The sequence below is a fragment of the Eubalaena glacialis genome, chromosome 1 (assembly GCF_028564815.1).
Source record: "Eubalaena glacialis isolate mEubGla1 chromosome 1, mEubGla1.1.hap2.+ XY, whole genome shotgun sequence".
Classification (NCBI taxonomy): domain Eukaryota; kingdom Metazoa; phylum Chordata; class Mammalia; order Artiodactyla; family Balaenidae; genus Eubalaena; species Eubalaena glacialis.
Genome location: NC_083716.1, coordinates 13,424,939 through 13,568,739, shown reverse-complemented (window position 1 = coordinate 13,568,739; position 143,801 = coordinate 13,424,939). Strand labels below are relative to the sequence as shown.

General features: G+C 47.0%; 1 protein-coding gene and 1 long non-coding RNA gene across 4 annotated transcripts; both read left to right on the top strand.

Annotated features, from left to right (window-relative positions):
- The first annotated feature begins 28,111 nt into the window (after nucleotides 1-28,111).
- Nucleotides 28,112-34,395, top strand: EMX2 (empty spiracles homeobox 2). 2 transcript variants are annotated; one of them, XM_061190914.1, is made up of 3 exons: nucleotides 28,112-29,175; nucleotides 31,014-31,198; nucleotides 33,421-34,395. In XM_061190914.1, the coding sequence occupies exons 1-3, from the start codon at nucleotides 28,767-28,769 to the stop codon at nucleotides 33,586-33,588; spliced, it is 762 nt and encodes a 253-aa protein (XP_061046897.1). In that variant the 5' UTR covers nucleotides 28,112-28,766; the 3' UTR covers nucleotides 33,589-34,395. The 2 variants fall into 2 exon arrangements, with proteins under 2 accessions (XP_061046897.1, XP_061046961.1); XM_061190978.1 differs by lacking the exon at nucleotides 31,014-31,198 and having other exon boundaries at nucleotides 33,421-33,524.
- A 3,253-nt stretch (nucleotides 34,396-37,648) lies between these two features.
- LOC133093150 (uncharacterized) lies at nucleotides 37,649-106,004 on the top strand. 2 transcript variants are annotated; one of them, XR_009701242.1, is made up of 5 exons: nucleotides 87,595-87,677; nucleotides 88,056-88,185; nucleotides 91,401-91,549; nucleotides 104,068-104,410; nucleotides 105,336-106,004. It is a non-coding gene; the product is annotated as an uncharacterized LOC133093150 (long non-coding RNA). The 2 variants fall into 2 exon arrangements; XR_009701243.1 differs by lacking the exons at nucleotides 87,595-87,677; nucleotides 88,056-88,185 and adding an exon at nucleotides 37,649-37,725.
- Nucleotides 106,005-143,801: the final 37,797 nt, after the last annotated feature.

The window sequence follows — 143,801 nt, the reverse complement described above, 5'->3', positions numbered from 1 at the left end:
TAATATATTTTAATATACCCACACTTTAGACTATTTTGTAGCCATTATAAACGTGGTTTTTGAATATCTTACGACACAGAAAAGTGCTCACAGTTCATTCATTCATTCAACAAACATTAGCCGAGCACCTACTCCATGCCAGGCTCTATCCTGAGCTCTGGAGACGGAGCAGGGAGCAGCAGAGGTAAACTCAGACAGGTTCTCTGCTGTTCTGGAGCTTATAGCCTATTCAGGCGGACAGTTAATAAGCAAGTGGAAAAATGCCCAAACAGGAAAAGGTCAGATGGAGACAACAGACAAAGTGACATGGTAGAGGCTGCATGGAGGAGGGAAGGAGGTTGCTGCAGCCTGAGTGGTCAGAGAGGGCCTCTTGGAGGAGGTGACCCAGAACTAAGAACGACCAAGAGGTGGCCAATAGGAGAAGATAGGGAAGCTTTATGGAAACTTTAGGACAGCTAGCCTTTCTTTAGTGCCACAGATGGGGAAACTGAGGTGACATGGCTTGCTTTGAACGTCAGTGGCAAAGCCAGGATAGGACCCTGGGTCTGGGTTCCCTGGACAGTGCTGTGTGCCACTTTGGCTCTCAGTAAGTGTTCCTCTCCAGTGCCTTTACAGACCTAGGGCCACACAAAGGATATATGTCTCCATCAGGCAGGTCTCAAGGATTTCTGGAAATCCTACAGTGTGCGTGGTGCTAAGCCCGGAGCCACAAAGAGTGTAATAGACCAAAGCAGGAGGGATCCACATCCATTTGCCATGTAGGAAAGTGAAAGCAGCTATGCCAGAGAGCATGGATGTGAGCACAGCATCCCGAGGTGCTGCCAGCCAGCAGTGAATTGAAGGAGGAGAGGTCACCAAGGCCGGGCTGGGAGATTGAACTCTCATTTATCCACAGACAACTTTCTCAGCCCCCATTTTATCGACCTCTCAGCCCCTGGAAGGAAACCAGCGGGGGGAGGTCTTCTGCCTTGAACCCAGGGTCCCAGACCTTGAAAGGAGCCCCAGCTGGGGCTGGGGCTGGGATGCAGCCACGGGAATGATATGGGACTAGCCTCACCCCTGCTCACTTCTGTTCCTCGGTGCTCTGCCACCCCCCGCTGGTTTTGATCTCAGCCCCACTGCGCTTGGCCAGGCTTTGAGGTCTCCTGCTGTGACGCCTCAGGCTGGGACTCCAGCTCACAGGGACTCTTTCCCTCTCTCTCTGTATCACAGCCTGGATCTGGCCTCCTGCCTGCTGGGCTGTGGCAGCAGGATCCCTCAGGACCCAGGGGCAGGTAACAAAGGACAAAGGTAACTTTGGGCCAGATTGGGGAGAGGTTTGCCGGCCAAGGGCAGCTAGGCAGACGCATTTTGGTGGGCAATGGGAGCCGCCCCGTCCCTGGCCAGCTGAGTCGTATGTGAGACCTAAGAGGGGTGGTTGGAGGTAGCAGTCAGGAGTTCAGGCTCCAGGTGGGAAGACCTGTTCACATTTCCAGTCTAAGCCAGGTAATACCTGGGTAACCTTGGCCAAGTTCCTCAATCACTGTGGGCCTCAGTTTGCTCATCTGTAAAATGGAGGTAATAAGATTAGTTACCTCATAGGGTTGTTATGAGAATTAAACGAGGACGTATATGTGAAAGTGCCTGGCTCACTGTAATCACTCTAAACCATAGCTGTCACGGATGCTGAAGTCTCAGCTGACTTTGGGAGGAATCAGAGCCAACTCTTTGGAAGCCCAGCTACAGTAGTTCTTGGAGCCTCTTTCCTGCCTTCGGCATGATTGGAGTCTAATTCCCTCTCTTGCGCCCGTGTTCTCTTTTCTCCTCTGGCTTGTGGCCCAGGTTGGATGTAACTGCCTCTGAGGGACTGCCATGTGTTCCTCCTTCATCCACCTGCACCCAGCCTCTTTCTGTTCTGGCTTCTTCTGCTCTCAGCTGCCCAATGGGTCTTCCAGCCCTGCTCAAAGTTCTCGATGACTCCCCGAGACTACTGAGGAAATAGTAACTTCCTGGGCTTTTAATTTAAGACCCTTGGCAATCTGACCTCACCTTAACTTTTCAGCCTTAGGTGGATCTAAGAAGTTTAAGCCTGAATCTGAATCTAGGCTTTGCTGCATCTGAGCTGTGAAACCCTGGGAAATGTATATAACCTCTGTGCACTTTGGTTTTCTTATCTGTAAAATGGAAATAATCATCCCTGCCTTATCAACGTCACAAGGATGTTTGAGGATCAGATGAGTGGGGATGGGTATGCTGTTTCTATCTGGAAAGCGACTCCCAGGTTTTGGACCACAGTGGTTTCCTTTGTTCTTGCTGTTCCCTCCACCTGGAGTGCCTCGTCACCCTCAGTTACCATTGTCCAGATGGGCGCATCACTCAGAGCCCAGGGCAAATGCCATGTCCTCAGTGAAGCTGCCCTCATCACCCTGCCCGAAATGATCTCTTCCTCTCATGTTTCTTATATCATGTTGCTTACTTGCTCTCAAACACCCGTGATGGCCTTACAATATTTGTCTTCCCGTATCTGCCTCATCTTAGACGGTGAGCCCCTGGAGGGCAGGACTATACTTCAAATCAGCTCTGGTTTTCCCATAGCACTTCGTATCCCCACGCAATCGGTGCCTGGGGAGTACTTGTTAAAAGGATAGGTGACTGGACGGATGAATGAATGAATTTGGGTAGAGTGAGGGGCGCTGAAGCCGAAAAGATGAGTCCGAACCCCTCCTGTTTTATGGCCCAAATTTTCACAAACAGAATGGACCCAGTGTGCCCATACAGGAATGGATTAGGGGCAGAAATCCGGTTGGAGATTGGGGAGGGGCAGCTGTGTTCTGCAGACGTGAGTTAGGGGCGGGGCTCCGCACACAACTAGACTCAGGAGTGCGGTTGAGTCAATGCAATACCTTGCTCCTGCTGGGGGCGGCTCTACAAGTGCCTTCCTGGCCGGGGCTGGGGAAGAGTGGGGCGGCCAGGGAGCTGGGGAAGTGACTCCTGGCTACCTGAATTATGTCCGCAACACAGGAGCACCTGATTTATTATCGAGGGCTGAAACACACAAAAGAACAAAGGGCCCTGGGGACATTTGTGACTCAGCTGCGGTGACTCTCTGTATGGAGGCATTGCAGTTCTCAGAGCCACCCTCTCTGTCTTTGTATGAGCTCCTCCTCAGCTACCCCTGACCCCAAATGTTATATTCTGGGGCCACACATTCCTCAGGCAATGTTGAATCCTAAGTATTTTAATGCCTGATATCTATCTCCGTGTGGATTTTTGTTTTATCATGGGACCACTGGGAAGTTTTTTGATATCTCTTTGAAACAGATGTCAGCAAAAGCTTCCAGCACAGATGAAGGGCAGGTTAAGGCCTTTGAGATGGGTTTGAATGTCCCTATAACATCGTTCAATCTAATACCCAAATATACCTCGAGTCATTACCCTGTTTTTATAAGAAGCTCTGAACCATATGTTCGGGAACTAATTAAGCATACACATCAAACCCTGGGATCAGGTGGGGCTCTGTTTAAATATCTTAACCTTTTATGATTATCTTAATTTAGAGAAAATTCAAAACACATTCAGAAGTCTTAGAAAATGAACTGAATAGGAATTTACTGGCCGGTTTCTTTTCTTGATGTTGGGATCATTTCTTTACAAGCTCAGCCTGGATTCCTGGGGAAATCCTCTGTGCTTACAACTTCCCGAGAAATGTAGACATTTGCCAGCCTGGGAAGCTCAGAAGGGGTCACACCTGACTTCATTACCTTCCACCAGCAGCTTCTCCCAGCCTGAGACCCCGCCATTCCCCACCTTCCAGCCCAGATGTGTCCTGTTTGCCAGAGGAAGGGGGAGAAAAAAGCGGACTCTGAACGTGGAAGTTTTATCTTCTTTATTAATAAAATACATGGAGTATGAAATGAGTTGGCATGAAATATTTTTGTAACCCATGTTGTTTTGGGGGGCCATTGAGGGGAGTTCAGGACAGGGGCTGTGGTGTAAACTGCACAGATCTGGCTCCACATTGGCTGCAGGTGGCTGAGAGGCAGTGAGGGCATGATGGTCGAGCTCCATTTCGATTCCAGGTTGATTCTGGGGGTGGGAAGTGAGGGCTGGGGTGGTCAGCGGGTCTCTGTCTTCATATCGACCTCAGGTAAAGGAGATGCATGACTTATAAGGCATGTTTAAAATATATATACCTCCCAATCTGATTGACTTATAACGAGGTCTTAGCTGCTCATTCAATACATTTTTACTGAGCACCTACTATATGCAAGGTTCTGTTCTAGGCACTGGGGATTCAGTGAGCTAGAAAGGCACAGTCTTTACAAGGATATCAAACCACCTCTGGCACAGGTGCCCAGGTGGACTACCAGGACCCAGCTGGGTCTCAAAACCCCTCTTTCTTAGGATCATTAAACCTTTAGAATAGGGTTTCCAGATAAAATGCAGGATGCCTTGTTTAAGTATGTCCCAAATATTGCATGGGACATATCTATACTAAGTAATTATTTGTTGTTTTTCTGAAATTCAAATTTAACTGGGTATGCTGTATTTTTGTTTGATAAATCTTGCAAGCCTGCTTTAGAGAAAGGATGAGGGGTAGTATCTCAATCTTGGATGTTAAATACTAATTTTGGAGGAAGACAAGCAGAAATCAACCTCGTGCCAAGTCTCTTTACCTATGTTATTTCATTTAGATCTCACCACAACTCCATGAAGTAGTTTCTATTATCATCCTCATTTGGCCTATGAGTAGACGGAAGCTCAGAGAGGTTAAGTGACGCGCTCAAGGTCACCCAGCTGAACTTCTGGGCCAGCTCTGCTGAACTTCGAAAATTGGGCTTTTTTCATGGCACCCCAATGCCAAGCTGCTGGTTATCTTTACAGAGTTCTTATTTTCCTAGCTTGCCCTGGCTTCTCTCAACTTCTTCCCCTTTTATCCACAAGTGTTCAAGAAGAGATTCACTCTCTTCAGATCAATGTCACTGCCATAATGAAAACCACCACCCAAGCCCATGAAGGATGAGATCTGTCGAACCCTAATGAGAATGGTTCCGATTATGCAAAAAGCAGCCTCATGGTTATTCTAATGTTACAAGTAAATATAAAACATTTAGAAATACTTGGCTTGGCCTGTTTTTTCAAGTACAGATGTCTGATTCCCTGCCAGTTTGTTATTAAAAATGCTATGGTGGTTTGGGTACAAAGATTGCTGTAAAAATAAAAGCTGATGTACTCCCAGCACTCGTTTTGACTTTGTGGGGAAAGTCGGCAAGGGTGACGCCGGAGAAGATGGTGCCTAATGGTGGCTCTAAAGTGGACCCCAATGTTCATAGCTCAGTCGTTCCTCCCTTAAAACCCTGCAGGAGCTTCCCATTGTACCTCAAATCCCCAATGGGCTCCTGCCTTGCTCCAGCCCCATCTGCTCCCTCTCCGTCTCACTTACTAGCGTCTTCCAACTCACCACGCAATTGTACTTGCTGTGTCCTCCGCTTGCCATGTTTCTCTCCTGGCCGCCGTTCATCTAGCTGGCTCCTTCTCAGCCCCCATCCTTCAGGTCGCCTCTGACCATCTTCTCTGACGTGGTTGTCCTTCTCTTGCTTCCGTCACTCTTTATCACGTAACTTGTTTATTTCCCTTGTTTCCCTTCTTAACTTCCCTTCTGAAATGATCTTGATAACTTTTTGTCTGTCCCACCAAAAAGTAAATCCCATGAAGACAGGGACCCTGTCAGTCTTGTTTACACACTTTGTCCCCAGCACATAGAGCAATGTTAAGGCACATAGCAGCTGCTCAATAAATGTTTGTTGAACAAACGGATGAATTTCCCAAAGCACCTCAATTCTTGCATTGCACAGTCCCCCCTGGGTCCATGGACCAGAAGGAACGGGGCAGCTTCTACACATGTTCATCAGCTCATAAAAAACACTGAAACTTGGGAGAATCCTGAACCTCTGTGAGCAATGGTTTTGAGGCCAACAGGAATTTCCAGGATGGTGCTCCAAACCTCAGCAATGGGAAACACTTTAATTTGCCATAGCATTTACCTAGAAGGAGAAGTGTGAAAAAGATAGAAGATGGAGGGGGTTCAAGTGCACCCATGTAAATATGGCCACCCTAATAATCTTCCTATTCCAGGCAAATGTGGTGATGTGACCAGAACAATTTTGGGGACATGGGAGGGGGAGCATTCCCTGGAGACTTTGCTCCTTACGTTGGCACTCAAGGCTCCTCACACACTTGCATCAATTTCCCTTCCCGGATTTCTTCTCATTCTTCTCTTTATGCAGCCTGTGTTCAATGGGTCCTGAATTGTTTGTCATGGCCCCTCTCCCTACATGCTTTCCCACGCCTGCCCCTTGACTCTCTCTGTGCCTTCGACCTAGAATGCCCTTCCCCCATCTGTGTAGGTCCAAAGACTACTCACCATCAGGGCCTGATTCAAAGATCATCTTCTTCTCAATCTTTTATGACATCCACCCTTACCTGGCAGTGACCTCTCCCTCCTCTGAACTCCCTGGATGTTTTTTTCTTTTCCTTATCATGTTCTACTTGATATCAAGCCCAACTTCAATCTCCTTAAGGGCAGGAGCTATGTCTCGTTTTTGTGTCCTTCACTGCCCCTAGCACAGTCATTTTTGCAATGAGTTAATCATGTTTCCTGGACATACACACCCTCAAGTCATTAGCTCTGGGCAAGAATGGGGCAGTGTCAGGAAGCTATGGTTAATCAGGGTCCATAAAGCTACCTTCCTCTTTCCCAAGACTTGAGGAAGAAGTGGTGTGACTTACGGAACGGGCAATCAAGACCAGTGTCTGCAGGACACCACGTGTCCCAACGAAAGGTCCAGAACACAAACTGAACTCTCCCTTTTCCCTTCAGATGTTTTCCTGTTGGGTGGCCAAAAGCCCAAAACGGCCGAATTCCTGGGTGCTCTACAGACCGCTCCCCTTCCCAACTTTCACAAATGTTTTATTCCAAAACTCTGTCCAAATAAAAAATCTCCAAAGAAAGTCAAGTGCTAACACTGAACACGTGAGTCTGAGAACTAGAGATACAGGTGGAAACAAAGACTGTTTTTGCCAGGTAAATGTTGTCAAATATAGAACATGCAAATAAATATATCTCAAGTGGGTTGTAAACAGAGGGTGCATCTAACATGGGGTCCAAGTTCACTTGCAAGAAGATGGTAACTGGTTTTGGAGAATCTCACACACATTAAGCCAAGGATCCTCCCTTTCTGCATGATTCAGGAGATTTGGAAATGTTCTGCGAGCAATGTGGTTTTAAAATGAAGCCCAGTACAAGCTTTTGATCTATATGGGATAGAATGTGTGCATGTGCAATTCTACTGAGTCAATGGGCTAAATTTAAACACTCCTCACATACAGAATCTGGATTTATTATTTTGCTTTGGGACACACACATCTTTTGAGTCTTCTACATCTATGACACATGGAGAGGTGAGGTAGGGGGCCCATGATCTTTCTAAGGCCAACACCCAAGTGTGGCCTTGGCAGTTTTGAGGCCATTGTCATATTTTCAATAAGCGATTGCTGTTAGAGGGTGAATCAGTAAAAATCTTTCCCTGAACTCATCATGGATTGAACAGGAGGAAACACTCCATCACTGAAAAGTGACACTAATGTATTCTATTAGATTTGCTTATCATGTTAAAGAGCATATTAAAAGGAAATGTTTGGAAAAGGGATGCCATAACATGGTATGATGGATTGAGAATTCCTAATTTGGAAAAAATGTGCTAAGACAACATGATTGATGTGAGTGACCTACTTTGTTTTATAAGAAAGTATGAGTTGCCTCAGGCTCATTGGTACACATATATGGAAAAAGTTGGTTTTTTTTTCCACATTAAGTTTTTATTAACATTTTCAAAAGAGCAGAAACACCATAGAAGGATATAAGTTGTGACTTGTCAATGCACATGTGTTTGTAGTCATTTGCTGCTTAGAAAAACATTATCCCCTTGCTGGAACTGTTTCTGAATTAGGGGTTTCTTGCCAAGTGAACACCTGATTGGGAGAAACATGACACCTTTTTTTACTGATAAAAAATGACAGGGAAGGGGCGTTTTTATTTAAAGCACAAATGGATCTTCTGCTCCTTGTAGGTAGCAAACCCTTAGAATGATTAACATTTCATGGAGCCTCCTGGCCACCTTCCTGCTGCACAGAGCAAACAAGATTGAAGCTGAGTTAATCATTTTATTTCTACTTTAGAAGCTGGAACCCCAAGCTGAGGCACGCAGTCATCAAACGAAGCTGCTTGGTCTGGAAGTCAGGAACTTCTGGATTATCTCAGGAAACGGAAGGAACTGAGATCCAAGGAGGGCTGGTGGCTGACAGAACACTCTATTAAAATAATGTTGCCAGTGAGTTTCAGTACTCAAGAAATGCCTATGGTATAATGTTCATTGAAGAAATGGAGATATGATGAAGAAATATGTATTAAAAAGTGGAGGTAGGAGAATAAGCTTTCTGAAGGGCAATTTGTCCAGCTTATCACAAAAGCCTTAGATTTCTGCCTTTGGATACAGAAAGTTCACTCCTAGAAATTTCTTCTAAAGGAATAATCACGACTATTCACAAAGATTGAGGTAATAAGATGTTCACTATCGATTTATAATATTAAAAAATGGACTCAACCTAACTGTCCAAAGTTAGAGGATTGCTTAAATAAATTCATATATTTAATACAGCCATTAAAATGATAATGTAGAATAGTAACATGGAAAAAAGGTTTATAATATTTTATTAAGTAGGAAAAGTGATTTAGAAAACAAATTATGATGCTATTCGTAAAATTAGATATGCATATGTCTACTTAATTCTTAGACATATACGTCTGTCTACTTCAGTAGATATATGTATAATGTTATATATTATGATACTATTTTTAAATATATATGTGTATATATATATATATAACATATATTTTTTTGAAGGACATTCATCAAAATCTTAAAAATGACTACTTCTGAAGAATAGATTTTACAGGTACTGTTGGTTTCTTTCCTTTTATGTTTTCATTTTCTACAATAGACATGCTTTATTTTGGTAATAAGGAAAACAGTTATTAAATGGGAAATCCAAGAGACTCAGCTGAGTATAGAAACAATAACCAGTTTTCTCATATAATAGTAATAAGTTAAAAATATAAAATGAAAATTATTCCATTCACCACAGCAAAAACAAAACAAAGCATAAATCACCCACAAAACTGAAAATACAATGACTTATTCATGCAAGAAATCTCTGTCACCTGTGTAGAAGCAAATACTGAAGTACATCAAAGAAAATCTAAATGGAGTAAATTACTGTATTTCTGCTTGCGATGGCTAAATATTGTGAAGGTTTCAATTCTCCCCCAAATTAGTTTATAATTTTTATGCAATTTCAGTAAAATTTCTGATTAAAAGACATGGAAAATTGATTCTAAATTTTCCCTAGGAGATTAGATACATGAAAATTTTTGTAAAAGAGGAAAATGAGAGGAGGCTTGCTCTACTGGATTTTAAAAAGTATTACAGAGTCAGAGCAATTAAGCAGTATGATAATGTTGTAGGAATATTAAATAGATAAATGAATAAAATAGTATGTAGAATAGAATAAAATAGGTTAATGAAATAAAATGTATATATGGGAACCTGGTATATGACAAAGATTGTATTTCTTGTTAGTGGAGAAGGACTAGATTTTTCCATAAACGATGCTGGAATAGTTATCCACTTACAGTCACAGAAAAAAATCCAAATGTATTAAAGATGTATACATTTAAAAATTATTAAAGTTTGAAAAGAAACTTAAAAATAGGAACTCTTATAATCTTGAGAATGAGAAAGGCCTTTCTTGAAAAGAGATATACCTCAGAATCCAGAAAGGAAAAAACTAACAATTTTACCTGCATAAATATTTAAATCTTTGGTGTGGGAAACACACACTATAAACAGATGACAAACTAGGGGAAACTGTAATGTATGACAAGCAATAGATTAAGGACTTTACTATACAAAGTGCTGTTTTAAGGTAAGAAAAAGACCATCATTCCAATAGAAAAACTTGGGAGGACACACAAGCAAGCTTTTTACAGAAGAAGAAACACAAGTAGCCACTTAACATGCAAAAAATAAAAAAGATGCTCAGCCTCATGAATAATCAAACAACTTAAAATTAGAACAAAATTTTATTTTCACTCATCGCTACCAAAATTTTAAAAAGGAATGATAATATTCAACATATTGAGGACATAGAGAAATATTTTTGATCCTGTAATTTCACTTCAGGGTTTACCCTGTGGAAATAGTCACAAAATTGTCCAATACTGGAATACTCTGCAGTTGGTTGAAGGAAGGGGTAGACCAAGAGAACATTGACATTGACAGAGGGCAAGTCCAAGAGAACAGTGTATCTGTGTGATCCCAAATTCTGTTGAAGAAGTGAACATAGCTATTTGTATATTGAGAAGAATTTTTTATAGCGGACTGTCCATGGTCGTAGGATGGGGGAGGCACCGTCACTGACTTTGTCCTCTTCTTTCACATTTACGTGTTTTCTGAGCACGCGTCACTTTTAAAATAAAAAGCAATGCGCCTCTAACAGCTGCGCCCAGAGAAAGGAGGTGACCTGCCCAAGGTTGACAGCACATGAGGACCAGAGGTACTGTGCCCCAAGAGTCCCTTCTTCCTGCACAGGAGCCCGCGGACCCAGGCAGAGTCTCTCCCCTAGAGGAGCCTGTAAGCGCCCTGAAAACGTCTCTTGACCCCAGCTGTCAGGCATACAAGGCATTAGTTTAATGGGTTTCAGGGTGCGGTCTGAACCCCCAGTAGTGATGGGGCCTCCCCAGATCCGTCTCCAGGGGCTGCTCGGCCAGGGCCAGTGCCAGCTTGCCCACTTGCCTTGTGAGGGAATCTTCGGGCTCAGGAACGACCCTCCAGCCCACAAGCGGTGAGCGGGCCAAGAATTCCTTCCTCCTCCCCTACGACAGCTCCCGCACTCGCTACACCGGGAAACCTCACACAGCTGCGTGGCAAAGGGTTCTTCCCGGTGGGGTGGGGGACGTAAAGGGGAGACAGCAGGAAGACTCACCGCTTCAAAGTGTACAACACCATCAATGTGTAGCTTAAAGTGCTTGATAATTTATTTTCCACCCGTTACCTCATTTGATCTCCATCTTCATCTCCTGAAGGAAGAAGAATCAGCGGGATTGTTATTATTCCCATTTTACAGAAGAAACAACTGAGGCTCAGGAGGTTGAGCTGTTGGCCTGTCACACAGCTAGGAGGTGTGGAAAGGGAATGAGAGATTGGGTCAGCTTGGTGCTGATGCTCTGCTCTGGCCACGCTGCTTCTGCTCTTCTGGGAAAACACCCACCCACCCTTGGCCCATGGAAGCAAGTTACCTTTGCTCAAGATTGGCTGGGACCCAGGGCACAGTCTAGGATGACTTTTGATCCCTATCCCCTGACTCAGTGTCTAGTGTGCCTGGGCCTCCGCCAGCAGCTTTCTGCTCCTTGGTCGTTAAGACCGTATGTGCCGATTCTCTGGGGGGCCCTGGAGAAGGGCACAGATCTGAGGGTTTCTAACCGAGGGTATTGTCCTGCCCAGGAGAAGCCTCTAACCACTGAAGCCCTGCTCTGTAAGCCCTAGGTTTGATCGATTCACACCTGTGCTCCCACAATCTAGCAAAGTGCCTGGCAAACAGTAGATGCTCACTAAGAGTTTGCTGAATCAGAGGATTGGCTGTAAGGACCTGGGTCCCATCTCCAGTCCTCCTAGAGATCACCCTGACCTCAGGCTATCCCTGTCCCCACCAAGACTCTTTTTTCCCCATGTAACATGGATGTGGTTAGTCTCTAGGACCTGAAGCTACCCAGCATGGCTAGGGGCCCTACTGCCAGCTTAATTTCTGAATGAAGGGGCTGGAAGAACAGAGGCCAGCTTTATCCCAGAGATTTAGAGCCAGAGACTGCAGAGAAGTGGAGGAGGATCTCCATGCTTCTGTTCTGAGTCCACCTTCCTGGCAGTTTCATCAGCTTCAACATCCCCAAGAATCTGACTCCAACATGCTCCTTAAGGCCAAGGGCTTTGCTTGCCTTTTCTGTCTCAGCACATGGCAGGTGCATGTGAACAAATGCGGTCTCCTCTTGTAACAACTTGCCACAATAGAAATCAGAAGTTTAGGAGTGGAAATGGGGTTATAGGATATACAGTTCAGCTCTCGCCATTGAACCCAGAAGAAGCAAAAGACCTGCCTAAAGTCACAGAGAGAGAGAGACAATGGAACAGATGCAGCCGGAATGCATGAGCTGATTTTCAGAGATCAGATGAAGCTAGGGCTAGCTCACTTGGCTTGGTTTGGGAACCAGGGGACCCTGTTGGGATCCACCCATCATATACCAGAACCCCGGCATTGGCTCCAGCTGAAGCTCAATTGCTGCTGGGAGATGCATGGTGCTCTCATAACGAAATCATACCTTTTGCAAAGATCCTTGAGGCTACTTAACTGTGAAATAATTATTACATGTGCCTCAGAACTGGGAGATCAAGGGTTTCTACCCAACATCCCATGATGCTCTTAAAAAAGGTTTCACTATAAACTGCAGGTGGGGTGGGGAGAGGCAAGATTTCTGAGCCAGGACACCATGTCTTAATTCCACCTTTTATGTTTTGGCATCATCTCATCTATATGTGTATATGTCTCTATAGACATATTAAAACAACATTATAGGAGATTAAAAGAGTAACAATTGTCATCCATAATTATATTGCTATAACTCAATTGTACCCACATGTGTGTGTCTCCTTGTTTAATTACATAAGCAATAGGTGAATGCACTCTCATTGTCAGAAATTACCATCGTAAGTTGTAAAAGTCCCCGGTCCACACCATGCTCCATCAGGTCACCTCTCCTCCCCTGAAATAACACAATTGTCAGCTGTGTATCTTTCCAGAACTTTTCTCTGAGATTACACCTAAGTATTCACATGTAACTATATATTAGAATGTGAGTAAAACACAAATAGGTAGTGTTTATGTGAAACATTAATAGGATCATATTATGTATTATTCTGGAACTTGCTTTCCCCCCCTTTAATGGGCCTTGAAACTCTTTCTATAATACTATATACAGATAGCTACTTCCATCTTTTTAAACAGCTATGCAGTTTTCAGCAGTATGGAAGCATCATAATTTTTTAAAACCTGTCCCACATTAAGGGATACTTAGATTGTTTCCAATTTTCAATTTTCCAAGCCTTAAGCTTTATGCCTCTCTCACATGACTGATGAGTCTTATTCATGTCAGCAGAATACCCTGTTGGGGAATGTCAGCTCCAAGAGGGCAGAGATTTTATCTGTTTTCTTCACTGCTATGTTCCCAGTGCCCAGAACAGTGCCTGCTCGGCATAAGTGCACAATAAACATTTGTTGAATGAATGATTGACCGCAAGGGGAGGACACAGCTGAAAACCATTTTCATGATTAATACCTAACACCTGCACTTTACAAAGACATTTTTACTCCCTAATCGTATTCTAGTCTCAGAACAATTGTGTGAGGTCAGTAGATCCTGCGTTGTTATTACCCCCAACTTACTGATGGGTGAAAAAACATTTCATGTTTGGGCACATTAAATAATAGTTCTCTAGTTCCCCAACTAGCCCTTGAAGGCAAGGGCCATAATTCACTAAATTTCTTAACCCTGTTAATTGCAAGTCAATTGCAAATTTCCTTATAAATGGTAAATGCACAATACTGGTTGAATGAATAAATGATCCCCAAATACTATAAATTTTGAGTGATCCCATACTTGTGAGGACACAGGGCCTCCTGGCCCACTCTGCTTTCAAGATGGCAACCAAGCTGCCCTGAGCCAACTTCACCATCTGGTAGCTGGTGTGGGCAATGGCCTTTTCTTTCTTCCCCAGTGTTGGGGGTTATGCTTTTTCCTCCATCACTACCGGGTCATATCTACCTCTGACAATCCTCCAAGTTTTACATACCTTCTAAATCTTCTTTACTTTTCTCTTTGGAATTGTAAGTCTTACCCTTCTCTACTCCCTCCAAATAATTTGAAAGTCAGGGACAACCAACCAACCCCAATCATGACTGAGAAGTCAAACTATAATGCTCTGATAGCAGTGAAAAGGGAAAACATGTTTTGAAGTAGAATCAGATTTAGGGCCATTGACCTTCAAAGTGCCCCATGACCCCTTAGAATCTCTCTATAGGTCTTCATCTAATTCTTTATCCCATCAACTCTGCCTGCTTCAAAATGTGTTTTCCCTTGCCAGCTAGCATTCACTTCTATTTTTCTGTTTTTTTAAAATTATGACAACCTCTATCAAAACGCATATAAGATTTTATTGCACTTATTTATTTACAAGGTAGTCTTTCTCCACTAGACAATGAGCTGCTTGAGGGAAGACATCATGAGATTTAAAAATTTTTGAATCCCAAATGTCAACATAGTGCCTGGCAGATAGCATGTATGTTTTTGGAAAAAGAAAAGAATTTTGCTTTCTTCCCATTTTTTACATGGCACACAACCACTATAATTCACTGTACTTATGTTCCTGCCAAGCCTAAAATTCTATATCTTATGAGTAGGCATTTAATAGATATTTAGGGAGGAGAAACTTGGAACTTGGACCATCATTTATAACACTGTTTCTATGAGACACAAACATTCTGAGTCCTAGATAGTGATTAAGAAAGAAACTTTTGGAATATAATCTATTTGAAAGTTAAGACCTTCAACCTTCCTTCCTGAGTCAAGCGCAGATTCTTGTTAGGCTCCAAGGGACCCATCCCCTCCCCTGCCCCATCAGGAAATACAGTGCCTCACTACAAACATGGAAGTAATAGCATCAAAGAAGAGAGAGTTTGGCAGATGGTGGGCCCTAGCAGGATCTTAAGATTGTATTACCTTTTTAAAGATCCAGCCCTCTTGGATTTAACTGCAGCCCTGAAAAGGGGAGCAGTGCTGAGAGAGGCTGGTGTACTGGGGGCCAAGCCTGGTATCTTCCTCTGTAAAGTTCCAGGTATTGTGTGTGGCTTGTCTTAGCTCAGCATCTCAGGCTTTTTTTTTTTCCTCCTCCTTCCCCACCTCCCCATTTTGGTCTTTTGCTACAGTATTGGGTTGGCCAAAAAGTTCATTTGGTTAGTGAATACATTGTTCAATAAAATTCTTGGTGAAAATGAAAAATGTGTCTTTTTACCTAAAACCGAACGAACTTTTTGGCCAACCCGATATTTGTCCAGGATTCTTTCCTTTCTTTCTTCTTCTTTATTGAGGTATAAAATTTTACAGTAAAATACACAGGTCTTAAGTTCGATGAGTTTTGGCAGTTGTATGTATCGGTGTTACCATGGCCCAAATCAAGATATAGAACATTTCTAGGACCCCAGGAAGTTCCCTTGTGCTCCTTTCCAGTGAACCCTCTCCCAGAGGGTTCTGAATTCTAGATCCAGTTGTGAACTTCATGTAAACAGAATCATATAGCGTATTTCTTTCCTTTCCTTTATTTACTAGAACGCCAATAACGAAAAGGTGTAAACATAAACTTCCTTTGTGTCAAAAGTTAACATCCCAAATGTTTGACAGTGGTGACCTCTGGCCAGGGGGAATTTAAATGATTGTTACTATCTTCTTTATACATTCTAGTCTACTAGTCTGGCATACAGATATACATATAATTTTATGATAATGAGAACAAATAAAGTTTTTTCATGGGATGTGTGGCCATGGCTCTTGTGGAGAGTGAACAAGTGAGGTTCCGAACGAGTGTGGGGATGGAGCCCTGGCCATCTGAAGGCTGAGAACACCCTGGCCTAGCAAGGTTCTTGCTGGTGGCAGGGGACTTGGTACATCATCTCAAGGTCAGAGACACCTTGAGCCATTTCCTATCTGGAGTCTCAGTTATCCCTTTGGATATGGAATTATTTGATCAAAGGATTCCTCCGACCACAAACTCTTTCCCTTAAATCTTAGCAAAGGAAAGCATTGTCCAAGCAAGGGTTAAAAATACTATTAAAGTCATGAAAAGATACACACATATACAATTTTAAACTCTTGATCACACATTTGAGTGATGCATGTAAGGCAAATGATAATAGAGCAAAATATACAAATAATAATAGAGCAAAAATTGTAGATAAAATCTATACACTGTGGTCTCCGAGTAACATTTGAACTCAGATAAGGGGCAACTCCTTGTTCTGTTTCCTTGATGGTTCTGCAATACAGATTGTTGCATACATGGAGAAAGAATGAGTATAAGAGAGGCATAAATGAAGAGAAAGTTTTGAATCGCGAAATAACATTGGCAGAAACATTTAAAACAGAGAGAAAATAACCTAGCAATTTCACAACAGAATGCAAGGCCTAACTCCGTTGGTTAAATGGTCCCATATGTGGTATCTGCAGAGCTGGGAGGCTTGGAATGGGCCGGCCCAGGCCAGTGCCAGGGCTCTGCGAGAACTGACTGGGCAGTGATCAAGTAGTTCAACCTCACCGAGCCTGTTTCTGCCTCTCTAAACTGGAGTGATAATGGCCGTATCCTTCTGACGGGGTTGGTGAGAGAGGTGATTGAAGTGAGGTGTGTGAACAAGCTCTCTGTAAACCGTATATGCTATCCATGTGCCAACTGCTTATTCTCTCTTCCCGACCTGGAATAAATGCTCTGGAGACAGAATGGCTCTGTATCCTCTGGTCATTGATTTTTGGGAGGACTCGGGAGCAAAGTGTTATCTTTTTTCTTACCCTGTGGGACTCCCTCACTGGGAAAAAAGGGGCATTTTGATATGAAATAAGAGTTGGTAGGGGGAGGAAATGTTGGAATCAGATAGATCTGCATTGGAATCCAGGCCCCTTCATTTACTAGCTGTGTGTGTGACCTTGGGTGAACCCCTTAACATTTCCGAGCCACAGTTTTCTCATCCGAAAAGTGAGAAGAGATATTTTGATAGATGGCTCGGAGGACTGGGTGAGATAGATTGTGATAAGTGCTTAGCACAGTATCCGAGGCAGGTGCCATGGGTGATAGAAATGGACTGTCTCTCATGTAAGATGCTCTGGTGGAAAATGAACAATGAAAAAGACCCTCTCTTGTTCCCAGCACACCTGAGCAGCTGACCCTTTAACCAGGATCATGGGGGCTCCGAGCAAGGGACAGAAATATGGAACTCTGATGCTTACACAATTAGAATGAAGTTTTCTACCACACTGGGCAGGGGCAAGATGGATCACCTGGATGGAGGAACTACTACAGATGGGCCAGGTGTGCAGAAGTCCATCTGGGGGAGATCCATACCCACATGGTTGGCACTGTGATCCACCCTTCATCTGGAAGCCTTGGCATCCTGTGGGTGTTCAGATGCCTCCCTAGGCAGCCAGGCTCGGAGACTGCAGCCACGGGGAGGGAGAGGGTCAGTTGTTTTATTTTTAGCAACAGGAGCCGGTTTCCCACTTCCTGGTCCCCAGCTCATCTTAGCATATACCCCAGAGCCCAGCCAGGGACAGAGCAGCGTGGGCATAGCCTGCACTCTTCCACATCTGCAAAAACCTCTTCTCAAGGCTGGGGACTGGACCAGATCAGAGCGGGGCTCTGGGTCTCACTGAACTTGGGGTTTTGCCTGAAGTGGGACCCCATCTCTTGGTCAGATTCTAGCCAAGTTTCATTGCTTTGTTCTACAAGGTGTTCACCAAGTAGCCATTTGGGGGGTTTGCTTTCAAGAAATAAACAGCCCACCGCCCGCTGCATCCTGGTGGTCTCTGACCCCTCTTGCCCTTTCTCTAAGTCTTCCTCGCACACCCCATTTCCCCCTCCCCCTCCTCCCCATCCACCCCTCCCCTCTCCCCTCCCCTCCCCTCCCCCTCCCCTCCAATTTCTCTTCCTGACTCCCAGGCCTCAGAAGTAGACTCCTCCTGTTCATCAGGCTGTAAAGTTTGGGCGTTTCTCATTTCTGATGCTTTAGTCGGCCGTACCTGACTTCTGTTATCTTTTTTCCCCCTCCATAAACTGGATATCCGGCGCGGGGGGCGATAACCCGCGGACTTCTGAAATCCCGATTTTGTTCCACCTGGCCCCTGCCCTCCTGCGGGAGCTCCTAAATGCCTGCTTTCTTCGGCTCTTAATCGGTGTTAGAAGCAGGCTGTAGTTGGGACCACCTGATATGCAAGCGGTCCAAGCCTAGGACAGCTTTTCCTGACGCGGGGTTGGAGGGCGAGCGCAGGCTGGAGCCGGGACCCGCGTGAGCCGGAGCGCTGTGCCGGAGCCGTACTGGCGTCTGGAGCCCAGAACCCGGGGTGAAAGGCCCTCGCTGCTCTCCCAGACGCCTCGGCTGAGCACATGCTGCACTCCCCAAATTCATTTTTAATTCATGACGTCAGTGTAGGGACCATCGGAGCCTCTAAACAGCCTCTCTCAAAACCAAAACCACCACCACAATGCGAGCGGGGAGAGGAGGCGGCCGCCAGGTCCAGAACGTTGTCTCCTCTGTCCCCAGAGAATGGGCATTTGGAAAACCACTTTCCAGAGCGGACCTGCTGTCCCTTATGGCCGAGTTCCCCCTGCCCCGCCTGTCCCTGGAGCTGAAATTGGACCTCGGGGTATTTGTTATAAAGACATAGCTGGTGTCAAAGTGGTTTCGATTAGGATTTTTTTCTAAAACGTTGCATGAAAACGATCAAATATGTACTTGCAGGGAGATTAAAGGCTCCCTCAAATACTTTTACACATATATATTAAATAAATATATTTATACGTACATATATATTCAGAACTATCTACACATACAGTATAATATATAACGTATAAAAATATGTTAAGTAACTAATGTAATCGTGTAATATTAGAATTAGAGGTTAAATCTATACTAAACAGTGCACAATATGATGAAACCATATAATACAGATTCTATTTTAAATAATATATAAAACACACGGGCCATATATAAAATATATTATAGACCACATATATTAACCAGAATGTCCTCCTCTGAAATATCCAAGGTGCTGGAGCTCGGTCGGTATCGCTGATCCTCAGCTCAGCACAGGGCACCTGAGAGTAAGGAGGGAGGCACACAACGGTCCCCCGGATGCTGGTGCCGCCACCCCGGCCCGTGCCGCATCCCAGCTCCCCACACAACTCCCCCAAGTGAGTTGGGGTAGATGTAAAGATTCCAAACGACCTGCTCCTTATTGGAGTAACGGAGTTAACAGACCATCTCCTACGGAGGTCAGACTCCAATGAGGGGGAGACAAAAATTTCCTAAAGGAGACCCGAAGGCATCCATTCCCACGATCACTGCAAGCCCTCAGCGTTTGGTGTTTGGTCCCGCGAGCGTAAACCTGAGTGTTCTTTCTCAGACACCTAAGACAACTTAAAGTGCCATTTTCCAACGTAGGCAATTTGGAAATTGAAACGGATCTTTATAAGCAAGACTTGAACGTTCCGGAGGCCCTTTAAAGTTGCGGTTAGAAAGGCAATTAAGAAACCCGAGGATGGGCTGCAGGGAAACGATTCAAAGCAAAGCAAAATGCAGTTAGAAATTTGATATTAACCGCGCACTCGCAAGTAATGCCGCCTAACGATCATCGAACATCGCTCCGCGCGTTTACTCTTCTGGTGCTGGGGAAGTAGAAGAAACTGACAGCGAAGTTACCCTAAAGAAATCACATCGTTTAAGTGGGGAAAATATCTCAGGTGGCATACTGGCAAACTAAAACAATGTGCACGGGAATTTGTTTTCTCCAGAGTTACCCAGGAGCGGAACCTCAAAATCAATTGTCTGGAAGATGGGGTTGTGTGGTAAATGAGGGCGGTTTTCGATGGGAACGCGCGGTGCCCCTCCTCAGAACGGCCTCCGGACCCCAAGACCCTCTCCCGACCCCCAGTTCCCGGGTCGGAGGCCCCGGCGCACGCCGTGGGGAGCGCCTGGCTGCCGCGCCGTGCGCAGCCCCGGGGCGCGCCGCCGCCGCGCCAGAGCTTTTATTTGCAGTCTCTTTTAACTTTTCATTTCTGGTTCTCTTCCCTTCGAGCGCCCGGCCGCGGAGTGTTAGACAAGCCCTGTCGTCTGTGGGCTCTCACCTCAGAGTCAATATTATCTCAGATGGGCACAATAGACTGGAATGAAAAGCTAATATTGAACCAATGAGGTCCCTGCCCGCGCCGCCGCGATGCCACCCTTTGTTGCGCAGCCCCCGGCGAGCCGCCGGCGGCCGGGCTAAGCGGAGGGAGGCTGCGGCCGGGCCTCTCCGGGACCCCGCCGGGGGTGTGGCGGGGTGGGGGACACGCGGGACTCAGCCGGGCTTCGGACGCCTGCAGGCCCCTGGAGGGACCCTCTCTCGGCCTCGCCTCCAGCCGCCAGGGGCTTCGCGGGGTCTTGGCGGAAGCGGGGGCGCACCTTAGGTCCCTACGCCCAGGCACGGAAGGGACGCAAATAGGGGAGCGGAGTGTGTCCAACCTCCGAGCGCTAGGGTCCCCTGAATGTGATTGTGGCGAGGGGCCATGCAGCTTCGGGGCCCTAACCAGAAGGTTCCTTCCCGATTGTCCCGGGGGTGGGGTGGGGGGAGGAGGGCCTGGCCGCCGCTGCGGCCGCCTGTACGTAAGGATCGCCAGGGCAGAGGCTGCGGGAGGCGGTCTCTCAGAAGGGGGGAGGTCAGACCCTCTCTGTGTGCCTCTTCGGAAGCTCCCAGCCCCTGGCCACTCTTCTGTCCCCTGGCCAGCTCCTCGCAGGCTGGGCAGAGCTAGGGAGGCAGAGATCGCTGGGCCAGGGACTTTCGGGGCGCCTTGCTGGCTGCGAGGGGGGCTCAGGCCGCGCTCCAGGATCCCTGACGCCGGCGCAGGGCCGCTCTGTTGGCATCCCCGGAGGTCTCAGGGCCGCTTTGAAGAGCAACGGGAGGGTGCGGAGCGCACGGAGTCCCGGCCAAGACCTCCGAGTACTGCCCTGTCAGCTCCTCGGTTCCTGGCCGCAGTGAGGCCGTCGACCCTCTGGTCCTAAGCCCGGGGCTTGGGTCCGCAGGAGGCTACCCGGGAAGAAGTAAAAGGGCATGGGGCGAGGCCTAAGGTGGAAACAGTGGCCTGGAGGACAATGGTGGCCAAGTGGGTTCGAGGCAAGTGATGGAGTTACAGGGTATGGGGCGCCTGGACGAGCCTCGCTGCGTGCGGTGGTTTGGACCCCGTCAGCCAGCAGCGTCTCCGCCACCGTTTCTCACTGGCTTGAATGCAGGGGTCTGGCGATGTTGGACCGGGGGGAGCTGGGGGTGGGGGCGGGGCTGTCACAAGGCTCCTCGCAGAGTGACCTCTCTGAGCCTCGATTTTCTCATCTGGAAAATGGGTATCATGACTCCTTCCACACCAGATTATGAGGTTCACTGAGAACTGGGTGTGAGTAAACATGCCTTTAAAAGCGAAAATTCGTTACAGGGAGAGGAATTGTTCTCAGTCTTCCTGACATCCTCCCCAAGTTTCTTGGAGAGCTGCATCGTCCAAGAGAAAAAGCCTCCAGTTTCTTTCCTCAAATGACCACGATCTTCTTTCTAAGCCCTAGTCCAGCCTCCAGAGTCCAGAAAATGGGGAAGTACAAAAATAAAAGACAATTAAGCTCCTGAGAGAGGGACTGGTGAGATGCCAGGGTTTCAGAAACTGCCCCTAGGTTCAAAGGTGGCTTGCCGCTGACAACCCCAAGGAGCTCCTTAAAGGACTGGACCCCCAGTTACAAGGCCCGCGACCGTTGGCAAGAGCAGAGTCTGAAACGAAAAGATGCCGGAGAAGGCGGTAGAAAAGCTGGCAGATGCGTCCCCGCCACCTCCCATGCTAGTACCTGTGGCCCGCTGCAGGTCATCTTATGCGGCGGCAGGGAGCTCCGGGCAACAGTCGGTGACCTTGTGGCCCAATGAAGCCAAAGCTTTCGGGACTGTTGGAGGGGAGAGCGATAACGCCACCCACCCACCAGTGGGAAGGGTGCAGGGGAGACCGAGCTGTCTCCACCCCTGCCCGGGGAAGTCACCTGAGCAAGAGCGTCCTTCTTCCCTAATTCCTGCGCCCCTGTGTCAGTCAGTCTGCCCCACGCCTGTCCTTGCTTGGCTTTAGACTTTCATTTGAAGGCAGCCGAGGGAGAAAGAAACCGGGACTTCCTTTTATCTGTTTTCTTGCTTTCATTAGTGAATCAGGACAGCCTGTGTGTTGAGAGATTGACCAGTTTCAACGTGGTGAAGGAAGTAAATTCGATTGTCAAGCCCTGCGTGGCTTTACGCCTCAGCGCGGAGTTCCCGGCTCTGAAACGTCGGCTCTCAAAACGGTTGGATCTCGGAGACCCGCACGCTGGCAGCCTCCTGATAACATCCGGAGAAGGACAGCACCTGGTTCCTGCAGTCGTCTGGGGCAGCTGAGGCCTGGACCAGGGTCCAACCCTCCCGAGAGGGCTCAGTCCCCCCAGTGGACGCTTGAACAGTTATGCACGGGTTTCCAACGAACCCCGCTCGGATTCCACGGGCCTCACCTCACCGGAGGAACCAACTTGCGCCGGGACAGATAAGGGTCCGCGCGCTCCAGGAGGAAGGGGCCGGTCACCCTGACCAGGTCGTGGCCCCTCAATCCGGCTGATCATTAATCGCTATCTCAGCAATAACCACCAGGGAGTCTTCGGCCGGCCACGAGGGGGCATGAAGTTAAGAGAGCTGCACCCCGAGACCCCAGCTCTTCGGACTCTACCCAAGCTGGAGGCAGCGCAGGCCAGAATGGGCCCGTAGTCAGGCCGCGGGATCTAGGACCTGACGCATGATGTTGTGGCCTCATTTCCGCGGTATCCCCCTGGCACAGGTGATCACGGCCTCATCGTCCTTTTTAGAACGGAACCCGTCCCCCCTTCCTTGCACCCTTCCGAAGGAAGCCCGACTCGGGGTGGAGCTGGAATTCTAGCGTGGGTGGTGAACTCTGAAGCGGAGAGCTGCTGGAGGGAGGAGGGACGCATTTCCAAGTCGTCCTCTCTTCCTCTGTGGTCAGTGAGCCTACTTTGACTTCCTCTCCCGGCTCAGACTGCGGTCGCGGGAAGGTCTTGGCAGTGGGGCGCAACCCCGGCACTCCCGCGCGCACCGGGCTCAGCCGTTCGCGGGGATGCGGCCAGCGCCCGGCCCCCGCCACTAGGCGCCGCTGCGCGCACGCGGATACACGTCCCGGGTCGCCGCGCCTGCCAGCGGCCTCCAGGGAGGACACCAGAAAGGGATTTGCCGTCATGACGATTAAAAAAAAAAAAAAAAAAATGTTTTTAGGACATTAATTTTTCTCTTAGTTTTACCGCCGCCCTACGCATTCGGAGAGGCCGGGTGACTGGGAATCACCGTGGGTTGGAGGAATTCTTAACCGGGTCCCGAGGATCTCCCCATCCCGGGACACCTTTCGCATGCCTTGGGCCCGGGGAGAGGGCTTACCCTCCACGGACGTCCGCGCTGCTCGCGTTGCCTGGCTGGCGCACAGTGCAGCCTCACGGCACCGGCTCACCAGGAGGGTCCTATCCGCCGCGACCTAGATTTAGCAGAGTGCAGCGGGTATGCTGGACGTACAAAGCCATGGCCTGCCATTACTATTTGATGAACGAACGGTAACTGTGCCAAGCATTAGCTCACTTACTCCCCTCAAACAGCTGTTAAGATATTGGTATTTCCTTTTCACCGAGGAGAAAACCGAGGCTCAAGAAGGTAAAGGTCACACAGGTAGTGACCCAGGCAGCACCTGGGCATCTCTCCTGGGTTGCATGAAGGTATGCATCCACCCCCGTTATCAAACAGGCCTAGCTCGAGCTGGGGGAGGGAGAAGCATTGCTGTTTGCTCCTGCAAAGGTAGAGGGCCTGGTGGGAAACTCAGAGCAGATGGTATGGGTGATGACCAGAAAGCTCTGCCCTTTGATGTCTCCCGCTAGCCAGGAATCCAAGCCTCTCTCACCCCCAGGGTCCCCCTAGAGAAGTCCCTGGCCTTTGGAGGAGCATGGAGGGGAGCGTGGCAGGAGTGTGAGAGGAACAGCAGCTTATATTTGTACAACTTTATTGTTCAGTCTTGAAGCCCAGCAAGAAGCCCTGGAGGTGGGTAGGTAATAATAGTAACAGCAATATCAAGGACAGGAACTTACTTTTATGATAGCTCATTCATTATATGCTGGACACTAAGCATGTTGCTTGGCTTATCTCGTTGAACAACCTCAAGGGCCAAGATATTATTATTTATCTCGAGTTCACAGAAGAGATAACAGGCTTAGAGAGGTTAGGTAACTTGCCTAAGGTCATCCAGGCCTGACTTTGGGGGCGGGGGTCGGGTTTACTAAGGTATAACTTACATACAGTAAAACTCACCCTTTGTTGTGTACAACTCTATGAGTTTTTAAAACACAGATGTGTAACTGCCGCCACAATCAGGAAGTAGAAGGGTTCTATCCCTCCCTAAAACAGGCCGGCCTCCTGCCCTCCACGGCCTCGCAGGCAGCATTGGCCGTGATCTTACAGATGACAAAATGGAGGTTGGGAGAGGTTGCGGTGTTGCCCAAGATCGCTCAGTCAGTAAGTGACAGATCCGAGACTCGAACCGTCATCATGTGTCTGCTAGTTCAGCTGCCTGCAGAGTGTAGATTCCGAAATCTACAGAGCACAACCCTCGTCGGGTGCGGGTGTGGAGGTCGGGAGCCCGTTGCTCTAAGATGGGGCCTCAGAAATCCCCCCACTTCCCAGTGCTCACACCGCTACTTAACCCAACACCCACCCTTCCAGAGCAGCTAGGGAACAAAGAGGGGCCGCATTCTGAAAGGCTAAAGAAGCCACAAGTAAAGAGAATGGCAGCCGCTGGGTCCAAGGAGCAGAGTCTAGAGGCAGCTCAGGGTCCGAGTCCAGACTAGGTTGCCCAGCGCCTTGGTGCGCCTCTGCCCGCCAGCCTGGTTAATGAGTTACTCTCCTAGTTAATTCCCCTGCACGTCGGGGCCTGGCAGAGCGAACCTTTCCAAGCTCCTCGGTCCCGGCGCATGAATTAGCATAGATTACTCCGCTTCCAGGGCTTCCGAGTGCGGCCCCTGACTCGCTAGAAACCCGCTTCTTCCTCGTGGGGGCCCGGGAGAGGCTTGGGGCCAGCGGCGAACAGGCGTGTCCTACTGCCGCCAAGAAGGCAGCCACCAGACTCTCTCAGCCTCGCCCACCTGCCAATAACTAGAGCCCTTTGGGGGTAAATCTGGCCCCCTTATGGCAGTTTGCAAGAGGCGGGTGGCCTGCTTCTTGTACACTGGGAGCAGCCTGGGCCCTCTGCCCCGGCCGACTGTCCCTGCCTCGGGAGGGAGGCTGAGGGTCTGGGCTCCAGACTGCTCACTTCATTAGGACACTCTCCGGACACATCTTGGCCAAAACAGGAGAAAGAGTTTAAGGTGGTACCAATAACACTTTAGTGCTCAGCCTGAGAGTTTAGAAGAGGGGAAACTATCACACACCATGGCGGGCCTCATCCCACCTCCCAGACACTGAATGGAGCCCCTTTGCCTTCGAAGTCGTCTACTCTCATACCCCCCAGCCAAGATCACTAATACTGACTGTGCAATAAATGGCCATTCCCTGCCCTGCAGCCAGGGTGGGGCTTTTAGTGCCCTCAGTTTCTCACTTGTAGTCTAAGGCCCAGTTTGGAAGGCGTGGCCTGCGGGCGAGCCTGAACCTCCAGCCCTCCTGGAGATCCTTCCATGGAGAAAGGGGTCCTCCTCCACCAGCTCCAGGATCGGGGATCTACAACCCACCTAAACTGGGTATTTCTTTCCGGGAACCAAGGGCTGACCTCTACCTCCACCCCAGACTGGCTGGCTAGCACAGCCCAAAGACTTCCACTTTTCCTGGTGGCTTCTGGCTCCCTGTTGGCCTGGGCACAGTGGGGCTTGTGTCCCTACAGCCTAACTGAGGGAAGGATTTCTGAATCGGGGACAATATTTTTGGAGGTCTATGGTTCAGGACCCAGGGAGATACTATTCAAAATGCAACCCACCCCAAGAGGCTGGATCGAACACCCTGTACCCTTGGGCCTGGGGAAAAGGATGGGGGGATGCCAAAAAGCAAGGTCGAGAGAATCCGCTAAGGGTGAAAACCCAGCCAAGACCCCTGCCCAGAGCTGGCGTCAGAGAGCAGAAGCCTGAGGTAGGGGCAGGCTTCTTGGGGCGTGAGTACAGAGCTGAGGCCCATGCCTGTCTCGTGTGTGGAAGTGTGTATGTGTGTGTGCCCTGGGAAGCTTGGGGGAGGCAGCACGCATGATCTCTGCTGGGTCCTCACTAAGATCAGGTGCCCAGACAACGCCAGAAAACACACTCCTAACTCCTCTCTTGTTTTCCTCTCTTGTTTTGGATCCTCCTGCCATCCAGCCTCCCCCCCCCACCCACCCCCCACACCCCCAACACAGACTATGCCTGGAATAAAGAAGAAATTGACACAAACATAAACACACAGCAGATGAAACCACAGAGGATGGGGGAGATCCTAGGGCAGGGAGAGGGTAGCTGGGAAAGCAGGGGAACATGTCCCCAGACCTGGGGACCTTTGACTGATGAATCTGGTGGCACTGAAGCTTGACTTACAGGACGTCCCTCTTCTCCCCCTCCCAATCGACATTTTTTTGGGTCTCACGGCAACCTCATCACCAAACACAGGCATTTCTTCACCCTTAAGCGAAGTGACATGGGCCTCCAAGTAAGAGATTTAAAGGATGCCAGATTTTTTAAAAAAATCATTAATTGTAAACGTGCAAAATACCTGCTGGTACTTCACTTTAGAAGAATGTAATTGGCAAAAAGAAAAAATAAAAGAGGAAAAAAGAGGCGGCTGATGAATAGATAATAGATCTTTAACCACCAATAAACAGAGAGCAGCGCCAGCAGCCTGGGGGATGTGATCATAATTATGCCGCAGCGTGAGCCAATGGGGACGAGGGAACTCGGCCCTAAAATCATCCTAAAACCGAAGGCAAGCTCGAAAATGCGGACACGGCCTGGGACTGGAGAAGCGATCCTCACTCCCTAATTGCAAGCCCTGGGTTTGCACAGCAACCCGCCCCTAGGACGACAGATGGCAGAATAATAATAGAAATAGTGATGATGATGATGATGATAATAATAATAATAGCAATAATAACAATGATAACAACACTAACAAAAATAATAACGACAACGTAACGGTAATAGTAGTATCACATCAGCCTCTCCCTTGACCTTGGACCCCCATTCCCAGATATTGGGACCCCCGGTTCCCAAAAGAACTGTCTGGGGGAAGGAGATGAGCACCCTCCCAGAGAGGAAAATTGAGAGCCTGTGGGCAAGTTGGAAGCCCACCGCCAGGGCAGGGTCGTCCACTCCGGTCTCAGCTTGGAAACGAACGGGCCGAGTCAAGGATCGTGAACTCAGGGACCCTGGGACCTCGAGGCTACGCGTGGTCGGAGGACCCCCCACCCCCGGCCAGGCTCCCTCCTCACCTGGGAAACCTCCAGGAGTTTCGCTGGGGGTGGGAATTCGTCTGACCCAACGGCTCCGTTAGCCCTCGCCGGGAACCAACCCCTGCTCGCTTACCCTCGAGTGCTCCCGGGGCGATTCCAGCTCCCCTGACCCGCGCCCGCGGGGGGCAGCAGCGGCACAGCGCTAGGCGCGAGGAATCTGTGCGTCAGTGTGTCCGTCTGTCCCCCCAGCTCGGGCTCAGCAGGCTCGGGATCCAGGGGGCCGCAGCGAAGGCGGCGCCGCTCGGGGACTCTGCAGGGACCGGGGTGCCCCGGAGGGAATGGTGGTGGTGGAGAAGTAGGCGGTGGCTGAGGGGGAGGAGGTGGGGAAAGAGGAGGAGGAAGAAGAGGAGGAGGAGAAGGAGGAAGAGGAGGAGGAGGAGGAGGAGAAGGAGAAAGAGGAGGAGGAGGAGAAGCCAAAGGAAGAGGAGGAGGCGAAAGAGGAGAAGCCGCAGCGGGCGCCGCGGGAGCGAGTGAGCTAGGAGCGCGGGGCGACGGCGCCGAAAGGCCGGGCGGCCTGGCGGGCGCAGGAGGCACGGCCGAGGCAGCAGCGCCGACTCCGTTCCACTCTCGGCCCGGATCCAGGCCTCCGGGTTCCCAGGCGCTCGCCTCCTTCTGACGCACTTTAAAGAGTCTCCCCCCTTCCACCTCAGGGCGAGTAATAGCGACCAATCATCAAGCCATTTACCAGGCTTCGGAGGAAGCTGTTTATGTGATCCCCGCACTAATTAGGCTCATGAACTAACAAATCGTTTGCACAACTTGTGAAGAAGCGAACACTTCCATGGATTGTCCTTGGACTTAGGGCGCCCTGCCCGCCTTTTGCAGAGGAGAGAAAACTTTTTTTTTTTTTGCCTCCCCCGAGAAACTTCCCCCCCTCCCGCCTCTAACTTCGATCCCCCCACGCCATCGGGCAAAAAAAAAAAAAAAAAAAAAAGAGAAAAAAGAAAAAAAATTATCCCAATCCACGCCTGCAAATTCTTCTGGAAGGATTTTTCCCCCTCTCTCCAGGTTGGGCGCGTTTGGTGCAAGATTCTCGGGATCCTCGGCGTTGCCTCTCCCTCCCCCTCCCCCCTTCTTTCCTTCTTCCTTTCCTTTCCTTTCCTTTCTTTCTCCCTTTCCTCCCCCACCCCCACCCCCACCCCCACCCCCACCCCCAACAAACAAGTCCCCAATTCTCGTCCGTTCTCGCCGCGGGCAGCGGGCAGCGGGCAGCGGAGGCAGCGCGCCGCGGTCGCCGGGAGCTGGGAGCCCCGGGCGCCCGCTCCTCGGCGCAGCATGTTCCAGCCGGCGCCCAAGCGCTGCTTCACCATCGAGTCGCTGGTGGCCAAGGACAGTCCCCTGCCCGCCTCGCGCTCTGAGGACCCCATCCGTCCCGCGGCGCTCAGCTACGCCAACTCCAGCCCCATAAACCCGTTCCTCAACGGCTTCCACTCGGCCGCCGCCGCCGCCGCCGCCGGCCGGGGCGTCTACTCCAACCCGGACTTGGTGTTCGCCGAGGCGGTCTCGCACCCGCCCAACCCGGCCGTGCCCGTGCACCCGGTGCCGCCGCCGCACGCCCTGGCCGCCCACCCCCTGCCCTCCTCGCACTCGCCACACCCCCTCTTCGCCTCGCAGCAGCGGGACCCGTCCACCTTCTACCCCTGGCTCATCCATCGCTACCGATATCTGGGCCACCGCTTCCAAGGTACGTGCCACGTCGCGGGGCTGCAGCGCTCTGCAGCCCGCATTGCCCTCGGCCTGCTCTGGGTGGGCGCCCGGCAAGGCCTGGATGGAGGTTCCTCCGGTTCGCCCGCCCGCGCGCCGCGTTTGGGGGCTGGCCGGCGGCCGCTTGGCCCTTTAGAGAAGGGCGCAGACAGAGGAGTTGTCCCCGAATGCTCTCGGGTCGAGGCAGGCTTTTCTAGCCTGCTACGAGTGCCGGCCGCCAAGGAATCCGTGGCCCGCGGGGTCCCCGGGTTCTCTGTCTTCCCGGCGATGCCGCCCTGGCTCCGAGGGGCGCGGACAGGGCCCGGCCACCAGGTTCGCCTTCGACTGCGTTCAACCCAGTTTGCCATCCACTCCGCGCCCCTGCATCCTAGACCTGCAGCTTCTCGGTCTCTGACCCTCTTCCGGCGGCGAAGAGATCCTTGCGTCCCCAGAGCAGAGTCTGGGAGTTTGTTTTATCCTGCTTATTTTGGAGTCTCAGGCGGGGCGGGAACCCGCGCGGGTAGGAATCTCTGAGGCTCAGCACTCTCGCCGTGAGCGTGCTCAATTCGGGCGCCGAGCGGCCACGGCGAAGGCAGGTTCGGCCTGGTTTTTGTTTTTGTTTTTCTTTTAAAAGAAATGAACCGGCTCGGAAGACGGGCTGGAGGAGATCTGTTTGGGTGTTTTCCTTTCTTGCTATTTTTTGGATTTTTTTTTGTGTGTGTGTGTGTGGGGGGGTGGAAGGAGAGTTAAAACTCCAGAAAAAGGGGCAAGTAATTAGTTTAGCGATCCGAGCGGGGAAAAGACCTACCTCCCGAGGCCCCTGATCAATACCCAGCGGCTTGCCCATTCATTAACCCTTGGCGTTCCTGCCAGAGCCTAGAATGGGGTAGATTCCACTCCTCCATAATTTAAAAAACCAAACCAAACAAAAACAACGTTTTACTCTTATTCCCAGACCGGATTTGCCTCCATCCCCGCCTGGACTGTCGGTTTGTCTTTCTTTGGGTTTTGGTGAATCGATTTCGCACCCTAATGAGTGAATCCGAAACTCTCTGGCTTTGCTCGAAAAGTTTAGGGTTCCCTTTCCTCATTCTCTGGCAGCCACGCTCTTGGTCCCCACGCCAGGCCCGGAGTAGCTAGGATCTTTTGGGGCCGCGGACAGTCCCATCGGGTGACCGCAGCTCTGTACTCCCCGGGTTTCGATGCCTTCGCTCGTGTCTCCTAGTTCTCTGGAGCAGGGCAGCGGGAGAACGGGGCCTCGGGAGGCAGCGGCAGCAGAAACCCTGCGCACCGGCCGGCGAGATTTCGGTCTAGGCCGGGCTGCAACGACACGCCCGGCCTCTGCACTTTTCCGGAGGAGAAAGACTTAAGTACTTTAAAAATAAGTCCCCGAGAAAACTCTAGGATAGCGGTTCGTCGCCTCTTCGCCCCTCACCCCCGGGGCAAAGTTCTCCCAGAGTTTAGAAAGAAGAGACAGCCGTCTCTCTGGGTCCAGGGCGCCAATCCCTGGGCCCTGCCTTGCCGCCCCTTCCTCTGTTCCGGGCGCCGGTTGCGGAGGTGGCGAGGCTCGTGGGGCCCGGGCGGCTGCAAAGCCCGCAGAGGTCAGGAGCCTTGGGACTCGACCCGCCGGGACAGCTGCTGCTGGGTGCTGCACAGGTACGGTCCCGGCGGAGCGGGCCAGGCAGCTGGAGCGGTGTTCCCTTCGCGCGTGTGAAGGGCCGCACGGGCTACGTACGCGGAGGCCCTGAGCACTGTGCCGGGTCAGCCCGGCTCGGGAGAAGCGCGCGGACCTGGCCAGGACGGCCCCTTTTAACGGGACTTCTGTTGTGTCCGCCTCAGGGAACGACACAAGTCCGGAGAGCTTCCTTTTGCACAACGCGCTGGCCCGAAAGCCGAAGCGGATCCGAACCGCCTTTTCCCCGTCCCAGCTTCTGAGGCTGGAACACGCCTTCGAGAAGAACCACTACGTGGTGGGCGCAGAGAGGAAACAGCTGGCGCACAGCCTCAGCCTCACGGAAACTCAGGTGAGCGGGCCCAGGCGCGGCAACCGCATCCCAAATCACTGGGCACACGCAGCCCGCAAAGTGCGGAGGGCTTTCGGCAAACAGGCCGGGAGCTGGTTCCACGCCCGGGCTCAGGATGTGTAAGTTTTGAGGTGCTCTTGGCTTCCTTGGGCTCCAGCACGGGACTGTAGGCGATGACCCGCCCGAGGCTCTGGGGTGGGTGGGGGGGGGAACGGGCTGAGTTGCTCCTTCTGTGCGGCTGGGCTGGACTTGCAGCTCCTGGCTAAGATACCTCTGCACTTTTGGTGAGACTTTCGGTGAGAGTCTGGGGTACACGGCTGGGATCCAGGAAGGAGAGTGCCGCGGGGTTTTGGGGTGTTTGGGGCTCTAGGCTGGAGAGAGAGCTGAGAGTGGGTTAGGGCGAGCTCTGTGCACCGTGGGCTCAAGGCTCACACCGACGGCTCCAGTTACTCCCCTTGAGGGGATCCGGAGAGTCAGACCGCCGAGCCGGGCATCCTGGGTGCGTCCCTAAATCCGAGAAACAGAGCTAGAAGGCTGCGGGAGAGGGGCTGTCTCAGGGGGCAGACCCTTCCTGCGCAACAGGGTCCCGAGGCGGCCAGGTTCTGGCCTGCCCCGGGGCGGGGAGGGGGTTTAGGGCTACAGTAGGCGCTACTGTACGCGGAGCCTCAGGGCGGGGTCAAAGTTCCCGGCAAACAGTAACATTTTCGGGCAGATTAAGTTGTAACACTTTTCCTGGGAGACGCAAAGAGGTCGAGGCTTTTGTTTTAAAACGTCCCCCCGGACAAAACCGAGGAGGGCCTCGCGGGTTGGTGCGGGGCCCGGCACAAGGCGCGGCCCGGCTGATTTCTGCTGGATAGCCGAGTCGGCGGTGGTCTTTGTCCGCCTCGCTGCCCACGCTGCCTGGAGTCTTTGTGTGCGTGTCAAGCCCCGAGCGCACCGACGCGCGCCTTGGGCGAGCGCCGGGGAGAAATGAACCGTCCTCCCCCTCAATTAGCAAACTCAAAGCAAATTAAACTCAGCCGTGTTCCAGCTCGGCTTTTTCATGGGGGCACTTTGGGGGATTGGGGGCATTCGGGGAGAGCAAGCCGGGACCTGGGCCTGCCGACTCAAAGGAGAAAGCGGAGCGGACTTCAGGGGCCTGGGGTGCTGCTAGCAGAATGGGACAGCCCTGGTGGCATGGGAGGTGCAGTCATCACCATTTTCCTCACCTGTACCTCACTGCTGAGAAGCTTGGGCAGTGTTACTGTCTGATCTGGTCATTGTATGGGGACCCATCACCAGCTTCCCCAGGGACTGGTCAGGATAGCATCTGAGCCCCACCTCACTGCTCCCCAGACTTCTAGCAGCACTCCGAGGAGGCCAGGCTGCCAGCCCCGCCCTGGTGGGAAGTGATGTGATGGGGTGAGAGCTTGGCCCTGGACTGTCCTGGGGCTGGTCAAGAGGAGGACTGAGGGGCTCTTCCCTTCTCTTTCTCAGTTTTTCTTTTACTTCCCCTTTATCTCACGGTCTTTCAGAAGCTTTCACTTTTGAGCCTCTTTTCCTAGCTGAAAAGATACAGCTGCGTTGCTCCGCAGGGCTCTGCACCCCATCATCCCCCCGGTTTCCCCCAGCACCCCCCCCCCACACACACAACTGCTCCTGCGCACCTGCAAGAGTACTGGGCAGAGAGGGGGAAGCTCAGGCAAATCTTGACTGCCTACCCAGGGCCCAGGCCTTGCAGAGGAGGTGCTATATTTAGGCAGCGGCTGCGGGAAACTGGCAGAAAATAGAAAGCACATTCGGCCCTGCGGGAGCTGCAGCAGTGGGAATGAGATCTTCCCTGCACTAGTTAGGTAGAGGGAGTCAGGGATGTGTCTCTTTTAATTTTCCCTTACTTATAATTTTATAGGGGTTTCCCAATGTTTGCCAGGCTTTTGCACTTAGTGGGATGTGGGTGTCCCGAGCAGGACAAAGTGAGAAGGGGGCACTCTGCACTCTGGGCCACGGGGCCAGGGGAAATGTGCCCCAGGAGGGCCCAGAAGGGGAGGGAGCCAGCCTTCTCACCGGCCTCGAGATAGGAGCTCTGTTCGCGGAGGGGAGGCCGTGGGGAGGTCAGCTAATAGGACACGCAGCCGGGGTACTGGACTTCCGTAGTCTCGGTCCCAGGTCTGGGCCAGGCAAAAGATGAAGAGGTAGGAGGGCGCTGTGCAGGAACTAACGCGCCCCATCTGCCTCTCCTGCAGGTAAAAGTATGGTTTCAGAACCGAAGGACGAAGTTCAAAAGGCAGAAGCTGGAGGAAGAAGGCTCAGATTCTCAACAAAAGAAAAAAGGGACGCACCATATTAACCGGTGGAGAATCGCCACAAAGCAGGCGAGTCCCGAGGAAATAGATGTGACCTCAGACGATTAAAAACACAAACAGAACCCCACAGAAACGGACAACACGGAGCAAAACAGAGACAGGGAGAGGAGGGGAAGAAGAAAAAACCCTACAAAACAAAAACAAACCACACACACATTCACGGAGAAGGGGAGAGGGAGTCAGAGAGAGGAGCGGCGCGACGCAGACGCTGGGCCGCAAGAGCGCAGGGCCCTGATCCGAGGCCGCGCCGAGATGGCAGAGGACGGAGGCTCCTTGATGAACACGCAACCCTTGTCTAAAGAGGCAGCTTGAGAGAGACAGACAGAGACAGACAGAGAGAGAGAGAGATCCAAAGGTGGCAAAGCCGAAGGCGCTCTGACAAGGGGAGCTGTCAGTCAAACGCCAAACCAGCGAGACAAGATGATTGGCAGGTATTCCGGTTATCTCGCAGTCCGATTTTTAAAAAAATGATGATGATAATGATAAAAGAAAAAACCCAACCAGGCACAGGACTTTCTATTTTGCACTTCGAAGTGTTTTTTTCCCCAATCTTTAAAAATAATCAGTGATAATAGCAGTCGGGATTCCACATCCAGCCCCATCCCACACCTGTTCAAAAACTTGAATTGCATGTAGCAGTTGTTGGGCGAATGGTGTCTTAAGACAGAAAGTGAATTGTAATTTTCTTTTCCTTTTAAAGACAGGTTCTGCGTGCTTTTTATTTTGATTTTTTTGCAAGAAATGTGCAGTCTGTAAACACTTTTTGATACCTTCTGACGTCAAAGTGGTTGTGAAAGCTAAATGAAGTAGGCTCAGCGATAGTGGTCCTCTTTCAGAGAAACGGGGAGCAGGATGGGGGGCTGGGGGTGGAGGGGGAGGGTGCCCACGAGAGGAGTCAGGACTTGTACTGGGAAAAAAACCCCTAAATTAATTATATTTCTTGGACATTCCCTTTCCTAACATCCCAAGGCTTAAAACCACGAACTAAAACTCCTTTTAGTGGTTGAAGGTATTGGCCGAGTTCAACCATTTGCCGTAAATAAAGGCCATTCCAAACTTTCAATCTGTCTATTGCAAAAACTGAAGGACTGTAGTTAGCGGGGATGATAAGTGTGGCCAAGGACACGGCAGCAAGTTTTCAAGCACTGAGTTTCTATTCCAAGATCATAGACTTATTAAAGAGAGTGACAAATGCTTCCTTAATGTCTTCTATACCAGAATGTAAATATTTTTGTGTTCTGTGTTAATTTGTTAGAATTCTAACACACTATATACTTCCAAGAAGTATGTCAATGTCAATATTTTGTCAATAAAGATTTATCAATATGCCCTCAGAGTAGTTGTCTTGGGAAATTGAAGTGAATTCTTGAAAAAAGTATCTCTTTGAGTGTGGTCCTTCCCCAACTAGGCTCAAGAAGCCCAGGTTCCCCACCCACAAAAGGGCCAGACTGATGGATTCTTGGGCATGTTAAAGAGAGAAGAGGGTGGAAAAGGGAGAGGATTAGGAAAACTTAAGTCCTTCAGAAAAGGGATGGGAAAAAAGTTTTCCATCCAGACCTCTGCCCACTGCACGGCCTAAAGAGGGAGTTTAATTTGAATTTCAGGTTAAAAATGCTTACTACTCTTAACCTCTAGTTATTAAAAAAACTGGACATATAGTTATGCGTTGAAGAGTATTCCCCCAGGATCGGGGAAAACACTTAGAATCAGAATCCTGGGACTTTTTAAACTGTGTTTCTGACTTCAAACCCCACAGCACAATTCTCCTTCTCCCTCTCTCTATCCTTCTCTCTCTCTTTTCCTCCCTTCCTCCCTTCCTCCCTTCCTTCCTTCCTTCCTTCCTCCCTCCCTCCCTCCCTCCCTCCCTCCCTCCCTCCCTTCCTTCCTTCCTTCCTCTCTCTGGCCCCAATCTGCCAAAGGTGAGGGGATGAGCCCAAGGGCCTCAGCAGCCTTATAAGGCAAGCGTTTTGAGAAACCTTCAACTCTCAATTTTAACATTAAAGAAAAAGTTGTACCCAGTCTTGGAGGAAACTTAGCTTTTCTCCCCCCCCTCCTTCCCCCTTCTGGGGGTACGAGGTTGTTTTTGCATGCTTCATTTGCTTCTTATCCTGATAGGCTGCATTAATCAGTTTTATTTCCATTGATAGAGAAACCTCGTCTGTTCTGTTCGAGCTACAAAGCGTCCTGCGAGCTTTTGTGAAAGTGCAAATCAGTTTAAGCAATTATCATACCAGGAATATGAAGGGGAAAGAGGAGGCCTTGCCCAGTGGTCTCCTTTAATCTCTTAATCCACGGATCCAGGGGGGCTGCCTGGACATAATTTAGGACAATCTCCCCACCCTTTACACTGTGATAAGGCCAAGTTACAATGCAGGGCAAAAATACAAGCTTTGTTAACATCCTGCCTTGAAAAGTTAAGATTAGACATTCCATGCACGTGTGGGGACTATAGGGCACTATGGAAATTTTTCTTTCTTTTTTTCCCCTCCCCTCCTCTCTTCGAAAGTAGAATTCATTCTTGATCTCTCTCCCTCTTTTTCCCCTTTATTTCTGCCTTTCTCTCCTTTTTTCTCCCTCTCTGTTTCTCTGGAGAACCCTGGCTGTTTATGGTGCATTTCCACGCAGACTCCTTGGGAAGGTGTGGGTGTAGTCGGGGAGAGTCCACTACCCGAGGATGCTGGGGCCAGAGGGGGCCACCTCAGGAGACACAGGCTTGCCTCTCGAAGGGACAGGTGCTGTCCTGTGTATCCTGGAAACTCAAGTGGGGCTTCCAGTCACTTGGACAGCGGGACCTCTGTGACCAATAGCTGTCCCGAGTGCTTTGCAGTCCCTGCTACAGCATTGCTGCACCTCTTTCTTTTAAGCAAGTTACCTTTTCCTTCTACCCACTTCCCCAAACCCAGAATGCCTCAAACACAGAGCACAGACCTGTTAAAATTCAGACTAGCCTTTCCTGAAGAAAATTTCCCATCTTGATAAAAGGCTTATTTCTGCAAGAACCATATACTTTTTGTTTTTTTTAAGTACAAGAAAAGGGAGAGGGTGATGGGTTTTTTTTTTTTTTTTTTGGTAAATGTCCTATGTAGTGTAACACCAATAAAATCATCAGAGAATACTATTAGCTTTGGAAAAAAAAAAAACTAAAAGCTTTATTACAAACCAAGCTTTGAAAATAGGGGGGATTAGGCGGCTGAAAGGGTCCCACAATGGTAAGAAGAAAAGGTTTCATGCTAATGAGGTTAATGCCCTTTGTATCTCGGGCCTCCACATCTTCATTACGCGCTATCTCTGGCTGCACGGAGCGGCTCAGAGAGCCGCAATCCACTCCAACGCCCCCCTTCCCGGCCCAAAGAAGGATTTGATAGCAGCTCTGTTCAAACTAGATAATTATATCTTTTCAAGTCGGAATTAAGATAAAGAAAGTGAAGCAGAGGCGGCTCGCCTTGATCCACTGCAAACAAATTTGGCGCACTTTCGAGTCCTTCCCCCGCCTCAAAAAGGCTGGACAGTCAGCTTATTAGCCGCTCGTTTGCTTTATTAATTCATCTATTTAAAGTGGCAGGATTAGAGCGTCTAATGTGGACGCGGGCTGCCGTGGCGCTGAGGAATATAAATATTTGCGAGATGCCATCCCACGATGACTATCTGGGCGCGGGGCGCGGGGCGCGGGGCGCGGGGCAGGGTGCGGGGCGCGTGTGCCTTGCGTCTGCGTCGCGGTCACAGTGCGCGCGTGCTGGGCTGGAGCCCCTTGGGCAGGGAAGCGTGGGAGCTGTGTGCTGCAGGTCTGTGTCCTCCCTCGTGGTACATGGGTGCCAGGCCTAGATGACCCTGGCAGGGTTCAATGGGCATCGAGGGTCAGGTTCTGCGTTCCTCCCTACACATGGAACTGCACGCATGTTGCCTTGTGTCCTGCCTGTTACCCCGAATGGGGATGTAGGTTACACGTTTGATCCATGACCTGCTCCCTTCTTGATTACTTGTGGGCCTTCCCTGTGCGTTCGCCTGAGCCAAGTGAGTTTGGGGAGCCCAGAGGCTTGGGTTCTCAGTTTGCATTTCCCTGAGAGAGTCAAACGGAATGTATAATGCAAGTGTGCCCGGGCTACATTCTCCTTCCTGAGAGGTACACGTGGGTTCCGCGTGCGTGTCTCATTTGGGATCCAGTTCCTCAGCGCAGCAAAGGGCCAGGTAGGCGTGGGCGGAGGTGGGGGGGGGCGGCTCTGTTGAAGGCACCAGGAACTCCTGAGGTGGGAAAAGCTTCGGACCTCCGGGCAGTTACTTCTTTCTGCCTCTTGTCTGAGTGTCCGGTGCCCCCAGCTCGCTCCAACTCTGTTCCTGGCAGCCTAAAGCAGCCCGAGCGGGAGCTTTGGCGGCGGCCCGGAACCTGCCGGGCCACTTTTGTGCTAGGGGCGGATTGTGGCGGGCAGAGAGCCGCACCAAGCGGGCCCGGCAGAAAGGGGGCTCCGGCCTGCGCGCGGCCTTGGAAACCTCGGCTCCTCCCCGTCCCCGCCTCGAGTCGCAGGGAACAAAGTCTCGGACGCGCAGGCCGATTGAGGAGGGACTCCGGCGGGTCGGAGGCCTCGTCCCGGGCCCCGCGCCGCGGCTGGGGGGATCTGGGCTAGGCTCCCCGCATGTGGGCAATTGCAAGTCGGACTAAGGGTGTGGATGTGAGTTAGGGCGAGAGGCTGTGCTTGTGGGTTTGTAGAGGTTGAGTGTACCAGTGAGGTCTGTGAAACAGTTGTTTGTGTGTCTGAGCCAGGATTTAAGTCAGGATGTGTAGGTGCTAACTGTGCTAACTGCGTGAGTTAGAGGCTGGAGAGGCCAGTGCTACTTGTGTAGATTGTGAGTGTGTCAAGGTGTCCAGCTTTCCTTGTGCATCTAGATCGTATTGAGTTAGGGCAAGAACGTGCAGCTGCGCGGCTGTAATTAGAGTGCTTATAAAGGTGTAGAAATGCAATTGGGTAAAGAATTTGTGTGCCAGCGTCTGGTCGCTGTGAGCCGGCTGCAGTTGTGGATCTCAGAGGATGGGAATGGCCTCAGAGTGTGTGACTCGCGGGAACATTTCTCCGTGTTTGGGTGGGGGTCCCCTGTGATGGCGTCCATGCCGGCACCAGGGCAGCATATGTGTGTGTGTCTCGGGATCTAGACGTGTGTGTCTAGTGAGAAGGCTCGGGTTCGGTTATTGTTTCGCAGCGCACCACTCGCTCCGGAGTCTGGCAAACAGCAGCCGTTTTTGGTTTTTTTTGGTAACCGCATTTTCCCAGGCCGGCCCTTCTTATTCCAGCAATCAGCGTTTGGTTTACTTGGGTGCCGCCTCAGAGCAGCGGCAGGCCGGGCGGGAGAGGAAGCGGGCCTGCAGCGTTCGGCCGCGGTGCCTCGAGGCCGAGTTGCGGGGCCGCGGGCGCGCCTAGCCCGCGGCTCCGCTCCTGCGCCCGCCGCTCGGCCGCCGCATTTACTTCCCCCTACCAGCCCCTCAGCGAGGGGGAAGTGGGAGTTTTGAGAACTCGCTGACCCCAGCCGTGACCCCGCTCGGGCAGGTGGCTTCTCCCGGCGCGACCCAGTACTCCGGGAAACCCGAGGCGGTGCCACGCTTGAAAGCGAAAGGTCCATTCATCAGCCGCGCCCCAGCGTCTAATTGGCCTTTTGTTCGTCAGTGCCTGTTGCCGGGCGAGGGGGTTGGGGGAACATGGGAGGGCCCCGGGGCTGTAAGTAGGGGCGCCCGGCGCTCCTGGCTGGGGTCCGGGTAGGGCAAAGGAGCGTCGCACTCCTCCGAGGGGGCGCCAGAGCGCGCCAAAGATCACGCCCACGTGCGAGGATGCTCGGCTGGCGGCTGGTCTCCGGGCGCCCCGGCCGGATCCTCCGAGCTGCTGGAGCCCCACGGCCTCGTCCCTGCCCTCACCTCCCCTTGCAGGCCGAATCCACGTCTTTCCTCCGCGCCTCGGGGATTTCAGACCTGCCTTCTTGCCTCTCCCAAATTCCCAGCTCAGGCTCTGGCTTTGGGGCTGGTTTGGGCTCACGCCCTGCCTTTCTTCGTGCTTCTTTCGCCCTGCTCTACCCGCCTACCATAGAGAGACTCTGGGTCCCCCTCCCTAGGCACCAACCTGGTACTCTCGTCCGGCCTGCACCCTGCTTTGCTGGGCGAAGGAAATGAGAGAATTTTTTGGCCCGCCAAGGAGATGGGAGTTGACCAACTGTTAGGCGATCAGATCCGGGAGGAAGACCGGGTCTCCACCACTCCAAATTCCATCTGGCTCTCCAAATCAAGCCTCACCTTCCCTCTCCCTGTCTCCCACCCAGTGTACAAATCAAGCCTCGCCGGTCCCCCTCTCTACCCCACACCTACTGCACACCGCCAGAGAGTCCTAGAGAAAGCGCAGGGGCAAGGTCTCCTCTCCCAGCATAAGCGCAGAGGCCGAGACGCACCTGATGCGCCAGGGAGGTGCCTGGAATGGGGATGGGGTCGCGTTTGGAAAATGGTCCAGGGCCCTCAGCCCCACGCCTCTCCTCTCTTTCTCCGGGAGGACCGGCTTTGCCTGGCAGTGGTCTGGCTGCCCGGCTCACCGCCTCAGCCCGGCCCCAGGCCGCACCTGCCCCCAGCCGGCTCCAGGTCCTATATATAGCGCGGGTCTCCACAGCCCTCTGCTGGACCCTGACGTCAGAAAGAACTTGATCTTGCCTGCTTCGCTCCTGCTTCTGAAACTGATCCTTGAAATGAGAGAACAGACTCTACACAATTCCCATGGCCTTGACATAAGGTACAGCGATAAATATACACCACTAATGAGCAATTACCATATAATCACCTTCCAATTAGCTCGCATAATGATGAATTAAACATTCTAGCAGGCGGGATTAGGTTTCTTACTTTGTATATTATTTACGAAGGCTATAGCTTCTGCAAAGAACCAAATATCAAATTAGATGGGGAATTTTCACTTGGGGGTAATTATGCATTCAGGCCAGCGGCTGTATTCTGGTCACTTGTCAAATGAGGCCTCCTGCAAGGTACTGACCAGTTCGTTTGGGCGTTTATTTCCTCCTTTTCCTCTTTTCTTTTTAGGCGGCAATTGCCTTTCCTTTTCCTTTTACCGCCCTGGCCCTCGGGAGGGAGGCTGGGTGGGAGGCTGGGGGCTTGGGGCGGGTAGGCGGGGTTTGGGGAGGGACGTCTGTCTTGCGCTGAGGATACGGCTCAGGCATCCAGGCCCTCGCAGCGCCTGTCTCCTGGGCCCTGCCCGCTCTGGCCCCAGGTCCGTTCCTCTCCGGCCGGCCGGGCAGGACGACCCGGGCGCGCCCCAGGAGCCACCCGAGCGTTCGGAGGGCAAACACGCGGGCTGGGCACTACGGCGGGCTCTGGGCCAGGGCGGCCGCCCTCCCACCCGCCCCGCCTGCGTTCTGCGGCATCTTTAGCCCCCCAGGGGCCTCAGTGCGCTCTATTCTGACTTTTACCCCCATCCCCACCCCAGTGACAGGGAGAGAAAGAGGGTGCCTGGGGAGGAATACTGAAACAAACAACAAACCTCCACCTGCCCGCAGACACCCCTCTTGTTCGGAAATGAATTTTGGCAAGAGATTAACTCCTAATCTGATCTAACGCTGCTGACATTTGGGGAGAAGATGAAAATGGCAGCTCAATTTCATTCAGAGAAGGGGTCACTTCGCGGGGCTTCGCTCTGCTCTCCAGAGAACGTGGACGCCCCTCCTCCCTCTCCCCGAAACCAGAGGAGCGGGCCTGGAGCTGGGTGGGGGCCGGGAGGCGCCCGGGACTGCTCACCTCCGCCCCGCGTCAGCGGGCCCCTTGGGCTGGACCCTGCCCTGTCGGGTTGAAAGGTGAGAATGGAAGGAGGCTGTAGGCTGGGGCATCGTCCTCTGGGCAGAGGTGGGCGCTCCTGGGCCCCCATCCAGGACTCTTCAGGCTGGAGAGCCTGTTCCTTGCAGGGAGGCCAGCGGGAGATAACAACGTTTCAGGCCTCATCAGAGCTGAGGTCGTTAAAGCCAGATGTCCCAAGGCCTGCCTGGCATCCTTTTCCTTGTGCTTCCTGGGCAGGTAAAAGTGCACCTAAGAGATAGAAGGTTGGACCCTGCAGTCTTGTCAAAGGGTCTGGCTTATTTGGAAATCATGGATCTGACTTGCCCTCTCCCCATTTAGCTCCAGGAGGCTGCAAGTTCCTGGGAGGTGGGAGCTAGGGCTTCCTGGAGACCGAGCTCCACCCCTGCCCCCATACACCTACTGCTGACGCTAGAGGTGGGCCATGTTCTTGGCCACCCAGAGGGCTCCATAGTGCCTGGCCTCTCTCCTCAGCTGCGACTGTGTGACCAATGGCCTCATCCTGGTGCCAGGCAAGGGAGACAGGTGGAGTCACTTTTGGGGCACCTGCCTGATCCCTGGACCTTGAGGCAGGATTCCTGCCCCACCCCCGCTTCTGAGGCCCTGTCTATGGGGAGCAGGACCCGGGATTGGGCTTGAGGGCATCATCATCAGCTCAGACCAAGGACAAGGAGAAGGATCTGTGCCTGGGCCCCTGGGAGCGAGCCTGAGGATGGCCATGCACCTTGCATGCTGGCGGCTGCAGATGCGTGAGAGGCTGTATGTGAACGTGGCTTGCACAGCGCGTAACCTGAGCACGTGGACACACACACAGATACGTAAGCGTGCGCGTGGCCTTGGGGGTGAAGGGACTGCTGGAAGCCATGCTGTGTGTGCAAAACTTAGGAAAAGGCATTCCTTCTTCTGGGTGGATGGGAGCCCTGCAGCTTGAAGAGTGAAAAGCGAGCTGGATTTCAGCGACTGCCTCCCCGCCCTGCCACTGCCCCCTCACCTCTTAGGCAATGCACAGTCTCTGTTCCAAACGCTTGGGCTCCGGAGGGGATTCTGTGTTGGGTGTGATATTATTGAAGGTGCCTTTAGGGTTGAGAGTCAGCTTTGTGCTGAGCAGTCTCTCCTTCACTGGCTGGGGACTGCCCCCTGCCCCCTTCCCAGTGTGGAGGTTTTGGGTACAGCAGCCAGAAACACAGTTCCTAAGTGTCGTGCAAAAGGCTGGTAACCACAGGTGCCTTTGCTCTTGTCAGTGAGGCTGAGGAGCAGAGTGCACATGTGTGGATGAATGAGTGGGCGCGAATGTTTGTGAACATTTGTTTGTGTTTGTGGGAGAAAGCTGCAAGTGTGTGTGTGTGTGTATGGGTGAGCATAAGTGTGACCGTGGCAGGCGGGCATGGCTGAGCATGTTGGTGGGAGCCATGTAAGGGGTTGTGGGTGCAGCTGGCTTCCCTGCCCTGGCTCCCCCAGCCTTGCAGGGCCCTCTTTCGGCTGCCTCGTGAAGGGCTCATCCTGCCCCTCCCTCCCTGCTTTCCTGTCCCACACTCTAAATGACTGCAATTATGTCTTCCATGAAAAACAGAAGTGGTGTCTGATACCGCAGATGACTTCAAGTGGAAGGCTACTGCTTCGTTAAGTAAACGATGCCGTGTTGATTCCGATGTCGCTTTCCCTTTTAGTCATCTACAGTCAGCAAGGGGACTTAATCAGCTCTAGGGACCCTGGTGGGAGGAAGAGGGTCAGCGCTGAAGTTTATGGAAAGTCTGAGCATTTTTATGGCCCCTCTTCTCTGCTCACACTCCCTGCTCCCCCCACCCCGGAAATCTTGAGTTTTCGCAGGTGAAAGGAGATGTTATTTAGAATGTGCTACAGGCCAGACCCTCCTATCAGCTTCAGGAGGGCCGAGGAAGAGCGGTGGTTTGAGCAGTGTGCACACATGTAATGTGCGTGTGTGGACCAATGACCCAAGGTCCCAGTTGCTCATCACCCATCAGCTGTCGGAGGAGGTTTTGTCTGAGCATGTGGCGGCTCCCTTCCAGACGTAAGCCTGTAGTTCTGCAATGCTTCCTGTCCCTTTTGTGATGGGGTTCCAGACTGGAGTACCAGCATCCAGGTGGTCCCTTCAGTTCTAAGTAGAACAGGACTCTCCCAGCCCTGTTCTAGCCACTGTGCTTCTGTTAATGCAGCCCAAGACAGCCTTGGCTTTTTTGGAAACCAAGAGTTGGGCAAAGTCATAGATGTTGGCCAAGCCAGCTTCCCTTGGAGAAGGAATCCTACAGAAGGCTTCACTGGTGGTCATACAGCCCGGGCTTGGATGTTTTCAGAGCTGGGTTGCTCACTATGTCCTAAAGTTGCCTTGTCTCCTTTGAAACAGCTCTGAGTTTTAGGATTTTCTTTGAGCACTGGAGAATGTCTTATCTCCTTGGAGTTTACCTGGTGACATGACAATTGTTTGAAGCATTGCCTCCCTGCATGCCCCTTCCCTCCAATTATTATGAAAAAATACAAACTTATACAATAGTAGAGTGAATAGTTTAATGTATACATCCCCCATCTTCCACAACAATTATGTGATGAGTTGAATTGTGTCCCCCAAATTCATATGTTGAAGTCCTAAGCCCTAGTACCTCAGAATGTGACCTTATTTGGAGACAGGGTCTTTATAGAGGCAATCAAGTTAAAATGAGGTCATTAAGGTGGGTCCTAATCCATTATGACTGGTGTTCTTATAAAAAGAGGAAATTTGGACACTGACGCACAGAGAGAAGATGATGTGCCTTCAGAGAGCGTAGGCAGCCATCTCCAAGCCAAGGCGAGAGCCTGGAACAGATCCTTCCTTCAAACCCTTGGAAGGAACCATCCCTGCAGACACCTTGATCTTGGACTTCCAGCCTCCAGAACTGTGAGAAAATAAATTTTTGTTGTTTAAACCACCCAGGGTGTGATACAGCCTAGAAAACACATACAAATGATGAAATCAAGGTCACTCTGGCTCCATCTGTCTTTCCCAGGCACTCTCCTCCCATGGCTATTTGGAAGCAAATTCCAGACATGGTGTCTTTCACTAGTAACAATTTTAGGATGTATCTCAAACAGGATTTTTTTCCCCCACTATAATTGGTTTTATTTATTTATTTACTTTACCATTTTGACCATTTAATCAATTAATTTATTTTTATTTATTTTTTTATTGGAGTATAGTTGCTTCACAATGTTGTGTTAGTTTCTGCTGTACAATGAACAGGATTCTTTTAGAAGTTTAATCACAATACCATGACTCCTTAATCATTCTCCTCTCCATGAGGTGATGGGCTGGTTTGTGGGTAGACAGGGGCCTGAATGTACCCCCTGGCCTGGGAGTGTGAACTGCCTGAGGGTACAGTGAGAAACAGCCTATTTGGGACACAGGGCAGGCCCATCTGTAAATGCTGGTGCCCTCCTCCTATTTGGAGGATTTCCCTTCCAAGAAAGTCTGTGTGTGTGTGTGTGTTTTGGGGGGTGATGTAAGTGCCTCCCCTTTCCTTTGTGGGGACCTTGATGTTGCCTGTCTGACCAGACTGCAGACCTTAGCAGGACTTGAGGAAGTATCAAGAGTGGGGCTTTGCTTCCTTACCTGGGGCATAGGTGCCTGCGGTCATGCACCTGTCCCCCTTGGGTGCCAGCCCTTTTGGCCACTACTTCCCCTGCCATGCCCTTGCATGGAGTACTCATGGGAACCAGGCTGCAGCAGGGGTTCCCAGGATTAAGGGGCAGGACCAGAGCTACTGTCACTCTCTAGAGTCACCTCCTCAGCTGGGGAGGGACCCCCCCGAGGAGGGGCAGCCCAGGAGGGTCCTCCTCATTGCTCTCTGAACACCTCCAGACGGACCTTTCTGAGCTTCCTGACACCCAGGTTGCTTCTAGGGAGCAGCTGGGCCGGGGCTGCCTTCGTCCAGCCTGCTGGGGTCCGGGGCCCTGGAAGCCACAGCCGTGGGACCACAGCCTCTGGTCTTTGAAGGGAGAGTCCAGAGCGGAGCTGAGTGTGGCTCCCCATGTGTCCTGGCTGCGGCTGCGTTGCTAAGTTGTGTCCCTGGCAAGTAATTACACCCACGCCAGCTCAGTTGCACCCTAAGCAAATTAGGTGCTGATCTGAAGATGTAATTAAGCAATGGTGAGTGCAGTTTAGCAATTGCAAGTGCCTTTCCTCTCTGGGGCAGCAATCACAGGCTGAAAAGCCTGTTCCAAGTCCTGTTGGAGGCCCATTTCGTTCCATGACCCTCCTTGTTCTGAGTCTAGGTAAAGAAGTACCTTGCAGCCAACTTCTGTTTGATTTCTAAATATTGGGGGAGAACCTTTGGATGTGTCAGGGTGCTAAACATAATTAGCGTTCTTTAGGAACAAAATACACAACAAACCTGCTACTGTTTTCTTAATTATGTGTCTTCTGATATAAAACAATTCCTTGGTGTTGGTGATGTGTAGATTAATTATCCCAAACAATTTCTTTTGAAAGTTGGGAAATGTGTCTCTTGACCTCCTTCTCCACTTCAAGGGAGCCAACCTCTCGAGTTTCCTCCAGAGCCTCGTCACTACCTGTGCTGAAGAGGTGGAGGGAGAAATGGACACCTCTGGGCTGTGGCGGGGTCCGGCTTGCCTGTGGGCTTTCGGGGCCTTGGAGGCCTTGGGGCAAGCAGGGCCAGATAACCTTCCAGGCTGGCGCATCAGAGACAGACCCACAGCTCCAGACAGGGGCCCAGTCGGGGGAGGGACGCATGCAGGTTGACGACGGAGCAGTTGTGATGTTTGTCTGGAGTCTCTGGAGCCCCCAGTCAGGAGTTCCTGTGACCCTTCCAGAAGAGGAAAAACAGCCTTGTCTTGGGGCACACCTGGCTGCCCCACTGGGCCGGGCATTGGGTTTCAGGAACACTCGATAACATGCCTGGGGCAGTCCCCTGGGGAGGGGTCTGTGTACCCCTCTCTGCCCATATCCAGTCCCCTTTACTGGCTGCTCACCAAAAAACTACTTACTTTCCTGAAAGCAAGTGAGTACACAGTACACCTGTGTGAGGTCGGGGGCGCTGGGACAAACGGCTGCTGAATTAAGTGGCTGGACTGAGCTGAGGATGCAGGGAAAACAGAGTTTGGGGGGCACGGGGGGTACATAGGGAAGGGGAAAGTTCCAGCGCAGGGCTTAGGGCTTTGCTGGGTGAGGGGGCCTGGCTGCACTGCCTCCTGAGAGCTGATCCCCCCTCCTCCCTTACTGACCAGCACCCTGCTCACCTTTCCATCAGCCAGTTGTTTTGGGGGTGGCTGCCGGGATGCTGCTATTCCAGGGTGAAACTGACTTAGGGAAACACTACCTTGGTGGGAAGAAGGGAGAGTCGGAAGGACCCAGCTCAGACCCTAACGCGCCCCCAACAGGTGCCTAAGCTAAGAACAGCCCCCTTTCTAATTCTTTGTTCATCAGCCTGCTGAGTGGGCAGGGACTCTCCCCACTTTGCAGATGAGCAGATTGAGGCCCAGGGAGATTCTGCCTGGACCTCTAGGATGTTTGCTGTAGAACTAGTAAGAGGCCACTAGCCCCCAGCTGACCCTGAGCTCGACGGGGCTCTCCTGGCTTGTGGGCTTCCACCTGCCCAGGATGGGTGCAAGCTGCAGTTAGTGGGCACCACTGTGTGCAGGGGACCAACCAAGCTGGGCGGCAAAGCTGAGGCTTGGGGAGGGAGCATTGGTCAGCCCACCTCTTTACTCTCCATTTCACCCGCCTGGATCAGAACAGAGAGAAGCAGTCCTCACGGCAGGCATCTCAGGGATATGACCTGCCTCCTGTCTCAACACAGGGAGTGGAGAAGGACATGGCTTCGGGGCCTGCGGACTTCAGTGCAAATTCCTTGAGTAAGTCATAGCTCTCTGCTCCTCACCTGTAAAGTGAGAACAGCAGCACCTGATAGCGTTGTGTGGGATTGAGTTAATGCAGGTAAAATACTTTACCCAGTGCATGGCATGCAGTAGGGGGTCAGGAGATGACTGTTATTGATTTATTAATACTTATCAAAGTGATGCTGTATCTACATTCTTTCCACGAACATTTATAGAGCAGCTTCGGTGAACCAGGTACTGTGCTAGGGACCAAGGAGGTCCTCAGGGCAAGTATTGAGGGCTTCTTGTCCCCTAGGGGCTGCTGACAGTCTAGAGGAGGATTTTAGCAAGACACGCGACACATTTAGTGAGCAAGGCAAGTTGATGGTAGGTAGAAGTCATGTGACTTGATCTTAAAGTGTAGGATGACTTTGAAGAAGGTTGTGGTGGTCAGGGAAGGCTTCCTGGAGGAGGTGAGGTTCAGGCTCTGGTCCTAGTCTCCTCCTGGTTCAGTACATTCTGTTTAGCTCCCTGTGCTTGCTTGCAGCCCTCATAAGAATGTGCTTTTGATGAGTGGCCCTGACTACGTATCCAGGGCTGGACCAAGCCACCCAGGAGGAAGAAAAGGGGAGTAAGGGTCCATGGCCAGGCTAGAGTTTGGAAGGGCTGGGGAAACCTCAGCTCTTCACCTGCTCCATGACCTGTTTTATGACCTCAGGTCCAGAGCGGAAGAGACAGGTAAGACCCAGCAGAGCAGGGGGTCTTACCCTGCTCTGCTGTCTTGTGGCCCTGGCTGGGAGGCTGCTCTGCTGAGAAGCTGGTAGCCAGGGACCCTAAGTGCCCACTGTGGGCTTTGTCCTACTGCACAGGGATGGGGAAGACCCTCTCCTCATCTTGGGGATTCCATCTGGTTTTTATTTTCATGTGTAGCAGTGACGAATGTTACTACAGAAACAGAAAAAGGCAAGAGAACTATACCTCCTCCTGGAATGGGACGTTTCATCGCTTCGTGTCTGTGCTGCCAGACTGATGGAATTTGACATTCCGAGCTCATTAGCGTGGGAGCCCCTTACAGCGAGCAGCTTGCTGCGGGGAGGTCACAGAGGGCCTTTCACTTTGGCGTCGGTGAGAAATTTGGCTTTCAGGGAGAAGCTGTCCGGTAGGGCTGAACCCTGTGCCGAGGCGTCCCCTTCCGCTGAGCCGAGGCCCAGCCGGGCTCCATGTCCGCTTCTCCAGGGAGGAGGCCTTTCGTGGGTCCTGGAGGCCAGCCATGGGCCACCCTTCCCCCTCCATCTCCCAGGTCAAGACCCTTGATTGTTGAGGTGGGAAGAGATCTCGGCAAGTCCTACCTGACCATTTGCACGTGGGGAAACTGAGGCCCAGGGAGTGGAGGGATTTTGCTCAAAGTCACCGAGGGTGTCAGGGGAAGAGCGGCTGCAGAGATGGGCCTGGGCTCGGGAGGCGGAAGGATAAGGCTTGAACCTTGCGCTGCCCCTCACCGGCTGTGTGACCTTGGACAGCACATGCCCTCATCCTACAGGACCGAGGAGACTGAGGGAACACAGGTAAAGTAACCATTGCTGAGCCTGGCGCAGATGGCGGGCTCCACTCCTGCTGGTCATTGCTCTTCTTGTGACTGTCATTAAGCCCAGACCTCCTGACTTGCAGTGTGGCCCGTCAGTTCATGGAGAGGCCTTTTCTCTGCCTTGTGAGCTGCCCAGCACAAGTCACGCGGCGGCCCTGCTCCAGCTTTGTCCTGTGGCCGGGAGCTAAATGGTAGAGGCCTGCAGAGACCAGGCCACCGGGAGGCGGGGCTTCAACAGGAGGGAATATGCTCCCTGTGGGCAGCAGCACCGTCATTGTCATTATTGTGCTTAGCTGGGCTCCAGGAAACCCCAACTGAATGAATGAATGATGGAACATTTGCCTGTTGATTTCTCGGGACCTGGGCCCCCTCCGGAGCTCATGTCTAAAGCCGAAAGAGCATGAGTTTTGGAGCCCGCTGGCCTGTTTCTTCATCTCCAAAAGGGGTACTATTTATCCTGCAGACTCGATGGGAAGATGCATGCGGTGCATCTGGTGCCCGGCAGGCGATTCTCAAATGGAAGCTATGCTGAGCCCACCCCACCTCCATCTGCACAGACACGCAACTCCTCCCATTGTGTCCCTCACAAGCCTTTGGACAGGCAGGAGATGCACTCTCATTGGGCAGGTGAGGAAACTGAGCCCCCCCCCCCCAGAGGGGAAGTGACTGGTCTAAGTCATCATCAGCAAAGCCAGGGCCTCAGGCCAAACCTCTGGGCTCCCAGGCCAGTCATCGTGCTGCTATGGTGCTTCTGGATGAAATTAAACCAGTCAGCAGTTTCTCAGCCCTTCTCTTCACCTGCCCAGGGGGATCAGTTGCATTTTCCTCTTCCAAGGTGTAAGCAGCCCTTTGGGTTGAGAGCGCATTGGGTTTCCACCCCAGGGATCTGGGTCAGGCTTTAAGTAGGGCTTCAGGAAAAAGGGAAGGGGTCCCTAACCACAGGATGGGCTATGTGGGCAGTGGGCTGCGACCCCAGGCCGCGGGTCCTGTTTAGGCTGGCTTCCAGGTAAGATGTTCGTAGTTTCCTCCTGGGCCTCTCACACAGCCCAGCTGGACAAACAGCGCTCACCACCTGGCTCAGTGTCCTGGTGATGAGGATTTAATGAGCTGGCTGTGGAGAGCTCAGCCGGCTGGGGCCATTCTCCCAGGCCTGGGAGAAGCACCTCTGCCCTGGTTGGGCCTCTGAGTTTTGTGTTTTGGGCCAACCTGCTCCTTGTATATCTATCTGGAACCAGCAAGCCCCCCAGAGCATTTTTTTGGGTTATTTTGAATTAAGAGTTTTAACAGCCTGCAGTGCAAACATAGATGCCTTCAAGGAGAGAGAGTAAATGAAGTCAGCAATGGGGAGAAAGGAGGAAATCCCAGCTGAGTTTTGGCACAGGGCTTGATTGTGTCGGTGACAGGAGGCTGCATCTTTCAGGACAGGAATCCCCCCGTGGCTTACAAAACACTCTGCCCCACATAATTCTATTTAAACCACACAATCACCCTGTAGAGGTAGCGATTGTTTTTTCCTCTTATTATCTTGATTTTACAGACGGTAAAACTGAAGATCAGAGAAGTGCTGAGACTGGCTCACACAGCAAAGAACAGGCAGAGCTGGGATTCTGGCCCAAGCCTGGTGTTCTCTTCCTGACACCACAGTATTCCCCCCCTCCGAGTCTTTGTTTTCCATTCTGCAGTTAAATATCAGTGGTGGAGCTGCAGTGGATGCTGACTAGGCTCCGCCCAGATCCAGGGTCCCCTTCCTACGACCACCCTCCAGCTTCTGTGTGCTTTGCTTTCGATGGCTTTCGCTTGCAGCCTTCTTCAGGAGGCTGCCTTTGAGCTATTGGAGTCGTTTGCTCAGGCAAAGGGCTGAAAGTGCCTGAGAGCTAACTGGGGTGGTTCATAGCCCATGATTGACTGGAACCAGCTTCCTCGCCTGCAGGCAGGTGTAATTTGCCCTGTAGAGCTCCCTGTGGGATCAGGCTGGTGCTGGGATCCCCTGGGATGACATCCTTGCTTCCTTCCTCTCTCTTCCCTGTTCTCCTTCACCCACTCCCTCTCTCCAGTCTCTCCCGGGAGCGCATCCAAATCACTTGTAAATAAATTGTCATCTCAAGATCTGCTTCTGAACCCAACCTAAGACAGGTGCTGAACAAGGGCCTGGGGATCAAGACTGTGAAGGGAGATGGGATCAGGGAGGGAGGGGAAGGTCCTTTGCTAAAATCTGACCTTGGAGGGGAGCCCTTAGTGAAGCTGTGGCCGGCACAGAGGTGGGGAAGAGGTTGTCTGAGAATGTGCTGGAATCTATTTGACACTGAACCATGATCTTAGAAGGCTGAGATCTCACCCACTCTTCTGAATGACAGAGGTGGGAGGTTGGGGAGTGGACCCTGGCTATGAGAGGGACACAAACACGCTGGGTACTGCCTTGGGTCTGAGGCAGAGATTAGCCAGCAGGATTCTAACATTAGGGAGTGCTTTTAGGAACAAAAGCTGCACAAAAGTTAGGGAGGCAGGATTGGGCAGCGGGAGATCGGGCTGCAAGGCAATTTTAAAAGAGCCCCCAGCTGATCCCATGGGGACCTCTGGAATGGACTGGTCCTTCAGAGATGTCCTGAATCAAGGCTGGGTGTGGGGTCTTTGTACTCCCCCATGGACCAGTCACCGGACTCTGGCTGCCCCGGGGAGAGGTATAACCTTGGACTAGGCAGCTTCCTCCAGAGGAGGGCAAGGTCTGGAGAAGGACTCAGTTGTGAAGGATCCAGGCTGCGCAGCATAGCAGACACCTGTTGACTGACGGCGACCTGTTCTCACCTGGCATTTTCTTGTCACTGGTTCATCCAATCTTTGAGTAGAGAAGTTGTAGAAGGGAAACCTGCCTGCTTGCAATTCCATTTATGTCGACATGGACTTCCTGAGGGCTTTGTATGAGTTGGGCTTTTAGAGACCCGGTGAGGATGAGAGATGAATAAGGCAAGGTCCCTATTCTTGCAAAACTTCAATTCCGACAGAGAGACACAGCCTTTGCCTGTGCAAACTGAAATGATAGTTCAGAAGAACTGGTTTTTTAATGACTAGTGTTTACTAAGCACTTACTATGTGCCAGGCACCATGCTGAGTACTTTATAAGCATTAGCTCAGGCATCCTCTCAACAATTCTTTTTTTTTAAATTTAATTTAATTTAATTAATTTATTTATTTATCTTTGGCTGTGTTGGGTCTTCGTTTCTGTGTGAGGGCTTTCTCTAGTTGCGGCAAGCGGGGGCCACTCTTCATCGCGGTGCGCAGGCCTCTCACTATCGCGGCCTCTCTTGTTGCGGAGCACAGGCTCCAGATGCGCAGGCTCAGTAGTTGTGGCTCACGGGCACAGCCGCTCCGCAGCGTGTGGGATCCTCCCAGACCAGGGCTCGAACCCGTGTCCCCTGCATCGGCAGGCAGACTCCCAACCACTGCGCCACCAGGGAAGCCCGCTCTCAACGATTCTTGATGCCTAGAGAGTTTCTTAGCCTCATTTCACAGATGGATTCACTGACTTATCCTTGTTGCTGGTAAGTGGTCAAACTGGGGTTTTTAACTCAAACATTCTGACTCCAAAGCCTGAGCCTGAAGAACCACCCTAACTGTCTTTGTAGGAACTGAGAGGATGCTGGGGTTCCCTATAGTCTGGTGAGGAGTATCAGGGAGGACTGCCTGGAGGTGGTGGCACAGGGTCTGATATTGGAGCATGTGTATTAGGGGAGTGGGGTTTGCCCCAATGTCACAGAGAGAGAAGTCAATCTCTCATTGTGTAAGTGGTTTATGAAATGCTTTTTCCTCTGAGAAGTCTCCCTATATTCATCAGTAGAAGTTTAATGGTTTAATGGTACCCCCACTCCTGAGTGGAGGAGGAACTTTCTGGTACAGTCTCTTCAACTTTTGCAGATGCCTCCAGATTCCAACAGCTACATCCTGTCTCTGCTGTCACTCAGTGATGTACTGGTAAGTGTTTAACAACTGCTCTCTGAGAAACAAAAACAAAAAGCAAACGAAAACCACTCTGACTTGTAGTGTTTGCCAATTCTGTGGCGTACATACTTCCACCTTGGCCAATTCATGCTACTAACGTGATGTGGCTGAAGGCAGAGTTGGGGAGCGATGCACTGTCGGCTCTCAGTGTGAGCTGGCTCCAGTGGACCACTGCCAGTCCCCCTCGGGGCTCGAACATCTCTATTGCCAGAGCTGGATCCTAAGGGTCCAACTTCTGCAGTGTCTGGGAAGAGAAATGATTCCCTGGGTCCATTTGGCTGTGGCTCAATGGGTGTCATACTGACAAGCTGAAGACATGGATTTCGTTGTGAAAAGTCAGCTGTTGCCATGGAGTGGACATCTCCCAACCCCACCCTGGGACACTGCTCTGCCCACTCACCTTCCTCTGTGTCTGATGCTTCCAGGTCTGGATCTGCACAGGGCCCTCTCTGATGCCACGATAACCCCTCACACCTAGAGAACCTGTTACAGTTTGCAAAGCACTTTTCACAGCCATCAGCTCATATAACCCTCCCAACAACACCACGAGTGGGTGTGATTACCATCAATGGACAGATAAGTCACCTAAGGGTAGACTTGCTCAAGGCCACACCGACTAGTAACTGGTGGCAGAGCAGGACCTAAACTCCATGGTCCGTACTGCCCAGTCTAGTACATTTTCATCTGTTTTGGGCAGATTGAGCATCACGAATATTTCAGAGTGCATCATAAATTGAAAGCTGGATTAAAAACCATGTGCCTGGATTTAACCTTTTAATTTAGAAATATTAATCTTAAAATATACCCAATTTTTTCCATCATCGCCCATTTGGTTGTCAGTAGTAGGCACAGAGATTTGGGAGAAGCAGGGGAAATGACACTGTTCTTAGGTGATTCCATCCCTCCCTGGCTGGTTCTTTCTCTCCCCAGCCTCTCCCAAGCCCCAACACTGCAAAGCTCAGGTGACTATGGAGAGGTAGGCAGAGGTAACATTTCAGCCCAAGGTGTTTCAGGTCAACAGCTTCTGTAGTCAAGATGACAAAGGTATTTATTACAGGAAATCCCTGGCAAGGATGACCTATGCTTCTCAAAGAGACGGCAATAAAGGCACTTTTGCCCGGAGCATGGGACTTCTGAGGCTGATCTGCAAGTATCCCAGCGAGGCAGCATTAACATTCCTGCAGGAGGTGGAATCGCTCCTCTGGTTAGGAAGTCATGAACAGCACACACTGGATCAGGCCAGGGAGATTTATACCCGTGACCTGGCTTGCAATCTGCTGTCCTCTTAACTCCAGGATGGGACAGCTGCAGTGCTTGACTAGGCGTCCAGGAAAGATAAACCTGCCCTCTGCCGGACACACCCTCTGTGTGAAGTCTCATCTTTTTTCTTCCAGTGCAGTGTTAAATCTTGGATGAATGTTTCTAAAACTTGACCGATGGGGGGGGAATTTGTTAAAAATACAGATTCCCAGGTTCCCCCACCATCTGATTTAGTAGGCTGGGGGAGTGGGGTAAAGAAGCTATAGTTTTAACAAGATCACTCATAATTCTTATGATCGGATACATGTGATCGGATTTATTCAGATACATTCCATATATTCTGTAGGTGTGGCCCAGTGCTTCTCAAATGACAGCAGGGTCTGAATCAGCCCAAACAGTGCTAACCTTCTCATCTGGGCTGAAAATTTGCATCTCCAACACGCCCCCGGGTGATGGGAATGCTGCTTGTGTGGGGACAACACTCTGAGAGCCACTGGTGTAGACAGACCTTGGAGCCAGACTTAACTTGCGTAGGCCTCCATTTCAGCATCTGTAATATGGGGTTGGTCATAATATTTACCTCTGAAGGGTTATGATGAGGATTAGCTGAGTTAATGTTTGTAAAGCACTTACGGCAGTGGCTGGTGCATGGTAAATTAGTATTATGTAGAAGTTTGTTAAATAGATAAAATAAAATCCAGCTTAGGTTATAGGTGCCTATTCATTCATGCATTCAATGACTACTTAATGACCCTTACCCTGTGCTGGAACCAGGATAAGTATGGGACAAGGTAGTGGTGTGGGAGGTAAGGAGCGCTGGATTTCCTGCTTAGGGCTGATTCATTCTTCTAGCACGCCATCTCTCTGCCCAGACCTTAAATACAATGCAATGATCAACATCAGGACCAGTCCTACTGTCCTAGCATCCTGGACTTTGTCTTCACAGCACCCATCCTGATCCTTAACCACACATCCTTTTGTGCGATGGTTTAGTAGCTACACCCTCATGGTTGGTAAGGACAACCTCTGTCTCTGTGGCTCGTCCCTGCTGAGTCCCCAGCACATGGTGCAGTGCTTGGCACATTGTAGCTGCTCAATAAATTTGTCGAATGGATGGATGGTGCACAAGGATCAGCCTGGGTCACTCACCAGTCTTTCCTGACAGGCTTTCCCGCTGCCGTTCTTCGCCCCTTCAGTCCATTTTCCCTCTGAACCTGTGGAGAGCATTCTACAACCCAGGTTTGCTATGTTCGCTCCCCTGCTTGAAACCTCCCCTGGGGTACTCTCTTTAAATAATTTCTTCTGTGGGCATATGGAGTCCAAACTTCATGACTTATGAATTAATTCGTGTCTCCATTTGCAAATAATCAAAGCCACAAGGCTGCCAATCAGAACTGTTGATTAGCCAGAGATAAGAAGTGCTAATAAAATTTCAGCTCAAAGCAAAGAAACTTGATGTGTTATTGACCTTTGCAGATTTACCTTGGGAAGCAGGGTATGGTTCCTGCTAAGCTTCTTGAAATCCTAAAAATAGCTCAGAGATACCCTTTCCCCATAACTGCCTACTCAGACTCTCAGGGGTCAGGGATGCCTGATGGGGAAACCACGTGATTAGGGGGAAAGGGCAAAGTCTTAACCAGGAGTCGAGGCTCACATACTGGCTTGATCCTCCCTTTTGAGTTTTGTGTCTTGCTCCTTCCCGTTGGCTGTCTGTTCATGGGTGTCTCCCTGACCAGGTGGGAGGGACTTGAGGGCTGAAGTCTAGCTCAGTACAGCACGTGCTCAAAAACTATGGAATAAATGAATGGCACTGCATAATGTACAACAGATTTACTTTTAAATTATTTTCTCAGATTCTTTTCCTCATAATTCGAGTTTTTCAAATTTTAATACACAGGTGACCTTTATGAAGACTCGACATATAGGTTCTAGATCTTGACGTTTATCTACATGTAATAGGATGCTAAAATGTTACTCACTGGCAATTATAAAAGGATTGAAATAAAGAGGCCAGGGCAGAGGATTTTCTTGAAAGGAGTAGTTGGTTGGAATGTGGTACATTTTCCCTTTTCACAACCTTTTTTCTGCTTCCCCCATCACTTGCCAGCTGCCGCTGCCCGGTGGCTGCCCTGGAGGTGGTATTTGCTCCTTACTTCAAGCCAAAGGAGACAGGCTCGAGGAGGACCACTCAGAAAGCTTGCCATATGTCCCCTAGAACTGGGGGCCTGGGTGCATGAGCATTCCCATGAGTCGTCCCATGAGGCAAAGGGACCTGCTGTTGGCTGGTGGAGCAATGTGACCCCCAACTTCGAACATCGGAATAGGGGGACCTTTGAAAGGCATGCCAGTGGATGGGATGCCTTAAGTAGTGGGAGAAGGAGAAGCTCCCAGCAGGCAAGTCTCCTACAAACCCAGAAAAAGCATCCTCTCTTTCAAGAGAAAGAGTGAGCTTTGAGCACCCACAGCAGCCAGCAGCATGTGATTACATCTGAAAGAGGCAATCCCCTTCTTCCTCCTCCCCTCCAAACCTGTGTGCTCGCGGGCGGTTGGGGAACATGCGGAGGAGAAACGTAAGGCCACCCTGTCATCATGGTCCACGGCAGCCTCCCTGGCTAAAGTGAGGGTGGGGGGCTGAGGAATTGTAACCCTGGGCTTGACATTTTAATCACTGAAATTAGACTGTGCTTGGGACTAAAAGTGACAGCAAGACTGTTTGTTATTGAAGAGTGACCAGAAAAGGGATGGGAGTTGACTGAGATTTTATCCCAGGGCAAGGAAAGAACACCCCATGAAGCTGGTTTGAAGGGACAGTTGGGCTTGGTGAGGGGAGGTTGGAGAAAGTTGTTCAATACAATGGCTCCACTACCACATTTACAGAGATATATGAAAACATATTTACATACATATACATACATAACACAGATTTATATCTGTACATGTGCATACAGATATAGCCATATGTATAAGACACGTATCCATATATACAAACTACCATTTTTGAGAATCCATTACTGCACATGCTCTAAGCCAGGCATTTTTACAGACATTAGCTTTAAATTTCAAATAGGATAGGTATTATCCTATTTTACAGATGATAAAACTGAGGATCAAGGGCATGAAATCTTTTCTTTTATTATTGAAGTATAGTTGATTTACAATGTTGTGCCAGTCTCTGCTGTACAACAAAGTGACTCAGTTATACACACATATACATTTTTTTAATATACTTTTCCATTATGGTTTATCACAGGATATTGAATATAGTTCCCTGTGCTATACAGTAGGACCTTATTGTTTAGCCATTCTAAATGTAATAGTTTGCATCTACCAACCCCAAACTCCCAGTCCATCCCCCCCCTCCCCCCATCCCTCTTGGCAACCACAAGTCTGTTCTCTATGTCTATGAGTCTGTTTCTGTTTTGTAGATAGGTTCACTTGTGCCATATTTTAGATTCCACATATAAGTGATATCATATGGTATTTCTCTTTCTCTTTCTGACTTACTTCACTTAGTATGATGATCTCTAGTTGCATCCATATTGCTGCAAATGGCATTATTTCATTCTTTTTTATGGCTGAGCAGTATTCCATTATACATACGTACCACATCTTCTTTATCCATTCATCTGTCGATAGACATTTAGGTTGTTTCTACGTTTTGGCTATGAAGGGTATGAAATCTTTTATCCCAAGATCACATAGCAGATGGCAGAGCTATAATTCAAATCCAGGTCCCCTTCCTTATCCAGACTATATCTTTGGCTCCCCTACTACATGTGTGAGCTGGGTCTGTCCCAAGGTCCAGGTTTTTCCCATGACCTTATGTGGCCTGTAGATTTGGCAATTCCTGTGTCTCTTTGTGGAGCTCTCTCTCTATGCATAGATAGGTTGTGATTACTTAAGCTATTGGCTCGCACTTACGGATTCCCCCTCCCTCTTAGCTCGCTCAGGTCTTGGGTGGCTTCTTCTGAACAACATAAGGTCACATGTCTAAGGCACATGAAGAAGGTGACTGGGCTGTGGAAACCTGGGGGACTGAAGTAGCGCTGAGGGGTGGGCATAGGGACTGAGCTCACAGCTTGATTATTCAGTAAAATAGGTTCACTTGTCCTGGTTGAATTTCAGGGTAAGCACATCTCCCTCCTTTCTCCCTCTGGTCCTCTCTGCACGCTGCCCATGTGGTCAAGAGATGTCCTTTTTCTCTGGAACAGTCACCTTCTGGGACCTTGCACAGCCCACAGAAGGCCATTTATCCCATCTCATTGGGCACCATTTTTGGTACCCACATGTGGTCTCCCTGAAGCAGGCTGTAACCCCATGGGGCTGCGCTGGGGGAAGTGGGGGAGAGCTTGTACACCGACATTTCCCACTCTGCTGTTGTTTTCTTGACATTCTTTGAATAAGGTGCCCTGCATTTTCATTTTGTACTGGGCCCAGCAAATTATGTGGCCGATTCTGGAGGGGGGCACCTTGGTCTGACGAACCTCTGGGTCCTCCGTAGTGCCCAGCACCATGCAAATTCAGCCCAAACCATGTTGTGTGTGAAATTGTTAAACAGCAATAGGCCTGAGCTGCTTTGCGTGGTCTGTGTGGGTGTGGCCTGGGCAGGGTGATGCACCTATGTGTTACGTAGGAAGGGACCTCGTTTCCTGGGTTCCACCCGATGCAAGGAAAAAAAAATCCACTATAAATTGAGATCTCAATCAGGAAGTTACTCTTCTCAATGAAAGGAAAGAGATGAATTATTCCATCCATTCCTACACCAGAGCTGAACCCCAGAAACAAATACACAGAGCCAGGCATCTGGCCATAAAACCTTGAAAACAGAGAGAAGCCATCCCCTTGGGTAATAAGTAATTAGCAGCAGGTATTTTACTAAAAGGATCAGAAGGATGCCAAGCTTCCCTGGCAAAGCGACTGCTGGAGACCTGGCACGCACGGTGGCAAGGACAAGCACAAGAACAAGCACATAGGCAATGGCAATTAATGTTCTGCAAATCCCAAGAGCCCTACATACCAGGTGACCACTGATATGTAGGATCAGGGGCTGATCAGGAAAACAGAAACCATGTCAGGTATTTATAACAGAGGGAGTGTAATACAGGGAATCTGCTACACAGGTGATATGCGTGAGCCTAGATGGCAAACAGGGTTCTATGAAGTACTTGAAGATGAGTCAGGGGAGGAAGCCATGCCCACCTGAAGCTGGAGAAACAAAGGGAAGAGATGGCGCTCCTGGATCCCAGTGTGATCTGGAATCAGGCAGGACTGTTCAGTGAAACCTGGAGCTGCTGTCAGAGAAGACGCCCCAGGCAGAGACGTAGGAGGAGAAACACCTGCCTTCTTCCCTTCCCCCACCCTCCACTCTCTTGCCAGTGCCTCCCACTGGCTGACACAGGAGTCTGGGAAATGCAGCCTGCTGGGTCATCCTGCTGTGATACAGAGCAGGGGAAGGATGTAGAATGGACCTGAGAGCAAAAAGGCCCAGGGCTGGCATAGCATCCTAGCACAGAATGGGAGGGTAAAAGACTACGAGAAGATCTCAAGGCTATGAGAAAGTCAGATAGATTTAGCAATAATAGTAACGCCAGCCATATATTGATAACACCATGTGCCAAGTGATACTTGATTTCACGGAAACTTTTATGACAACCCTGTGAAGTAGGTGGGGTCTGAGCCCCATTTTATGGATGAGGAAACTGAGGCTCAGACATTAAACAACTTGCCCTAGGTCTCAGCCACTCAGTGGTGGAGTTGGAGCTGGAGGTCAGGTCTGTATCACTCATAACTTTGCCTCTAACCACCACAATGTGCCCCTTGCTTAGCTATTCCTGGGCAGAGTGAGAGGGGAGATTGGTGATATCAGAATCCCCGGCAAATCATTCATAGTTTGTGGATACAGTTGTATTCAAGGGAACTGAGCCACAAAATGTCTAGAATTGTCACTTTGTGGACTAGTTCAGCAAATTCTTCTCCTTCTCAACAAATTCTTTTATTGGTATCATGAAGTGTCAAGTTAGTGGCACCTCCAGGTAGGATTTTGGCCAAATAGCTAATCTGGTCAGATCCCTCTCCTGACAGTCTGGTCCCCAAAGTGGGAACTTCTAGTGAGCAAAACACCTTGAACAAATCTTATTCTGCATTGTCTTTTTTTTTTTTTTGGTAGCAATTCCAGTGGTTGTGTAGTGGAATCTCATTATACTTTTAATTTGCATTTCCCTGATGATTAAAGATGTTGAGCATCTTCTCATGTGCTTATTGCCCATATGTACATCTTCTTCTGTGAGCTCTCTGTTCAGAACTTTTTTTTTTTTTAATTTTATTTATTTATTTTTGGCTGCGTTGGGTCTTCTTTGCTGTGCGCGAGCTTTCTCTAGTTGCAGCGAGTGGGGGCTACTCTTTGTTGCAGTGCGCAGGCTTCTCATTGCGGTGGCTTCTCTTGTTGTGGAGCACGGGCTCTAGGCACGCGGGCTTCAGTAGTTGTGGTGCGCAGGCTCAGTAGTTGTGGCTCACGGACTCTAGAGCGCAGACTCAGTAGTTGTGGCGCATGGGCTTAGTTGCTCTCCGGACTAGGGCTCGAACCCGTGCCCCCTGCATTGGCAGGCAGATTCTTAACCATTGTACCACCAGGGAAGCCCTGTTCAGAACTTTTGCCTGTGGTTTTTTCACTGGGTTGTCTTCTTATTGAGTTGTAAAAGTTCTTTATATATTCTGGATGTATATTATTTGCAAGATATCTATCTATATATATCTATATATCTATCAAGTGATCTATCGCTCATCTATCTATCTATCTATCTATCTGGTGAATCTTTTCTTATATCTGTTGCTTGCTTATTTTTTTTTTTCTTAATAGTGTCTTTTGAAGAGCAGAAGTGTTAATTTTGATGAAATCACTTTATCTTTTCTTTTTATGATTAGTGTTCTTTTTTTGGGACCCATCTAAGAAATCTTAGCCTACCTCAAGGACACAAAAGTTTTTCTCCTATCTTTTCTTCTAGAAATTTTATAACTTTAGCTTTTATCCAAGCCCATGACCTATTTAAAGCTAATTTTTTAATTTTTTTTCTTTTTGGATATCCACTTATTCTTCTGGTGCAGTCTCTGGCACTTAGCAGGTGTACCCTAAAAATCTTGTTTTCTAATCTCCCCTTGACTTTAATTCCTAGGACCTGGAGAAGCTCCATGAGCAAATGAATGGGATCTCCCTTTACATGTGTTAGGAGAAGGTAATAAATCAACTAAGGTGTTCAGCAAGATAAAAAGAAGATCAGGGCATCTGCTCCGTCCAGGTGGTTGAAATCAGCACGTTTCCTGAGGAAGTTTTGCCCAGTCTCCTCAAAAGTGTTCTGCTGTTTTAACTGCTAGAAGAGTTTAATGATAAAAATATGTCCTGGACACGCATTTCTGTCAGATATGGAGCCCAGCCAATAGCCCTATTTTCAGACCTGACTGTAAGATGCTGGTGACTATGGATACCAGAAATGATGAGAAGTGTCACGATAGGCAAAATCAGACAACTCTGCTCTGACAAAGGTAGCTCCATGGCCTCAGGGCTTTCTCCTCTGTGGGAAGATGGAACCTTATCCCCCTGTCATCTTTCTAGCCATGTCAACCTTATTCACATGTCATTTACTGTAGACTTGGGCACAGAGAAGCTTCAGGGAAGGTGTGGATCACCTGGCAGGACAAGGCTGACCCACTTCTTACCTGCAGCTCTGAAATGACTGAGCTGGGGTGGGGGAAGGGGAAAGATAAGGAGGGATGAGGTTAGGGAAAAGTGAGGAGGGTGTGATTGATTGAAAAATTGACAAGAATTCTTCACTTCTATCTAGGAGTATTCTACATCCACACCCTTGTCAGAGCTTCATGGTGGATGGGGGGACCTCCCTGCCCTTTGACTTTGGGCTCAGTCATGGGACTTGCTTTGGCCAATGGGATATTCACAGATGTAATGTGAGGGAGGATTGAAATGTGACTGCTCAACTGGCTTCCTCTCTCTGTGCTTCTGCTATTGCTGTGAGGTGTGTGTGCCCTGAGCAGCCACTGCCCTTTCAGTCTAAACCCCAGAAGGTGACACGTGGAGGAGAGCAAGTCCAGTTGAGTCACAGACCTACAAACAAGAAAAGTGAGTATTTGCTCTTAGTCACTGATATTTTGAGGTTGTTTGTTATGCAATGTTATGTGTCCGTAGCTGACCAATACAGAGGGGAAAGCTGGTGTGTGTAGGGGAGGTGTCATGTTGATGGGAAGTTCCAGTTTCTTTCTTAGGATTCCAGCTCAGCCTGACAGCCCTCAACTAGCTGCTTCTTGATCTACCTGGCTCCCCTGGTGGGCTTCAATGCTCTGCTTCTCAGAGGAGTTTTTGGAATGCGGGCTCAGCCAATCCTGTTTTGAGTTACCCAGTGGGGTAGATTGTTGGACTAATGACCCCCAATACGTCTAATGCTTTCTGTGTCAATTTTCTTGTGTGGTTCTTTCCCAGATTGATTCTGAGCTTGGCTGCGTGACTTGCTGTGGGCAGTAGACATTAGCAAATGTGATGTGAGCAGAGTCTTAAAAAGTGCATGTGCATTGGGCTTGCATCCTCTTGCTGCTGGGAACTCGTCTGCCATTTGTGAAAAAGCTGGGCCAGCCTCCTCGTGGATGAAAGACCATGTAGAGAGAGGCCCCAGTCATCCTAGAAGCCTTAGACATGTGAGTGAGGATATCCTGGACAATCTGGCTCCAGGCGAGGCACCCAGGCCAGAAGAAGTGCCAGCCCACCCACAGGATCATGATAGCTAGTACATGTTTGTTGTTTTAAGCCACTACATTTTAGGGTGGTTTGTGATGCATCAAGAGCTAACTAATACACCCAGGCAAAAGATAGTTTGGAAAATCAGAGAGGCATCATTCATGCATATACACTTTTTGAGCACTTACTATGTTCTAGACATTGTGCTATGGGCTGGACTTGGGATCTTGAGGTAGGACACAAGTTTGACTTTTCAAATGGAGAATCAGAAGGCAGATGGCCATGCAGGGGTTTTGTCTAAAGTACAATCAGGATCGGTCCTGTGAGAGGTGGATGTTGACACAGTGGAGAGCAGGGCATCCAAGGCTGAGACGAGTAAATCAAGGAAACACTGATTAGTACGAGGGCAGAGGTCTGAGCTTCAGGTTCAAGTTAGGCTGACTGTGAGAGCAGCAGTGGGTGAAGAGAACAAAGGGGCCTAGCACTTGGGAGATGCCTGCCCCAGACCGGAAACTCTTGTTCCTAACTGCAACAGCAGGATAATGAGAATAATCCCCAACATCTGTTGCACACCCTCACACCTAGTTTCTCATTTGATTCTCATGACCTTGTGAGTAGGTGGGCCAGGTGTTCTTAGCTCCATTTACCAAAGTGGAATTGAGGTAGAGTGACTTACTCCAGGCCAGACGGCCACTAAGAGGCAAAGCTGGGCTCTGCTTAAGTCTAAGGCTCACTATGTCTACCCATCCACTGAAAATCTTCCAGGACCTGGAGCCCAGCATTGGTCCCACAATAGCCCTGGAAGGTCCAAAGGATGCAGGATCATGGGGCAAATAGCAAGGACTGGGATAAAATGGCAAGTTCTGGGTGTTGGTCAAGGCAGGGAATTAGGTTCAAGGGAGTTGGGTGGGTACCAAGGGCCCTGGAAGGAGGGAAGGAGAGGTTGTGTAGTGAGCAGGAAATATATGACACCAGTTAGTGAACAAACCAACCTCTCCACTACCTATCTACCCAACCATAAACCAACCATCCGTCTACTCATCCACCCATCCACCCATCCAACTATTCAACCACCCACTCAACCAGTCAACTATCTATCCACCTAACTATTAACCAACTACACATCCATCCATCCATCCATCCATCCATCCATCCATCCATCAATCCATCTAATCAATCAACCATCCAAATAACCCACCAACCAGCCAACCTACCAGCAGACACCAAGCATCCATCTATTTGTTAGTTCCTTTTGTGAGCAATGCAGAGTGCTGGATGCTGAGTCTCACTTGACTCTTTTTTTCCCCCCTTACCTCCCATATCCAATCCATTAGCAGGTACTTAAAAACATCTGCCCTAAAATATGTTTCTAATGTGCCTCCTTCTTTCCATCTCCATTGCTTCCTCCCCAGGTCATCATCATTGCTCTCTGACTCCTGAAATAGCCTTTTATCTGGTACTTCCGGTTCTGCCCCTGTCATTATACTGTGAGATGGATCACATCCCTTTCCTGATTAGAGCCTTTCAATGGTTTGCTCATCACACTTAGCAATAAATCCAGACTCCTTACCAGGGTGATGGCACCCTGGCTGACAGCTCCGATCTCAACTTCTACCAGTTCTTCCTCTATTTACCCGACTCCACCCTTACTGGTGTCTCTTTGTTACTCACCTTCATAAGCTTGTTCCTGTCTTAGAATCTTCTCCTTTGCTTTCTACTGTGCAATGATCTGCCTTCAGATTTCAGCATGGCCAGGGCTTCCTTGGGGTCTAGTCTTCAGATGTCACCTCATCAGAGAGGCCTTCCCTAAGTTCCTGCTCTAAAGGAAACCTCCAGTCTCTCTCTCATCATTCTGTTTCATGATCTTCAGAGCACATATCACTTGAATGTATTTATTTAAACGCAATAACAAATGAACAATAAATACATTGTGGGTTGTTTGTTTCCATTTTTAGAATAAGCTAGATGAGAGCAGGGCCTTGCCTGTTTCATTCACCGTTGTTTCTCTGGTGCCTAGAACAGTGCCTGGCACATGGTAGGGCCTCAGGGAACGGCAGTTGTGGATATTAGATGGACCATCTGATTTCTCCTTGCTGCCTGATTTCTTTTGTCCCAGAGTGCACTGCTCAGTCTCACTTCCATGGCAAGGTGACCTAGTTCTTTCAGACAGAAGACGTGCTCACTTCTCTGTCATCATCCTCCCTGCAGGCCCCCTGGGGGATGCCCACACCGTAATGTACATCCAGGCTGGTGCCTGTGAGGGCATGAGCTGACCAACTTCATTTTCAGGGCCCACCCCAGTGGGATGTTGGCTTCACCATTTTCATGCAAGGACATCCTTCACCTTTTTTTTTCTGGGGCTTTGCCCTCTTGGATCCTCCCCCAACCCCAAAGAACGCTCCTTTTGGTATGAAATTAAGCAAATGGAGTCAGAGCAGAGCCTTGCAGGGTATGGCAGGACCGAAGCACATTGGAGCAAACATTCTAAGTGGAGAATGTCCCCTGCCTCAGTGAGCAGGGGGTTAATGCTGTGCCCTTGCCAGGAGTGCAGTAGTGAATGTGACACTGTGCTCAGCTGTCCCAAGCTGAGAACTTTCCAGATAGCTAAGTGTTTTCGTTCAAGCTCTTAACACTTAAAATATACTTTTAGTAGAATTATTTTGAAATGCACCATCCACGTTATTTCCTTATTAAGAAGAACTCATGGAACATAGTTAGTCTTTGGCTTCCAGGCTCAGGGGTCTCATTTTGAACAGAAATGATTTCTGAGCCATAACACCGTGAACCCAGTGACTACAGGGCCAAATGGCCCCAGGCCGTAGACATGTGGAGAGAGATCCTTGAGTCTGCTTTTCCTTTTTTTAGAAGGACTTTATTTTTTAGAGCAGTTTTAGGTTCACAGCCCCTAGAGAACGGCTAGGGTAAATAGGACTGGACCACCTTGGGGATGATGTTCCCATTCAGGGAAGCGGCCACAAGACTCCATCAGTGGCTGAAGACTCACGCTTTAAAGGCAAAAGAGAAGGGGGAAGCCGTGTCCTTCTTGAGTCTTGAATTCCTACTGCCTTAAGGCTTGTAGGTGGCAACGGCCCATGCTCGGAGCAGCTGCTCACACATCTGTGTCCCTCTGCAGCCCTAAGAAGTGTGTTTGCTTGGAGAGGAATGTAGAGCAGTAGACTTGAGGTCTGGGTGGGTGGTGTGGTGGTTTACGGTAAAACCTCTCTGCTGAGTTCTCTTCTTTATTGGATGTAAGTCTGGATCTGGGATTCTCTCATTCTTTGCCCCTAGTATTGCAGGGCAGAGGTGACCCTATCTGGCAGCCAGACTCATAAACTCATTGGCAGTCACTGACATCTTTCTGATTGCCTAATGCGTGGTGGGTCAAATGGGAGTCCTGGACAGGGAAGGGGGGTCTTGCCAAAGAGGCATCTGGGGGACAGGAAGGAGGCTGTGTGTCCTTTTGTCCAAGTCAGCACAACGCAGGAGGAAAGTATACTGTGGAGTTCACCCCCATGTTCCTGGGAAGACCAGAATATTTTGCAAAACTAGCAGATAAGCGGTGGGGATGGGGATTCTGCCTCTGCCCTTGACACAGAATCCTGGAAAGATCAGGTCTTTGGAATCATGCAGATCTAGTTTTAAATCCTAGCACAGCCACTTACAAGTTGGGTGGCCTTGAGCAAGCAACAATCTCCCTAAGTCTCAGTTTCTTCATCTATACAATGGGAATACTAATGCCTATTTGCAGGGTTTCATGAAAATTAAATGAGGGGTGGGGGGATGAAAGCTCGGCAGAGGTAGACATTCAATACATACTAGCATTTTCCATTTCTCCCTGCTTATAAAGACAAAACCCAGCCTGCTGCTTCTTTTCTCTTCTCTTTCCCTTCTCTTCTTTTTCCCTTGTCTGCGTGGGAACCATATGCAGATGACTTAAGTAGTCTCTAATTATGAAGCTGGGAAATTGGGCAAGAAAGCACGGCAAACCTTTTATTTCTCTGTAGACTGAGTGTGTGCGTGTGTGTAACAGGAGATTGGGTGAAGGAGAGTTAAACTTCCCCAATTCTAACCACAAACATACTGTAGGTACTATGATCCCTGTCTCTTCTTTGTATCCTAAATGTTTTATTTTAAGGTCTGCTATAAAAGCAAGACATTGCTTAATTGTCTTGCTATAAAATATGTAAAGTATTACACTATTGGGGCTCATTAGCTAAAGCGGAGCTGCTGTTTAGAAATCCATACGGTGATACTTGTTAATGAATGCTGCAAATAATGCTGCTAACTACCTAAAGAGTAATAATAGATATGTCAGCTCGAACAAACAAGTCCCCAGTCCCCAGGGGGCATGGAGACACTGGCTCATAATTAGAGGGGCAGAGCAGACGTATTTTTGTGGATATGGCTCTCTGTGTGCTTTTCCATCATTCCTTCTGGGTCTGCAGAGGTGGAGTGCCTCTTCCATTTGCACCCTCGTCTGGGTGAAGTCTCTTTTCCTGCTCACAGTGGAAGTCACCAATGGATGATCCTGAGAGTCAGAGTTCCATTTGCCAAAATGTGGAGCTGTTAGGATTCTTATTTACGGGTGGAGCGGTGCTTCCAGTGGGTCTCTCAATCCCTTGAGGCTAAAGCTGAAGCTCATTATTGTTATCCACTCCACGGCTCTGAAGTCTGAAATAAACCAGAGTGGGTGTGGGGGGAGAGGGAGGATTTGGGGCGCTGGTGTGTTAAAAGCCATTTGGTCCTCGGAAAACAATATGACGGTTCCTCAAAAATTAAACATAGAATTACCATATGGTCCAGCAAGTCCACTTCTGGGTATACACCCCAAAGAATTGAAAGCAGGGACTCAAACAGATATTTGCACACCCATGTTCTTAGCAGCACTCAAAAGGTGCAAAAACAATCCAAATGTCCATCGATGGATGAATGGATAAAGCAAATGTGGTATGTACATACACTGGAATGTTATTTAGCCTTAGAAAGAAACGAAATTCTGATACACGCTACAGCATGGATGAACTTTGAAGACGTCGTGCTAAGTGAAAGAAGCCAGATACAAAAAGACAAATACTGTATGAATCCACTTGTATTAGGTACCTAAAATAGTCAAATTCACAGAGACAGAAAGTAGAACAGAGGTTACCAGGGGCTGGGGGTGGGGATGGTATGGGAAGTTATTGTTTAATGGGTACAGAGTTGCAGTTTAGGATGATGAAAAGGTTCTGGAGCTGGATAGTGGTGACAATTGCACCACAATGTGAATGTACTTAAAGCTACTGAACTGTATACTTAAAATTGGCAAAATGGTGAATTTTGTTATGTATATTTTGCCGCAATAGAACAAAAAGCCAGTGGGTCCTTATTTAAGTCAAACTGGTACTCTGTGTTCAGATGTGGCTAGAAACGTCCCACATTATGCCCTGACCCAGTGGTTGGGAGGAAGTGGGGTGTAGGCAGGTCAAAGGCATGGACAAACATTGGGATACTTTGTGGGCAGTGAACTAGGCCAGACCAGGGATGCTGGGGCTGAGGCAACCAGAAGTTGTCTCTGGTTCAATGTCGTGGCCTTTGGTCATTGCAGAAATGCTTTTGGGATGGGTGCCGCCTCTGTTCTTTGCTTTAGTTTTGACAGTGTCACTGGACCCCTTGACCTTTCTGTGAGACCCCTGACAAGTGACATTCCCTTTCTTGGTTCATTTCCCCCTTCTGCCAGGGGAAGGGGCTGGTGAGGAGGCTCTCAGAAGCACCTGAACCCTGGCATTCTAAGAAGCCCGGGACACCCCTGGAGGTCTTTGAGAACTGAAAGGTCCCCGCATCCTAGGCTGGGCTTGTGCAGAACTTTTGAGGTCCTTGACAAGGAGGCATCCTGGACCCCTGCCCAGGCTGGGGACCTGGGCCAAGACAAAACCATCTCTCTACTGCTTTATGAAGTTTCCACATGAAAGTGTTAAGTCCCAGGACTCAGGAGACAGACCATGTTCAAATCCTGATTCCTCGTCTTACTGTTGATTTTAGCATATTAACCTCTCCAAAGCATCAGTTTCCACATCTAAAATAATGGGACTTGCCTCATAGGCTCATTGTGAGAATTAAATGAGCTAATGTGAGTAAAATACTTAGCTTGTGCATGAAACATGGCAAATGTTTCATATATAGTGGTCATCATTGAAATTAATAATAGGCATTTTTAATACTTGGGAATAAACCTACCTAAGGAGACAAAAGACCTATACTCAGAAAACTATAAAACACTGATGAAAGAAATCAAAGATGACATAAACAGATGGAGAAATATGTTCTTGGATTGGAAAAATCAATATTGTGAAAATGACTATACTACCCAAAGCAATCTACAGGTTCAATGTAATCCCTATCAAATTACCAATGGCATTTTTTACAGAACTAGAACAAGAAATTTTACAGTTTGTATGGAAACACAAAAGACCCTGAATAGCCAAAGCAATCTTGAGAAAGAAAAACAGAGCTGGAGGAATCAGGCTCCCAGACCTCAGACTATACTACAAAGCTACAGTAATCAAGACAGTGTGGTGTTGGCACAAAAACAGAAATATAGATCAATGGAACAAGATAGAAAGCCCAGAGATAAACCCACACACATATGGTCACCTTATCTTTGATAAAGGAGGCAAGAATATACAATGGAGAAAAGACAGCCCCTTCAATAAGTGGTGCTGGGAAAACTGGACAGCTACATGTAAAAGAATGAAATTAGAACACACCCTAACACTATACACAAAATAAACTCAAAATGGATTAAAGACCTAAATGTAAGGCCAGACACTATAAAACTCTTAGAGGAAAACATAGGCAGAACACTCTATGACATAAATCACAGCAAGATCCTTTTGGACCCACCTCCTAGAGAAATGGAAATAAAACCAAAAATAAACAAATGGGACCTAATGAAACTTCAAAGCTTTTGCACAGCAAGGGAAACCATAAACAAGATGAAAAGACAACCCTCAGAATGGGAGAAAGTGTTTGCAAATGAAGTAACTGACAAAGGATTAATCTCCAAAATATACAAGCAGCTCATGCAGCTCAGTATCACAAAAACAAACAACCCAGTCCAAAAATGGGTGGAAAACCTAAATAGACATTTCTCCAAAGAAGACATACAGATGGCCAACAAACACATGAGAAGATGCTCAACATCACTAATCATTAGAGAAATGCAAATCAAACCACAATGAGGTATCACCTCACACCAGTCAGAATGGCCATCATCAAAAAATCTACAAACAACAAATGCTGGAGAGGGTGTGGAGAAAAAGGAACGCTCTTGCAGTGTTGGTGGGAATGTAAATTGATACAGCCAGTGTGGGGAACAGTATGGAGGTTCCTTAAAAATCTAAAAATAGAACTACCATATGACCCAGCAATCCCGCTACTGGGCATATACCCTGAGAAAACCATAATTCAAAAAGAGACTTGCCACAATGTTCATTGCAGCACTATTTACAATAACCAGGACATGGAAGCAACCTAAATGTCCATCAACAGATGATTGGATAAAGAAGATGTGGCACATATATACAATGGAATATTACTCGGCCATAAAAAGGAATGAAATTGACCTATTTGTAGTGAGGTGGATGGACCTAGAATCTGTCATACAGAGTGAAGTAAGTCAGAAAGAGAAAAACAAATACTGTATGCTAACACATATATACAGAATTTAAAAAAGCAGTACTGATGAACCTAGTGGCAGAGCAGGAATAAAGACGCAGACATAGAGAACAGACTTGAGGGCACGGGAGTGTGGGGGGGGGAAGGGGAAGCTGGGACGAAGTGAGAGAGTAGCACTGACATGTATACACTATCAAATGTAAAATGGATGGCTAGTGGGAAGCTGCTGCATAGCACAGGGAGATCAGCTCGGTGCTCTGTGACCACCTAGAGGGATGGGATAGGGAGGGTGGGGGGGAGGCTCAAGAGGGAGGGGATATGGGGATATATGTATACATATAGCTGATTCACTTCGTTGTACAGCAGAAACTAACACAACATTGTAAAGCATTTATACTCCAATAAAGATGTGAAAAAAAAGAAATTAATAATAGGTATTTTATGGTGGAAGAGAGAGCACTTGGATTCCTGCGGATCTCGGGCAATAGCCTGGGTCAGCCACTGCAAACTCTAATACTTATCTTAACAGTTCATGAGATTGGAGGGCATAAAATAAGAATCTATGACTTCATACTCATGATAAAAAAATAAATGAATAAATAAAGGGGAGGGAAGCTTTTCATTATAGTAGCTTTCAAACAATAGATGTAGAAAGAATGATGGAATTGAAAATTAACATTTGACATCTACTGTAGTTATAATTGTTTCAGGCAAGAATCATCAATGGGCGCTGACATTATTGGTTGAAGTTAGGATGAGAAACAGGATATTTACATTGTTTCAAAGTCTTTCTCCACAAGATACTGATTAGTTACAGAGAGGAAAATGGTAACTCTACAGTAGATAAACCTGGAGACACCGGATGAACTTAGGATCAAAGTGAACATCACAGTAACAGAGACAAGTCAACATTGTTTGTCTCCCCATGTGGTGCTCTGAGACAGTGTAACACCCTTACCATGGTTTTCCTCATGAAAATGCGTAACCGGAACCCAGTCCTGAGAAAAACTCGGACACACTCAAATTGAAGGACATGCCACAAAAAAACTGCTTTTCCTCTTCAAAATGGTCAAGATCATGAAAGATAAAATTGGAAGACTGTTCCAGATTCAGCGAGAGTAAAGAGACATGACAAGTAAATGAACTGTTGTCCTGGATTGGATTCTGGACCAGGAAAAGGACAGTGGTGTGACAGTTGGTGAAATCTGAATAAAGTGTGTACATTAGATAAATGCTATTTTATCAATGGCAATTTCCTGATTTTGATAATTGCACTGTGGTTATGTAGGAGAATGTCTTTTTTTTTAAAGAAATACACATTAAAGTAGAGATAAAAGGGCATTATGCCTCCACCTTACCCTCAAAAATTCAGAGAAAAAAATTAAACTTATACACATATAAATTTGTATATATTAGAGAGAAACAGAGAGAATGATAAAGGAAGTTGGGAAAATGTTAACATTTGAGGCAGCTGGGTAAACGGTATATGCAAATTCTTTGTACTACTTTTGCAACTTTTTAAGTCCAACATTATTCCAATAAGAATTTAAAAATTTTTTTAAATTTATGAGTATTATCCTACTATGTAACTTCTCTTACCACTCGTCTCATTAAATTAATTTATTCCTCTAGGCCACGGTGGAAGGTAGGTACTGCTATTTCCCCCATTTCAAACATGAGAAAAGGGAGGCTTCAGCAAGATTCAGTAACTTGCCCAAGTCTCAGTGCTAGTAAATGGCGGAGTTTTGATTTGAGATCTGATTATAGGTGGTGTCACTGCGGTGCCTGCATGCTTAAACACTTCATAAAAGGTATTGATTGTGTCCAATAGGGGCTCAGTACTCCGCATATGATGTTTTATTTAATTCTCGCTGTAACCCTTTACAGTAGGCAGTGCCATTCCGGTTTAATGCTTGGGAACTTGGCTGCTCAGGAAGGCTAAAGGATGGGCAAATGTCCTACAGCTAAGAGACAGCAGATACGGGATTTGAACTCAGATCCTTCTGAGGCCAAAGTGTGTCTCTCTACTACGCCATGTGCTTCCAGGCTGGGTCCAGGCTGGGAACAGTCAACAGAGTATCCGTATCCTGGCCCACATCAGGCTAGCAGCTGTGCTGCCCTTCTTCCTTGTGGAACAACTATCTATCAGTTACAAGCATGGGCTCCATCTTCCAAATCTGAGGAGCAAAGTGCTAGTTGCACACCGGCGTGCACTGTCATTGATGGGGAGACACAGTATCATTGTGGCTGGGTAGACTCCTGGGTAAAAGCCTGCAGACAACACCATTCACACGATGATCTGATCTCCGTGAACCGTGCCTGGCTCTTGACCCAGTCTCAGTGGCAGTGGGCCTAGGGTTGGGGATCCTCTTCTCCCAGGGGCATTTCACTGTGGCCCATGGGATGTGGACTCAGGGCCTCGTTAAGAGAGTCTGCAGGATTTATCCACAGCCTCCAGGCCTGCCCCCCTCTCCGAGGGGCGACTGTGGACAGCATTTGCTCACAATTTTGGCAAGGCAGCCTGATCATGAGTTAGGTATAAAAATATTCAGGGGAAGACAGTGACTCATGATTGGGGAATTCGAGGGGACACACGCGATGTAATGTGGTTTTAGCACGAAATCCAAGGGGCCGCTAGGGTGTGAAAGAACTCGATCAGCAGAGGAAGAGGCCCGAGGGGGGGACTATTAATTCCTTCAAACAGGCTGTAGATGTCACTTTGATATTTTCTTAGATTAAAAATATGTATGATGTTCATAGATGTGGGTGTTGGAATATGCAAATAAATCAACTTCCAAAACAGAATCTTAGCCAGTTAGCGCTGGCTGGAGCTCAGCGGTCATGGAGTTCAGTGCCCGTATTTTGGCCTGAGGTGGAAGAAGCCCCATCAGTCCCGAATCCCAGCCCAGTGCTTTTTCTCACTAAGTTCTTTCAGCCTAGCCTCCCCGCTGAGGCCTTCCCCAGCTCACCCTCGGCCTGCATTCCCCAAGCTGTTTTGCATTAGAATTCCCCTAGGTCAGTGGCTCTTACACTTTTTAAAAACTGTAACTCACAGTAAGAAATATATTTTACGTTGTGACCCAGTACACACACACACACACACACACACACACACACACACACACTTGCCCTGGATCAGCAGTAGTCAGGGTCCCAGTAGGAAACAAAATCTCCCTCCAAATGGTTTGAATAAAGAGACAATAAAGGAGGGATACTGCCAGAGGTGTGGGCCAACTGAAAGAAACAAACAATGGCCGCTGAGGCACGCAGACACTCGCAATAGTGGGAAGCTGTTACCACCCCCAAGAGTGTGGAATCCTGAAGAAGGCTGCTGGCAGGAGCTGTGGTCCTGGGAGATGCAATCTTCATCAGAGGCGCTGCGCTGAAGCTGGGCTCGCGCTGAAGCCCAGCCTCTCTCTGCTCCAGCCTTGTGATCTCAGGCAGAGCTACCCACTGGCCAAACCCAACCGGCAATAAAGCCAAGGAGCTAGACTTGGAGGAGTCAGCTGCAGGGGCCCAGAGCAGAGCAGGGAAGGGAGGAAAATGGACGGTGACCGCGACGGGGCCCAACGGACAGGGTCCAGCTCGTGCACACAGACACTACTGGCCCATGCGCCCCATACTCTCATGTGAGTATGAGAAAAAGGGCGCCCCCCTCTGGGGAGACACAGCCCAGTCGGCACACAGCCTGGCACATGGGAGAGCATCTCTGTGCACATGGCAAGCAGGTGCCCTTTCCTCCCGGAGATGTGGCCCCATATGAGAGCATGGGTGGTGAGTGAAGGTTGGGCTGGTGCATGAAGGCCAACCTGCCAACTGTTCCCTGCGGCCCTGCACACACATGTGCAAAAGCGAAATAAAATTTCCTGAAACAGTACTTACCATTGCTTGCTTGCATTGCCTCCATCTAGCTTAATCCCATTTCATCCCATTCCTTTCTTTCATTAAGAAATGCTGGTCTTGACCTGACAAATGGGTGGTCTTTGCAGTTTAAAAATACGCTCCTGAATGTGGGTTGGGGAGCTTCCAGAGCCCAATAACTAGGTGTAGCATTGTTTTTAGGGCCCAGGATGGACTTCACCTTGGCACTACTCACCCCCTGGGTCTAGACTTCTCAGGGGGTGCCCAGCCTGCCTGCAGGGGTGGGTAAGGCACAGAGCCTGTGCAACATTATTGTGGCTTTGGTGTTAGAAGGATTTGGGCTCAAATCTGGCCTCCATCATGAGTGACATTGGCTAGGTGACCCAACTTCTTTAACCTTCAGTGTCCTCATCTGTAAAATGGGCATGATAATTACCCAACTCTTAGATTTATGTAAGCATTAAATTAAACTAGATGAGGTCCGTAATACACATGGCACATCTACATGCTCAACAAATATTGCAGCAGTTATTATTATTGTGATTATGGCTCTTGGGACTCTGATTCTTTGCAAGGAGTCATCTCCCACCCCTGGGAATGGCAGGCAGAGACTGTGTTTCTCAGGCAGATGTTGGTAACTCGGGGGTTGCCTGGTCTGGAGGGAGAGCTGGCTACCAGCTTCTGCTTTTCTAAACTGTGAATGAAATAGGCCAAGGATCAGCTTCCAAGTGCCTGGGGGGTACTCAGAGAATGGGAGAGGCCCCATATAGTCACTGGACACGTACATACAACATCCTCCTGGTTACTGAGAAGCTGGACTGAAAAGTCTGAATATTCAAAAATTTTTTCTGCACTGTGCTTTTATGAGGGAGAGATACACACAGATAAAGCAACCAAGAGCCAGGGTTTGTGCAAGAGAGCAATTTCCTGGGCAGGTCTTAGAGGATTACAGACTCAGCCCCGCTGTTCAGCCCTTCTGCCTGGATGATCACAATAAAGCCCGCTGCCCTCTTCCCCCAGGGCCAGTGTGGGGCAGCCTTGTCACTGCACAGCACTGGCAGAGTCTATGGTCACCAGCTACAGCCTTAAGAGAGGACAGCGTGCCACCCTTTGCCTACACTTTGCTTGGCCCAGTTTGGTTTCTCAAGTCTCACCTTGGAACTCCTTTGCCAGAAAGCCTTTCGTGACCATCCTAGTCTAGCCAGGCCCGCCCAGCCCCTGGGCTCCCTCTGTAACCCCACGCTGATCTCCCGCAGAGATAGCCCCTCCCACACTTAATGGGAACTCTCCTTTTGCTCATGGGACTCCTGGATGGACCGTGGGCTACTTGAGGGCAGGGCCTGTCTTGATTCATCTCTGTGACCCCTGTCCCAAGCAGGAAGCTTTGCATGTGGCAAGCACTGATTCCAGGCTTGGAATGAATGGTGTGAAAAACATTCAAATGAATAATTTTTGAATTTCATGTCATTTTCCCCGTGTGCTGTGTGCTGACTACATTTGGAGGAGGCTACTTAGTTAAATTAAAACCAAATGCAAACCCAGATCAAATCCCTCCCACCTAAACTTGTCGTTTGCGTAAGTGGAGCATCAGGCAAAATAACTTGGGGGATGAAAAAGAATCAGGGCACTCCACATTTCTTCTTTTTATTCTTAGGAACTTAGCTCAGGGTTTGTGGATTCTTCCTCTCACCCTGACCCCCAGGCCAGGGATTCACTCACTCACTCACCATCTCCCCACACACCAAATAAAAAGATCTCTGTTCTTGAGATCACCAATGTAATATAAACTTATCACAAAGAATCAGACAATACATGGAAAAAAAAACCAAGGAAGAAAGTAAAAATTACCTACAAGCCACTCCTGAGAGATAACCCCTACTATCAGATTTGAGTATGTTCTTCCAGACTTTCCTTAGTGTATGTAAACACATATACACATTTAAAAAGAGATGTCACATCATCTCCTCAGCACTTTGTAGCATGCTTTTGTCAATTAATATCACACCGTGACAGGTTTCCACATCAATAAATACAGTTCTGAGTCATGTCATTGTTTTTAGAGCTCCTTTAAGCTTTATTCATTACATGGCTTTACCATACAGTCTCTCATGATGGGACATGTAGGTTGTTTCCAATCCCTTTGCTACTGGAAACAACTCTTGCTTTGGACACAAACTTGTACTCAAAAATCTGGGTGGAGAATGATATTTTGTGTCCTATGAAAGGCTTGACAATACAGCTGTTTATTCCCCCACTAAATCGACTAATTAGTGTGGTGACAGCCTTAGAGTGAGAAAGAGCGTTTTCTCTTCCGCCCAGATAAATAGCCAATATCATCAGAAGGAAGACGAAGGCTTTTGCAGGGAGCTTGTGTGTTTTTTCAAGTTGGTGAGGGAAACACCCGCAGCCCTCTCTAGCCCAGCGAGTTCAGGGAGAACAGTTTTCCCTGCGGCCATCGCGCCCGTCTTAGGGGCTGAAACCTTCCCTCTACCAGTACACAGATGTGTGTTTTACTCTCTGGCATGACAACCTACTAGGGAAATACAGACAGAAAGCCCCAGAGAGCTCAATAAGGTGACATAAACATGCCTATGTCTCGAAGGTGAGAATTAAGATCAAGACCCGAAATCTTCTATCAACTTCCTCCCTTTTCATGAAAAAGGGTTTTCTTCCAACAGCCTGGAATCAAATGCGAAAACGTGCACCAGGATACAAAGGCACTTACATTTGTGAGCTCCAAGAAAAATCCTGGTGATGTAACTTGATTGTGTTGACAAATTAGCCTAATGAGAATAGTTTCCCACTACGAATTCATTAAGCAAAAATGTGCAAAGTAGGTATTTGCAGCCTATTAACCCTTAATTGGCTCAACACTGAAAACACTTAATTGTGACGTGTGTCACCAAAATCCCTAATGTAGTTAATCACTGGTAGACTTACAAAATTATACAGTTTAAATGATGATCTTTAATTAAAAATTATTTGGGATTATCTTTAGCCCCTGGTTTAAAATGAGCAGCTTGGGTACACTTGAGAAAATGGTGGCAAAGACAGTAGTTTCAGGAGGGTTGCTGTCGGCTTGTAATAAGAATTCTGCATATGGGGAATATGGAGATAAGACATAGGCAGTTTTCAAATAAGCTTCAAATGTTTCAAAGTCGTATGGTGGAAAGTGCTGGACCAAAAGAGAGGAGAGGCCTTGCTCCTGCATGGCTGTGTGACCTTGGATACATCACTTCTCTGCTTTGGGACTCAGGGTCCTGATCAGTAAAATGTGGGGATTGGATTGGTCTGGTGCCCACAGGAGAGAGATGAAAATAAGTATGTTAATGTATCCATTGGCTCAAACAAAAGTCAAGACACAATGGATAAGCTTCTCACTCAATGGGTCAATGAGCAAATGTGCTATAGACTCTAAAATGTGCCATGGAAACTTAAAAAATGGAAACAACAAAAAGTGGGGCTCAATTCAGTTTTCTTTCTGGCTTCTGACCTCAGAACACTCACTGACACAGATATCTAACTGCCTTTCTCCTTCCTTGGTGGTCCCAGTAGGTGGGGAGGAAACTTTCATCCTAACCAACAAGCCCCAGATTGCAGAGAAAATACTTTTCCTAAGTTGGAAAAAAAAAAGAAATTTTGGAGTTGCACTAATCTTCTTTACACCTTCTATATGCTGCACACTGCATTTCAGTGTCAAATACAAATTATAGCAGCATCTTTTGACTCCCTGGTGACCCTTCATCACGTACACAATTTTAATGATCTACAGTCTAAGGTGGTTGAATAGTGGTCTCCCCCAAGAGACTTGGAAGTCTCTGAGGTGTGTGTTCAAAAAACACAGCTGGTGGCAGGCCTGGAAACCTCAGTGGGGTTGAACATGGAGCAGGTGGGGGAAGGGAGGAGGCTGACGCGATGACCATGTCCGTCCAGACTGTTGCTGTCACTTCGGCAACATGGCAGCCTCTGGCCTGACCCACAGTGAAAGGAGGGGTGTTGGGAAGAGGGTGAGTATGGACTGGAGTGGGGCTGAAATGTCAGAAATATCAATCAAAGGGAAGTTGGGTACTCTTTTGTCATTGTGACTGTAGACCAGGAGCAAAGAAGGCCAGGTTCTCTGGGTGAGGCTCACCTTAGTTCTAGCGTGGCCCCATGGTAGGTCAACTGAACTTCACCCATCAGTTATTCAATGTCACTAGTGTACAAGGCTCCAAGCTGGGAGGCAATGGAGCCTCCATCCATTTCCTCTCCTCTGCCTTCCACCCTCCTCTCCCAGCCAACCGGCTCGATATAAACAGACCATAGCTGCTCACTGATCACCTCTGGAGTTTTGCTGGCCTGATCTCACCAGGCCTCTATGCTCATAAACCTCTATTGTTTGGGCTTGGCTGTTCCCTGAATTGCCCTCCTTGTCAATGGCGTGGACTCCATGACCCTTGGGCCCATTATGCTCTGACTGGGCTGTTTTTCTGGACCTCCTCCTGGCCAGGGCAAGCACTACGGCTGCGGGTGAGAGGCACCCACCTCTACCACTATGGGGTCTCCCTGAGGCGGTTCCTCTCCCTTCTCAGTGAGGGGTGAGATGGGACACCATGAAGCGTCACTAGCGGGATGTGAGGTGAGGTGCCTGATATCATGGGCTTCAGGATGGTGGGGGAGGGCTCGTGACATCCAGGAACCAGCGTGGCATGGACCCTGGGAGGAGCCACGTGGAGAAAAGCCAGAGGGAAATCTTTTGCAAAAATCAGTGTAACCTTTACCTCCCCTGCTACCAAAGGAAACTATATAATCAAGTAAAACCAATAAAGGCAGAGCTTCCCTCATTGAAGCGAGGAATGGGAGTCTCCAGAGAACACTTAGAAAGTTACAGTCACTCAGTGAATTCACGCTCCTTTAAAAGAAAAAATAGAACGTTAAACGATTACACTAAAATCTACTGACGCCCCATGACCAGGCCCACTTCCCTCCCCAGAGGAAACCACGTTACAAGTTGGTGGGTATTCTTTTCGACCCGTAATCCACGCTCATATACACATCTCTGTCTCCATAGCATTGTCTTGAGTGTGCTTTATATCATTGTTATCCTACTGTTGACCTGTACACACCTGGTTCATTCCTTTTAACTGCTATATAGTATTCCATTGTATGTATACTCCCCATTTTATACATCAGCCCCCTATTGATGAGCATTTAGGTTATTTCTATTTTTCCTGGTCACAAACAAAGCTTGTGCATGTATTTTTAGGCATAGGTAAGAGAGTTTCTCTACTGAGGAGAATTTTCCTGAGAGCTTGGAAATCACTATGCTGGGGACTTGGGTGCGGGTGTGGTGGGAACGGCAGAGGGGAGGATGGATGGGAAGGCTTCACAGAGGAGCTGGGCTTGCACCAGGCTATGAAAGGTGAACCTGGGCTTCACATAGATGGAGAAAAGGAAAAGGGGGTCTGGAGTTGGGAGAGGCAGGTGATGTGGTCAAGGTGCCGACCCAGAGGAAACAGGAGGTTGATGACTGGTGCCGGGGGAGGGGGGTTAGGTTGGCACGGAAGGGCATGCTTTCTGGGGGTTTGGCGTGGGACAAGAACAACTCACAAAGGTGTTTGTAGGTGATGTTGGACCCAAGGCTGGCTCTTTATTAGGCACCAAGGTTTACCTCTGCCTTCAAATCCTCGGGGAGGCTGTGATCTTGTGCCAGCACTTGTCCTCTTCCCCCTGGCCCAGTAACCCAGGCCTCTCCTTTCTCTTGCCATCATGCTGCCTCTCAGCTCTCACCCCTGCACAGCAGAAGGGAAGAGCCAGCAGCCAGGGTCACCGGCCTCCCCGGGGGTTGAAGGTCAGTGGGCAAGGCCCATCCAGGTGCTCTCAGAACCCTTGGGAGGCTTGGAGGAGGACGGTGCAGGCGAGCCCCCTCTGGGTGATCCAGGGAGGGTCCGTCTCTTGGGACCTGGGTGGAGTCTCATTGCTTCACGATGATGGAAATCATGGCCATTGTCTGCTCACACGTTTGCTGTGCGCCTGGCAGGGAACCACGGTCCCTAAGACTACTGTGGGGATGTGGAGGGGTGCCCTTCCAGATTGGTCCTGGGAGTAGTCACAGAAGCAGGACTCTGGGAGGGACATGGAAGTCTGAGGAGGGGGCTGCAGTGAACGTCCCTTGTCCTGGGTGGGGACATCACTCCTAAAGCTCACTTTTGCTCGAGTACAGTCATATCAGGAGAAATCCTCTGACTGTGCCTGTTTCCCCACGTGCCTTAGGACTGGCTCCCCAACCTCTTGACATCTCCCACAGTGGGCCTACGAGTTTTTTGTCTTGCCTCTGGGGTAGGAGGTTCTGAAGACCATTGGGGAGTGGAGACAAGGGGTGACAGCATGCGGGAGGTCTCAACTGTCCTCCCAGCCTCTGTCAGTGTTCCCGCCCACGGCCTCTCTCTCTCCAGCCCCCTCTGAGGTCAGCACATGTTCCACGCAAGAGGTCTGACACCCTGTGGGCTTCCAGGAGAGGGAGAGGTCTGAGCAACGGAACTAAGGTTGGAGGGTGGAGGGCAGCGTGGTCGCCAAGGAAGCTGGGGCTGCCTCGTGCAGGTCCTGAATGCCAGGCTAAGGGGTTGAAACCATCTCCTGTGGGCAATAGGGAGCCACTGAAGGTTTCTGAGTAAAAGCAGCAAAGTGATCTGCTAGGGAAATGCAAGATGGATGGGCGGGGGTGCGGGGAGTCCAGCTGGGAGAGACCGAAGGACAAAGAGCTGGTCTATGGGATAGTAGAGCAGGAGGCAGAGAAGGAAAAGCTACAGAAGAAAATCTGGAAAACTCAGTAACTGCATTGGAAAGCAGGGAGGCGATACACACACACCCCAGCCCCTAGCGGCTGCATTTTCTTTGGGAAAGCCTTCCTAATTAAGGTGACTTTTGTCAGGTGGATGAGTAATTAAAAGAGCAGAACTTCTAAACTTTGAGGCCCTTAGCAGTCCCGGGTCAAAAATAATGGTCGGGTCCTTGGAGACAACGAATGCCAAGGTAACAGAGAAAGAGGCCTCCTTCACTGGAAGAATGTGTGGCCACAGCCTCCAGCAGCTACACCCACCTCTGCCCCCAGCTAGCGAGGATGAAACCTCTCTGATTTTTGTTTTCTTATCTGGAAAATGGGCACAGTGCTATCCCCAGTCTTTATGTTGTGGAGCCATTAACTGGGCTGATGAGCGCGGTGGGTGTTGACCGCAGAGCCTGGTACAGAGGGACCACTTCGTAAATGGCAGCTGTCATTCATAACAGCCCGGTTGAAGCTTTTCTCAAAGCTTCTTCCTTCTCTCAGTGCTTCTCATGAGTCCCGTCTGATTTCAGATGAGTCTCTGCTCTCAGGATACCCCACGTGTCACTTTGCCCTGTCCCATCAGCCAGTCCTGAATTCCCGTGAGGATCTCACAAGGGCCATTTGAACTGCAGGCACTCACGGTTCCACAGGACTCTCCCCAGTGCCTTTTCTGAGGTCACTGCTTCCACAAGGGCCTTTGGATTCACAGCTTTGCCTACCTGTGAATTTCTCTCCCCTTTCTCCTGGCCGGTGATAGTGAAGGTGGGTATTTCTCTTGAACCTGGATTGGGGGAGTTGTGTACTTTTGTCTGTAATAAAACCCAGCAATTTTGTTGGTCCAACACAGCCAAGTTTTTAAGACGATAGCTTTGCTAAAAGCCATGATATAAAAGGGACTTATTAACACTCCATCCAGTTAGCAGACAGCTCTGAATGCAGTGCCCTAAAGTGTCCTACGTGCTCTTCTTATCACATTGGCTGATTCTTCCCGGCATTAACGAGGTGATGCTAACCTTGGGTGCCTCTGGGATGGAGGGAGCCCCAAACGAGGAGAGGTTTGGGGCATCTGGGGTCCAAGGAGGCCAAGTGAATACACTGAAGAAAAATGCCTCCATGGAAGTGGACCACGGCCCAGGGCTGAGACCTACAAGTTCTTGGAATGTGCCTGATGGAGAAAGTGAGGATGGGTCGGTATTAGGGTTTCTTCTTTTTGCCAAGAATGGAAATGAAGCAGAGCATCAAAGTCCACTCAAAGCCTGGTGGCAAATTCCTGGCAGAGAACTGAGCTATCCCCATGACTTCAGAAGTCCAGGGGACTTTGCTGTGGGGGAGAAGTCTGCCACCTCAGCATATGCATTAGGAGTTGCATGTGTTCCTGGAGTTACGGAATGTGGATGAAGACAGGTGCACCATTTGCGGCCTCGTTGCTTGCCTGTGCGTCAATGGCTGGAGGACTGTCTTAGGAATGCAGAAAGGGTTAGGGAGCATGATGACACATGGGGGAGGCAAAAAGCCTCACCACGCAAGTCACAGAATTTATGGTGGGAGGTGACTGTAGAGGATGCTTTGTTCTGTTTTTATCAGCTCAGCATTCATTTCAACCTTCACTGGGAAACACAACTCATTTTTTTTCCCCCTGGGAGAAAATTGTCCCTTTCTATTCTTAAACCATTAGGTTTGAGTCAGTTCATATTACTCCCTGATCCAGGGTAAGCACATGAGTCAGACCTGGCCAATCAGAGCATTCCACTCCCCCTTGGCCATGGTGAATGGTTCAGGGATGGGGCAGATGACCAGAGCCCATCTAATGATGCTGAATTCAGAGATTTTTCTTGATAATATTGTGAATGAGGAACATTTTTTTTCCACTAACACTTAAGTCTGGAATTATTAGCAATCAGCTCTCTTTCAGAAGCATGAGTTCGTGTACAATTCTTCTGGAAGAAATTTGTAAGTCCTGCCAGCTCGTGACTGTCCTTTTTTGTTAATTCTTTCTGCCACACTCAAACTTGATTGCTGTTTAAAATGCTCTGACCAGTACCTGGGGATGCTGGATGTGTGAAATTGGTAAGCAGGCCATCTTGGAAAGGCAGGCAGCTGTGGGGGACTCAACATCATCCAATCCCCAAACCGGAGCTGTGAGCTCACGACCAACTAAGTCAGGTGCACGAAGCTCTGGCACCATCCCATTACCTGCCTATTAGTTTTGCCATCTTTTTTTCTTGTCCAACAATGAATCGATTTTCTTTAAGATAGGACGTGGTTACATCCTGCCTACCTTTTTCTTGCCTACTCATTGATATTTTGCATGTGAAGACCCAGGCTCTGGGAGTGCCTGACAGGTGTTGTTAGTGCAGTTGGTGGAGTCCTTGCCCAGGGTCTGCAGGGAGCTATCTGAGCTCTTCCCTACAAAGGACCAATTTGTGAAAAGAGCTTAAAGATGCAAGGATGCAGATGCATCCACAGAGCAGGGCATGATGAATAGAGCAGCCCCATCAGTTCCAGTCCCTACTGGCTTCATCGCAGGCATACTAAGGGAAAGCCAGTTATGTGATTCTGCAACGAAGACCATGGCATTCATTGACTTCCATTGCATAACAGAACTGGAAAGTTTGTGGGGTAGACCTGGCTTCCTCCATGACTTAAACGTCTGTCTTTCTCTCCCTTGTCTCTGCTCTGCTTTTCCCAGTGTTGTCTTCATCCTCAACGTAAGCCCCACATTCACATCTTTCTTGTGGCCAGCAGTCCCAGGCCGAGTTATTGCCTTCTTTCACCTTCATTTGGCTTAATCTCTGAAACAAATTCTGATTGCCAACTTGGGTCACAGGCTCTCCCCAGTCAGACCCTAGGGATTGAGCATGGAGTATTCTGATTGTCCAGACACCCTGGAGGAAGTAGGTGTGGCCCCTTGATTGACAGCCCTGTCAAAATCAGGTGGAGTCAGTGCTGTTAATTTACAAAAGGAAGGGAAGCAAGGCATACCCCAAAGTAATTGAGATCTTCCATATTCATGGTATTAATTTCTTTTCACATGCCAACTCCATTAGATTGATGTTAGCTGCCCATAGTTAGTGGATTAGAAGGCTACCGTTGATTAGCAGGGTCTGCCATGGGTGTAGGATATGGATGCTGTGGACACATGCTCTGTTTTTTGCTGCATCTGAACTTCTAGGTCCTGAGAGGCTGGAAAGTTCACATTGATTTACTTTGGAGGGAAGTTCCTAATCACACGTCGGAGTTGCTGATGCAGAAATCCCAAGGCACATCATTAACTTGCTCCCAGCCTCTCTCCCCTATCCCATTTCCCTGCTTCACAGGAGCGTTTCCTCCCTGTTAAGGGCCTCTGCTTGGGCTGGGGGAGGAAGCCGGATACCCTAGCTGAGGACCCTCCTCTTCCCCTAGTGCCAAACAGAGGTCCTCAAATATTCCCGTTCTTGGGAGGAGGGGCTGTCCTGGGGCCAGGCTTTTCCATCCTGGATGGAGAGGAAAAAAACAGGAGAAGAGAAGAGATGACAGAGAAGAGAAGAGAGTTCTGTAGCAATCTGGACGCTTTACTCTGAGCTGATTCTTCTCTCCCAGTCAACAGCATCCTGGCTGGTGAAGGGAAAAGGGCAGTGGCCAGGACACCTGGGGTTGAAAGCCATCCCTGACTCAATGAGTGGAGGCCCTCGGCACCTTCTCTGGGCTCAGTGTCCCCATTCCTGAAACAAGGGGTCAGCACTTTACAGCCTTCTCTAGCCCAGACTTCCTGGAGTTTGATGACAATAGTAGCTCTTTTTTCCTTCTCATAATGGTTTCTCACACAGGGCCGGAAAAATGGTTCCTTCTAGGCACAGACGCAGATGCAATCCCATACAGATTTTTAAAAGTTTATTATGATTTTAAAAAATTAAAAAAAAAATATTTTGGCCACACCACTCGGCTTGCAGGATCTCAGTTCCCTGACCAGGATCGGACCCTGACCATGGCAGTGATAGTGCCGAATCCTAACCGCTAGACCACCAGGGAACTCCTCAGATTTTTTTTTTTTTTAAACATAGGTACCTTTCAATAACAAAGAGAACTTGGACCCACGTGGTCCTGACATATTTGACCTCCATTTGCTTCACTCTCATAGAGCGATGGTTTAACTGACCCCCAGTCCATTTTCAGTGACCATGAAACATGAGTTCAAATGCCAACTGTGCCTTACTGTATTACTTTTCTTCTCTTTTGCTGGGTGACCTTGGGCAAATCACTTTGCTTCTCTGAACATGATATCCTTCCTCCGTAAAGTGGGGATGTCCACTTTTTGGGCTGGTGAGATATTCAAATATTTAATAAGGGTTTTGAAAATCATAAAGAATCGTACAGGAGACAGGGATGAGCTCTTATTAAACTCTCACTCGAAACTGGCCTAAGAACGGGCCAGAAATTCCTTCAGGCCTGTTTGTACTGTGCCTTGCACGTAGCAGACACGTGGCAAATATTTGTTGAATGATTGGAATCCCAGGGGCTGTTTGAGTTGTGGTGGATCTCCACATAGCACTCGGGCTGTGCTACTTTACGTCCCAACTGCGGATCTCTGATGGGACAGCTGGGAGGGTGGGTTGTGGGCCTGGAGCAGGGCTGTCTGGTACCTGCTTGGTGCCAAGTCCGCTTACTCGCCTGAGATGGGGCATCTGTCAGCCAAGGTAGGAAGATAGATTTCTAACAGCTGGTGGGGGGGGGGTGGGGGGGGGAGGGGGCTTGTGTTTTTCTGATCATGTTGTAGCTGTTTTGGGAATAAATTACTGTGGCTTTATAGCCCTTACAGGAGTTTCTGGAAAATCTAATTGGATGAATCCCAAAAACTGAATTCTTTTTCGAGTTTCCAACTCCCTCAGATCCTCATTTGGAAGGAAAATGGGGTCGGCCTCTTTGCCTTTGACAGACACCCAATCACCCTCCTAACGGGGTCACCTCTCCTTGATCTTGGAAGTCTTTCTTTTCCCAAAGGACTCCAAGAACATGGCTGAGCCACTCAGACACACAGCCACTCCCCAAGGGTAAAGAGGCAGCTTTGGAAGCCTTGTCACCTCCTTGGCCAAGCGATCAAGCCAATCAGGACAGAGCTGGGGGGTGGGGAGGGGCGCGGGAGAAGCCGACTTCCCGCCCAGGCTCCTTGCCCTGTCCTCTGTTCCTCTCTCCTAAGGAATAGGCATTGACATCCAGCGAATGCTTTTACACCGATGTAGGTGCACACGGCTTAACAAGCACTGGCGATGCTCTCTTGTCAATTAAATTAAATACCCAGCCCCCCGCCCCAGCCCCCATCTTAGAAAAATGCTCTGTGTAGCCAAACATCTGTAGCCCAGGATATGTGATCCCCCTCTGTTTTGTTTTGCTCCAGACAAAATGGTGGAAAAGCTGAAATTTATGCCTTTGGAATCTGAGGCATTAACCGTTGTAAATCAGCATTTGGTGCCCAAAGGTAACAATTACTGCTCTCATTAATAGATTTCCCCAGCCTCCATCATAAAACAACTCTGGAAATGTCTCCAGGGACAGGGTGGGGGAAGCGTGCCTGGGGATAATTAACAGTCAAGCACCCTGGGCTAGAGGGAGGCCGCATTCCTCTCCCCAGGGCCAGCCCAGGGGACGTGAGAGAAAGTGCGCACACACACAGGGTCCCCCAGACAGGGCCAGGGTGCTGCTGACATGAGGTGGGTGTGCAGGTCGAGCAGAAGCCCCACATCTGTGCAAGGTCTCCCAGGCAGGGGATCAGAAGCCCTGGGTCTTGAAGAGGAAAGGACTGAGGAGGGAGGACGGGGGGTGCTGAGGGAGGGAGGGAGACGTGTGGGTTGGAGGGCAGGGGGAAGGAAGGCTCGCATCTCTATGACTACAGGTGACTTTCTTCTTTTGGGAACACCAGGACTGGAGGGCATCTTGCCTTCAGTAACGACCTGGGCACAACGGGGGGGCTCCGGGGCTTGCCCAGGGTCACCTGGCAAGTCAGTGTCTAACTCAGCCACGGCCATGAAGAAAAATGTAGAGGCCTGCCCAGAGGGTTGACCGTGGACCCTTTCTGTCTCCCTTTGGTTGGAACATAAACTGGATTTGTACCCAGGAAATAATTTCTTCTGTTCTGTAGATGGAAGCAGGGTGACGATGCTGAGGCCACAGACGTGGGCCCTGGAAACGGTAGATGAAGAGGCCTCGCTGGGCTGGAGGGGCTGGCCGATCCCCCTCCGGGCATCCCTTTATACCTGGGGATGGGTGTGAACGCGGCACCATGGGGGCAAAAGAGAACAGAGAGTTCTCTCTTCTACTTGCTGATCCCCACCCTAGTTTTGTGTTATTTTTCTTTTCCGGTGGGATTCTGACATCTCTTTTTCTGGGATATTCGTTTGTAGAAAGAATCCATATGGGATTTGGATTCGACGGGGCCTGTGTAAGAATGCTAACTGCATCCTTAGCTGATGAACGAGCTGTGAGGCCTTGTGAAAGAAAGTCTCAGGACCTCTTCCCTCCTTGTCTGCAACGGGCACCGTGGTTCCTCCGTGAGACGGTGCTGTGAGGGTGGGTGCCCAGCTGTGTGCGCAGCGTGTGTGCCAGGCTGAGCAGCTGGCACGGGGTAGGTGTTCACAAAGTACTTTCTGAGTGAATGGAAGAGAAAAGGTATCTATTGGTGTAGAACAAGAGCGGGGTATCCTACCCTCCTGGGTCAGTTTAATTCTCCCCCTTGCAATTTACTCAGATGCAAGAAACCAAAGGCTTCCTGGTACTCGAGCAAAGCTTGGCTCAGAGAAGCTGCCACGCTGCTCGGGGCGCACAGCGGAGCACCCAGCAGGCGGTCGGCTTCCCATGCTCCGTGCCTCCCGGCCCTGAACCTCGTTTCCAGCTCATAGCAACTCCACCAGGCTGATTGACAGAGAGCATTGCCCCTTGTTTGTTCATTTTTGCTGTGGTAAAATATACATAATATAAAATTTACCATTTTGTCCATTTTTAGGTGGGCAGTTCAGTGAGATTAAGTACCTTCACATTGTTGTACGATCACCACCACCGTCCGTCTCCACACCTTTTGCATCATTCCTGTACTCGTGAAATGATAACTCCTCCTCTCCCTTCACCCAGCCTTGGTAACCTCTAATATTTCCTGTTTCTATGAATTTGACTGTTCTAGGTAAACTCATGTATGTGGAATCCTACAATACTTGTCCTTTTGTGTTTGGCTTATTTCACTTAGGGTAATGTCTTCAGGGTTCATCCGTGCTGTGGCACGTGTCAGAATTTCATTTGTTTTTAAGACTGAATAATATTCTGTCGTTAGTATGTACCCCATTCTGCTTATCCATTTGTCCATCAATGATCATTTGCGTTGTTTCCACATTTTGGCTGTTGTGAATAATACCGCCATGAACGTGGGTGTGCCACATCTGTTTGAGTTCCTGCTTTCAATTTTTTGGATATGTACCTAGAAGTGGAATTACTGGATTTATGGTAATTCTACATTTACTTTTTTGAGGGACCACCATACTAACCCTTTTTAAAACTTTCCCAGTGGAAGGGCAGTGCTGCAGGGGTGGCGTCTGATGAGAATAGATACTCTGGGCCTTTCCAAAGTTAGGGCTGGGGGCTGGGGGTGGGCAGGGAGGACGCTGGAGCTGGCACAGGGCACCCCTTGGCGGTTCAGCACTGCCCCCCACCAACTGGGACCCGTTTTACACTAAGCCCTGGGAGAAATGAAGCACTAGCTCTGTTCACCATGGATGGACAGAGATTGTTTTGCTTCTTATGATTAAACAACAACTAAATCCCCCACCCCATGTATGCACACACCAACTCCAAATTTGGTTCAGAAAGGTGACTTAAGAAGTTTTAAGACGCTGTGATTAAATACATGGGCTTTGGTGCCAGTTCAAATTCTGGTTTACAACAAGGACCTACTATATAGCAGAGGGAACTATATTCAATATCTTCTAATAACCTATAATGGAAAAGAATCTGAAAAAGAAAATATGTATATCATTATATATGTATATTATATATATATATAACTGAACCTCTTTGCTATATACCTGAAACAAACACAACATTGTAAATCCACTAGACTTCAATTTAAAAAAAGAACAAAACCCCAAATTTGGTTTAGTCACTTACTAGTTAGGGATCTTGGACAAATCATTGAACCTGAGAGCCTCAGTGTTCACATATAAAATTGGGGTCACAGGTTGTTGTGGCCTTAGAGGGACATTGGATGTGAAAAGCTGTGCACAGTCTTGGGCCAGAGGGAGCTCTGTCCAAGGACTGGGGTTTTGTTCTCAGAGGCTGCTGACCGCGCCATGAGTGGAGGGGTTAGAAGATGTCCCCGACTGGCCGCTGGGCTCTGCCTCACCTGCCTGCTCTGGAGGTGGAGGGTGATTGAGCCCCGGGAGTTCCATGTTCACTGCTGGGCCTCCCAGGTCCCGAGGCTGGTGCTGCCTGTGGGGAATGGCCCACAGTGGGGGGATTTATTATCTCTGGTCTCTGGTGCTTCACGGGTCATGTGACATGGCTAATCCTCAATTACACCTAATGTTAAAGGTTAGTCCACCTCTGGGATGTTTCCCAGCTTGAAGGTACCTATGGAAAATTAGTTCATTCATAAAAGACAGTGTCAGGTTACAGACCCAAATAGCTTCCCCCAGCCTCTGGTGGAGATGGGGTTGGTGGAGGCTGCTGAGAAACATCCCCAAGCTTGCCTCCTGATTCATCCGTTACCTCTAACAGGGTGTCAAATGAATGATTCCCTTCCAGAAAGATAGCAATCGTGCCCAGAGGAAGGGTGAGTTCAAAGGGCTTCAGAAGCATCGAACAATCACTCAGATGGACAGAGGTCAGCATGGGGGAAGATGAGGCCCAGGAAATTTCATGGTGGTTGTTCAGCTTCCCTGTTCCTCAGCAACTGTCCCCCCACCCCCATGGCTGCTATACTTTGTGTGGTCAATGGAGACATTGCCAAGCTGCTGAGAAGTGCTGGGGCCCCGACTCCATCCTGGGCAGTGCCCCAGTGTGCCCAGAAATCATCACAAGTGCCGGCCCTCCAGGGCAGCTTTGCTGGGGCCAAGTTCTGCTTGCTCTAAAGATGACTTCCCATCAGTCCAAAATTTATTAAGTCATCCAGCAAATACTCATTGGGCACTCACTGTGCCAGGTACTATTCTAGAACCTGGGGATGGATTGCAGTGACCAAACAGACAAAACAAGAATGGCTACCCTCCCAGAGTGTCCATTCTAGTGGTGGGGGGAAAGACAGACAATGAACGAAATGTAGTAGTAAAATGATAGCGTTATCTGATGGTGATAAGTGCTATGGAGAGAAAGAAAGCAGAGGAGGGAGAGAAGAAATACTAGCCTGGGTATGTGCTGCAAGTTTTGATAGGGTAGTCAGAGAAGGCCTTACTGTAAGTTGAGAGTGGAGCAAAACAAGCAAGGAGGTGAGGCAGTAAGCCATGAAGAGATCTGAAAGGACAGTTGCTCCAGGCAGGGCGAATAGCAAGCGCAAAGGCCCTGAGGCAGTAGGATGCAGGTATGTTTGAAGAGTAGCAAGGAGGCTGTGTGGCTGGAGCAGAGAGAGTCAGGGGAAGAGTAACAGAAGACGAGGTCAGGGAAAACAAAGACCATACATCGGTTTCTGTGCCTCTAGCCCTGTGCTCAGCGTTTCCTGGCCTTGACCATGGATGTAATATGTCGGCTGTAATGTTTTAGATTAGGGATCAGCAAACTACAACCCTTTGGCCAAATCCATCCAGCTGTTTTTGTAGATCAAGTTGGATTGGAACAAAGCTGTACCCATTCATTCACGTATTGTCTATAGCTGCGTTCAAGCTACCAGGTCAGAACTGAGTCATTGTGACAGTGACTGGATGAACTGAAAGCCTAAGATATTTACTACCTGGTCCATGTTTTAGGGCACGGGCTTTGGAGTTAGACCACATCGGTTCAAATCTCTGCTCATTTATTATCCAAGCGGCCCTGGGCAAGTTACTTAACTTCTCGGAGATTTATCCTCCCATCTGTAAAATGCTGATAATATCTATCTTACAGAGTTTTCTGAGATTAGATAAAACAACTAATATGGAATGCATGCACCTGATAAATCCAAATACTTTTTAAGGAGTCAGCAGTGGGTGCACAGTCCTGGACTCACAGGGACAATATCTTAGCAAAAGTTTTCATTGGTCTCAGTTTTCATTAGTCTCAGTTTCTCTATCTGTTAAGTGGGGATAATTATTTGTGAAACTAAAATGAGATAAGGTGTATGGCTTGTAGCGAGCACATGTTAAATGGAAGTCGCTGCTTTTATTTTCATCAGATTTACCCTCCATCGTCTCCTGTGTGGGGAGCCATCTTCAAATTCTCCAGGATCTGGGAGAAAAATCCAACATCTGTCTGTATATCCACGTGCTGCTGCCCTGCTACCGGCTCCTGGTACATACCTCAGCTGGTGGTGCCCAGAAGGGAGTGAGTATTAAAAGGCCTCCCTTTCCCACATCTTGACATCCGGCCTAAATCCACTGCTACCTGAAAGAGCCGCCCACCTGTTCAGCATGTTTGAATTTGCAGATAACCTCTTATTTATTCTCAGAGTATCCACAAAGCTGAAGCTTGTCATGGGTTTTTATTATGTGGCAATAAGTACTGTTGGGGAAGGTCTATCTTCGCAAAGCCCAATTAGCGTATTTATTTATTAGGCTCATTTATCATCAGGTAAGAGTAATAGGAGGGTCATTGTAGGATTCTGCCCACTGAAGCCGGTTTGAGCATTTGCCGATTGGCGGGGGTGGATGGCAAATGGTAAGAATTTGGGATGGGATGGCGGTCTGGGCTTGGGAAATGTTGATTTTGTTGGAGGACTTTGTCACGCCGCCTGGCTGTGATGACAATCCACTTGAGTTACATCGCATTAAAAAAAAAAGTGGCGAGAGTCCAGTGGTTGAAATGCAGACGCCCACATGTATTTATATTTGCAGTGCCTGGGCCATGTGTGCAGTGATACAGCGAACAAGAAAGTTGTGGAACTGAAGATAACATATGTCTGTCTCAAGTGCCAGAGGAAATTGTAGCACTGGCGAGAAGGGGAAGGGTCCAGATTTAGAGATGGGGAAAGAAATATGCTCCTTGTTCAACCGTGGTGTTTATACACAAGCCCTCATTTCTCCTCACACATAATGAACAGCCACAAAACTGACAGGAAAACAAATGCAAAACGGGGCAAGTTGATTGCTTCTTTGAGAGCTGGTTGGCGTAACGGAGTCCTGGATTGAAAATAAAGTTCAGGCAGATTGAACTCTGACCCTCCCACCCCTTTGCTGCAGTTTTCTGGGTTCCTGGGATCTTGTTCAAGAGAACGAAGCTGTGGATGCAGCTGAAACGGGTCGAGGTGGAGATGGTTAGAAAGGGATTCCTCCTTCACCACAAACCTCCTTGACTTAAAAATGATTAAAATAAAAAATCTCCAAACCAATTACTTTCTGTCTCTTGAGAGCCAGAGGATTGTCTAGGGTTTTTCTGGACACAGGGACCCCGAAGATCATTTTTCTCTTGTGGGTGGGGTGCTATTTTTAAGGCTTGGTTACCAGCCTCCAACTCTTAATTCCATGTGTCTATATGTATAAATAGATGTGACTAAATTTAAAAAGAAATAATATTCACATCTTTGGTTTTTTTCCGTCCTCACAAAAAACAAGTAATGGTTTTGACTTCATTTTCCACATTTCTCTGCCATTTTGACGTTAATCAGACACAGCCCAAGACTAGGAGCACATTTGGTCTTTGCAAAAAAAAATTGAATTGGCCTCTGACTCCTCTGGATGGTTCTGTAATTCATTGCTCTCAGAGCACCCCTGACAACCCAGAACCCCAGCTCAGATCTCAGATCCAGCTGGAAACCTCCTACCACGGCCCTTGGCTTGAAACTAGACCCTCAAGATTTTAACATACATGTTGGCCAAGCCACTTACGTCTAACTCCCCCTGCCTCAGTTTTTTCATCTGCAGAATGGACATGATACTCTCACCACCTGTCAGGACCAGAAGAGGTTGGGAGGAGTTGGAGAAACACCCATGGTGGGTTTCGGAGTAGCTGCTGAAGTGAAATAGAGCCCGATGGCCACTCAGCTATTGTTTTTTGCTTCTTCCTCACCTTACTGGTTAAGTGTGGCCAACACCCAGTTTTCATGTCAGGCATGCTGGCCCCAGGGACCTGAGCCTGGGGGCTAAGCTATCACAACCTGAACACCTCCTGCAGGCCAGCACCAGGTGCCTGGCCTTGGTTTGCTTGGTTACACCTCACGACAACTGCCAGAGAGGCATGGCTGGTTCCATTTCACAGACTGGGAGACTGATGAGTAGCTGCTCCTTTCACACCAATTGAAACGTAATACTCCCAGCGGTTAAAAAAATATGCTACAACCAACCAAAGAAAATGTATGCAGCTGTCTGTGGAGGAGGATGGGGCAGGTGGGCAGAGAGCAGGGCATTCAAGCTGGAATCTTGGGAGGAGAGCACCATATCCTTCCACATCCTGTGTAGTGGGTCTAATAGTATCACCCTTACCTCGAAAAAAAAATGTGTGTCTACCCAGATGTCAGAATATGCCCTTCTTTGGAAATAGAATCTGAAGATGTGTCATTCGTTAAGGATCTTGAGAGGAAATCATCCTGGATTTAGAATGAGCCCTAAATCCAATCACTGGTGTCCTTCCAAGGAGAGGAGAGGGCACAGACACAGAGGGAAGAAAGGCCATGAAGACAGAGGCAGAGACTGGAGCCAGAGGACGCTGGGAGCCACGAGGAGCTCCCAGACAAGGAAGGATGCTCCCCTAGTGCCTTTGAAGGGAGCGTGACCCTGCTGACACCTCAGTTTTGGACTTCTGGCTTCCAGAACGGTGAGAGAATACATTTCTGTTGTTTTAAGCCACCGAGATTGAGCAATTGGTTAGGGCAGTCTTAACAAACTAACACCTTCTGGCGAGCTGTTTACATTTGGTCACCAGAAATAAAGGCAGGCAGGAGCTAGTACTGAACACACACAAGCAAGGGCTAACTCTGTAAAGGGAAACATTAAATCTCTTTGGTAAAACAAAACAAAAGGCAGAAAGTCCCTTGTTCTTTCCTTGGAGCATGCCTTAGAGATAGAATCCCTGAGTCTGCGAGGAGTCCAGCAGTGTGAGGTGTGGGATCAGGGGAATGATGTAAGATGATATGATTTATTGCTTTGTTGAGCAGTGTTTTCAGCTGTGGATCTTGCTTTCAAGCTTAAGCTATTGCTGAAATAACAGGTAGGCCAAGGGACTTTTGAACACACACAGAATATCTCTGGTGACAGGAGAGCGAGCGTGGCTGATGTTTCTATGGGGAAGTTGGGAGGTGAACGGTTTGAAGACTTGATTATGGAAACACGGCACAGGGTAACCAATAATTGAGTGACATTGGGGTATGGGGGACATTGAAGTAGGCTGGTGCAGCCTTATCTCCAAGGGACTGATATGAGAAGTCCTTTACAACAGGACAGCAGTTGGGGGGCCTCTAACCCCAACAGGTGAGCGGAAGTGCTGTAATTAGCATTATTGTGGTAACTAGAGACCTGGGAAGGGTCAACACAAATGTGAGGCCAAATTTTGAAGAGGGCAAATGATATGACAGTTGAAGGAGGACCAGCCAAGAGCAAATCACAGCAGCTCAGCTGGGAGATGATGACAGCAGAAACCGGAATCTTGGCAATAGTCGTTGTTAAGTATCCCGCCATCCATGTGTGAGATACGCATGTGCATGTTGTATTCTTAAAAAGAGATTAAAGTATAATAATTGGGAGACTTTATTAATGTCTTTGGAGGAGTTAGAAATGATAATCTATATCCAAAATGACGCACAAATTTCTAACCTGGGGCTGAGGGTATTGCTGGGATGACTTAATCTCAGGAAACTGGCAATCTGTCACTGGGGGAGGGTGAAGACAGACCTGCTAGGGAGGGGGGCGGGGTTAGTCCGGGAGAGGATGGGAGAGGGTTCTCTGGAGCGAAGGGCTTCATGGCTGGGTGTCCGCCCCGCAGAGGAAGGACCACCTGCTCTCATCCATCTCTCTGTTGGAGTGCAGGGAGCTGGTCTTCCCACCAGGCTCTCAATCTGCGCTCAAATCACAGAGGTCAATAATTATTCAAGTTGATGAAAATGAAAACGTGATTTATAATGAGATAACGGCTCCCACATTTTGAAGGAGACAGTATAAGCCAGAGGCTCACAGCCTGCGCTCTGGAGTTTGAAGCTCGAGTTCAAATCCCGCCTCTAGCTGTGTGAGATCCACCTGTGTGAGGTCTCAGAGTAGTGGATGCCTCTGAAGTCATGAGATCAGCACATTGTATGTGAGTCTCGCATTGCTGAACATTAGAGGAGTGGGTCCTAGAACCACTAGTGGTTGTGTTAGCCGACGTCATCCCATTTAATCAGCACTACTGCACGGGGATGGGGTGGGTGTGTGTGGGGGGGGAGGTGTTCTTCCCTGAGTCATACACGAGGAAACTGAGGCTCGGAGGACTTGAGTGCTCATTTGCCTGAGGTTCCTCGCCTGGTGCCTGGTGAGCGGCATCAGTGCAAGTCACTGTCTCTCTCGTGAGTCTGTGGCCTCACCATCCTAAAGGCACCGTGGAAGGGGGGCAGACCCACTTGGGTCCTCTGCTTCTGGCCACCTCCGCTTTCTCTGTGCCCTGCCTCCTTGTCCCAGCCTTTCATCTTAATTACCATTGGGAATGGACCTTGTTGGAAGCTGCTCTGGGGCCCAGTGGCAGGGTCACCCAACAACGATGCTCCTCCTTAAGAAAAGACCATCTATATTCCACCTTCTGCAACGCCTCCCTGAAGTTCACAGGCATGGCCTGTCCCTGGGGAAATGGACACCACGGGGGTGGGGCAAGGTCAGCCGTTCTCAGGTCTGATGCATACATTCAAATCACCTGGGACCACTTGCCAAGGGCCCCATGCCTGCACCCCACCTGAGCCCGGCTGCTGCTCTATCTGCCCAGGTGAGTCTGATGTGCGGCCAGGCTTGAACACTATCGCCAGGGCACACTTCTCCTTCTGGGTCACAGCCATGCCGACGTTGTTTTACATTTTAAACCCTCTCACCTTAGAGTAGATTCCACGTAGCTGGTGGAAGGCTCCAAGTCTCCGTTTGGTGGGTTGTTACCCGGTCACGTGAGGGCCACTGGAACCTGCTAGGGTAGGGGTGGGAACTGCCTTGTGAGGATGATGTGCAGACCGTTCCCATCAAACAAGCAGGGGTGGCCTGCTCCCCAGGGACCTGTGAGCCCGTCCCCACTGTCCCTGGGGCTGACACTTGGGGGGAATGTGGTCAGAGTCTTAAGGATCTTCATCCTCTGCTTCCTCAAAGGCAAGTCTTTAAAATGGCTCCCACTTTATATGAATCTTCTAATCATGGAGAGTTTCCTTTATTTACTGTAATAATAGCTGAGTGACACTCAAGTAGCAGTGTGAGTCTTGTGACAGCTCTGAGTTTTTGTAGGTATTATTAGCCTCATTTCATGGGTAGGAAACCTAGAAGTTACACTGGTTGGATGAATCACACACTAGGAAGAGGCAGAGCTGGGACCTGGCGCTGCGTCTCTGCCCTGCACTCTGTCTTCTCCCTGCTTGAGGCGGGCAGCTAGGTTTCCATATCACAGATGATCCTTGACATTGACACATATTCTGGGTGATCTTGGACAAGTCGTTTTTCTTGGAGCCTCTGTTTTTTTGTTGTAAAATTCTGAGAGGGTCACATTCTTTAAGGATTCCATCAAAGCTGATATTTTAAAGACAATACACCTTTTAAGGTCACAGGAGACAAGGAATGTGAAAAATGTTCTTACAAGGAGAATGCCTCCTTGAGATGTGAGGGTTATAATTATAGTTTTCTATAACATTAGCTCTGGCCATTTTGAAAACATCTGGGCTACAATTGCTTGGGAGCAGGGCCCCTTCTACCTTGTGTACCACTGTATACACTACATACAGGTAACATATACAGGTGTTCAGTAAAGGATTTTAAGCAAATGTTTTAACTTTGAAGTATAACATAGAGAGATGTGTATAAATCACAAATGTACAGATAAATGATTTTTTTCAATTGAGCATACTTGTGTAACTACCACCCAAAATAAGATGTAGAATATACCCAGCACCCATCACAGGCCTCCCTCATGGCGCCTCCTAGTAATTACCCCCTGACTTCCAACCTCATGGATTGGTTTTGCCCATTTTTGAACTGCAATTGAATGGAATCATATAGGATGGACACATTTCTTTCAATCTTATGTTTGTGACTGCACTCAAGTTATAGTGTGTAATTTTATGTTGTTCATCCTCATTACTATCTATATTCCATTGTATGGCTACCACTCAATGTATGTATTCATTTCACTGATGATGTATGTTTAGATTGTTTCCAGTTGGGCGCCATATGGACTAATGCTGCAGTGAGTAGGCTTGTATTTTGGAGCACATATGTACTCATGTTTGTTGACTATATAACTAAAAGTAGAATTGCTTGGTTATAAGGTTTGTATATGTTCAACTCTAGAAAGTCCTGCCAACTTTTTCCCCATTGTACTTGTACCAATTAATATTCCCATCAGCAATGTAGGAGAGAGGATTCTACCAGTTGCTCCACAAACTTGCCAAGACTTGGTATTATCGTATTATTTTTAAAAAAGCTGTTCTGGTGAGTATGTAGTGGTATATAATTGTGATTTTAGTATGCGTTTCCTTGATGGTTATTTATTTTGAACACTTTTTCTTATTTAAGTCTTTTGGCCTTTTTCTATCCAGTTGCTGATATTTTTCTTACTGAGTGCTAGGAGATCTTATTTATTTATATATTTATTTTAATATTTATTTATTTATTTGGCTGTGCCGGGTCTTAGTTGCTGCACGATCTTCGTTGTCGTGTGCGGGATCTTCGTTGCGGCATGCAGGATCTTTCGATGCGGCATGTGGGATCTAGTTCCCTGACCAGGGATCGAACCCAGGCCCCCTGCATTGGGAGCCTGGAGTCTTAACCACTGGACCACCAGGGAAGTCCCACTAGGAGTTCTTTATATATTCTGGATATGAGTCTTTTAGGCTTACCTTCTCACTTTCTTCATGAATCAGAAATGAACAGAACAGAAAATTTTTTTGTTGAACAGAAACTTAAAATTTTTTTTGAGTGAGTTAATTACATATTAGTAGATGCTGCTAATGATAAAAGACTGAATCATTACAGGAATTATTTCCTTTGGAATATTAATTCCTACATTGTTTTTTTCAATTTTTATTTTTTAATTGTAGAGATATTCTTAATTTTAATGAAGTCCAATTTATCAATCTTTTCCTCTATGATTTTTGCTTTTTGTATCTTGTTAAGAAAATGTTGTCTATCCTAAGGCTATAAGGATATCCTCTTATGTTATTTTCTAGAAGCTTTGTTGTTGAACTTTCACAAGTTAGGCCTGTAGTCCCATCTGGGATTGACTTTTATGTATGGTGTGAGGTTGGGGTGACCATTGCTTCTTCTCCATTCAGATGGATCATCTTTCCTCCATGCATTGCAGATGTATGTATATTGTAAACTGGGTAACCATATGTATGAGCCTCTGTTCCTGAACTCTGTTCTACTGGCTCAGTGAATACTTCAGGGATGAATGGTGGATGGCCTGGGCCTCACATGCTCCTCATGAAGATGGAGGTTCTGAACTCTTGCTTTCTGAGGAGATCCTGTGCTTCCTCTGCTGAATCATTTGGTTTATCTCTGCCCTTTTCTGACTTCTTCCCATAGACACAGTTAATTGGCTGACAAAATTATCAAGATAGCAAAGGCTTCCATAACATTTACCAGGTCCTGTTCTAAATATGCTTGAATTCATTTAATCTTTACACAAACCCTTGATGTAGTCACTATTGTTATCCTCATTTCCCTGATGAGAAAATTAGGGCACTGAGACCACATGGGTGGCATGTACCAGACATGGAATTTGAACCCAGGGATTCAGCCTTGGAGTCCATGTTCCTAAGCACAACACTGGGCTTTCTTTCAGCCAACAGCAGGAAGTAAAATGGTAGAGGACAAAATCACCCTGGCCTAGGAATGAAGACATCTGAGCTCTTATCTTGGCTTCTACACCTATTGGATGGGAGATTTTGGACACATTGGTTAATCTCCTTGAACCAATTTCCTCAGCTAGAAAGTGAGACAGTAAAGTGATATTTTCAGCTCTGACATTTTACAATATCATCTCTCTGGAAGATTCCTAGAGAGACTGTGGATTTTTTGGAGAGAAGACTATTGTACAATGGAGACTAGGGTGGAGACACAGATTGGGGAGGAGCCCAGAGAGAGTGGTGAGAGCCGGGTTGGGGGGAATAAGGAGGTAGGGAGGTGGGGGGAGTGGGAGAGGGAGAGGAGGGAATGTCCCAGCCCTCCAACCTGTCTCTTCCCATCTGCTTATCCCCTTCATGGACCCTCAGATCCAGCCTATCAGATTACATGATGGAGGGGGTGGTGATGCCTAGGTGCTAAGTTTTCTAATTGACCCGCCTTCTGGGAATTTCTTTGAGAGGCTCCTGTTTGTTCCCAAGGCCGTGGTTCCTGTGTGAGCCTCCTGGGGGGCAGTTTCTCTGCCCAGAGCTGGCTAATTGTTCACCCACCGTGTCCACTCACTGGTGAAAATCACACCAGGCTCTTCCATGTAGACACCAGAGGTCCATGGGGGTGTCTCGTGACCTTGGGGGCCCTCACAGCCGGAGGCTGGGGGCCTGGGAACAGTCTTTTATCATTAACTTCTGGACAGCGACATTGGTGGTGGTAGTGGTGGGGGGAGAGGAACGGTTAAAAGATAACTTAGAAATGTCACACAAGGAATATATGCTATTTTTAGACAAATTTAGAAAATTCAGATACACACAAAAAAGGAAACCAAAAAAGTGATCTGTAATCACTTAATCCAGAGATAACCACTATTAACATTTTGGCAGTGATTTTCTTTAGAAGTGTTTTGGATATCTCTGTTTCTCTCTCTCTTTGTAGATCTTTATCTCTGTATGTATGACATACATATATATCTTTTTATAAAAATGGGTTGCAGTCTTCTGGAGCTAGATTTTTAAATTTGGCAATATATCATAAGCATTTCTTCAATCACTCAACATATTTTATCATCTTTAATAGCTGCATGACAAGCCATAGGTGATAGTTTCCCATCTTTGTTATTATTCGTTGTGAACACACTTTTTCATGCATTTTTGAACATATTTCCTTAGGAAATTTTTGAAAATATCACAATGAATATGTTCCAGTGATTTTTGAAAGATAATAAAGTTAATACTGTCCTCATCATTATCAAGAAACATTTATATAGTACCAATAACAGTAATAATTATTTTTTAATTGAAAGCCTCATAGATTACCAACTCTCTCAGTAGGTCATCTCATTTAATTTTCTGAGAGGTTCTATTAGGTTCATTTATTCCCATTTTACAGCTGTGAAAATTGAGACCTTAGGAGGGGAAATGACTCCCCCAGGTCACCCAGTTGAGCAGGGCAGGGACAGGAAGTATGTCTGGGCTCCCTCCTCTCCGCTGGGCTCCCTGCACCTAGCAGGGCATGTGAAGCTGCCCAGAATGTGGCCTCCGCTCGCTCTCCAATGCTCTGGACAGGACGGGAGATTGGTGCCTGCAGACGGGCTGAAGATTGACATCTGTCAAAGGAGGATCCCAGGTAACGCCTGCTGGGGCTTCAGAGCAGCCTTCCTGGAGCTGAGCCTTAAAGCGGGGAGAGAGGGAGCCACAGAAAAGCACAGAGAGCATGCCAGGCAGGGGAGGCATGGTGTGAGCAAAGGGGTAAGTCAGGGAAACCCGACACCCCTCCCTCCTCTTGCTCAGGCTCCTGTGCTGAGATCAGCTTACAGGAGGCCTGTTCTAGCACCTTTGCCAGACACTGACAGCGAATGTGTAGTGTCACAGGCAACGGGATAATAATGGAAATTAAATTTTCTGTTAAGCAGCCTTGTATATGTTTAAATCATTTCATTATACAGATAGAAATGTTTTTCTGATTTCTTCTTTTTTCCTCAAAATGGTAATAGCCTTTTGCCTGATTCTAAGAATGATATCTATTCAATGGTAAAAAATAAAATTTTACACAATACAGACAAGCATAAAGATACAAAAAAAGGCAAGAAGCAGACCCTCCCCATCCTGAGGTAACTGCTTGGCGTCTGGGCTTTCAGACTCTCTCTGGGCCCACATATTCATGGGGGATTTTCCTTGACAGTTTTACGTAAATGGGATGGAGCCAAACACACTCTTCTAGTGCATGTTTTCTCACTCAGCAATCTGTCTTGGACACCTTCCCCTGTCATTACGTACGGATTTCCTTCATTATTTTTATTTATTTTTGTAGAGTCCGACTTACATTAATTCAAAAAGGTCAAATTGCCGGTGTATAAAATGTTGATTAGGGTGCACAGAAATTGGGGTTTGACTCTTCTCAAAATGACAAGGGCTTTGTCAGCCCTGGTGGCCTATGAACAAGGTATCTTCCTGTTTATTTTTTTATGTTTACTTTTTTTTATTAGGCAAATTTTCAAACTACTTAAAAGAAGAGAGAATAGTGCAAGGAACTTTCCAATACCCATCACCTGGATTCAACAAGTATCAAGATTTTGCCACATTTGCTTTATCAATCCTTTATTTTATTTTATTTTATTTTTTGCTGAAATATTTTAAGGCAAATCCAGTTATCTTGTCATTTTAGCCCTGCATCCTTTAGTATGCATTGCTCACAAAAAAAAAGATATTTTCTTATGCAGCCACCATGGCTTTCTTTTCCAACCTTCCTCCCTCCATCCTTCTTCCCTTCCTGTCTTACTTTCTAGGTAAGAAGTCTTAAACAGGCAACCTCATCTAGCTAGATTATAATAACATGATTTCTTTGTATTGCGGTTACTTTTACTTATGGTAACTGACACTAATATTCTGTTTAGGGTAGTGTAGTATTTTTTTTTTAAGACAATACATTTATTTGAATAAAATGAATGGACAAGTTTAAAGAAAAGCCATGGAAAGGGTGACATGCAAGTACAACAACCCTTCCAGAAAGTGATTTGAGAATGGAAGATGCTGCTTTAGTTCATCCTCTTCTGAAAGGCATTTAGAGTGTTTCCAACTTTTTCACTACTAAAAACAATGCTGTAATGAATAATCTTATATATACATACCTCTGGTGCTGTCTGGTTATTTTCTTAGGATATATGCTCTAGAAGCAGAACTGCTGAATTTACAGGCTATGAATCTCTTAAAAGCCATGGTTTCCTAACCAGAGTGTGCTGTACTTAATTTAACATTTTGTTCCTGTTTTTATTTTCTGGTGACTCAGGGTCATATTGAAGCATCAGCAATTGTACACTGATGGTCTTAGGCTTTCTGCACTTTTTCTGTACGTCTCCAGGCTATGATGGTGAAGCTTTTGCACCCACTTTTCATAGTGTTTCTGTCTCATCCTTTTCAGTAAATTTTCCTTTGTCGTTCTCTCCCAGCCTTTTAATTTGCTACTTCTCAAGTACTGTGAGCTGGAACAGATAAACGAGTTTGTGCTGATTGTACCTAAATTAAGGGTAAATAGACTCTCAGTAAGGGTCTGATGGGACAAACATGAGGCAAGATTTTTCTTAGGTCCTGCCCATCCCACTTCCTTTTAGATCTATCCTGCTTCAGATCTCTAGGGCTGTTTGAAGGGTGGCCGCTGGTGATGGCAATGGGAGTTACTGCTACTTAACGGCAGATAAAGTGACAAACGGAAAGTATTGTGGATCCCTTGTGCTCCCAGAGAGATTTTTCAGGATACAGCATGGATTTGCTACTTACCTCCCTCCATCCTTACAAGCATTTTGATGTAGCTGGAGTCAGTCTTATGACCTCTGATTTGTGGAGGAGGGATCTGTGTTTCACAGAGACCAGGTGATTTTCCAAAGGCCACACCACTGGCTTATGGCAGAGCTATGACTCGAATTTCTTCTGCTTACCACCTGGACCAGGTGCACCGGGGGTTTGAATAATGGGTGTTTCTAGGAAGAGTGATGCTAATAGCAAAGAACCAGTGCGTCATGGGGCACTTGCCCAGCCAGCGCATGGACAAGGTCCAGGAACTGGGACAGACAGATTCACGGGAGCTCGACTGCTAGGGACAAGGCTTTTACGTGACTCGAGATGTCCTCAGCCAAAAGGACAGCTGGGCAGGAGTGGGGGCCAAGAACGCTAAGTCCTCATTACTGTTCAGCCTCCTGGCTGTGGAAGAAGGAGCAGGGCCCCAGGAGTCCCCGAGCTGGGTTCCAGAGCCTTCCCGGCTGTGTGCCCTGGGCCAGGAAACACCCCACCTCTAAGCCTCAGCTGAAAAGAGGGGCTCGGACCCAGATCAGGGGTCTTCTAACTGCAATCCTGGGGAGGCCACCCCCCGTGCACCTCTCCAGGTACCTCAGTCATTGAAGAGGCTCTGTTTTTTGTTTTTAATTCTTCAGACTTAATTGGAAGGATTCTGACGCCAACATTTTTCTGAACAACTGACCAAAATGATCTTGCATGTTTCACTCTCATCTGCTCCTGAGTTTCCACCCCTGGGTCATGGTACTTCCCCACCCCACACTGACATTAACCAGCCCTTGGGAGACCGCCCTGGATGCTACTACCCCCGCCTCGTCCCCTCTGCTTCATTCTACCCATCCCGCTTCCTCAGTTTCCCTTTTAGCCCCTGGTACCATCCTGCCCCCGCTCAGTTGCCTGGTCTCCTCACTGGCCTCACCCCTGCACTCAGCCCTCCACGCAGTTGTGTTCACTGCCAGCGGGAGAAAGCCCAAGACATCAGGCATTCCAGGCCCTTCGGTCCTGCCCTCTCCTCTGTGTCTAACCCAGAGGACAGTTTCCAGGTTTCTGAACTCTGCTTTCTCTCATGCATCAGGATACAAGATTCCCTGTGCCCGGAGCTCTCTTTCTGGCCCTTGTCATCTTGGAGCCACTGGACTCATCCTGAAGACTCTGCTCAATTGTCATGTCCTCAGTGAAGCCTCCTGCAAGCACCCGCCCCAGCCGATGAGTCACTTCTGTGTCCCTGCAGCTGCTGCTAAGATCTGTCACATCAATCCTCCCAGGCCTGGTTCCCCACTCAACCCCAGGCTTCTCAGGGTCTGAGATTTAAAACTTCACCCCAATCACAGATGTTCGGTGTTTCTAGCAAACCTGAGCTCAGCAAATGCTTGTTGAATGAACAGATGAGTTTCCTCTGCCGCCGGGCCCTGTGCCAGGTATGGGGGGCTTAAACCTCACCATTTGGACCCTGTGAACCTGTAGATCCTACCATGTTGACCCCTAGAATTCTCTGACTGCAGCTTTATGAGCACAAACTTTAAAACAATACAGAATTATACAAAATCAGATGTATTTACAACTGACAGATTAGACACACTCTGTCAAGCCAGTTTAGTGGATTGATTACTTTTCTATAGAACATGGTTAAACGGGTCCTGATTTTTGTCCGTTTTTATCAGTATTGATTCTTTTCCAGGTAGATTTTATAATGAATATTTGCTTCATTGACCAATTTTTTTGTCCCTCATAAAGTTTTACAAATTATAGCATTTTCTGTTGTAATTTTCTTTTGTGGGTGTTATTTTTACCCAATCCAGGTTTTCTGGAACAAATTTGGTGGTAGACTTAAGAAACTTAATTAGCTTTTTATTTTTTAGAAGCAGTTTTAGGTTCATAGAAAAAACTGAATGGAAAGTACCGAGAGTTCTCAGATACTCCTGTCCCCATACCTGCAAGCCTCCTTCTCTATGGCTGTCCCCCACCACGGTGGCACATTTGTCACAACTGATGAACCTACATTGACACATCATCACCCTAAGTCCAGAGTTCACATTAGGGCTCACTCTTGGCGGTGTACATTCTGTGGGTTTGGACAAATGTAGAACGACGTGTATCTGCCATGATAGTACCATACGGAATAGTTTCACGGCCCTAAAAATCCTCTCGGCTCTGTCTATTCATCCCTCCCTCCTCCCTAACTCTTGTGATAAAAATATGATCAGAATGATTTCAATCTTTTGTTAATTCCAACTGTAAAATAAATTTTAACATGTTCAATTTGAACTATACTCAGTTATATTTTGTGTAAGTTACTTTTACAGGTAACAATTCATTAAAAATTAATCTGTATTTATTTTTCAGGTTATTTATGTGAAAATTGTGAGGAACCTTCTGTTGGATATTCCAGGCTTCTTCTAGGGACAAAGAGTAGCCAGGTGAAAATGGAGAAGTCAGACTGTCCCTTCTCAGACCCTACTGTGGCTCTCTTTACTCTGAACAAAAGCTGGTCTCGGACTTCCCTGGTGACGCAGTGGTTAAGAATCTGCCTGCCAATGCAGGGGACACGGGTTCGAGCCCTGGTCTGGGAAGATCCCACATGCCGTGCGGAGCAACTAAGCCCATGCGCCACAACTACTGAGCCTGCGCTCTAGAGCCCGCGAGCCACAACTACTAAGCCCAGGTGACACAACTACTAAAGCCTGCGCGCCTAGAGCCCGTGCTCTGCAACAAGAGAAGCCACCGCAATGAGAAGCCCGCGCACCGCAACAAAGAGTAGCCCCCGCTTGCCACAGCTAGAGAAAGCCCGTGCACAGCAACGAAGACCCAACGCAGCCAAAAATAAAAAAATAAATAAATCAAAACCCCAAATAACCAAAAAAACCCCAAAATGGCCTGGTCTCTATCCCAGCAACTCAGAGAGCTTCAGTCTCTGGTCAAGGTCACGGAGCTTATGTTGAGGACAGAATCAGGACCCAAACCCAGCCAGCCTGGCTCCAAAGCTGATGCTCTTTCATTGAGCTCCTGCCTTGTCCTGCAACTGTCCCAGGTGATGACAAGGTTTTGTAGAGTCCCTTGGTGGAGGGTGTCCATCAGGTTACAGTGAAAGATCGTGGATCAGATCAGACCAACCCTGGGTTGGGAGACTGGGGAGGGTAATGAAAGCCTGTTGGAAGCAGGATATTGCCTTCTAGACCCAGTACTCCAATCAACATTGGGTATGACCTTATGCAAGCCATTTACCTTCTCTGACTCCTGGTTTTCTTATTTGTAGGATTCATTCATCCAACAAATATTTGTTGGACACATATGACATGCTAGATGCCAGAGAGTGCCATAGGTACCAAGGATACAACCACAAATAAAACAAAGTTCCTGATCCCATGGAGTTGACTCTGAACTAGATGGTCTCTAAACCCTCTAAACTCCATGATGCTATGGGGGTTGGGGGGGCATTTTGTAGGGATACAGAATCAGTTCAAGGCCAGTTCTTATCCGAGGGTAGTTGATCATTGGGCAGGAGAAGACAGGCTGCCCACTGTAAAACAATCAGAGACACAAATTGCCTCTAATGACATCAAGGACCTGCATAATTTGGCCCCTCTTGTCCTCTCTGGCATCCTCGCAGGCCAGTTTTCCTTCAACTCACCAGCCGAATCCTTTCCAGCCTATCTTAGGCTGGATCCCCCAGAAGCAGGCTCCGAGGTTAGTAATTTGAGTGCAAGCAGTTGATTTGGGAGGTGATCCTAGAAAGCAACGGTCGTAGAGTGGGGCATTAAAGCAGGGAAGGAAAGGAAAGGAAGCCAAGTGTGTCCCATTACAGCAGGTTATTGCTGAGAGCAATTGGAACTCAGTCCTGACAGAGAATTCTAGAGGTGAGAATTCTAGGGGTAAACGCTAGGGCATTTACCCATCAACTCCTATTGAGCATTGGCTGAGGGTTGCTCCTAGGGGCATTAACTTCCTGGCATTTCCGGTCTGTTCAAGGCACCATCCAACAGAGAGCCCTCAGGCAGAGACTCTTGGGGGCTTGCAGTAGGACACTGTGTGTGCTGAAAAGGTAAGTGCTGACATGGAATATGGGGGGGGGCTGCTATAAGGCCTCAGGGCCTTTGCACTTACTGTTCCTTTGATTGGAGCAAACTTCTCCCCAGCTCTTTGAAGAACTGGCACCTTATCCTTCAGCTCTCAGCCCAGAGTCTTTTCCTCTGACAGATCCTCTGTGAATTAGCACCCCCCCCCCATCCCGGTACTCTCCATCATATCTTCTCGTTTATTTCTTTCATAGCACATGTCACAGTCAGAAATCAGCTTCCGTGTTTGTTTGCAGGCACTTCTGTATCTCTAGTGCCTAGAGAAGCATCTGGCTCATAGTTGCACTTCCAGAACTATTTTCTGCACACACATGTGCCATGTCATCCACACCCAGCTAAATACCAACATGCCTTCCACTCCCACTCCCAGACTTGTGACCAGAGAACGGAGTAAAGATTGAGTTTGGGTTATGGGGACACGAAGACACTGCTCAGGTTTTCATGTACATTGGCTAGACGTCTACTCATCAGAAAAGTCTGAAGCCTGTATTGTGCTTTGGGAGATCGATGGTAGTAACATTCCAGCAGGGTAAGGGAGGCAATGACCGATACTGATGAAAATAGTGGAGTCTGCAAGTTCCCCGAATGATTGGATATTTTTACTTCTGATGTAAAGTACGGATCCCTTCTAACAGCCTACTTGTAGGTATTAAATGGACAAGAGCCCAGTGAATGTCCTTCAAGATAAATTTCATGTCATCTTTTCTTGTTCAAAGAGGTTTAGTCCATCCCTTCAAAAATCTGTAGGGTATCCTGCTTCTGTTTTTTAAAAACTATATTTAGTTTGCTTTGAAGATGAATAAAACTGAGATGCTATTATGTTCCTTTCCTACTTTGCAGCATCCAGAAATGCCTTTGCTATTAGTGCTCTAGAGAAACAGATTTCTTTGATTTTTTTTTCCAGTTTAGAAGATCAAAAGCTGCCAGAAATTGTTTCAGAGGAAAAATAAATCTCTGAGAAGTTGGATTTGAAATTCTGAGAGGCCAGCGCCTGTGTCCACTGTGTCAGGAGCCATGTGATGAGAGTGGCTCTAACTGCGGCATCTGCCCCCTTGTGCCTCTCCGCCTCTCCTAGGGAAGCCCCGCCTTAGCCTCGACCTTCTGCTTTCTCTTGTGAAATCATAGAATATTGGGCTTAAAATTAAATTTATTGTAAATCTGAGCAGGCGGAATCATTTCCCAAAGAGAGTGATTAAAATAAATGACTCTCAGTCTTTGGAAAAACCCACTATTTCTTGGAGATGAGGACTCAGATTATGGAAAGTTTTGAATGAAAGATTCAATTTTCTTTTGAGTCTGAACATACACTTCACATCTGTATTTCATCACCCCTTTTCTATCATAAAGGTAGCGCCTGAGGGACTTCCCTGGTGGCGCAGTGGTTAAGACTCCATGCTCCCAATGCAGGGGGTCTGGGTTCAATGCCTGGTCAGGGAACTAGATCTCACATGCATGCCACAACTAAGAGTTCACATGTTGCAACTAAGGAGACTGCGAGCCGCAACTAAGGAGCCTGCCTGCTGCAACTAAGACCCGGCACAACCAAATAAATAAATAAATACTAAAAAAAAAAGTGCCATTGATTAAAAAAAAAAAAAAGTAGTGCCTGGACCAATTCCTTACATTACTTCTCCTCTCTGCCCCGGGAAGGTTGAGGGTTTAGCAACCATCTCTCCGCACTTTCCTATGTGTCTTGGGACATATGTGCTTTGGGCTGCCGAGAGGACTTGGGGATCTCAGAATGCTGGTGGATGGAATATTTGGGGAGAACAGAAAAATCTCAGAAACCCCATTGGTAGAGGTCAGATACCCGGTAGGAGATAGAAATCAAAGAAGGGGAGAAAGGTCCAATATCACCTGTGTTGATGCTCTGGGAGAAAACAATAGAGACTGGATTCAGAGAAGACAGCGACCACAGAATCTTGGTGACCACACACATTAGAGCTGAATCCTGAAGCTGGGTCTTTCCCTTGTTTCCCAACTCAGCTTCATCCTTGGATTACACATAAATATTAAAATGATAAAAGTTAGAACATACACAATAAAATGGATTAATGGTAAAAGAATTAGAAAATAAAGACAAAGGAAAAAAATTAACACCATCCACAATCCCACCCACTCTGCAAAATGAATGGTAACACTTTGGTATTATTTTATACTTTGGGTATGATATAATATGATATTGATATATATATATTACACAGTAAGTATATAAACAGGTGTATGTACATACACATTTGAACAATAAATATGTACCTATACATACTTGTTTTGATAAGTAAACAAGCATATTATAGATGTCTATTTTCGTGATTTGCTTTTTCTCCTGGTATGTTGTAAAGATCTTTCATGTCCATAAATACATATTTTCATCTATATAATTTTTAAGTTTTGGAGTAAATAATTTTAGACAGTGAAAAGTTTGCAGAATAGTACAGAGAATTCCTGGAAGGCCTTTGCCAAGCTTCCCCTGATGTTAACATCTTGCACAACCATAACATGATGATCAAAACTCAAAAACTAATATTACTAAACTACGAGCTTTATTTGGACTTCTCCAGTCTTTCCTCTAATGTTCCTTTCTATTCCCAGATCCAGTTCAGGATTCCACAATAATCTTAGTTATATCTCTTAGTCTCCAATCTGTGACAGTTCTTCAGCTTCTTCTTGTTTTTCGTGACTTTGACCGTTTTGAAGAATACTGGTCAGTTATTTTGTAGGATGTCCCGCAATTTGGGTTTTTCTGATGTTTTCTTATGATTAGATTGAGGTTATACTTTTTTGGTAAGAACACCACACATGTCCGTTTCAGTGTATCATCAGGGGCTGCATGGTGTTGTTAACTGTTGATGTTAACCTTGATCAATTTGTTAAAGTGATGTCTGCTGGATGTCCCTCCAGTGTAAAGTCATTATTTTTCCCTTTGTAATTAATAAATCTTGGGGAAGATACTTTGGGAGTGTGCAAATGTCCTTTTTTTGTTCAAATGTTAGTCTGCTGATTTTAGCATCCACCAGTGGATATAAATTGCAACAATTATTACTGTGATATTTTAATGGTGATTTTCTATTTGCTTCATTTCTTTGTTTATTAACTGGAATTCTTCAGTACAGAAGGGCAGCTTTTCCTCCCTCCCTCCCCCTCTCTCTCCCTTCCTTCCTTCCCTCCCTCCCCCCCTCCTTTCTTTCTTTCCTTCTTTCTTTCTCTCTCTCTTTCCTTCCTTCCTCTTTCTTTCTTTTTCTTTTCCTTCCTTCCTTCCTTCCTTTCTCTCTCTCTCTTTCTTTTTTCTTTCTTTCTTTCTTTCTTTCTTTCTTTCTTTCTTTCTTTCTTTCTTTCTTTCTTTCTTTCTTTCTTTCTTTCTTTTTCTTTCTTTCTTTCTTATTGATTGCTTGCTTGCTTTATATTAGTATGGCCTCATAGATATTTGTTCTTCTCTATGGTTATAATCCAATGTTACCTTTATTGATTTTGTTGCTCAGGTTGTACCAGCTCTGAACTTTGGGAGCTCTTTCTGGTTGGTCCCTAAGCCTTTTCACCAAGTCCTCCACACCCCCACCCCACCACCTTCCCAACCTTCCTTTGAGCACTTTCTTACTTTTTGGCACCTGGAGATGCTTCATGTGTACACAAAGCATTGCGTATTTTCCTTGACCAATGTTGGAAGCAACCTCTTCTCCAAGGAGCCCTAGTTCCTTTTATTGGAGAATGGTATTTAGAAACCAGGATCTGGCTAGATGTCCTCATCACTACTGAGATGTTATTGCTTCTAAGCCCTTTCAGCAGACAAAGCTTGGAAATACACACACACACATACACATACATACACGTACACTATTTGGTGCACACACACATATTTGCCTTCATTTCTTAAAAAATCCCACGAGTTTATACTAATACCTCTTGTTCCAATCCAATACCACTAGTCTCATTCTAGCTTTCTCATTTTCCTTATTTATAACTTCCTCTGACATGAGAAACCCGGCCCTCATTGTCTACAGTATGTTGACTTAATCGTTCAACTAGTATATACACATAAAGCAGTTTCAGAATAGCTAACTCTTCCTGTAACGAAAATACAGTATTTGTGCACAGTTCTTTTGTCTTTAGCCTGAAAACATCCAGTCAACATTTTGTTTCACAAAGTAATTTAGGTTAGTTGTTTTTTCCTCACCCTCTTCAGTGTGTTAGTATGGTCCATTTGTAATATAGTCAGCTTCACTTGTTACACTAGGTCTTCCATTTGGGGTACACTCCGCATTTTGATTTTTTTGAAGTTACACACAGTAAAATTCTCTCTTTGTGGGGTATGGTATTATGGCTTTTGACAAATTCATGGAGTTATATATCCATCATTCTAGTACCATAGAGAACAGGTCATCACCCCCAGCACTTCCTTCATGTGGTCCCTTTATAGGAAACCCACCAATTTGTTTCCATTTCTGTAGTTTTACTTTTTCCAGAATATCATATAAATGGAATCATACAATATGTCACCTTTGGGGTCCGACTTCCACCACTTAGAAAGTGCATTTAAAATTCATACGTGTTGTTGTGTGCATCAACAGTTCATCTCTTTACATTGCTGCAGAGTATTCCATTTTATGGATGTACCACAGGTTGATTTTTCTTTTTCTATATGCTGGTTGAAATATATATGGGTTGTTTCCGGTTTTTGACAATTACAAATAAAACTGCTTTAAACATTTATGTACAGGGTTTTGTTTTTTTTTTGGTGTGTGTATGTAAAATTTTATTTCTCTTGGATAAATACCTAGGTATGGGATTGCTCAGTCATGTGTTATGTGTATATTTAACTTTTGTAAGAAACTGTCAAACTGTTTTCCACAGTGGTTGTACCATTTTGAATTTCCAAGAGCGATGTATGAAATTTCCAGTTCTCTGCATCCTCACTTATGCTTGGTATTTTCAGTTTAAAATTTTAAAAATTGTGGCCCTTCTACTAGATACATAAGTGGCATCTTATTGTGGTTTTAATTTGCATTTCCCTAGTGACTAGTGATGTTGAGCATCTTTTCATATACTTACTTGTCATTTGTATCTCTTCTTTGGTGAGGCTTTTGTTTATATCTTTGCAATATAAATTTATATAATCTTTAAAACATCTTTTTGTCTATATCTTTCACCCCATTTTTAACTGGGTTGTTTGTTTTCTTATTGCTGAGTTTTGAGAACTCTTAACATACTCTGGATACAAATCTTTTATCAAAAATGTGACTTGCAAATATTTTTTCCTACTCTGTGACCAGCATATTAATTTTCTTAACAGTGTCTTCTGCAGAGCATAAGTTTTTAATTTTAATAAAGTTTTATTTATCATATTTTTTTCTTTTATGGATTGTGCTTTTGAGGTCATATCTAAGAAATATTTGTAAACCTTAGGTTACAATGATTTTTTCCTGTATTCAACTAGACTGTTTTATAGTCTTATATTTAAATTTAGGTATATAATCCATTTAGGATTAGTTTTTGTATAAAAGGTAAGATTCAGATTGAGGGTTTTTGTTTGTTTGTTTGTTTTTGCATGCAGACAACCAATTTTTGTAGGCACCACTTGTTGAAAAGACTAGCCTTTCTAGATTGAATTGTCTCTGAAACTTTGTCAAAAGGCAGTTAACTATTTGTGTGGGTCTCTTTTTGGACTTTCTGATGTGTTAAATTGACATATGTGTCTGTCCTTTTGCCAATGCCATGCTGTCCTCATTATTGTAGCTTGATAGTAAGTTAAAATTGGAGTATGAGTTCTCCAACTTTCTTCTTCTTATCAGGATTGTTTTGGATATTCTGGTTATTTTACTTTTCCATATAAATTTTGGCAGATGTTGATATCTACAAAAAAGCTTGCTTCCATAATTCCCTGGCCATCCAGTGGTTAGGACTCTGCATTTCCACTGCAGGGGGTATGGATTCGATCCCTGGTTAGGGAACTAAGATCCCACAAACTTCACTGTGTGGGGAAAAAAAAAAAAGCTTGCTTGGGGTTTTGATTGGGATTGCATTAAATATATAGATCAATCTGGAGAGAATTAATATCTTAACAATATTGAGTCTTTCAACGCATGGACATATCTTTTTCTATTTATTTAGGCCTTTTATTTTTTCATCAGTGTTTTATAGTTGTCAGCATACAGATCTGCAGATTTTTTGTTTGATTTATAGCTAAGCATATAATCCTTTTGTGCTACTATAAATAGTACTGTTGTTAAATTTTTAAATTTTAATCATTCATTCCTAGTAGATAGAATTACAATTATTTAATTTTTGTGTGTTGATTTTTAAAAAATTCTGCAACTTTTAGTTCAAGGAGTTTTTGATTCAATATTTTGATGTTAAAGATGATGTTAGCTGTAGTTTTTGATAGTTTTTTTTGTAGGTGCTCCTCTATTTCGAAGTTTCTGAGATTATTAAAGATCATGATTTGAGGTTGGATTTTTTCAAATGCCTTTTATGCATCTATTAAGATGATCAAATGTGTCTCTTGTTTATTTATATGGCCATTTGCATCACTTGGATTTTGAATGTTGAATTAGCCTTGCATTCTTGGACTAAGCCTCACTTGGTTGGGATATATCATTCTTTTCATATATTGCCAGAATCTGTTTGCTAATATTTTTTGAGGATTTTTGTGTCTATGCTCATGAAGGATATTGGATATTGGATAGCTGTTGTTTTCTTTACTTGTAATGTCTTTGTCTGGTTTTCGTATTAAAGTAATACTGGCCTTTTAAATGAGTTTTCAATTTTTTGCTTGGTCAACTTAGCTAGAGGTTTATCAATTTTATTGATCTTTGCAAAGAATCAGCTTTTGGTTTCTCTGTTATTTTTCTGCTTTCAGTGTCAATAATTTCTGTTGTCATATTTATTATTTCCTTCCTTCTGATTGCTTCAGGTTTATTTTGTTCTTCTTTTTCTATTTTCTTAAGCTGGAGGCTCAGATTACTGACTTGAGACTTTTCTTCTTTGCAAATACAGGGAATTAATGCTATAATGTGCCCTGTAGGCACTGTTTTAGCTGTATCCCACCAATTTTGTTATGCTGTATTTTCATTTTATTACAGTTCAAAATAATTTTTAATTTTCCTTGAAATTTCTGTCCTTTGATTTATGGATTGTCTAGAAGTGTGTTGTTTAATATCCAAATATTTGGATATTTTCAGGATATCTTTCTGTTATTAATTTTGAGTTTAATTGTGTTACAATCTGAGAACATAGTTTGTGTGATTTGTATTATTTTAGACCTGCCTTGGTTTAACGGTCCAGAATATGATCTATCTTTGTGAATGTGTATTTATGTTATCATGGTCCCTTAAGAAACTGTATTTTGATGTTTTGGGCTGGAGTGTTCCATAATTTTCAATTGTTTCAATTCGATTGATAGCATTGTTAAGGCCTTATAAATCCTTACTAATTTTCTGCCTCCTTTTCTATTAATTATTGAGAGAGCAGTGTTAATATCTCCAAGTAAAATTGTGGATTATCTATTTCTCTTTTCAGTTTTACCAACTTTTGCTTCATGTACTTTGAAGTTCTGTTTTTAGGTGCATACATGCTTAGGATTGTTATATCTTCTTGGAGAATTGACTTCTTTATCATTATACAAGATTCATTTTTTTTTTATCTCTGATAATATTCCTTGTTTTGAAGTCTACTTTGTATGATACTAATACAGGGACTTTGGCTTATTTTGTTTAGTGTTTGCATGACTTATCTTTTTCCACCTTTGTTTTTTTCAACCTATTTATGTCCTTATATATCCAGCATATAGCTGGATCTTGCTTTAAAATTTTTTAAATCTGAATCTTTTATTTTGTGTATTTAGACAATTCACATTTCATGTAATTATTGATATGTGTGGATTAAAATCTACCATCTTGTTAGCTGCTTCTTTTTTTTCCATCTGTTCTTTTTTCCTTTTTTCCCTTTTACTGCTTTCTTTTAGGCTAATTGAGTATTTTTAAATCATTTAATTTTTCTTTTCTATTGATTTATAATTTATGACCTCTTTAGGATTGTTTTAGTAGCTGCCCTAGGGTTTAAAATATGTATTTTTAACTAATAAGGGTCTGCCTTCAAATAATATTATACCATTTCATGTATGGTATAAGGACTTCCAACAGTATAGTATTCCCAATTCCTTCCTCCAATTCTTTGTGCTACATTTTCCATACATTTTACATTTACATATGTTATAAACACATAATACATTGCTACTATTTTTGCCTTAGAGAGTCACTTATCTTTTAGAACAATTAAAATTAAGAAAAATGAATTTCATTTTACCTTCTCTTTTCCATTTCTTGGTTTAGATACAAAGTTCTGTTTGACATCACAGTCCTTCTGCCTGAAAAACTTCCTTTAACATTTCTTCTAGTATAGGGGTCTTGGCAATGAATTCTCTCAGTTTCTGTTTCCCTGACAATGTCTTTATTTCGCTTTCATTTAAAAAGTATTTGTGCTGGGTATGAAATTCTGGAATGGCAGGGGTTTTGCTTTCTTTCAACACTTTAAAGATATCACTTCATTATCATCTGCTTGCATGGTTTCTGGTAAGTCTGCTGTCATTATTATTTTTTATCCTCTATAGCTAAGAAGTCTTCTTCTCTGGCTGTCTTCAGAAATTTTTCTTTGACTTTCCCCCTCCCTCTCATGTACCTAGGTAGTTTTTTTTTTTTTTTCCTTTGGTTTTGAATGTATCTTACTTGGTGTTCTATGACCTTTCTGGATCTGTAGTTTAGTGTCTGTCATTAATTTTAGAAAATTCTTAGCCTTTATTTCTTCATATATTTCTTCTGCCTCTTTCTTTTTCTCTTCTTAGGTGTCTGGCTGTGTCTACCCCAGTTAAGCAAGTGCTCTTGCCTTATCTCTCCTTCTAGGCACCTGTCTTTCTCCAGAGTTTCAGTTAGTTGGCTGTCCTATGACTTCAGCTCTCTGATGGGTTCAAGAAATGTAGTAATCTTGAAGCTTCTCTGGATTCTTTTTCTTATAAGAGTAGGAATGATGCTCTTTCCAGTTCTTTCCATCTCTTAGTGGAAACCAGGAATCTACAACATAATTTTAAAATAATTACATTATATTTTATTTTATAGATGTGTTGTGCCTTGTTAAAACTATTCTCTATTTTTTTGGCATTTAGATTACTTAATATTTGTTTTTGTTATTATTAGTAATGAAGCAATAACTATATTTGGACATACATCTTTGTGCTCTTATCAGAGTAGGATAAACTAGTAGAAACTGGATTGCTAGGTATGTATCTTTTGAAAAATTTTTATTAAGTGTTGCCAAATTGCCTTTCAGAAAAGGCACCCACCCATCAGCAAAGATGAGAGTGTTCATGATTACAGTTTTGGGACCCTGGGGAAGCTGCCTCCATGGCATGAGTGACCTTCCCTCACCACAGACATGTCATTTGCTTGGACATGCCTAATCCTGACCCAGGATTTCCTAGTTTCCATCTCTGGCCAGCTCTCACTGCATGAAGCACTGCCAGAAAGGAAAGTCTGAAGTGGGACTAGATTAAATATTGATAAACCTCAGCCCAGGCTGTGACTACAATGTGCTCTTCTAATGGCTGATTAAGATATTGGAAGGGAGTTTGACATTTCCTGTCTTAGGAGTTCTAAACCAATTCTAAGGCACAGACCAACCACACTCATGCAAGACTGATAGCTTAAATTGGACATGGTGGAGATTAATTTCTGATCAAGGCAACTTTTAATTATTGTGCTGGGAAATAAATAACTGAAACAATCTTTAAATATTTTTGGTAGTGGGGGATGTTGTGGTTTGGATTTTTAATTCCAAATTAAAATATTTAATGCTTTATAATGCAGTTGCTGTTTAAACTGCCAATAATATTTAACATGAAGTTACTCACCATTTCTTATCCTCATACTGTATAATTTATAACATTAAGCCCTTTCAATACTCCAAAATGCCAGATAAACTTTTCTCATTTGCTCTTAATTTGGTCACGCAGGATAATACCAACATCTGAAGGCTCTTTAAACTGCTTTTTAAAATGCATTCCTGTGAGATCACCCGTGCCCCCTCTGCTCCTTGTCATCAGCCATAATTATTTCCAATCCAAAGCGGCCCTTAATGCACTTATTAATCTGGCATTCTCCTCAGTACGAAGCACATTCAGCTCGATTAATTTTTAAAAACCCCCCTTTTTTTAATAGGGGACTGCAGATGCTTGGTTATTACTGAAAAGCTATTAGAAGCTAACACCTTTCTCTCCCCGGAGACTGGCATCGTCCTAGGCCTCCAAATGCCACCCTGTTTTGCATTATCAGCTGCTAAGATGAAGTATTAGAGTCTTTTTTTTTTTTTCTTTTTGCTTCAGGATTGGTAATGCTATTATTAGCTAATGGCAGAATCCTGCATGGCCTATGGATGGAGAGAGATGGTTCCTGGGCTAAAACAAACAGATTTTTAGATTTTCTGGCCTTCTCAGAGTGTGTACCTCCAGCTCTGGAATGCCTGTGCTTCCAGGTGAGAGAGACAGGACTGGACTGTTGGGGAGAGAGAAAGAGAGAGAGAGAGAGGAGGGAATGAGATTATCTTCTCTATCTTCCCCAGTGACCCCTTCCACTTTGGATGACACTCATAGACCATTCCAGGCACTCTGAAAACATCAAAAAGTCGCTGAGGCTGTTGTGTAGTAACAAAAAGGCAGACTTCCTGTTTTCTCAGAAACTACAACAGGGACACAAGCAAAGTGATGGCTCTTGGCTTCATAATGCCTGATGATGCACTGGTGGCTTGGGTGGGGCCCCGGGGAGGATACTAATAGATGGTTTGTCAAGGTCCATTTAGGGATATCAGGTTTTACAGCTTGGGGCTATGCTCCAGGTCACTTGCTGGGAAGCACTAGGGACCGGGAAGCCAACCTCTCAGAAATGGCTGTTCCTTAGGAACTGGTCACAGCCTGGGGTCCCCAGTGAGGAGGGAGTTAGGGGAGGACCATGCCAAGATTCAGAGTCTCCAGTTGAGGTTCCTAGGCTCTGGGGTTGAGCTCAAAGAGGCAGATATGGCTGCAAACCAACCAGATTAACAAGATGCTGACAATGCTTATCTGGTCTCACGGTTTCTCTCTCTGTCCTTCTCCACACTTGTATTTGGGAAAACAGAGGGCCAGGATACAATGCTGGAGATGCTGAAGGAGAGACCATGGGCCATCCTGACTGCAGCTCTTCCCAGGAGCATCTCTGCTAGGGTGAGGACAGCCCTGGCACCCACCCACTGAACCTGGACCTCTGACCATGTGTCCCACCTTTGCTTTCCTGAGGCTTGGCCATTGGTCACATTATCCTCACCTGTAGATAGCTTCCTTAGGGAACGTTCCATTAAAACATTCATAGCCACAGTGCTGGGGAAGACTTTCTTACGTCCAGCTTACAGATGAAGAAACTGAGGCTCTGAAAAGTGAAATCATTTCCTGAGCCATACTCTGATAGAGACAGGGGTCATCCCAGGCCTTGCTGTTGCCAGGGTCTGTGCTTATTCTACTCCAAGACCCGCCTCCATGGCTTGGATGGATTCACTGGGGTCCTAAATCCTCACCAGCATAAATAGCCAGAAAACACACCACCGTGGTGAGTTTAAGTTGCCAGAGCTGGTCTCTGTCTGGTCGTCTCTACCACCACAGAGATTGATTTCCTACAGAAACTTTTTCAAGGCACTTTTCTAAAGGGCAGTAGTAAAAAAAAAAAAATCTTAGAAGGAGTTAAGATGTGGAACAGTGGCCCAAGAATAGAAACAACTCATGACTGAAATGTTCTAATGTAAGGCTTTAAAACAATACTATTTTTTGTAACGCTATAAGGACTGTTTTACAGGCAGTTCTATTTTTCCTGGATGCCCCAAATAAATGCATTTTGTTTTATCTCAACATGACATTGCTTGTAATTTAAAACCCTCACTCGACTAATCTCCAAAGATTGTAGATTAACTATGATGATGCTAAAAATAACAATAATAGCCTCAACACTTTCTATATGTTGAGTGCCCCTGGACCACTCACCTGTACATGTTATTACCATTTTGGGGGCTCTGAGAGGTTAAGTAACAGTCTCAAATTTGCAGAGGACCAGTTGAAAGGATCCAGGCACTGGATCATTCATTTCTGATACACATTGTATTTTTATTTATCTTTTTGAGGAAAGTAATCTGACAGTAGCTACTAAGAATAAGTATGCATATACAATTGACCCTGCAATATGCCTTGAGGAAATCTAATCTAGAGGCAGTTTGACCTCTGGATCTTCTGCTTCTGGAGCAGACAAATAAGGATGTTTTTCTCTAGCATTATTTGTCATGGCAAAAAAAAAAAAAAAAAAAAAGAAAGAAAGAAAGAAAGAAAAAGAAAAGAAAACAATCTAAAAGAAGTCTATTAAAACAAGATTGAACGAACAAATTAGAGTGTTGATGTGGAGTGGTCTCTGATATATTAAATGTCAAAAGCATACTCCAGAGTAATATTTATAGTATGATCCTATGTTCGTAAAAACAAAATCAAACCAAACCAAGGTCATATATGTATCTGCGATCTAATTTGCATTTGTGTGATTATGGACGATGTCCTCCTGGCTGTTAATACGGGTTGTCAATGTGGTTGGAGGATTATTAACTTTTCCTTCTGTATCTTTCATGGATTTACTTGTTATAGCAAGCATGCATTACATTGTAATAAAAACATCGAATAAAGAAAATAAGAGGAATAAAGTCACCAGGCAAAGTCAAGGCTGAGGATTTGGGTTCCCACTTTATAGTCAGAGGATGTTAAAAATTAGCTGTGCTCTTGTTATGGGAAAGGTTATTCCTGCCACTAGTCATTTTGAATATGTAATGAGATTTTTCCATTTTTTAAACTGCTGGCTCCCGATGTTGTGTTCCTACACTTGACTGTAGAAAAGAATTTACATGTTAACACAGCTCAGCAATAATATAATCACTGCAATGGAGAATATTCTTCAGTTATCATAGAGTGCTTGTCTCTCAAATAACTTAATTTTTCCTCATGAGTCAAACAGCAGATATGGATGGCAGAATAGATAACAGCAAAGTAGAGGTTTGAATGAGTTGTGGCTGAACCAGAATGTTCTCTTTCTAATAAAAAGTAATGCTGATTTAATGCCTGATAATGCACTCAACTGAATATTTTTTAAAGGCTGCTGAATAGATTGATTTTCTAATGGACTTTGCTCAGACTCATGCATGCCTTCCCTGTCCCTCAAGGAAGATTCTTGTTTCAAACGATTGAATAACTTAAATGAGTTCTACTCTTAGTCTAAAAGTTGTAACAGAATGATCAACCTCTGTTGAGAAGTGTTTCTGAGCTCTAGGAGCCTTGAGGTGAGATTAGAACCATGTGTGCAGATTCATGCTTACTCTAGATGTTCCAGTGACTTTTGTTTGATGGCTATCATAAGACCACTTCCTTTTGTGCCTCTCTACAGTGATTATTCTTGTAGAAGTCTTCAGATGACAAAGTCAGAACTCTCATCTACTAATTCTATCATCTGTGTCATTTTCTGTTTCTATTGATTGATTTTTCTCCTCATTATGGATTGTATTTTTCTCTTTCTTTGCATGCCTAGTAATTTTTGATTGGATACCAGACATTGTGAATTTTACCATGTTTAGTGCTTGATATTTTTGTATTCTTTTAAATATTCTTGAGCTTGTTCTGGGATACAGATAAATTCTTTAGAAACCATTTAGTACTTCTGGGGTTTGTTTTTAAGCTTTGTTGGGTGCAAACAGAGCAGTCTTTAGTCCAGGGCTAATTTTCCTCTAGTACTGAGACAATACCCTTTTGAGTACCTACTTGATGCCTGTGTGTTATGAGTGTTCCACTCTGGCTGATGGGAACACAAACTCTTCCCAGGCAAGTGTGAGCTCTGGTGATTGTACTGCTTAGTTCTATCCTGTGGTCCACCCCCACCCCCCACCATTCCCTTCTTGAGTAGCTTTCTCACATGCATGCACTGATCAGTACACGGCTAAAGACTCAAGGGGAGCAGGTCCATGGACAGTTCTCTCTATAGCTTTCTCCTTTCTGTGCCACTGCCTTCATAGGTACTCCACCCTTCAAATTCCAGCCACCTTGGCCTCCCCAAATTCATAACAGTGTCTTTTAAACTCAGTGAGATTGTTGGGCTTGTTTGAGTGTCCCCACCTTGTGCTATGGTCTGGACACTCTCTCCAGCAGCAAGCTGGGCCAATCACAGGGCTCATTTTACTTATTTCTCTTCTTTCAGGGATCACTGGCTGTGCTGATTATTGTCCAAGATCTGAAAAATAGTTTTTTTGTATCTTCTCCATTTCTTGGTTAAGGTGAGAGGGTACATCCAATCCCTGCTACTTTATCATTGTTGGAAGTGGAGGTCTTAGAGTGAAGATTCCCAACCTAAAATTCCAGGTGGGTTCCTCATCCCCAAAGGGCTTCATCATTGTCTTATAAATCTGTGGTGAAGTGGTGTCCCTTAGTGAGGCCCAAAAGCTGGAAAGTCTGATTCAGGTCTGGGAATTTTGAACAGGGTTTTGGATCTATGAAGAAACAAGATGTCCAGGGAGGCTTTGCTAGTGACAAGAAGTAAGATGGAACCTGCCATGTGGTACCCACAAGAGCTTCTTTAAATCACAAATTTGTTGCTTTCCTGCTCAAAACCCTGCAACGGCTGCCTGTTGCTCCTATGGTGAAAAGAAACATCCTGGTCCTTGCCTGTATCTGCAGACTCATCTCCTGTCCCTGCCTCTGGCCAAGCTGGCTTTCTTTCAGTTCTTGGACCTTGCCAGCCTGCCCCGGGACCCACTCCTGGGCAAGTTCTCACCTGTAGTCTCTGTTTATCTCTCAAGTCTCAGCTGTGATTCACTTCCCTAGACTAGCTAAGACCCCTTAGGGGTCTCAGAGCCCTCTGTACTCTCCTTTATAGCACTTACACCAGTATGATGACAGGAGGCCTTGTTATCCATGGGTAATCATACTGGAAAGGCCCCTTTAGACCAAGTTCACTTAACAAGGGAGCCAATATTTCATGGGCAATAGAGGGGATTTCTTTCTTTTCTTTTTTTTTTTTTAAACATCTTTATTGGAGTATGATTGCTGTACAATGCTGTGTTAGTTTCTGCTGTATAACAAAGTAAATCAGGTATATGTATACATATATCCCCATATCTCCTCCCTCTTGCGTCTCCCTCCCACTCTCCCTATCCCACCCCTCTAGGTGGTCACAAAGCACCAAGCTGATCTCCCTGTGCCATGCAGCTGCTTCCCACTAGCTATCTATTTTACATTTGGTAGTGTATATATGTCAATGCTACTCTCTCACTTCAACCCAGCTTACCTTTCCCCCTCCCCATGTCTAGAGGGGATTTCTTTAAAAAGGTTTGATTCAGACTTTAGCTGGAAAACTGAAGCTATACACTATAAAAATAAATTTATTTTAATCTTATTTTTTCCAATTTTAGAGTCTAATTTCCACCACACACTGCAGTTTTAGTATGAACAAAGAAAGAATCGTGTTGATAATTTTGAGAAATGCTATTTTTATGACAAAATAGGATGGTGGCAAGGTATGGTTTCCCTAGCTTCATGTTTTTTATACCTTTGCAACACAAACATAAAGAAAGCTGTTTATTGCAAAAAGGTTCTAGGGCTTCATGGGTTTTCCCAAAGGCTTTCTTTTTTTTTAAAATTTTTTAATTTATTTTTTATGTATTTATTATTTTTGGCTGTGCTGGGTCCTCGTTGCTGCGCGTGGGCTCCCTCCAGGCGCGGCAAGTGGGGCTACCCTTTGCCACCGTGCACAGGCCCCCCATTACGATGGTCTCTCCTGCCGTGGAGCACGGGCTCCAGGAGCACGGGCTTCAGTAGTTGTGGCCCACAGGCTCAGTTGCTCCGCGGCATGCGGGATCTTCCCGGACCAGGGCTCGAACCCATGTCCCCTGCACCGGCAGGCGGACTCCCAACCATTGCACCACCAGGGAAGCCCCCCAAAGGCTTTCTTAAACCACGTGATGGTCCAGCCATTCTGTTTTGACCATCAGTTCATCACCTCTGCCAAACCCCCCTCTTCCTTTTGTTACCTGATGAAATGTCAGAGCCCCATCTGTCATTGGCTTGGTGTGAGGTTTAAGTAGTTCTCTCATTGACCTCATAAAATCCTACAGCTTTGGTAAAGTCTTCAATTTCTCTCTGCAATTTGTTTGCATTGTAATTGCATTGTACTGTCAGTTAACCAAGAATGAAAGGAGATGGATCAAAAGTGATGACAACTCTATGGGCCATGATAGACTCTGATGTTACATAGGTTGTTCAAACTGAAACTGAGCTTACAAGTGGTTGGTTCACTAATGCAGATTTTAAAAATTATTGTGATCATTTTTGTTTCTCTATGAAACCTCATGAATGTGGACACTTACTTAATATGTACTCAAGAGTATGAAGTCCCCTTACAAATGTTCTTGTACTTACTTGTATGATGTTGTCTCCCCAGATGGACATCAGCTCCACCAGAGAGGGACCTCTGAACCACAGGTGCCTAGAACAGTCCTGACCCAGAGTCAGGGATCAAGAAAATGTTTGCTGAAAAAGTAAACACGCTAAGGAAGAGCCAGGAGGAAAGGCACCTGGGTAGAGTGGTCTCAGCTCATTAAATCATTCCATTGTCAGGGATTTGAGCTCCTTAAGATCAGAAACCTACACTTTGGTGGAAACCATTGTGTGGATTTGTCAAAATTCTTTCCTTGTTCTTAAGTAGTTTCCTAAGATGAGTGCATGACCCGGGTCTTTAACAAGTTCCTTGTATGGTTTTGGGAGATTTAATCCTGTCTCCTAGGACTCACTTCTCAGGCCCAGGAAGGTATAATAAAGAATCAACATTTAAGCCCCAGACCATCTCTCAGAGAAAATGCAGTGCTTTTGATGATTTTCTTTACTCAGGAAAATGTCACTTGAAAGTGCTTACTTTGGGGATATTTTAGCCCCTGGAGATTGCCTGAGATTGGGCTTTCACCCTGAGCCACATCAGTATCCCTGATGGCAGAGGAGGGTAACCCTGAAGACACATGCTGGAAGGACAATTTTTGATGTTTTATTGCAAAATTAGTGTAAAATTTGCATTTGATTTCAATATCATCCCAAGTGTACTTTTATACAAAACTAGTATCCTCCACAAACCCCCCTGAAACAAACAAACATACAAACAAAACCAAACCCTGAGAAAACAGTCCTTCAAGTGAAAATCATGCTCCTGGAAGATTCAACAAGTGGATTCTGTAGGCTTGTGTACAGTCAGGCAATAACCCCAAGGGTTTACATAGTCCAGTTTGTGAAACTCATGTTAATGACTCTTTTCTGGAAAAGTATCCAGTTCCCCCCACTCCCCTCCTGCAAATTTATTCCCAGATGTGCCAGCAACCTCAATATCTGGGTCCTTCTAAGTACTGATTCTGAAATAGAAAAATAAAGTCACTCTTGGCTAATATATGCTCTTTATCACTTCCAGCCCCAGTTCCAAGAACACAACTTCATGAAATATCAGTTCTGTTCAGAGAGCATTTAGAGTGTTATTATGATCTAGTTCAATCACTTAAGAAACAGAGAAAACCCATATATGTTCCTCCCATTTCCATTTTTTTTTTCTAGGTAACTTTTGAAAAGAAAATCTTTGGGTCAGTTTCTAGATAGATAAAAATATGAATTTAGGGGTTCACCAAATTCTTGAGATTCATTAAGATTTTTCTTCCTATTGCAATCTGGGGGTTTTCTCCTCCACAAGACATAGTCCCAGCTCTGCTTTTGCATTTTCTGAAAGCCTCACATCCGAGCAGAAATCTCCTTCTGGATTTAGATGTTGATAGTAATTTCCTTTCTTTGCATGCCAGGATCAGTTACAGTTTCTTTCTGGTCAGCTTTTTTCAACTTCGTATTTTAGCCTAGAATCCAACAAGATCATAAAATGCTGAAGAAACATTTTATATTTATGCTCATATGTCAGGTAACCAAATCTCAGAATCCCTTGCCTCGAGGCAAGAAAACTCCAGAGACCCAGTTATGCCTCAACTCAGTTCATAGAATTTTAACTGCACTCATGAGTATTTGTTATTGAGATTTAGAATCACGGAATGTGACAGAACTAGAAGGGGTTTTTAATGCTCATTTAAATTTGATAATTTAATTGACTGTCCTCATTTTATAGAACAAGAAAGTAGGCACACCAGAAAGGTTCAGTGACTTGCTGAAGGCTGTACAGTGAGTTATAGGTAGGAGCCCTGTCTCCTGACTCATTGTGGGATACCACAGTGTATAGTTAACATTTGCTACATATCAAACCACCCCAAACTTAGAGGCTTAAAACAACCACCACTTATTTAGGTAATGATTCTGCAGGTCAGCGATTTAGCCTGGGCTCAGCTGGGTGGCTCTTCTTGTCTGGGTTGGGCATGGCTGATCTTGGCTAGGCTTGCTCATGTGTCAGCAGCCAGCTTGTACATTGGCTGGGGCTGGCCGATTTATGATGGCCTCATCTGGGATGGCTGGAATGACTGAGGCTTCTCTCCACATGGCAATCATGGGTTCCAGGAGCAACAAGGGAGAGACCCCTCAATGTGCAGTCACTTTTAAAGACTATGTTTGTGTCATGATTGCTTCCATTGTTCAAAGCAAGCCACAAGGCCAAGCCCAGATGACAGGTGATGAAAAGAGAATAATTTGTGGTCACTTTGCAATTTGTGACACAGGGTGATTTCCATTTTTGAACGACAGGATATCTTACAGGCCATCTTTTTAAGAGTCTCACTTCTGGTTACCTCGTATGACAATATTGACATGCAGTCTTTGTAAATTAAGTCATGGGATAGTCTCTTAAAATCCAATTTTTTCATTTCATCTGGTGCTGGGAGATTGTAATTTTTTGCACAGAATTTTCCTCCTGGAGTATCATCTTAGACGGACATATAAGAAAATTTTTAAAAAGCCATTTCTAGTCCCCCAATTTGTGGTGGAAACAGTCTTCTGTCTTCCAAAATGCTGTTAAAAAGAAACCTAAAGGATCTGTTTATCTACCCCATTATTTCTTGCATAGCTCCAAGGGGCAACAATAGTTTCACCCTTCATATTTTTAGGGCCATTATATGGTTTGTACATGAATCCTGACCTTTTGGGATATCAAACCCCATTGACTCCCATAACACCTGTGGAATAGTCAGGCATAGGTTATTTGCCCCATTTTATAGATTGGAAAACTGAGGCTCAGACAGATTCTTGGTACCCTCCAGGAATTCCCATGGGGCCCCATAGGTGTGAATGGCTGTGTCGGTTTCCTCTCCCTTCTATTCTCTAAGTCTTTGGGGGACTTAAGAGAATCACACATACAGCCCTTACATCTGCTCTATGACCTCTCCATCCTCAAGGACCATCGAGATGCTGCCCCTCTGGGCAGAGGGTCCTGCCTTTCCTTCACTGAGCTGATCCAGGCACAAGGTGCAAGTCCTGACCTCCTCCCCTGCTCTTGGCACATCTGGGTGTCTGCATGTCACCCCCACATCATCCTCTTCTCCTCCACCTCCTTCTCCTCTAGGGTTAGTCCTTCACCCAAGATCCTGATTCCATCTTCTCAGGGGGACCAGGGGACCTTCCCTGGAGCAGGTGACATGTAAGCTGACCCCTGAAGGATGAGTAGGGTCAGCCCAGTGAAAGGCGTGGGCAGTACTATGAAGCATTTTCTAGGCAAGAGGAATTGGTGGTGACCAACATGAGAACTGCACATGAGAGTTTTTATGACTGGAGGGTAGAGTGTGTGTGTGCAGCTGGGGCAGCGGGAAGGGAAGATATGGATTCGTCCCTCAACTGGGCCCACCACAACCTGAATTCACCTCAAGAGAAAAATCATTAGCTGGTGGGAATAAGTCTTGAAGGAGTGGCCATATTGATAACCAGAGTCCAAAATTCACGGCCGCCTGGTGCTTTCCTCCAGCTGGGGCCGGTGAGCACATATGAAAAGCCTGGAGTGGTGTGATAAGGGCCCTTTGCTGGTTTGTTGAAGGCTGGTTGTGAAGATGCCACCTCCACACCAGTCCGCATCTCCTCTATCAAATCTGAGTGCCTGGAAAAGTTGTACTTCCTCTGAGAAACTGCTGTGCTTTTGTTGGGTTGGTTTGTTTTAATCTGGTGGATACCATGCATGGTTAGACTGTAACTGAATGTAGGTCCCTTTTTTCTTTGGCTGCTAGGAAGCTCAGGGATGACTGTTTCCCTAACATATTTTAAAAAGTTAAAATAACTTTATTGATTTTTATAAATACAAATAGAATAATAATTTTAAAATTTCAACAAGACAGTGATGTATGAAAAAGAGAGTTTAAAAATCACTACAGATATTACCATGAGGTGAAAAATATTCCAAGTATCATTCTGTGTTTGTGTGTGTATATTTATCTGTATCTATCAGTATCCATGAATGGACTTCCATACATCTATTTATTTTTACTTATCTACCTATGTATCTGTCTATCATCTATCTATCTACCTACATGTGTAAAAGTCCATTCATGAGAAAAAGATTGTATGAATTATGCATGTTATTTTTAATATAAAGTCTTAAAGTCAATTTTATTTGAATTTAAAAGAAGGAAAAGAAACTAAAGGGAAGTGGAAGGAATTGTTGAACTTGAAATCAAAGTTCAAGTTCAACTTGAAACAAGAGATATCTTTTTCTAAAAGATCTCTCTAAGGTTAAGAAAAGAGGTTTTGAAAAAAAATTGAGGTTGGAGTAATTATGTTTTTCTAACTGCATGTTTCAATTTTAGACACTATCAGTTACCACCCTGCCATGAAAGATGACGTTCATACCTCCTCTTCCTCCCTTCCCTCCACTACTTACTTTCTGTAAGCTTTATCATCATTTGATGACTGCCCTTTGAGGACTTATCATCATTGCCCTTTATCATCACTGCCCTTTGAGGACTTATAAAATGTTCACAGTTCACGCAGTGGTTTAGTATTAATTCTATGTCTAAGTAGAATCTTATGTCTAAGATTCTATTGTCACCATTGGCTCTTTTACCACATGTACTCCATTGCTGAAGTCTTGATTCTAATTTATCTCTCGATTGGCTGGATTTCATAGCCAAGTAGTTTTGTCAAGAAGCCACTGTATTCCCTCAGTTTTTAAAATGTGTGTCTTTTAATTCTTCTAATGTCTGAAAATGTTTGTTTTTTGCCTTTATAGCTGACTGTCAGCTTGAATGGGAGAAGTACCTTTGGTCTCCTTTTCTTTCCTTTTGAAGTGAGTGTTCTTGTGCCATTGTGACCTTGAATGTTGCCTTGGAAGTCTGAGAGCAGCCTGATCCTCTCCCTCCTCGATGGTCATTGGCTTTTTTAATAAATTTATTTATTTATTTATTTATTTATGGCTGTGTTGGGTCTTCGTTTCTGTGCGAGGGCTTTCTCTAGTTGTGGCAAGCGGGGGCCACTCTTCATCGCAGTGCACGGGCCTCTCACTATCGCGGCCTCTCTTGTTGCGAGGCACAGGCTCCAGACGCGCAGGCTCAGTAGTTGTGGCTCACGGGCCTAGTTGCTCCGCGGCATGTGGGATCTTCCCAGACCAGGGCTCGAACCCGTGTCCCTGCATTGGCAGGCAGATTCTCAACCACTGCGCCACCAGGGAAGCCCCAGTCGTTTGCTTTTTATGCCTGGATTCTTGAGGAATTTTTACTTCTTTACTGAAGTTAAATTACTTAATCAGGACACATCACGGTGTTGAAAATTCTGAATTCATTTTTTTCTTTTTTTTTTCCAGAAACACTATGGACTGTGGATTCAGTCCTTCCTGCGTTTCAGACAGTGCTGTTTTATATCATCCAGTACTTTTTTCATTCAACACTTTTTCCATTCCATTTTTTGATTTCTCTATATCAGGGACACTAATTACCCTTGTGTTGGATTCTCTTAGCACTGATTTCTTTGTCTTTTTCATCTATGTTCTTTGCAATCATCCAGGTTTTCCCTCTTTGCCAGTAATTCAATTTTTCATATCTGTGATATTCTTGCTGATTTTCATTGTTATTTATTTTAAAATATTGTTGTTTGGTCCACACTTTATTTCCTTTAGTTTGCAATGACCATTTCCCTCTCATCCTGTTATTTTATCATCCCCTTCATCATTTTATTATGAAAGTTTCAAAGATACAGACAAGTTGAAAGAATTTCGAATGGACACCCATATGCCCACCACCCAGATTCTATAATTAAAATTTTACTCTATTTGCTATAGTCATATATCTGTTAATCAGTTCACCCCTTAATCCACCAACCTCTCATATTTTTGCTGTTTCAAAAGCAAGTGTTGACATTGGTATAAGTCTCTCTAAATACTTCAACATGGATATCATCAAGTAGGGTTTAATATTTGTTTACAGTTATTTATTTTTCCCTTTGAGGTAAAATTTGCATATAATGAAGTACACAAATCTTAAGCATACCATTGCACCGTTTGATGAGTTTTCCCCAAAAATGTATTGTGAAAATTTCCAAATACACAGCAAAGTTGAACGCCTTTTACAACAAACAATTATATATGTATTACCTAGATTCTTCCGTTGACATTTAATTATACTTGCTTTATCATACATGTAGGGGTAAACTGTATACACAATGAACACAAATCTTAACTGCACATTTGATTAATTTTAACAGATACATTCACTGTGTACTCCAAACCACTATAAAGATATAGAATATTACCTCATAAAATTCCCTCATGCACCTTCTTAGCCAGTCTCCACCCCTACACCGAGGTAGGCACTGCTGTAATTTTTTTCTCCCGCAGGTTAGTTTTGCTTGCTCTAGAAGTTCATGTAAATGGAATCACATAGTATGTACTCTTTTGTGTAAGGTTTCTTTCTCTGAGCATACTGTCCTGAGATTCATCTTTAGTGTTGTTTGTCCCTTTTTTATTGCTTAGTAGTTTTCCATTGTATAAATGTACTATTATTTATTCATCCATTCCCTTGTTGATGGACAGCTGGCATGTTTCCAGGTTTTGGCTACTATAAATAAAGTTGCTAGGAACACTCTTTTTGTAAACATATGCTTTCATTTCTCTTGGATAAATATCTAGGATTGGAATATGGGGTCACAGGGAAGGTGTACATTTAGTTTTATAAGACATTGCCAGAAACTTCCCCAAACTGTTGTATTGCCTTTCACTACCACCAGCAGTATTTGAAAGTTGTAGTCGCTCCATATCCTTGGCATCATTTGGTGGTGTCAGTTTTTAAAATTTTTGCCCTTCTGGTACTGTTTATTTTGAGCTTCTTTTAAAAAAATCGGATTCATGTTCTTATTGCCTTTTTCTTTAGCTAAGGGACTTGTAAAGGATTTTCTTCTGTGGTTTCATTAATGTTTCTTTCATGATACATTCATGTCTGTCTTTTGGTGGCTGTGTTTCTTTTCCCCTTTGGGAAGAATGACCATAAACTGGACGTTCCTACTTGCCTAGTTGCTATACCATTGCTTTTTATTTGGCTTATGTTGAATAGTTCTCTTTAGACATTTGTTTTGCTCTCATGGAGTGTGGTTGGCTTCTTGACTTTCTTTCCATTGTACTTGAGGATGGTTTGATTTTTCCCCTTAGGCTACCTTATCTTTTTAAGTCAGGTTTATTGAGGTATGATATGCATCCAATAAAATTCATCTTTTTCCAAGCATACAGTTCTATGAATATTGGCAAATATATGCAGTTGTATAAGTGTCATCACAATCAACAGATATGCTGTTTCCATCACCTCACCAAGTTCCCTTGTTCCTTTGTAGTCAGTTCTCTCCCCCCCCGCCCCGTTCCCCTCTGTCCCCTGGCCCCAACCCCTGGCAACCACTGATGTGTTTCCTGTCCTTATAATTTTGCCTTTCCTAGAATGTCATATAAATAGAATCATACAGTACGTAACCTTTTGGGTATGGCCTCTTTTACTTAGCATAATGCTTTTAAGATTCATCCATGTTTTTGCACGAATCGATAGTCTTTACTTTCTATTGCTTTATTCCTATTTTTTATTTATTTATTACTCAACTTTTTATTGAGTATTTTTCCACTCTACGGATGTACCACACCTTGTTTATCCACTCACTAGTTAATGAATATTTGAGTTATTTCCAATTCTAGGTGATCGTAAATAAAACTTCTATAAATCTGCACAAATGTTTTTCACTGGGTATTCACATCCTTTGCTACATTTTAAGGAATGGTGTTTCATATCTTCGTCACACGTTTTTATCCTGATGAACTCCAGTAAAGAGGCGTCTGAGTTAGACTCCTGACTCCCACTTCTAAAAATTGGCTAAATACCCTCTCTTGGGCTCACCACACCCAATCGGGGGCGTGTACACTATTCCCAGTCTTTGTTTTGGATTGTTTCCTACAATCGCCTGTCAGAGAGAGTCAGGACCCTGATTACAGCCCCATTTTTCCTGTTTTTTTTTTTTGTCTTTTTCCCCCAACAGCATTTTCTACTCTCTCCCAGTCAATGGAGGGAAAGCTGTGGATCCCCGTTTGGCTGGCTTCACTCCAGATCTGACAGTGCTGGGGTGGGGGGTGGCTGCTGGCATACTGTTGCCCTCCTGTATTAGTCAGGGTTCTCCAGAGAAAGAGAATCAATAGGAGACATACATGTTTATATTTATATTTGTGTTTATTATAAGCTATTGACTCATGTGATGATGGAGGCTGAACAGTCCCACGACCTGCTGTCTGCAAGCTGAGACCGAGGAAGTAGATGGTGTGGTTCGAAGGCCTGAGAGCCGGAGACCTGATGCTGATGATGCCAGTTCAAGTCTGAAGGCCTGAGCACCAGGAGTGCTGCTGAGCACAGGAGAGCATCGGTGTCCCGGCTCAACCAGCACATGGAGGGCGAATCCAACCTTCCTCCCCCCTTTTTTGTATTTGGACCCTCAGTGGATGGGGTGATGTCCAGCCACATTGGGGAGGGCAATGCACTTGACTCAGTCTATTTATTCAATTGTTAACCTCTTCCAGAAACACCCTCACAGACACACCCAGATATAACGTGTACCTGGATAGCTGGGCATCCTGTGATCCAGTCAAGTTGACGCATACAATTAACTTTCACACCCCCAAAGGCTTTTGGGTGTGGGGAGAGTGGCGCTGGACACCTTGCCGCACTGAATCGTTTTGCTCTGCTCCTTAACTTTTTGTTTCTTTCCTTGGCTGACGCTTTTGAAGTTTAAGGCTTTGGGCTGAGCCTCTTTCCTTGAATACTGTTTCTTTCTTTCCCTTTTTTTAAAAAAATCAATTTCTTCAGCTATTAAGGGAGGGCGGTTCCGTATGCTTCCATGAGACATCCTAACTCAAAAATCTCCGCTTGCCATTACAAATCGTGCAGACATTTTCAACGTGTGCTTTCATGTCCTAACTTTTCCTCTGGCCTTTTCCTACTGTCCTATTCTGATTTTCCTTCCTTCAGATTTCTTCTATTTTAAAATTTTATTGTGTTATATGTTTATTTATAAGCTGTCTCAAATACTTTTTGGAATGAAGTGGGATATAAATAAATCCAAAAGATTAAGACAATATCAGGATCAGTCAAGGGTTGCCTAAGACCTGCAGGATCCAGCAGCTGTTGGTAAGTCAGTGTTTTGGATCTAGTGGTGGCTTCTCTGAAGGAAGCAGTTTCATGTTATGGCAGCTGAGACCGCGTTGATAGGAGTCACAAACTCAAATGCCTCTGGGGCCAGGCAGGTCCTACCAATTAGTGAAACAGGGTGGTGTAAGGCAATAGGGAGCGGTGGGGACTGTAGCAAACCATAGAGCACCTGTCCTATCTAATGATGGCTGCCATAGGCAAGCATGTGGGCTAATCTTGCCAGAGCTTTTAGAGGGACCAGATATAAGACAACCAGCCAGGCACTAGTTTTGAACACCCACTACTACCTTTTGTCATGAAAACCTACCTTCAGATGGAATCTTCGATGGAAATGCAGTAAGTACAGGAGTAAACGTCAGCTGGCTTAGTGGGTTTGAATGGGGCCGCCTGAAGCAGAGAACTCCAGAGGCCCCCTCCTTAAAGGTCACGTGACTCTGAGGAACAGGTTGGAAACCTTCAGACTAGATCACAGGCAAGGTCTTCCTGCTCTGATCTCCTCTTGTGTCTCCGTGCCTCTGGGAATTTTCACTAGCTTCCCAGCCCTGGACATGGTGGCTTTGCACATTATAGATTGCCCCTGAATTAACTTTTGGGCATGTGTGTGCTTTGCAAATTTGGAAATTATTTTCAAAGAATGTGGTTTTGTCTCATGGACAAAACACTGACTGTGTGTGTGTGTGTGTGTGTCCATGCGTGTGAATATGTGTGTCCGTGTGTATGTGAGTCTGAGGATGAGAGCACATCTGCTTCTCTTCTTATAGTCCCGTGAAGACCAAGCTGATCTTGTAGGGAATGTCTTGAGTTAGTGATATTCTAGACAGAGGTCAACAAACTACCACCTATGGGCCAAATTCAGCCTGCAGCTGTAGTACAGTGTGTGAGCTGAGAATGGTTTTTACATTTTTAAAGGTTGTTAAAACAAAACAAAACATGCTACAGCGACTGCATGTGTCCAACAAAGTCTGAAATATTTACTCTCTGGCTTGTTACTGAAAAAGTTTGCCAAGCCCTGTTCTGAAATACCTTGCATATCCTCATTTAGTCTGAACCAACCAGTCATAAGTCTTTAAATAAGCATCCACTATAGGAGCTGTATCAGCAGGCTGCTTTTTTCTGCTCTGAGCAGGCTGCTACCATGGGCTTGCTCACCGCTTCTCCTCCTGACCAGAGGGCTGCTGCCCAGACAGGGGAAGGCAGCCCGGGACTTGACCAGCCTGGAGAACAGCGGCTGCAGCCCTGCAAAGCCTGTGGCCAGGCTGAGCGGTTCACATGTCCCTCTCCAGGCCTGGTCCCCTAAGAGCTGGATTCCCCAAGGGGCTGAACTGCTGCCACATCCATGTTTGGGGATCTGTTGGCTTCCAGCAGCCCGGGTGGCAGCCGTATGATCCCTTTGCCCGAGCAATTCTCCAGGGCAGTGAAGACTTGGCTTAACTTTTGAATTCAGGTGGTCTAGTCTTCTCTGAGCCCAGGTGGGTCCCACTGACACTCTTTGGGCCACGTAAGAGGGTTCTGCTCTTGCAGGGGCCCCCACGGCTGTTGCTTCCACTTCTAAAGCTCTGGGAGGGGCTCTTGGAAGCCGTTCCAGCCAGCCGTCCAGCCCGTGGGCCCCTATGTGTGCCTCGCAGATGCTGGTTCCAGCCGTTACTCATGGTGTCTGAGGGCACAGCTCCCTCCCAAAGTCCAGAGGAAGACATTCACATCATAGTCAGTGGGCAAAATTCTGCTCTGGTCAGCTGTTCTTGGGGGCTCCTGTGGACCCACCCTTGGGCTGAGAAGGGGTGCCGTGCACTGAGACTCAGCACATCCCCATTCAAATATGGCTTCAGCCCCAACTCCCACCGTGATCTTGGCGAGCTACAGTCCTCCTATGGGACTCAGTTTCCCCATTTGGAAAAGGCAAAGGATGGGCTCGATCTCTGCTTTTCAAACTGGGATCCCCCAACCAGTGGACAAAGCTTCTAAGAGATTTTTAAAAATATTCTATTTTTATTTTACTGATAATTTTAAAAAATTGTTGTAAATATTTTCTGGCTCATCTGCCTTGTCACCTTATACCTGGACGTGGCCGCAAAATTTTAGTGCCTAACTTTTAATTGTGTTCAAGAGGACATCGGGTCAATCAGAACGACGTACTTAAATTCTCACGGACTAATGAGAGAAAGAGCAGATGTGACTGAGTATTTGTAACCACCAAAGGCCCATGATGTCATGGCTTTCTGTGTCAATGAAGGTTTTTGCAATAGTTAGAAGAGAAAAACTGAGTGGGAGGATGGAGTCATCACATAACACTTTTTAAGATCAGTCTTACCAAATGCAAACAAATCTGTACACTATCTGCCCATCCATGCTGTGAGCAGCAATGCCTCTTCAGCAAAAATGTCGTCGGCTGCATTATTTTAATGCTCTTCATTTTAATTTTAATGTTTCTGTCATTTTGTTGGCATTTAACCCAAGAATGCTTTTTGGTTTTCTAGTTGTGCAGGCGCTGAAAGCCTAAGACATTTATACCTAACTATCTCTGTGTGTGTGTGTATATTTAATACTACTATAATAAAAATAATTTAAGTCAAAGTTGGGGCCCTGTGGACATTTATTTCCCTTTCAAAATGACATGCACTTTACCCAAGAATCAATGGGTTAACAGAGGGGCTGTGGACAGTGTCTGTAAAGGGCCAGAGAGCAAATATTTAGAATTTGTGAGTCATAGTATCTCTGATGCAACTTCTCAGCTCTGAAGTTGCTGGGCACAAGCTGTCATAGGTAATACGTAAACACATGGGCATGGCTGTCTTCCAATAAAACTTTATTTACAAAAGCAGGCAGTGGGATGGATTTGGGCCTCAGGCCATAGTTTGTCGACCCCTGGTCTACAAGATGGCCGAGGCGTCTTCCTTCTCAGATACTTACTTGGCAAAGTAGTCTTACTGAGGAGATGGGTTTTCTCTGGTTTCTCAAAAGACCCTCCTCTTTTCTGCTGTATAAATTCCCCGGGGCGCTCAAAGGAGAGTTGCTGACAGCCCAAGTGAGGAAGTAAGGTTCTCCCTCAATGCTGGAAGGTTCCTTGCTTTGACTGTGGTTTCCGGCTTAGTCCCGGACCCGGAGTCAGGTGAGATTCCCTGTGTCTCTCCAGGTGACCGCCTCGGCACCTTCATGGGGGGAGTGGTCCCCACTCCCTGGCACACACACCTTGCCAACATTTGGAGGCTGTTATCGAAATAATCCTGTAGCCCAGCTTTATGAAGCTGGGCCCTTTTATCTTTCTTCATAAATCACCCTCTCCCTCCACTTAATCCTGCCTGGCCCGCTCCTCTGAACTCCCTCCAATCTGTCTCTGGTGAGCTGGTTCCGAGCATTGCTGGCTGCAGGCAGCCAGGTGCGGCCTCGCTGAGGCTTCGGGGGAAAGGGAGGAGTCTCTATTTCATCTGCCGGACATGGGGCTTTAGCTGCAAATCCTCACACCTTTTCTCTGCTCTTGCTGAATGGAACCCAAGCAGGTTATTTATTCAACATTCACTCAACTTTCATTTACTGAGCTCCCCATTAAGTGCCAGGCAGTGTGCCAGGCACCGAGGGCACAGCAGTAAAGATGATGGCAGTGCCACACCATCTTGGGACTAACAAGGAATGGATGGGCAAAGGCACAAATGCTTACATACTTTCAAAGCGCTATGGAAGAAACCAACAGGGTTGAATTGGACAATGGGGCAGTAGAGAGTACAGGGACATCTGTCCAGATAGAGTGGTTGAGAAGGTCCTCCAAGGAGGTGACATCTATACCTAGGCCTAAAAGATGCAAAGGAGCCAACAATGAGACCAGTGGGGGGAGGAACATCCCATACAGAGGAATAGCATGTGCAAAGGTCCTGTGGTGGGAAAGGGCTTCAGAGCTTTATTGTGTGAGGAGCAGAGAGAAGAGCATCTGCTCAGAGATTCCTGCCTAGTGGTTCTCAGGGCTGTTAGGGAAGATGGGCTTAGTAGAGCCCTAGTCAGTGCACGAAGTACATACACATGCAGAGGTGAATACATGTGAATACTATTCACATAAAAGCCTAATAATCACACAACGAGCTTAATAATCATTATCATAATAGCTTCTGCTTAATGGCAAGGACCATATGCTCGACACTTCATTAAATTTATTACATTTACTATTCAGGGCAATCCTTTGAAAGCATTATGCCCTCTTCTGCATTTTAAAGATGAAGAAACTGAGGTTCAGAGAGGTTAAGTAATTTGCCCAATGTCACACAGCTAATAAGTGATGAAACTGGGATTCTAATCCAGAGCAGCTGGATTCAAAGTCCCTGTTTTATTATCACTTTGAGTCAAAATTATTCTATTACATTTGGAAATAAATTAAGTCTCAGCTTGTTCATTCACACCCTATGCAAGATGCAGGCAGTACAGAGGTAAAAAGACAAAATAGTGCTCTTGAGAGCTCATTGTTAATGGAGGAGACATGAAGAGGCAACTACAATGCAATGTACTGTGTGCTATGCCGGGGTCAGTGCAGGGGCTGTGGATGGAGTGGGGATGGGAGGTAAAGGAAGGCTCCCTAGAGCTGAGTGTTGAATGGGAAAGGTGGGATTTGGAAAGGTGCTCGAGGCAGAGGGAACAGCAAGCACAAAGGCTCAGAGGCATAAAAGCATGTGCTGTGTTCAGCTGTGGTCTTTACGTCGTTTGGCCTGGCTGGAGCCCTGGGTGTGGAGAGGCGATGAGGACGCACTTGGAGTGTCGGTTGGGTACACCAGGTTGTGAAGCGCTGTGTTTTGAGGCCAAGTTTATCCTGCGGCGATTCTGAAGAAAACCACTGAGGGTTATTAAGTAGGTAAGGCTGGGGCCAGACTGCCTGGGACCCCAACCCTGCTGTTCACGCCTGTGTGGTCTCAGCATGTGGTTTAACCACAGTGTGCCTCAGTTTTCTCATCTGAAAAATTGGGATAGCACTAGCGCTTCCTTGACAGAGCTGCTGGGAGGCCTCCATGAGTTAATTCAGGCAAAAGACTTGGGACGGGGCTGGGCACAAAGTCAGCACTGAAAAGCGTCAGCTGTCGTCGTCACCATCATCGCCACCATCATCATTTGACGGGTCATGAATGCACCCACCATGCAGCTCTGTGGATGCTGCCCTGGAGGAGGTCTCGCCAGAGACTGGAACACCAGTTAGGGGCCTTGATACCAGTGCAGGGGGGCTGTGAAAGGAGCGGGACTGGGACACTGGGCATGGCAAGGGATGAACTACCTGGGAGATGAGCAGCAGGTGGAGGTGACAAAACCTGAGAAGCAGCTGGGAGCCTGGCAAAGGGTTGGCGAGGGGAGACTAGGATTAGGCCAAGGGTTTGGGGCTTGGAGGTCTGTGGAGAAGGTCCTGCCGGTCCCCAGACTGGGGGTGTACGGGAGGGGGAGCTGAGGAAGGTGGTGAGCTCAGTTCTGAGTATGTAACTTGTGAGGGGTCCCGACGACATCCATGGGGACATGTCCTTGGATGTGTCACCAAGGAAGTGAGGCAACCACACCAGATCTCTTGGTTGGTATGTGATAGACCAGGAGTCCAGTCCAGTCTTCCTGCTGCCCCGGGATGCCTGGGATGGGCTCCCAGATTCCCCACCCCCTGTTTTTCCTGGTACCACCTTTCTGTAGGCCGGTGATGTCTGCAAAGAGGCCCGGGCCCAGCCTCCGGCTGTTACTGGACACCTCAAGTAGACCTTGGTCCTTGCCTCCACAGAGAGGACCACGTTGCTGGGAGAATGAAGAGGACCCTGCTTTGCCCTCCCTCTGGCTGTGTTCTCGGGGTGGGAAGGCAGACATCTCAGACTCTCACATGGCCCCGAGTGCCCCCACCTCTAGTCCCAGCTGGGGTCCTGGCCTCTGAGAAAGGGGAGCACCCCCAGCAGAAAGGAAGACAATTCCACAGCACCTGGAAGGGCCCCTTCCAGCTGATGGGCTGGAAGGGCCATTCCACAGGGAGGTAGAGAAGGGGATCTGTAAGGCCAGTGAGTGAAAATGGGGACCAGGGCAGGGACGGGAGGGGAGTAGGGTCCCAGGGACTTGGGAATGTGAATCTTCTGCTTCATCAGGCTCTGAGGGTTGTTTTTAAAAGGCTGGATCTTGGAGGCTCAAGGACCCACGGATGTCTCCGAGTCCCAAGTCCTCTGCCTCTCTCTTGATAGACTCCAAATGCATCCGGGACAGTCCAAGAGAGTGACTGGGGGCTGAGAACAGTCAGAGCTGAAGGGGGTGGGGGGAGAGCGGCCACTTATTCCTCACACCTTCTATGTGCTCAGCGCTTTACATACACCATCTCATTTGCTCTAAGGTAGCTGCTCTTACGGCTCTTTTATAGATGAGGAAAGAGTCTCAGAGAGTTTAAGTAACTGGCCTAAAGTCACACAGATGATTAGAGGTAGAAGGTGGCCTGTCTGACTTCAAAGTCTGTTCTTTTTCCACTTCACTGTTTTAGTTTTCCCACTTCATCTGCTGCTTTCCCCAGTGGCCAATCTCTCCACCAGACTCCTGTGATTCCCGGGCCTGACACAGAGTAGATGCTTATTTGTACATACAACACTGTACTTCCTGTTTCCTGTACACAGCTGTGTTTCTGATAGTGGCTGAAAACTGGTCCTTTAACACAGCTTTGCCAGGTGCCTGGCTTAGCGGGAGGAACTCGAGTATGGGGATTACAACTAGTATTTTTTAAATTTGAACCCCCAAATGGCTGAGTCAATGGGGCTGGACACCATCAATGTCTCCCTCTCCTGGGCTTAAAAATGGGGAAGAGATGCTATTGTCTGTGCAGATTCGAATCCACTAGGAACTTGCCAGAAAATGTCCTGCCATGGAGCAGCCCAGAGAGGCCGTGTGTCCTGGTGGCCTTGGTTGGGAGGAGCGAGTCCTCTCGGCTCAGCCTCCCGCTGCCGGTTCCCCAGCTCAGTCCAAGTGCAAGGAACCGGGGCCCCAGGAGGGCCAGGAGCTGAGCTGCAAATGTCCGGCCCGGCCTAGCCTCTCTCAGCACATGTGATGCATTAGGCCCCAACGGCTCCCTAGGGATTCCGTTCCCATCAACTCCTCCGCAGCAGTTCGGAGGTGGTGGGAAGATCAAAATGAGCACATTTGTGGATCATGTGCTGAAGCCTTGTTGGATTTGGGCCGTCTCGGCGGGGGTGTGGGGAAAGAGGTGACACTTGAGGCCCGAGTGAGGAGAGGGGTGAGCCCGGGCTGAGCGGGGCTTGCAGAGGCCCACCCAGGGGCAGTGACCGAGCTGCAGTCAGTAGTCTGGCAGCCGAGCATCCACACTCCCAGACCCGAGCAAGGCCTGGATGCGGCTGCCTGGGCCCTTCTTCCGGGGCCAGGTCCCGGCTCCCAGTGTGTCAGGCTGTGGATCTACTCCTGGGGAGGAGGGCGCCTGGCGGGCCGCAGCAGCCAGAGCAAGCGCACTGGGGACCCGGAAACAAGCTGCAGAATCTCTGGGGCGGGGTGGGACACAAATGACTTTCCCCACCCTAGATTCCATCCTGCCTGGGAGGCAGCCCTGCCGTCCCTGGGGATGGAGACCACAGGACCTCAAGAGACATCACAGCCCAGAGCTTTAGCTCATGCCTGACCCCAGCCTGAGGCTGGGCAGAGTTTTTCTGTGGGTGATTAGTTCTTTTAGTCACTTATTCATTGATTTAAAAAATTATTAAAAGACTATTCCATGCGAAGTGTGAGGAACGAGCCAAATAAGTTTCGATTCCAGCCCTTGAGAAAAGATTGATGCCTATGTAGGTATGAAATAATGAGCTAGTTATAGCATTCCTTTGTGTTAGGCAATTTTTGGTCATCCCCCAATTCAAGAACTCCACCCCCATAGCAGTCAATATCCCTTGCAAAATGCAGTCAAGTTCACTGGACCCCTTCTGATCCTTAGTGAGTCTATAAGTGTGGTGCTAAATGCATTTTGAGATGTGAATCCCTCCAATTCTCCTCTGGGTTTCCATCCCAGCGCAGCAAGGCAACCCCAGAATCTCCAGCTCCGGGACATGACCAGGAGCCCCGAACACTGGCTGAGCTGAGATGTGGGTGCTGGGCCGTAGGCTAGGTGCACACCTGTAAAGCTGTACTTCTCCCACTCCAGCCACAGGTCATGTGGAAAAATGAATATAGGTGAGCTTCCCAGACCACTTGCTAACAGCTCCAAACAACTGCCATAAAAGCCCTGGATGTTTGGCTCACTCTGAAGGGGTCGGCCTAGTTTTCTGTTGCACCTTTGCCCCTGGGCCCATGCGTGTATGCCAGCTCTAGTATACTTCTTTCTCTTAAGGGCCACATCTTCTCCTGGACCAGGAAGATTTCACATTTGAAGGGAGCTCTGGCCAGACAGGTGCCCCAGGAAAGCCCAGCTTGGCGGGGTCCTTCGTGGGCCTTGGTCTCCTGGCTTCTGGGCTTGAAGAGGCTGTGTTTGTACAGTTTTGATGAGAGCAGGTCCCATGATGGCCATGGCCATGGGATCTGTCCGAGTAGCCCCTTCCCTCTACTCGACCAAGGGAGGCAGGAGCAGGAGGGCCAGGCTGACCCCTAGAGTCGAGACGTGTCCACTTCCTGGCAGGCCACCAGCCCCTTCAGCTGGGATGATGGTCCACGGGAAGACCCGGAGGGACGTGTATACTGAAAGAAGGTTGAGCGCATCTCCACGGACAGGGTGAGCTTCATGAAACCCTCCAGTGAGGGCCACCCTTAGAGGTCCTCTCTCAGTAAACCAGCCCCATTCGGACACCAGGACGGCTCACTCAGAAGGGCTGCCCTGGCTGTGACTATCTGCTCGCTTTCCCCAAAGCAAATGCCAGGATTGTTAGAACGCTCATTTACATTTCATTTGGAAGTGTCAGGCTGGGTGTTAATGAACAGAGCAGTTCTATCCCTGAATCCAGAGTTTTCAGGGCAGCACTCAGCCAAAATTCTCCAGCAACCACCTCAGTGGACCTACCTCCCCTCCCAAAGCAGAGCCCAGAACCATCGGAACCAAAATATAGCCTCCATTGATGGAGCCCCACTGTGTGTCAGCTTCAGACCAGGCGCTTTGCCCATGATTTGGCCCATTCTCAGCACAAACCTGAAAAGTAGGTATCATTATCTCCATTTTACACAAGAGGAAACCAGGGCCCAGAGAGGTTAAGTGACTCACCCAAGGCCACACAGCTAGGAAATGGCAGTGCTGGGTTGCAAACCTAAGTCAGCCTGCCTCCAGTGTTCGTGTTCTCTTCATTTCACGAAGCTGACTCCTATCTACGCAGGCGAGGGGAACTCAGGTGTGATACTTACCTGCATCACAGGATCTTAGTGTGGGCTCTTGAAAACGAAATGCAAGAGAGAGTAAGTGAGGGTGAGAGAGAGAGAGAGAGACTCTGTATGTAACGGTGTGTGTGTGTGTGTGTTTAGGAGGAGTTTACCCAGCTTTCATCAACTTCTTAATGCCCCCCAAATCACAGAGCTCAACGGTGGGGCTTCTCTGTCCACTACAAGCTACTGTGTGACATTGTCAAGGTGTCCACAGCTTAAGTGAGCTCCTGTGTCAGAACACAGGCAGAGGCCAACGTTATTCTGTGGAAGCACGGAGACCTCTGATATGCCCCTTCTAGATGGAAAATGGCACACTGCTAGGCTTCCAGTCTGGTACTTAGGGCGTGAACAGTTTGGAATCTTGTGGAACAGATACTGCCTGTGGCTTTATCTCAAAAACCGGAACCCTGAGGCTCAGAGGAGAGTAGGAAAACCTACTGTTTGTTTCTCGGTATTCCCGGGGACCTGCAACGACCTAGCAGTGCGCTGGCTCTGAAGAGCAGCATGTTTCTCCCTCCCATCCCTGAAAGCCAGTTCCTCCTCAGGTTCCTAACAATTTGTGTTTTGTCACATTTCCACATGCAAAATGTGTTTCGGCATTTTTCATTAGATTTTTAAGGCTCAGATTGACGAGGGCGAGGTGAGAGGCAGACACGGGGGTCTAAGAGACAAAAGGTTTAGTAATGAGTTAGAAATGTACAAAACACGAAAGCAAATATGGCTTCAATACATGATGTGACCCTTTAGAAGGCTGGAAATTACTCTTCGAAAATCATTCTGGCCTGACTTCAGAGTCTAATGGATGCTGGGATACCACAGATTGACTTTGAGAAGTGGGTTGGTATTGCAGGAATTTTTTAATTTCCTGTAACTCACAACAATTTTCTCCCAGTGAGGCTTTAGAATCACTCCTGCGATGGTGCATTGACTTTTGCTGAAAGAGCTGCTGCATGAACCAGCTCACGCCGAAAAAGAAAACCCAAGGAAGGAAGGACACAAATGGGATTACCTTCCCCCAGATCATTAAAAGTTTAGAAAAGACTTCCAGGTAAACGAAGGATCTGCCACTTAAGTTTATGTGTTTCAAAAAGTGAAGTAAAAATGGCATCACTTACACTTCTGAACTGAAAAGAATTTGGGAAAAGCAGATTATTATTAATTATTTTTAATAGCTTCTTAATTAGCCCTTCAAACAAGTTTTTCAAAATCCCCAAAGGTGTCTAATTTGCATGACGTGTTTTTACTTTTCTATGCATTTCATTAGCAGCACTTTTTTTTAAAACCTAATAGCAAGACCGTATTACGCTTTCAGAAGATGGACAAAAAAAAAAAAAAAAGAACTCAAATTATTGCTCCAAAAAGTCTTGTGTTTCTTGTTCCATTTCAGTGGTGTCTTGCCTGTATCTTAGGGCGCTTATTAGAGCTTATCTGTCTTTCAGGAATCACTAAACAAATCCGTGAGAGTGAAAACCTCTCTGGAAGATGGGCTGCTGGACGTGATCTGCCGGGGCAGGGATTTATTAGGCAGATGACCCCTTCTTTTTCCCAACAACAAATCCATTACAATAATGGGCTCCGGAGCCATCAGCAGGTCAGGAGGAGCCCGACGTGTGGACATGGAGCAATCCGCACACGGTTGCTTTTTACAATGTGTGAAGCCAGGCAGAAAAGCGGCACATTTGATTGAGAACAGAGGAGAGCGGCCGAGAAACCAGCCTTCCCTTTCCTCCAG

Coding starts and splice junctions, on each gene's coding strand:
- EMX2 (XM_061190914.1), top strand. CDS start 28,767: ATGTTCCAGCCGGCGCCCAAGCGCTGCTTCACCATCGAGTCGCTGGTG. Junction 29,176..31,013: donor TCTGGGCCACCGCTTCCAAG/GTACGTGCCACG, acceptor TGTCCGCCTCAG/GGAACGACACAAGTCCGGAG. Junction 31,199..33,420: donor TCAGCCTCACGGAAACTCAG/GTGAGCGGGCCC, acceptor CCTCTCCTGCAG/GTAAAAGTATGGTTTCAGAA.